The 144,179-nt window shown below is 42.1% G+C and overlaps 3 protein-coding genes and 1 long non-coding RNA gene across 14 annotated transcripts in view; 2 read left to right on the top strand and 2 right to left on the bottom strand.

Moving 5' to 3' along the window:
• The window catches only part of PREPL (prolyl endopeptidase like), a 19,414-nt gene extending 5,189 nt beyond the window's left edge, over nucleotides 1–14,225 (top strand). For all 7 annotated transcript variants that reach the window (XM_068158867.1, XM_068158866.1, XM_068158868.1 and 4 more), the window contains 10 exons: nucleotides 654–777; nucleotides 3,011–3,227; nucleotides 3,779–3,964; nucleotides 5,478–5,681; nucleotides 6,434–6,609; nucleotides 7,996–8,212; nucleotides 8,409–8,558; nucleotides 10,386–10,512; nucleotides 11,530–11,612; nucleotides 12,527–14,225. In XM_068158867.1, the coding sequence (XP_068014968.1) occupies nucleotides 654–777; nucleotides 3,011–3,227; nucleotides 3,779–3,964; nucleotides 5,478–5,681; nucleotides 6,434–6,609; nucleotides 7,996–8,212; nucleotides 8,409–8,558; nucleotides 10,386–10,512; nucleotides 11,530–11,612; nucleotides 12,527–12,607 (1,565 nt within the window). In that variant the 3' untranslated portion in view covers nucleotides 12,608–14,225. The remainder of the gene's footprint in view (nucleotides 1–653; nucleotides 778–3,010; nucleotides 3,228–3,778; nucleotides 3,965–5,477; nucleotides 5,682–6,433; nucleotides 6,610–7,995; nucleotides 8,213–8,408; nucleotides 8,559–10,385; nucleotides 10,513–11,529; nucleotides 11,613–12,526) is intronic.
• Nucleotides 14,226–14,294: 69 nt separating this feature from the next.
• SLC3A1 (solute carrier family 3 member 1) lies at nucleotides 14,295–30,520 on the bottom strand. The gene is made up of 11 exons (XM_068158872.1): nucleotides 30,397–30,520; nucleotides 29,376–29,863; nucleotides 28,105–28,284; nucleotides 26,916–27,070; nucleotides 24,857–24,982; nucleotides 22,918–23,037; nucleotides 21,780–21,904; nucleotides 20,894–21,092; nucleotides 19,998–20,144; nucleotides 16,827–16,943; nucleotides 14,295–14,735 (listed from the first exon to the last, which is right to left on the bottom strand). The coding sequence occupies exons 2-11, from the start codon at nucleotides 29,800–29,802 to the stop codon at nucleotides 14,295–14,297; spliced, it is 2,037 nt and encodes a 678-aa protein (XP_068014973.1). The 5' UTR covers nucleotides 29,803–29,863; nucleotides 30,397–30,520.
• A 21,361-nt stretch (nucleotides 30,521–51,881) lies between these two features.
• On the bottom strand, nucleotides 51,882–127,577 carry PPM1B (protein phosphatase, Mg2+/Mn2+ dependent 1B). Of its 5 annotated transcripts, XM_068158861.1 has the most exons (10): nucleotides 127,357–127,577; nucleotides 116,358–116,490; nucleotides 109,089–109,194; nucleotides 106,892–107,235; nucleotides 96,676–96,820; nucleotides 83,969–84,832; nucleotides 82,021–82,138; nucleotides 67,674–67,785; nucleotides 61,564–61,621; nucleotides 53,848–55,665 (listed from the first exon to the last, which is right to left on the bottom strand). In XM_068158861.1, exons 6-10 carry the CDS (start codon nucleotides 84,812–84,814, stop codon nucleotides 55,360–55,362), a joined length of 1,440 nt encoding a protein of 479 aa, XP_068014962.1. In that variant the 5' UTR covers nucleotides 84,815–84,832; nucleotides 96,676–96,820; nucleotides 106,892–107,235; nucleotides 109,089–109,194; nucleotides 116,358–116,490; nucleotides 127,357–127,577; the 3' UTR covers nucleotides 53,848–55,359. The 5 variants fall into 5 exon arrangements, with proteins under 5 accessions (XP_068014965.1, XP_068014962.1, XP_068014961.1 ...); XM_068158864.1 differs by lacking the exons at nucleotides 53,848–55,665; nucleotides 116,358–116,490 and adding an exon at nucleotides 51,882–53,826 and having other exon boundaries at nucleotides 127,357–127,576; XM_068158860.1 differs by lacking the exon at nucleotides 116,358–116,490.
• Nucleotides 127,578–133,624: 6,047 nt separating this feature from the next.
• Nucleotides 133,625–143,165, top strand: LOC137451380 (uncharacterized). Its single transcript, XR_010989803.1, has 3 exons — nucleotides 133,625–133,666; nucleotides 142,504–142,629; nucleotides 143,061–143,165. It is a non-coding gene; the product is annotated as an uncharacterized lncRNA (long non-coding RNA).
• Nucleotides 143,166–144,179: the final 1,014 nt, after the last annotated feature.

The raw sequence follows: 144,179 nt of genomic DNA, 5'->3' as shown, positions 1-144,179 counted from the left end.
ACATACAATAACTTTTTTAGGCATGATAAATGCCTAAAAAATGAGTAAGATAAACACCATTCTGGTGGCTAGAGGAGTAACAGAGATAGTAGTAATTTGACTCAATTAGATTACTAAACTTCAGAATAGCAAGGTTTCTGTATTCATATGTTTCCAATATTGGTGAACACATTTCCAAGAATAGAAAACTGGAGAATTTTTATCTCAGCAGTCCCTGTGGGGCAAATGCATTATCTCTTTGTCTCTGAATGGTTTGCATGCAGTCACATGCAGTGGTGGAGAGCTCTTCCTGTCTTTATCATCTAGCTGATTCCACGTAAACCTCTGTTTTAAAAAGCAGCATATCTGTTTTCCTGTTCCCTCTAGAACCAGTACAGCATCAGGAGTGTCCTTTTCCTGGGCGCTGGTACATTGTCCTCTGTTGTTTGGTTGGGATTTAAAAAATCTATTACAACATTCTTGTTCAGTGGGATTCAGAGAAAACATGGAAAAATGGTTTGGTGGCTTACCCAGCGCCTGGGACGTAGAAGTGCTGCCCTCAGTTCAGTTGCAGCTGCAGCCCACCTTTTTCAGCGTTATGTTGACATTGCTCCGTCCTCTCTCAGTACTAGTATATGCTGCTCCAATTTGATAGGCATTTGTCTTTTTTCCAGAATGGGCTACAAATGATGTACTGTATTATACAAGTCAGAAGAACCTTAAATGCCAGAATGTGTTTATGACCACTTTCACACACCAGAAGCATACTAAATTAGTTTATACAGAACAAGATGCAAGGTAATGCTTACCTAAAATATAACAAGTCTTTTACATATTCTTAAGTATTTTATATGTAAAATATAACTGTTTTGGAAACCAAATTATTTGTATTATATTCCAAATGGTAAAAGGCATTTTAAAGTTGTGTTCTGCTGTCAGTAGTGCCTTATACAGTCTGAGAACATGCTCTGTTCTCCTCTTGATACGTGATCAACAGAGATTTAACTTTATTCTCTTACCTCACGAGTTCAGCTGAGTTTATAAATGTCAAGGTCAGTCTCAGGGCAGGGTGTCCTTTAATGAATGGGTGACAGTTTCTTACTGGGTAAATCAGACTGGGTTTCATTTTTTTTCTCTGCTATTGATGTCTGGTACATCTTTTTTAAAACAGGGAAGTTCAGGTGAATCTTTGCTCTGGGTAATGGATGAGCAAAATCATTACAGCATTCCCAGAGATAGAACTATTGTTGACTGAATACCCTCTCAATAACCTTTCTTTAAGCAGTGGTTTAGGGAGACAAGAAGGCTCTTGCTGAATTGAGTGCAGAGCTAGTTTTTCAGCCATACAGCACATGGTAGATTTATGCAGTATTCCATAAACTTAATTCAGGTTGTGTATTCAGTAAAGAATACTGTACTTTCATCTGAAAAAAAAAAAAAACCTAAACAAAGAAAATCTTCTTTGATATGGAGCAAATAAGATCCTTTTCTTCAGGCAACATTTGATGCATACTTTTGGAAAATTAAGTTGCACTGACCTGACACTTCCCCCACAGGGAAACTGTTGGCGTAATTCTGAAGGTCATAGTCATTACAGTAAATCTATTAGAAACTCACTCTAAAGGTTCATGTGCTATTGCAGCTCATAACTGAACTCACTTGTTCATCAGAAATGACAAGACATTCTTTTGTATTGTCATTGAGCAGTTCTGCATCTCATCAGCTCTTTTGGGTGTAGTCAATTTTTTTTCAATTTTTTTTTTTAAACAGAATAATTTTTTTACTTTCTTAGGGGAAAAAAAAGCTACAAAGCAAAAAATATTGTAATACCAAGGTCAAAGTCCTCAGGGAAAAGCATAGCCTGCATCTCATCTTGACTTTCTCAGAGTTAAGGTCAGCAGAGCCAGAATGTTGGAACCTGCTGAATGCAGTGCCACGTTCCCACCAATTCTGTGTGTCTTAGAGAGGCAGGAAGCTGGTTCCTTGCAGTCTTTAGATCCCGCACTGTGCCTGTTCTCTAACGATACAATGTCAAGATAGTGCAATTAGAAAAAACAACAGTAGCAAAAAAGAAATAAAGGCACTGAAAAGGCAGTCCGAAGCATTCTGACCTTCACCAGTCAAATTCTTTGAAGCCTAGTGGGACCATTCCTGCAGTCACTTAACTGATCTGCATAATGCAGACTACGGTGCTCAACTTTGGAATTCCTGGATCTTCGTGTGGACAGTTTTGGTTTTAGAAGCATCCAGTCTTAAAAGATTCAAAATGACAAACTGCAATGTCCAGTTAAGCAGGATGACTCATAGAAATCTGAATTTTCAGCCTGAACTTGTCCAATTTAGTATCCAGCCACTGGTTTTCATTGTTTCCCGTTTCTAGCTTGTAGAAGCATTTAGAACCAGTAGATAGTTCCTAGTTTCTTATATAGTTCCAAAACCAGTTCCTAGTTTCCAGGTATATCCCTGCAAATCTGCCTGTCTGGTCTCCTGTAAGCCTCTACTTTTTCCCCCCCTCTTTTTTTTCTTACTTGCTTCAGACAATTAGGTCAGTAACAGGTATTTTATCAATTTATCTTTATAATGGCTCTTACTTTTGTTACTGCTGTTCCCACATAATGTCTCCTATGAATTTTAATTATCCAGTATTACTTTTTAAATAGTGGTACAAGGTCAATAAAATGTTCTACATTTTGCCTGAATTTTAAAGTCTCTGTATATCAATGAGCTTCCAGTGTATCTTTGTGATGCAGAACCCTGGATTCAGTTCAGCAACAACTGAACTGCTTTCCTTGCAGATTTCAATTTCCACACACAATATTGTGGGGTTTTGAATCCCAGTACAGATTTAGCAGGAGTGGGTTTAGGAGCCCACTGTTCTGGAATTTCTCCAGCCCACTTACAGGCATGCTGTTTCTTGCCCTTCAGGGGTAAGGTAGTCCTTGATTCTGCAACAACCAATGCATTTGTAAATCAAGATGAAGCTTTTTTTCTGCCTTAAAAAAAAAATGCAAATAAAAATTATTCCTTACAGATTCTTTGTGGACATACATCGCACAAAGGATAGGCGCTTTCTCACTATCAACAGCAACAGCAAGACAACCTCAGAAGTTTGGCTGGTTGACTGTAGAGATCCTTTTAAGTTGCCTGCTCTTGTACAAGCACGAACAAAAGGGGTCCTTTACCACATAGAGCACAGAAATGATGAGTTGTATATTCTTACTACATATGGAGAACCCGCAGAGTATAAGGTAATTTAGGATTCATTCAGATACTTATTGCAGGTAATACAGAAATAGTAAGGCTTGCTTTTAGTTCTTGGCTTCACAGCTTACGAAATGATTTAAGAGAATTACACAGCTGCATGGATTGAAAGACTGATAGTAGTACAGGGAGTCTCACCTGCAGCATGCCAGTTGGCTTCTAACTCAACAGCAAGGAATTGAGTATACTTTAACGGTCATTTCCCTCATATTAAAATTTAAATTGGAGATCTCAGTCTATATAACCAAACCACCTACGATTCTGTAGGCCACACTGAGAACACTTACTGCATGAAAATGTTCTATAGCTTAATCTGTGAGAACTGATCTTTTCCAAGTGTTACTGAACTGTTCTGTCATTTTGCCTAAATAAAAGTAATCAAACACCCTCCAGTTGCAGTCAGACAAGCCCCTCCCTCCCCCCCAAAACAAGCTAATGATTTTTTTCAGTGAAAAGTGTTGCATGAGAGCACCTACATGTCTCTACATCTCATTTCAAACTCTTTAACCTTCTAAGAGGTTGCTTTTTGTTTTTATAGTTAATGAAGGCACCAGTATCTTCCAGCGGCATGGAGAGCTGGCATTTAGTTTATGCACTGGAAAAGAAAACCAAACTAGTAGACTTGGAGATGTTCAGTGATCACTGTGTTATGTTCCTGAAGAAGGCTGGTCATCTTCACTTAAATGTGATTTCTTTCATTTCACATGCAGTTCAGTCAATAGAGGTATGTGTTAACTTGGCTTAAGCAGCACAATATTTTTCCAGCACCGTTTCCTTTCTGTTTTCTTTTTCTTAACATAATACTGTAATGAAAGAAAAGATAAATTCCAAGAGCTTAAATGGTGCAGAAACTATAATACTATCAAGTTTGTCATTACGCCTAATTGTATTTACCTGTGGCTGTTCTTCAGGATATCATGTGGTGTCTAATTGCAACACTTAGAAGGTTAAAGAGCAGCCATCCTATGAGTCAGTTCTTTCTTCAACTTACTACAGTCAAAGTCTTTACAATACAGCTGATTCCTAATGTAAAATGGGACTTGATTCCCTAAGCACACTATTTAGTTTTATTTGGCCTGGTTTTGGTTATACTCATTACTGTAAGCCAGGAAGTAAGCCTGGTCCTCCAACAGAAGACTGATTAGGACATTCAGAGGACAAGTATGGGCACTGTCCCGTAACGAATGGGAACCGATACTGCAGTACAATTTGTGCTGAGTATTCTTCCCTTCTCTAGTTGTTGCTAAATATTTGTAGATGAAAAACGTAGTGACTCAGTTCAAACCCATGTTTTTCTGGAGACCGTTCAGACAGAATGTTTAATTGATTTGTTTGCCTGAAAAGTACAGTCTGAACTACTTGAAAGTTTATTGCAATAATCTGCATTCTATAAAACTGCTACAGAAAAAGGTTTTCAGCAGAGTGCAATGTATGCTCTCTGAAAGTGGTCCTAGTTTATTTATTGAGAAAAGGTCTGCAGTTACTCTGGAGAACTTGGACTTCTATTGCCATTTCGTAAGTCTCTAGCAACCTCACTCAAGTAAGTAGTGGCCTGGCAGAGGGTTTGACTATCTCCCTGCTGCTCTCAAAGAATGAATCTTGATTTCTTTTTATTCTTAGCAGAGTTAAAAATCTTAAATATAATAGCACTAAATGTCTGTGGGTGAATGTGCCAGGAAAAGGTTTTGTTCTTTACAATGGCTGGCAGTAGGAACAAAGTTAAGAGGCAGGGGTTTTTAGTGGCTTAGCATTACTGAGCTAACTGACAGCAACAGTGTAACAACTGACATGGACTTGGCTGTATAACATGTTGAAGTAGGACTGGAAACCAGAGGGGAAATTGGGTCTAAAAATGAAAAAAGGGCAGAATAATTTCAAATAAACTGTTTGGTTGGGGGATTTTTGTGTGGGTTTTGTGTGTGGTATTTTTTTCCTTGTTTGTTTGGGGTTTTTTGTGGTTGTTTTTTATATCTGCACTAATGCCAATTTTTAAAGAAAAAGAAATCTGAATTCAGTTTATTTCGTTGTTGAACTTGATCCAGTGGCCATAGAGGAAAAATTTGCTGGCATCTCTTTTTGACTGTTTCATTACTGAATTTAAAAGAAACACAGATTGTGCTACATACAAACTGAAGATAATGAGCTTGATAGCCAAACTCTTATCCTCCGAAGGACATATTAGGCAAAATTTACAGGAGCAGTGCAAAGGTCTTCCTTGTAATGCTGTGTTTTCTCAGCTACCTACGTGGGCCTGTGAATTCGAACTGGAATCTCATCCTGAACATACCACCAGCACTTGCTATTTTCAGCTCACCTCCCCAGTACACCCCCCTAAGCGTTTTGCATATTCATTTAAAGAAAATAATCTCATTGAACAAGCTGTGCAAGAGGTACCAATTATCATGAATTGTCACACTACACGTTTACTAGCTAAAAGCAAGGTAAGATTTTTTCAGTCCTTTCCCCATTTCCTTTATTCTTTCCCTTCCTCCCCTCCCATTTAAAGAAAATGCATTTGGCAGGGAGTAGAGATTAAAAAAAATATGTAAAGAGCAGTTGGTGCTATAGTTACTAAACAGTGGGAGTTTCTTCCAGTGCTATAGAACAGAACAAGAAAGAATCGTGATAATTTTTTGTTCCATGAACCTGGCTATGCTCGAGGAGACACCATTGCACGATGAGTCAACAGTCTTAGTATAGTATGACTTAAAATCGCCACTTGATGTATGGTATCATTCTCCATGATAAATGAAAAAAAGATGCCAGGTACTGGAAAGAACACCCCACAATCAGCAGCACAATACAGATGAAGAAAGGAAAGTTTTAACAGCTCGAGTTTACAAAAATGGAGATGTTAATAAGGAGTTTGTGCTGCAGTAAGTGGTAAACTATTTTGTTAATAATAGATATTCTTGGTGTTACAGGGGGGAGGAAGACTTTGGTGCTTTGGTAGTTTAAAAACTCCTCAGGTGTTGCACTTAAATTAATTTTATACTCTGCATCTGTAAGCCCACACAGCAGAGGCTCAGTCTCTCGCTTTATTTTTCAAGAGTGCTTTGTACATTTTAAGTGGAAAAAATTACTGTAATAAAAAAAACCCCACTTTTTGAAATAAATAATTGAAGTTTTCATTGCCATGTATCATTGAGATTTCTGAAATGTCCTTTATTGTAAAATACTCCTTCATTTCCAGGATGAAACTTTGGTGCCAATTACAGTTTTTCATAACACGAGTTCTAAAGAGCTGCGCGGGAAACCACTTCTGGTTCATGTCTATGGAGCTTACGGCATGGATTTGAACATGAGCTTTAAAGAAGAGAAGCTGATGTTAATTGAAGAGGGTTGGATATTAGCCTATTGCCATGTTAGGTAAGCCAGGTAAAATGGAATTAAGATTTTAATCTGTGGGGTACAGATAATTCTTGATAAGCAAATGAAGAGGTACAAAAATAGACTTTTCATGTAGCTACAGTGAATTCTTCATGCTCTTCACTTCCATTTCTTTATGTTTGGGGTTTTTTTTAAGTAGTTTTTAAACAAACAAAATGCCTCAAAAAATTTACACTTTTAAGACCATGAACTGCATTCAGGTTTCTTAAATCAGCAGGATGGTTGCATCTAACTTTTAATCTTGTTAAGTCTCGTTATTTCTTCTCTTATCTTTGCTCAAGAACTGTTTTGCTAATGTGCGAATTGTAGTAACGTGCTACCTCCCTTTTCAAGGGCATTGTTTACTAATGTTCAGTCTCTGTCTTCTGAAAGCCATTTACCTTCTACAGCAACAACTAAGCATATAAGTTGTTCTTGTATTGGCTGAATCTTTTGTCCAGCTGCAAAGCTACTAGTTCCATAAAACCACTATTGCACAGCCACCTTCATGTTTTCATTCAGATAATAATTCAATAGGTGAAGAAGGTAACAAAATAATCCCTTTAGAGAGGAGAGGGAATGGGGAGAATGATAATTGTTTGAAACACCAGTTCCAAAACAAATTCAGCATACATTCATTCTGCTATATTCAGTGGCAAGCACTGTGCTGTTCTTCCTCCCACCCTTCTAACTATCTCAGGATGCAAATCAGTCAGGTTATTCACCCAAAGATGAGGAATTTGGCAGACTAATCAAATCATTAATTTTAAACTTCAAACCTTTGGGGGTTTAGAACCACAGTTGTGGTTGTGTAGAAAGAAATATGAATAAATTTTACAATTCTGTATTACAAATTGTAACATTTCCAATAGTATTTGAAATTCACAGATTAGGAAAAAAAAAAAAAAAACACTTTCTCAACAGTCTCAAAATGTGAGCTTTGCAGAAGACAAACCCTGAGTCTCAGTATGGAGCCGTGAAATACTATTTTACTGTTTTCAACAAATGCTAGCAATAAAGTACTGAAATTGGTTTACGCTTCCTGTATAATTAGATAATACCAGTGTCTGATTTTTGTATTGCCTGCAGTGATGGTGTTATTTCTTAAAGTGGTGTGTTTCAGGACACAAGCTCATCTGCACAGTGCCCTTTCACAGTTAGGATGTTCACCGATCACCACGCACAAATTATCTTTGTTTGCATGTCGTGTGTTTTATCTGAAAAGGGGAGCTAAAGAACAAGCGTAGAGAAGAGTTTATTGGGAAAAGCCAACTATGGTTTTGCGACTCTATGATTACTGCTGTCCTTTCACTATATGAAGCTTTGCATGCTTTGCCATGCAAAGTTTTCCAAAGAGACTCCAACTTGAATTGTTTTGAATTTCAGAGGCGGAGGAGAACTAGGCCTTAGCTGGCACAAGGACGGATGTCAGCATAATAAACTCAAAGGTCTCCATGACCTTAAGGCTTGCATCATGCTGCTGCACAAAGTAGGATTTTCTCAGCCAAACTACACAGCACTAGCAGCTGCCAGTGCAGGAGGAGTTCTTGCAGGAGCCCTGTGCAACACTGATCCAGAACTTATCAGAGCTGTGGTTTTGCAGGTGAGGTGCTACAGACCTTTCATGGTGTTCATACAGTGTTAAACTGTATATTTTGTTCCACCAGTTTCAGAATTGGAAACATGTCAGTTCAGAATTCACCTTCCTCCTTTGTTGGAGGAAACTTTGACCTAAGCATCTGAGGTCCTCTGTCCTAAATTTGCCAACCTTTTTTTTTTTTTTTTCAATCACTTCTAAGGCTCCTTTTGTAGATGTTCTGAATACCATGATGAAAACTCACCTCCCCCTGACAGTTGAAGAACAGGAAGAGTGGGGAAATCCATTAGCAGATGAAAAATGTATGAAGTATATCAAAAGCTATTGTCCATACCAGAATATTAAGCCACAGGTAAAACTATGCTTTCTGCCTCTACTAGTACAGTAGCAAAGCCTAACACTTCATAAGGAAATGGAAGCGAGTAACTGGAATATTAAAATGTCTGTATTTTACCTTTTCAGTTCCTTAAAATCCACAAAGCTGTTGCTTTGCGTTAAAATGAATGATTAATACACATACATTTCAGTAATAATCTTAGCAATATTTGGAGTCATAAGTGACTCTTAGAACAATCCTCAACATGTAAAATTCCTTCTTTTGCAGGGCATTTTGAAGTCCCTCTCTGGGGGAATTGATGGGAGTTTTTTCCCTTCTTTTAGGGGTCATTTTTGACCTTTACCATCTTAATATGTGCATTCATTTCAGGGATGGTTCATTATAAAGGAGACAGAAGCAGTGCACCTGCTTTGGCTGCTTTGGTTGCTGGGAGGAAAGGGTCCTGTTCTGTGTATGGATTGCCTGTTCTATGTGTAGATGCCTGTTCTATGTATAGATTATAGATTTGCCAGATGAACATGAGCCAGCAGTGTGCCCAGGTGGCCAAGAAGGCCAGTGGCATCCTGGCCTGTAACAGGAATAGCGTGGCCAGCAGGAGCAGGGAGGTCATTCTGCCCCTGTGCTCAGCACTGGTTGGGCCACGCCTTGAGTGCTGTGTCCAGTTCTGGGGCCCTCCGTTTAGGAGGGATGTTGAGTTGTTGGAATGTGTCCAGAGAGGGGCAGCAAGGCTGGGGAGGGGTTTGAAGCACAGCCCTGTGGGGAGAGGCTGGGGAAGCTGGGGTTGCTTGGCCTGGAGGGGAGACCTTTTTGCTCTCTACAACTATCGGAAGGGAGGTTGTAGCCAGGTGGGGTTTGGTCTCTTCTCCCGGGCAACCAGCACTAGAACAAGAAGACACAGTCTCAAGCTGTGCCAGGGGAGGTTTAGGCTGAATGTTAGGAAGAAATTTTTCACAGAGTGATTGGCCATTGGAATGTGCTGCCCAGGGAGGTGGTGGAGTCACCATCACTGGAGGTGTTTAGGAAGAGACTGGATGGGGCACTTGGTGCCATGGTTTAGTTGATTAGATGGTGTTGGGTGACAGGTTGGACTCGATGATCTCAAAGGTCTTTTCCAACCTGGTTAATTTCAGTATCACTAAGGTTGGAAGAGACCTCAAAGATCATCAAGTCCAACCTGTCACCACAGACCTCATGACTAGAATAGGGAGGACACTACTGCCCACTGCAGGCTTGAACTCACAACCTTCCCATGAAGGGTCTTATTCTGTTCTATTCTATTCTATTTCTGTTTTGCTGGGGTTTGCTGATTTTGTCATGGGAGGAAGGAGGTTTTTTCTTGCTGAGAGGCACGAATGAATGGGAAAAGGAGCTATTCCTTTGATACCATCCTCTCAGAGGAAATCTTTCTTCATTTGAAGTAATGTTAGTTGTGTTGCATAGCCTCATTACGTAAAATCTTAGTATAACACCACCTACTTTTTGTATGTAGAAGGATTGCAAAAGTAAAGTTCAACTACTGTTCTAAGGTGAACCATTCCATGATTACTACTTTTTGCAACCATCAGCAAGCAGACATGTATCAGACTTCTACCATGTGGGAGAGGATGTTTTTGATTAGCTTTAACAAGTAGATGATCCCCTGCTATGAAGTAATTTTCAAGGCCAAAATACCTTTTGCAGTTAGTAGTTAAAAGTGCCTTTTTAAGAGCAGGCAAAGATGTAATGGATGTAGCTTTAGATAAACAAAGTAGTACAGTAAAAAAAATAGAGAAAAATTTGTTAGTCACTTCATAAGAAAAACAAGTTGTCATGTATTTAACTGATTTGTTTTTTTAACCTCAGTGTTACCCTTCAGTTTTTATCACTGCATACAAAAATGATCAGCGGATACCTCTGGCGGGAGTGTTACGATACGTTCAGAAACTTAGGAGGGCTGCACTGGAGTATGCCAGCAGCACAAGTAAGGAAGGTGAGAATATTACAGATCCATGGAGTTAACCAGAGTATTTGTAGCCACATCATTAAACACCATAGATGTTGACTCCTTAAATGCATTCATTTGTACAATATAATCCAGTATCTAAACCACTGAAGTAATTTCTGTTACCTGCAGAGATGAGGGGTACAGTCACACTGACAAACCTCAGCTTCTAAGATGCACACTCCAGAGCCTTAAAAGGGACCAGCATTGTGGACTTGCCTGAAAATAGTTAAATCCATGCATTAAATAATGGCAAACTACAGCAGGCTCAGGAAAGCCTCTGAGAATAAAATGAATAAATAAATAGGAAGAGAGAGACTGGGAGAATGAGTGGGGCTCACTCTTTCCTAGGCCTCAACACATGGTCATTGTTGGACAGGGCTAGATGAACCCATACTGTCTAGCAGTCCAGCTACTAAAATGGTCAGACTGCAGTTCTCAACAGCACATGGATAAAAATCTCATTTTTCTGCTCTACAAAAACCTACTTTCCCCAGTTTGCTAAAACCAGAGGTGTTAACCCAGGTTAGAATGACAACAGTACCAAGGGACTGATGCTTTCATGCCTGAGACTTACACTAGCTTTGGGACTGGTCCGAGTAAAAGGCACATTCAAACCTTATTATTTTCTAGTACCATCTAATCTTGGGAAAAGTGTTTACCATCAGCACCATAATAAATCTTGAAATAGCTTTTCTAAATCTCATTATGCCCCTTCTCTGCCAGCAGCACAACTGCTGTTGCAGTCTTTACTCAGGAATTAAAAAGCACATCTTTCCAAAAAGACAAGAGAGACAGACAAACATGCTAAACATGTAGCTGATGACAATACAAATAGCTCATCCAGCAAGCCTCTGTGATTTATTTATTTTCCCTTAAGGAAAAACAGAAATTTTGTTAGGACAGAGGGCACAATTATCTGGCCCTTAACAACTCGCATCCCCATCCCCACTTACCTTTATCCATTCAGTCAATGTCAAGTGATCACCAGCTTAATTGTTGCAGGAAATCGGATCCCCCGTATCATCTTGGATGTCCAGGCAAATGGCAGTCACTGTGATTCATCTTGGGAGGATTCACTGAATGAGGTATGATCCCCATATTGCACCCCTCCCTAACATGGTGGAAAGAGGTGTCCCCTGGATTGGTACTTCAGCCTATTGTTCATGCAGTCATTTAGTGTATGGTTGAAGTATTGAAAGGAAAAAAACACCACCACAAACCTGCCACAATTAAGGTTGCTCTTGTAGCCTTTTATAAGTATTACTAGTTTTTATAGCTATGTAAGATTATATATAATCACTACATACTTGTATTGCTATAATTTGAGAAAGCCAGTGTCAGGTTTAGGAGGTCTCTGTACACCTTCATATTTTAGATTTACTTCTCCACAGACTTTAAGGGGTAGTTTACATTTATTGAACCTCATCATGCCTTAAGCCACAAAATAGTATTAAACTCCCACTGTAATGTGCTGAGAGCTTTGAATGAAAGGTTCCAACTTGTGCAAAACATTGTTACAGCAGTACATGTATTGGAGAGTATTAAATACTCAAAACTGTCATATAGGCTATCGAGCTCCATCTTCCTCATGAATAAAACATAAATGATGGGTTTGGTCTTTACAGTTTAAAATGTGTGACCTGTACTATCAAAGGACACTCCTACAAGTAGGTTTCAACATTTTGCACTCTGTATATATGTGCATGGTAAAAGAAACAGGACCCAACATACTGTTTCTGATGGGTGAGACTATCGTAATTTGATACAAACTGTGTTACTTTTGACTTTAACAAACCCTTGCAAACGTTAATTGGTTGTTGTGGCAGTCGTCCCAGAACAAATTCTTTCAGGAAAAGATTCATTCTGCCTTAGGGCAAGATATTGCTTAGCCTTAGGTATGGAAAAGGAAGAGGAGTAGAATAGCTGTGTAAGGCCCTGAAGGATTATAGTGGGGAAAAAAACCAAACATATTTTGAAATAAATATTTTCATTACTTTAGGTTGCAAGACATCTGGCATTTCTGAACAAAGAACTTGGGGAAGCATGCCATCTCCAACATCATATAGAATCCTGCAAATAGCTAATGAGCACCTTGACCACCTGAAGCATTTGGGACAGGTTTTTATTAACATGAGAAGTGCACACCTTCTCCAGAAGATCCCTCCTCTGGGATCTATTGCTTACAAGCATCAGCAGACAAGAAATTCAAGGTTGTGTGTGGCACTGGTTTATAAACCAAGCACTGAATTTCTCCCCTGCCAATCAGCACAGCAGTAGCTGCCTGCATTAGTTGATTTGTTCAGTAGAGTTCTGTTCACAGTGGCCAGCGGCAAAGCACTGCCTAGGTGGAGCTGAAGCCCAAAGGTTGGTTCTTAAAGTCTAACACCTGAGCACATGCACTTTGTACAGGCAGCCTCTCCAGTCTAAGACCTCTCTTCCAAGACCACATTTTACCCAAGGCAGTAAAATTCCCAAGAAGCATTTGATTTAAAAGTCTCACTAGCATCTTCTAAAACTAATGTGCATATGCAGGTGAATGGTGACTATTGGTTTTCCTAGCTACACAGCAGGCATAACATACTGGGGTAGAACACCTTGCAAAGAAGCAGCAGACTGTCAAAGAACAGGAATTTTAGCCTAACTCTTTTATCTGAGTAAAGGGAAGAATTTTAGTTTCCCTGACTAGCATGGTAATCTTAAAAAGAGGGTGCCAAAGTCCTCTGGAAAGCAAGAAAAATTCCCCAGGAGGAGATGCCAGAGTCTCTCCAGAGGGTAAACCAAGAGGAATACCTCCACTAAAGCAGTGTGATTCATAGCTCTACTGACCTCTGAGCCAAGGTGCAAAATTGGTTCACCTTGCTTGTTAAGATAGATGCATGCTGCACACCTGGGGCAAGCAACCACTACAAGGATTTGGTGGAAATTATGTGGCCATAATGTCCAAAAACCAAAACAGAGTTCTGCAGATCATCCCTTCTGCAAAACAGACCACACCAAGTCAAATGCTTATCGTTCCTTTGTGTTGCATAAGCTACTGTAGGTGCACTGAGTGCAAATCAAAGCATGTGAACAAATGTGATATTCAGCTGAGTTGTTTCAGTTGCTTGCTTTGAAATTAGGTGTGTGGATCTCACCTCAACCTTCAGGTTGAAAGAGAAGAGAAGGCAAATGTGTTCTAACTCAGCAAGGGGGAGGGAGAGAGGAGCGGGGTGAGAAAAGGCAGAGGGTCCATTGGAAATGCAGTCCTGAGTGTAGAATTAGACATGCTAAGTATGTCTAAGTATGACGTACTAACTTTGAGCGTAACCACAGCTACTAAGAGTTGAGAGAAGACATAAGCCATCACACCTTCATGCAGCTAATCCAGGGCCACCCCTTCAGAGCAAATGTGACAAATCTACAGACAAAAAGGTTTTTGTGAACTGTCAGTCCTCAGATTCCCAAGGTGCTCTTAAGGACCAGGCACTAAGGGCAGCTCCCAGAAAGCAACTGTTCTTTCCTCACAAAAATGCACACACTTGAACAGGGCAGCTTTTTAGGAGAGGTTTATTTTATTTCTCCACAGAGCTTAAGGGTGTGTTTATACCATACTCTTCCCATTTAATCACCAATATGGATGCACAACAATTAGATACCTCTTATTTTTCAAGATGTTTATTTTGTACACAAAGTATTAAAAGCCAAAAGAAACCTGAAAATTCTTTGTGTGTTCCTGAAACAAACATTTTCTCAATTAATCTGAAAGTTTGGCTATTCTAATCCTGCACTTAACAGTACCTGTAGAGTAAATTGAAGGCACTGGAATAACAAGATTTCTCTGCCACAAAACAATTTCCTTGAAAAGCTTCCATGGTATGAACAGGCTTTGCTGTTTTATATTCAAGGACCAGGCCTTCTCCCATTTCAGTTTTAATTAGTTTGGTATTGACAGCTTTCCCAGTGTTGCTGAAATTAGTACTTAGTCTTACAGTAGCTTCAGACGGAAGGTTAGGAACTAAAGCTTTCAGATCTATCATTGATTCCTGTCCAAAATTGAGAACCATCATAAAGACTTTCTCTAGCCCATCCAGTTCCCTCACGTACACAAAAACGTTGCTGTCGTTCCAGATGTAGCACATCCACCCGCGATGTATGGGAAGCTCCTCGCTGCGAAGCAGGGTTAGCTGTCTGTACAAATTCAGGGTTGAGTTGGACAAGGTCCTCTGAATCTGCAACAGTCAGCATCAACAGGTTCATTGCTCTGCTTTGGATGTAGAAAACAGTGTTTCCTACCCCCACAGTCTGCTGAGAACACACCTCTCACAACTCCATTTTGACAATTCTCTCTTCATATTTGCCTGTAAATGCTGCTGGGGAGGGGCAGATCTCTTTTTCTCCTGCACTTCTTTGACATTTGTGGAGGGGCAGAGACAGTGGGTACCAGGCATTAAAAGAATTTCCACAACCCTGGCATATTTTTCTTCTCCCATAGAGTTGTTACAATGCTACTTAATCAGGAGAAAGCCACAGCCATGCAAAGCTTGGTGGTATTGAACTTTTCTCACTGAGTCTAAGTTACTAAAGTCACAAGGTTTATTCTATTCTATTCTACTCTTTTTCCTGTCTTAGATTTATTGTTTCTGTCTTCAATTCTGGTCAGCACCATAGATTAGCAGAATCTGTTTGATTCACTGCTCTACTTATGGTAGCGATGGTCTGTGTTAAATTCTTACTACATAGCCAGTGCTTTCTAGAGTAGTGTAAATAGGTTAGAAAAAAAGTCTAGATTTCAATTTAAAATTATTAAAAAGATGTTAAAAAGCCAAATTGCCACATCTACATCACAACTGCAGTTGCTCTGTTTAAATGAATTCAGGTTATGTAGGCCCCTTGCTGACAAGCATCTGTTCCTACTGCAATTTTCTTTTTCTTTTTTTTTTTTTTTAAATTTAGAATAAACCTTTATTTAGAATAAACCAAACCAGGTTGGAAGAGACCTTCAAGATCATCATGTCCAACCCATCAACCAATCCAACCCACCTAATCAACTATCCCATGGCACCAAGCACCCCATCAAGTCTCCTCCTGAACACCTCCAATGACGGCGACTCCACCACCTCCCTGGGCAGCCCATTCCAGTGGGCAATCACTCTCTCTGTATAGAACTTCTTCCTAACAGCCAGTCTAAACCTCCCCTGGCACAGCCTGAGACTGTGTCCTCTTGTTCTGGTACTAGCTGCCTGAGAGAAGAGACCCACATCCGCCTGTCTACAACCTCCCTTCAGATAGTTGTAGAGAGTGATAAGGTCACCCCTGAGTCTCCTCCTCTCCAGGCTAAGCAACCCCAGCTCCCTCAGCCTCTCCTCATATGGCTTGTGTTCCAAACCCCTCACCAACTTTGTTGCCCTTCTCTGGGCTTGTTCCAGCAAGTCAACATCCTTCCTAAACTGAGAGGCCCAGAACTGGACACAGGACTCGAGGTGTGGCCTAACCAGTGCAGTGTGCAGGGGCAGAATGACCTCCCTGCTCCTGCTGGCCACACTGTTCCTGATGCAGGCCAGGATGCCATTGGCCCTCTTGGCAGCCTGGGCACACTGCAGGCTCATGTTCAGCCTACCATCAACCAGCACCCCCCGGTTCCTCTCTGCCTGGCCGCTCTCCAGCCACTCTGACCCCAGCCTGTAGCACTGCGTGGGGTTGTTGTGGCCAATGTGCAGAACCTGGCACTTGGATGTGTTAAATCTCATGCTGTTGGATTCTGCCCATCTGTCCAGCCTGTCGAGGTCCCTCTGCAGAGCCTCTCTACCCTCCAGCAGATCAACTCCTGCCCCCAGCTTGGTGTCATCTGCAAATTTACTGATGGTCGACTCAATGCCCTCATCCAGATCATCAATACAGATGTTAAAGAGAACAGGACCCAGCACTGATGCTGGGGGCACACCACTAGTGACTGGTTGCCAGCTGGATGTGGCACAATTCACCACCACTCTCTGGGCTCGGCCATCCAGCCAGTTCCTAACCCAGTGCAGTGGGCTCCCGTCCAATCCACGGGCTGACAGCTTGGCCAGGAGTTTGCTGTGGGGGATGGTGTCAAAGGCCTTGCTGAAGTCCAGGTAGACCACATCCACAGGCCTCCCCACACCCACCAGACGGGTCACCTGATCATAGAAGGAGATCAGGTTGGTGAGGCAGGACCTGCCCTTCCTAAATCCATGATGCCTGGGCCTGATGCCTTGGCCACTAAGTAAAAGAAGCCAGGGCAAAATACATACAATAAAATATTTTTAGACAATTAGTTTGTCACACACATAGATACCTACTTCAACATTTACACTTTGGTAGTCAGAGTTAACAGGTAACCAGCTACTGTTGCCGTCAGTAAAACCAGCATTAGCTTTGCCATCCCACTGCATGGGGGATTTCTCTGGAAAGGTTGCCTGAAAAATGAAGGTGGTGATTATTATATTGAGAAGTTATCCCCTGACTCGTACATGATACTGTGATACTGTGAGCTTCACTTCCAAACAATCAGCAATCAGTATTGCTTTCTTTAAGTTAAAACTTAGTAAAAGGGTGTAACCCCTCTCTAAATCTAAGGCAAAAATAGGAATCAAGACAGTTCCTGAAATTAAGAATAGATGGTCTTACCTGTGGGGGTCGTCTTCTTATCCCAGGTAAGAAGGGATAGACAAGACGAAATTACAGGACATTAGGGGTTGGAAGGGACCTTGAAAGACTGTCTAGTCCAATGCCCCTACTAAAGCAGGACCACCTAGGATAGGTCACACATGATGGCATCCAGGTGGGTTTTGAATGTCTCCAGAGGAGACTTCACAACCAGTATGGCAGCCTGTTCCAGTATTATGTCACCCTTACAGTGAAGAAGTTTTTCCTCTTGTGCTCCAGCTTGCACCTGTTGCCTCTGAGCAGAGCCTGGTTCCATCCTCCTGACACTTGGCCTTGACATATTTATAAACATTAATGAGGTCATCCCTCCAACTCCTACAAGCTAAAACAGACCCAGCTCCCTCAAGCCTTTCCTCATAAGGGAGGTAGCCTCAGGTTTCACTGGGGGGGGGGCGGGGGGTGTCAATTGAACATTGGGAAAAAATTCTTCACTGAAAGGGTTGTCAAGCATTGGAAGAAGCTGTGCAGGGAAGTGGGCAAGTCACCATCCCTGTGGAGGTGTTTTAAAGACATGGACATGGCACTTAGGGACATGGGCACTTAGGGACTTGGGTAGTATTAGCTTAGCAGTTGGACTTGATTTTAAAGACCTTTTCCAGCCCTAACCAGTCTGTGACTCTCTGTATACAGAGCACTGGGTAAAATGTGTCATGGCTTCTACTAGAGTTGTCTTCTCTTTGCAACATATGGTTGGATGAAAGTTTACTAATGACAACTAGAATATTTTGATAAACAACTAGACATGCAGTGAGCAAAGAGGAGAGCCCTAAAAAGAGACACAGTTAAAATAATTATAAACAACTAATAAAAGCATTTATTCAGTGTCTGTTCTTTTGTAACCATCCCACTTTTCACCTTAGAACTCTTCAAGCTTACATTTGCAAAAGGTACAATTTGGACAAGACTATTTGTGTTAGAAAAATGAAATTATTTCCAAGTGTGAAAACTTTATTGAAAACCAGCATTTAGCTGATTAAAAACTGTCAATGTAAGAAGTCTGAAATTCTCATTTTGAAGAATTCAGGAAAATTCTGAAAAAGCTTCCCTATTGTTACTGAAGAGCTGCCAAAAGATCTGACACTTAAATTTAATTATATAAGAGGGCATCAAATATTTTGCACATACTTGGAGTGTTTGCTTTCCATGAAAACTGTTTTTTTTAATAAAGGGCACTTTTCAAAACAACCTGTCAGAACAGCAGCTCATCAAAAGAAATTGTCACTCTGCTGTGTGACATTAGAAATAATGGGTTTTTCCTTTTAGCATCTTCTGAAAAGCAGGGGGGGTGGGGGGAAAAGAGTAGTTCTGAATTTTCAACTGGTAACACTCTTTCATCTTTACCACTTTTAGCTTTCCTTGAAGTGTTTCAAATGCTTGGGGCTACAACCCAAAACCTCAGCAAATACTCTCTGTCTTTCTAAGACACCTGTTAATCAGGGAATCCTCCTCTTCAGATTGTGTGAAAAGTGTTTCTGTACTGTTACAAAGCCATATGCCACAGGGTAGCCACTAGAAGACAGTAAACCCTGAGGAGTCAAGGGCAAGCCATTTTTCTGAAGAATAAGAATAGGGGTCTATCAGCTGTAATCACCAGCAGGAAGAAAATGCAGGAGATACTTTGACCCAGGCTTTCTTTTTAAATCTGAGAATTGCTTCCTCATGTCTGAATCAGACAAACCCAGTGATAATCCTGTGCCTCAAGTACCTCTTTTGATACAAAGCTAGCCAGTACTGTTAGTAACATCATCAGAGTCTATCTCGTTTCCTAAGAGGCTTTCCACAGTGAAACTAACCTGCCATAGGACCATGTTCTCATGATGCTCAAATATCGTCATGAGAGACAGAGCTAAACTGTTCCCCTCTTGGGCATGACCTTTTCCAGTCATGCTTATACATCTTGGACAATGAGACATCACAGACGCCAAGGTCAGGGAAGAGACAAGAAATTACATGGGCTAAATGTGACAGCTTTTAAGTTAGGCAGGTTAGTAGGCTGTGAAAGGCACAGACTGTTGTTGTAAGCCCTTGACCCCTCACTTAGGAACATTTCGGTAGTCTGAGAAACATACTGTCATGAAGTGAGGTAAGCATCTGGCTCCTAGGCTCAGGTATCTAAACCCTTTATAGAAAGGGGTCTAAAAGACAAAGCATAAAACCCTGCATGACAGAAGCCACTTCTGCTTGCCACCAGGCAGTACCACTAAGCTGGTGCTGGTGCATGCATCCACCCTTTCTGGAAATCCCTTCATGAAAGCTTGGGCACCTTGTAGAGGACTGTGGCCTAGGTGCCTTTGCATCGTCAGAGCAAAACAGTCTGCAGGAGGTGGTGACTGTAGCTACAGCTCTCATGAGCTCTGATTTCCTTTAATGAAATGTGAGGAAATAATGGATTTTGATATAGTTGTTAGGGTACTTCTATAGAAAGGAGACAGTAACTTGGTTCCTCTTGCCTTGGATGACACCTCTTCTAACCACTAGGCCAGGCCTGGTGTTGGCACTTTCCACCCTTTCTGCTGAAGTGAAGCAAAACCACTGCACACCATGCAAGAACTGATCTGGCAGAAAACAGAAACTGGGGACCATGACTGCAGTCAAGCAGTTCAGGCATGCACAAAGCCCGTAGTTGTGCTCTCTGGCCTAGCTGTTTCCATGTGCTGTCCAATGTTTTTGACATGGGAAACACAGAAAACCATGTGAGCAGTGAGAAAGGCTGGGTTTAGTTAACAAAACAAAACTTGCAATTTTGAAAGTTCCCTTACTCAGAGCAAGAGAATGGGATCAGAGTTCATATGCTCTTCACTTACGTTTTCTGATGCAATGTTCTCCATACCTATTTCTTCACCATAGTAAGTTACAGGAGTACCAGGGAGGGTTAAAAGCAGCATGTTCATAACATTGACATACTCCTTCCCAATCCGAGATGAAATCCGAGCAGCATTAGGGCTTCCAACCTGAAAACGTCATCCCTTGTCAAACACACTATCAAATTCCCTGCCTTTGTGAAATTGATTAACTCATTTAACAAGGTAGTAGGTTGTTTTTATTTCCCCTTCAGGCCCACAAGAGCAATTGCCTTTATCTTGAATTCTACCCCAAATAATTTAGCGCACACAGATGCCCTGCCAGCAGCACATGAGATAGAACTGAAGGGAGATGACAAAATAACAGGTCTCCATGATTACAGTTCCTTCAGATGTCTGCCATTTTCTCTGCTATGTGAAGGTTGTGCTTGTTTTGAAAAGGACTCTTGCACATCCCAGATGTGCTTCCCAGCAAAGGCCAGCAAAGTTCTAAGTTAACTGCCCTCAGCTGCATGCCCTGTGCTTCTCTGGGCCCTGGAGGTGGCTCTAGAATCCATCACGCTGAGTCAGTTTACAGGCAAAGAGCAATGTACCAATCCCATTCTCACCTGTGGTTCAAGCCAATGTCCCATACTACCCTGGAGACACTGAGGGAGAGGCATAATCATAAATTCCCTTCTGTCACCCTTGCACAGGGAGCATACCTGTTACCAAGGGCAGAACCACCACCCATCTGGCCAATGCCAATGACTGCAACTACAGCAGCTGAGAGCTTCACATGGAGATCTACTCAGCCATGGGGTCGGGTGCCTGGTACTTGAAATCTTCAGCAAGGAAGGACTGTAAGGGGAACTATCACCTATAGGAACAAGCCCTTCCTATAGGAGTTTGTCTCTTACCAGCCAGTTTGCCCATTTTCCTGCAGGCATGTTTTTCATCCACAAGTTCACAGCTTGAAAAATACTGTTGCCTGATAGATTTTTCATGTTAATTAAGTTGAAATTTAAGGGGAAATCTGCTTCTTGGATAAAAGGTGTCCCATAATACATCATTGCTGCTTCAATATCTTCCTTTTCATCAGTATCGGAAGCCATGAATCTACAAAGAAGTACAAAAGTACCTTTTTTGGCTCATTCTTGGTTTGCACTGAGCAGAAGGGAGCTAGAAATGGTGTTGGACACATATAGAAAACAGCACAGCATAATGAATTATGTTCCCTTCCCTCCTCATCATCAAAAAAAAGATTAACATGGAGAAACAGTATTTTGTAAAGTAGACAAGGAGGAATATGTCTTGAAAATGTCTGGAGGAAAACCAAATGAGTAAACAAAAGGCTGTGAGTATCTGACTGGATTCTTATCTTTCTGAGTGCATATCCACACATTTCATTCCAGCCATTTCCATGCTCTTCACAGAAAAGGACATGGGGGGTCCCTCAAGTTGAAGATGAACCAACAGTGTGCCCTTGGAGCAAAGATGACCAATAGTATCCTGGGTTGCATTAAGAGGAGTTTTGCCAGCTGCTCAGTGGAGGTGATCCTTCCTTCCCCTCAGCACTGGTTCCCCTTTCTGCTTGCTTTGGTACAGTCCACGGATACAGCACAGATACCAAGGCCAATTCATTTCCTTCCCTTCACCCACTGGAGAAGAGGCAGTATAGCCTCTGCCCTGCTACCTGCATTTGAGGAAGACTTTTTATGGCATGTTATGTTATTGACAGAATTCATTGCTAGCAAGAGAGTGTCAAATATTAGAGAAGAATTCACTAGTTGTAATAATGATTACCTGTATTGGCCAGGTTCAGTGCTGAACTGATTCATGGTTTGACGGAAGCTACGGATGATATCATGCATTCCAACTTGCCTGGTAGTGTAGTCATGGTAGAGCTGAGAATAGTCTGTGATACTCTCCTTAAATTAGAAGGCAATATTTCCCATTAGTTAATCAATATTTTAGATTTCAGAACTCTCCAAATTATTTTCATCCTTTCCTGCAACATTTGCACCAGTAGAGATAAATTTTAGATGACATTCGTTTAGCATACCAACACTGACCACACAGGTCTGAACTTGGGGAACTTCAAAGACATGCTGGAGGGATGATTATTTTGGATTCTGTCCTTCAAGAGGGAAAGTTCACTAACCACTCAAGCCCACCTGGAGCAGGAAGCACAGCAGGTGCTGTGGCCGCACACACCAGGCTAGAGAGATGGGCACAATTGTTTCAGTAACTTGTAAGACAGTGATGCTTGTGGGGCTCAACAGTTTTATGCAGTGTTCAACTCCGAGCTACCTCTCACCCTGACATACTGCCAATACGTGAGGTTTTTTTGTTTTGCTCTGACTCCTAGCAGGAACGTAGAATACCCGCTAGTGACTGCTCTGGAATCCCAAGCAGGTAAGAACTGAGCTCCCCAAAGTCAACCCATCAACTATAAAAGCACAGAACTGGTATTTCTAGAATACAAATTGAAAATTTAAACTTAAATACAGGGGAAAACTTCTTTACTTTGAGGGTGGCAGAGCCCAGGAAGGTTTTGGAGTCTTCCTTCTCTGGAGACATTCCAAATCCACCTGGACACATTCCTGTGTGGCCTGATCTAGGCAGACCTGCTTTAGCAGGGGTGTTGGACTAGGTGATCTCTGGAGGTCCGTTCCAATCCCCACCATTCTGTGATTCTCTCCTTCTCCTCCCACCTACAGAGCTCCTGTGTGCAGGTATGTCCCAGTGACCTACACCCTCACCCCAGGGTCATCTTGTATGTGCTCTGTCTGCACAGTGTCCAGGAGCCACCTGCTTTCCAAGAGACAGGTTGATCCAGCCTTCCTAAAGCCACAATTAAGACTTGAAAGAGTAAAAAGAGACAGTCTCTTGGCCCAGCAGGAAATATGGGGGGAAAGGGCTGAGAGAACATATACATTACAGGATTCAGGGACTTGTTCACTTGAGGCTCATCACGGAGATGAGTTGCTTCTAACAGAAATTTCACAGCACCGAAGCTAAATCCATCAATTCCTTTGCCGAGCCAAAATTTGATAATATCCTAGACAAAAGTAAAATCTGGTAAGTCCAAGTGAGTCCACCCCGTTCACAACAGCATGTGCTTGAAAAGAAAACTAAATCTGTTAGGAAATACTAGTGGGTAACAACTTGTTAAACTTGTACTTCACATTTTACTGGAGATTAAAGTAAATCATGTCAGTCTCCTGTCACACTAAGATCCAAATACAGCATGTCGTATTGTTTCTCCCTAATTCATGATACCAAAGCCAAGACACACCTCACTGAAAGCCCTTAACCCATCAGAACAATTGGGCTGGTGGTAGGAGCTGTTGTCGGTGAATACCTACCATGGCTACACGCAATTAGAACATATTGGTTCAAATGTTATTCCACGCAGCCCGTGTGCCACTGATTTTCCTTTCATACAATAAAACTTTTAAAGCATTTGTTCTCTCTTGACTGATGTTTATGGTTTTGTGTTTTTCAGGCTTATTTGTTGATTTGCAGGAACACGAAAAATTATCATTCAAGGTAACTGCTACCAATTCGTAATTTCATTATGAAATTCAGGGGTTAGTGAGTTCAATACAATTACATCCTCCTTCAGCAGCTGTCATCTTACTACAGTTTTAATTGCTCTAGTTTCACAAAGAACCCTGAAGCTCAGTCCCTTTTGAGTGGTTTCTGCAAACATTCAGATCAGGTACTTTTCTTCATCTGAGAACAAAGACTTTTTTTTCCAGACAGCTATTGAATTGTGTTTTAAGTACATGAAGTAAGAACACAGATGGAAGACAGATCGAAACTCACTATCTTCCCCTTATCCACAAGTCCAGGCATCTCTTCTAATTCCAATCAGCATTAACTTGCTTTCTTGAAAACCAAACATCTTTTTGCCCAAACAGAATGCCATCTTCACATCTGACTTGCTAATTAACAGCTCCTTGAATCAACGGAGATAAAAACCTCTCCACTTGAGTCATTCAGCTCTGCTTCAGGACAGGCTTTGGTGCAGGAGCTGCTTTACTTTCCACACTAGCACCAATGTCAAGGCAAGAAACAGCAATCCTAAGGCATAGAAGAAGTACCTATGCACTGTACAAGATTCTGGCCAGGCATCTTCTCTGTTCAGTTTGTTGAATTTGAGCAAGATTTCAGGCCAGAAGCACTGTAAGGAGCAGATTAATAGCTAAAGGAAGGGATGGGGAGTCTCTCACTGGGAAAGAGTGGAAAAGACCAGCTCGTAACAAAAGCTGAAGGGGTATGTTGACAGCACTGAAAATCAAATAAGCATAAAGAAGGATGGGAGAAGCTACTTCAGCTGAAGGACAGCTTTGGCTCAGCTAAGTATGAACAGTCTGCAAATAAGGTTAGGCTGAAAAGTAGGGGGTTCACCAAACAAGAAAGCAACTTTAAGAAAGCCTTTAGTAGGAAGAGAAAGAGAAAGAGAGCTCCTTTTAATGTGCAATAGCCTGTTGTGCCAATACCCCATCAAGATCTTGTGACAGTAGGGGACTTAAGGCAGCAAAAAAGCAATAGTCTACCTTCTTAAAATCCAGAGAACTGCACCACCCCCCACAGCCAGTACTTCCACTTTTTTTCATTGGGAGGGTTATTGTGGGTTTGGGTTGTTTGGTTTGGTTTGGTTGGCTGGCTTGGGGGTTTTTTGGTTTGGTTTTGGGCGGGTTTTTTCTGTTGGTTTCTTTGGGACACCTTTTAGTTCCAATTGTTTACATATACTGCAATGCTTGAATTAGTTACAACTACACTGTAGACCATATAGCACAAATTATCAGAGAAATTAAGTGAAGAAAAAGCTGTTCTGCTGGTGGTGCTACAGCAGAGGGTTACATACTTACATGGATTTCTTGCTGAACAGCAAAGCTGCGAAAATTTAAGTCTGGCTGTTCTTTTCCAAACTGATGAAAGTAACATTGCTTCCTCACATCATCAAACTGCCAGCTGGAGTTCCCAAAGAGACTCACCTGCTCATACAAGGGAGGGAGAAAAATCATTTAGTGCAACGAACACTTTAAGATGTGGTGTACTACAAACACACAATAAAGCACAAAATGCCTGATCAGGGAACTAGGTTTACAGTAGATTTTAGTACTTGTTTTACACTTGCTCCTCCTGCTAGTTGCTGCTTTTCTAGTCATGCTTCACCATATGGTTTGGTTTTGTTTGGTTGGTGGTGGTTAGTTTTTTTGTTTACTTGTTTTTTAGTAGACTTTCCCTGGGAATTATTCAGCACAGAGGGGCAAACATGAATGTGAACACCTCTTTTGGATTTGTTTTTCCTAAAACTTATTGAAAATAGCTTTAGTTAACTTACAGCTTTCTGCAATATGGTATAATCCCTTTGAAGCGCCAACAAGTCAGCATGTTCAACTGTTAACTTTATTCTAGGCGTATATCACTAGTGGTGTCCCCCAGGAATCAGTGCTGGGCCCCATCCTCTAATATCTTCATTGATGATCTGGACGAGGGGATTGAGTCAGTCATCAGCAAATTTGCAGATGACACCAAGTTGGGAGCAGATGTTGATCTATTAGAGGGCAGAAGGGTTCTGCAGAGGGACCTTGACCGCCTGGACAGATGAGCAGAGTCCAACAAGATGACATTTAACAAATCCAAGTGCCTGGTGCTGCACTTTGGCCACAACAACCCCATGCAGAGCTATAGGCTGGAGTCAGAGTGGCTGGAGAGCTGCCAAATAGAAAGGGACCTGGGGGTGCTGATCGACAGCCACCTGAATATGAGCCAGCAGTGTGCCCAGGTGGCCAAGGCGGCCAATGGCATCCTGGCCTACATCAAGAACAGTGTGGCCAGCAGGAGCAGGGAAGTCATTGTTCCCCTGTACTCTTCATTGTTTAGGCTGCACCTTGAGTACTGTGTCCAGTTCTGGGCCCCTCAGTTTAAGAAGGCCATTGAGACATTTGAATGCGTCCAGAGAAGGGCAATGAGGCTGGAGAGGCCTTGAGCACAAGCCCTACGAGGAGAGGCTGAGGGACCTGGGATTGTTTAGCCTGGAGAAGAGGAGGCTCAGGGGAGACCTTATTGCTGTCTACAACTCCCTGAAGGGTGGTTGTAGCCAGGAGGGGGTTGGTCTCTTCTCTCAAGCAACCAGCACCAGAACAAGAGGACACAGTCTCAAGCTGTACCAGGGGAAGTTTAGGCTCAAGGTGAGGAGGAAGATCTTCACTGAGCGAGTCATTCGTCATTGGAATGGGCTGCCCAGGGAGGTGGTGGAGTCACCATCCCTGAAGGTGTTCAAGAGAGGATTGGACGTGGCACTTGGTGTCATGGTCTAGTCATGAGGTCTGTGGTGACAGGTTGGCCTTGATGATCTTTGAGGTCTCTTCCCACCTTGGCGATACTGTGATTCTGTGAAAATATTCCAAAAGCTAAGACAGCTCCTGACTGTAAGTTTAAAGAGAAATTACACTAACTGTTCCACCTTGAGTTCTTAGAATACACAAGTTTCTAAGCATGTACTCCTCAGTTCAAAAATTCAAATAAATAAAGCTGGTCTGACCACCTTCCAGAAAAAAGCCAAGAACCTACTGGGTTTTTAACCCTCTCCACCAGGTATGATTTCAAAAGTGCTGAGATGGAGTTTCTAAAGCAGAGTACCCAGACACAGATGAAGGCACATGCGAACTGCTTGGGCACAACTACTAAGGAGTGAAGAGGTAACAGTGATGTAAAGAAACAAAAGCCATTAAAAACAAAGAAATTCTGTTTGAAGCAGGAGCTCTTCCCCCCTGGTTTGTTTAAATCTCAGTCTGCACTAGATCATTCATTAACAGTTATTTATGACCCAATGTACACAGGGGCAATTATGTTATAACTACTTCTGGTATGTGGCAGCCTGCATCCAGTTTGGGATTTGCATGTGTCCCTTCATGTGCTTACCCAGTTGTTTGGAGGAGCAACCAAACCAGTATCCTGCATGCAGTCCTGCCAGATGTAATAGTCTGTGAATTTCCCAGTCCGATTGCGACTCAGCTGAAACCATTGGTGCTTGTCGCTTGTGTGGTTTGGTATTAAATCCGTTATCACCTTTAGCCCTTAAACATCAAACCATAAAAACAACATTATATCTAGCCTTTTAAGACAAAGTTCACATGTTTTTTTATTAATGCATTATCAGGAGTGAATGAGTTTATTCCATCCCAGAGGTCTGGCAAAAGAGAGGCGAAAACCCACCATAGAAAGCCCCAGGTTACCAGTACACCTAGACTACCTGGAGCCTGCAAGTAGCTGAGACACATCTTGCTGGTATTGTTACCCACAACCCATTGCTGAGAAGGGAAACAAGGGAGCAGAAACAAATCAGCAGAGATCTGTGTTGTCATGAACCACTTCCATTAACTCTGACTTCCACAGTTGCCTCCCACCTCCCAGGTGGGAAAGGTACTTCACTGATCTAGAATCGGTGAACACATGTTCTTCCTCAGTCTTCCTAAAGACTAAACAGTCTTTTGAAATTCCAAAGGAAATTCCAAAGGAACTGGCAAACCATTTACCATTCAGCCCAACAGCTGTTTGGGGAGACACCTGAGCAAACATTTGTCTAAAGCATCAGTGCACCAACTGAGGATAAAATTGCAGGAAGGATGCCCATGTTCACTCCCACCCCTGCCACTGTTTGCCTGCTTTCTTCAGCAAGCAGCCCCATTGGTCACAAAATTCAGTCAGAACCGACTCAGCTTTGATCCCACAGACCAGCAATGCCCATACCACATGCACCAAGGAGCACAGGCAGTATGTCAGCCCATCACCCATGATCATCCTCAGAGGGGCCCATGCCTTGCAGAGGACAGAGCAGCCTGATGCTGCTGTAGCTCTAAACATCTTTAGCCCTGTTCCCAGCACCGCCCAGTGCCCAAGGGCAGGAAACAGCAATCAGAGCTTAGCTTGCTGTGGAGCTAATGCCTACCCTTCACTGGCACCTCCATCTGTTCCTACTCAACACCACCACGGGGGAATTTCCAGACACACAAACTGAAATCTCAGATGATAACTTCATGCTAGAAGGTACAGGTCTATAATATGAATGAACATCTTTACCAGAGTCATTTTGTTCAGAGTTGCAGCTTACCTTTGTCATGTATGGCTGCAAGCAGATCCTCAAAATCTCTCATTGACCCAAACATGGGATCAATATCATAGAAATCTTCAGCTCCATATCCAAAGTCTTTCAATGGAGACTTAAAAAAAGAAGTGATCCAGATGATTTTTATGTTCAAATACGTAATATGGTCTAGTTTTTCCTGGATACCTGTTTAAAAGAAAAGGACATCATCTCTTTACAAGAGAAATGTTTTAAAAGAGTTTGCCACGGGCTCTCAGTCAGAGGACACACAGGGCCATTTCATACACAGCCACCCCCTTTGCTCTGACCTCAGGCAGCAAAGCAATCATGACATTTCTTCAGGACAGCATGAAGTCATAAAATAAAAACCATTCGAAGCCACTTTGACAAGCAGGAAATAAGGCAGGAATTAAAATCAAAATCGGATCAAACCGAATCTCTATTCTGTATTGTAAAAATATTTTAAGTTTAACACTTACTTTTGGAAACAAGCTCCTGTATTTGCTGAAAATGCAGTAACAGCATTGCCTTCCCAATTCAAGGACCACCAATGAATCCTCAGGACCACCCACAGGGAAGCACAGTTTCAATGCCAAGACCCCAGGTATTCCCTGCCTTATGAAAAGCCACACGGACTTTTTTCCTGTTTTCTATACAAATACCTCACTCCATTCTCCCCTAGTGTTTTTAAACCCAAATCTTTATCTTCCTGACACATATTATAGCCAGCACTTTTTGTTTAGAAATGTATTGCCCATTATGGTGTTGAGCCTTCCTTTTCTGAAACAGTAGCTATGCTACTGATGAGCAGCGTTGCCTCTTGTATCAAGTAGTCTCAATGCATTCCTAAGAGCTCAAAAACACCTAGGCAATGAATAAAAGTAACAAATTTCTCTTCACTCTGTCAGTGTTCTTTTTCCTCACTTTTCCTCGTGGGAAGGCAGCCAAGACAAAGTGGTCAACAGCGCCCATCCTCTTGGCTGACCTCAGTTCTGGGTAGCTATTTAATGTCAGTTGTGCTACTGCTTTCAGCCACATGTCTAAACAGGCCTAGGCCTGGACTTAGTAGCTTGAACAAGCAACTCCTAGGTTTATTCATGAGAATGTGAGTTGCAACTAATGATTAGTCAGAGAACTTTTCTTCCCTTCTCCATTAGGGTGGCTTTCTCTATTGGAATATATGGTCATATATTATTTGTTAGTATGCACACACATATATTGACAGACAGACGACTGCCACATATCCTTGCACATATCAAGAACGAAAATTCACTCACCTTTCAGATCCCCATTGCCATCCATGTTGCTGTCCTTAAAAGAACGAGGATAGATCTGATAAATAGGACTATCCTGCCACCAGTCTAGGCACTTTGGGGAGAGAACAACAATTGCAACTGTAGCACATACAAGCATGACAGCAGCAGCAATTATGAGCCAGAAGAGAATCTCCCTGGTGACTCTGTACCGGGCTTGGCTGGAGAACTTCAGCAAGACTTCCTTGGGCATCCCTGCATAAGGCTTTAGCAACGGATCCTCTATAGCCATTGGGTCCACACCAACAATGCATGGCTTCGGTATTTCTTCTTGGCTACTGGTATTGGTCTCCTTGTCATCAAATGCTTCATTCTGAACAAATCCGTTATTCTCCACACCTTCTTTCTCACTCAGCTCCATAGGTAAGCTCTTAGCTTCCTCCTCAACCATTTTATTTCACGAGTCTTGTCCTGGAGACTCCAGCCACCACAAGAAAGCTTTGCCAACACACCTTTGTTCAGTGAAATAAGAAGCAGTGCAATTAGAATCTGGGTTTATAATCAATCCTGACCAACAGGTCAAAGTGCAAAAGGAGGCAAAAAGGGCAAAGTGCTCCCTCTCTTCCCCATAACAGGCATCTTCAGCAAGAGAACAAAGCACTTCTTCCAGGGAGGGGATCTATTACTCATGCCAGCCAAGCAGAGTTATGTTTACTATTGCTCTCTCCGGCACACCAAACTTCTCTTCCTTTTGATGGCAAGGCAAAACTTGAGGGGATTTACCAGTAAAAGCTTTTAGTAAATAGGCAGCTTTTCAGACCGGCCATGGCTCCGCCTGCCTCAAGCAGTCTGAGCATTAACGAGCGATTTACAAGAATAAGGTGTTGACGACTGTTTTCCCGAAAGCAGCAATAGAAACTAAGAAGAAAAGATACAAAGGCCTCATGTGCTTGGTTTCTTACAGCTTAGAAAAACAAACCCCCTCTAACTAACCCAACCCAGCCCATTCACGACTGTTAAGTATTAACCCCAAGAAGGTACATACCGATCCCGCGATGCGCAGCGTGGGAAACGTTGCTGCACCCAAAGCTATCTCCATCAGGTCGGGACAGCTCAGCAGAGGCAACTCTCCGGCCTCAGCTCCAGCTGTCCTAAAGCCAGCCAGACACCATCCACCAAGGCATCCCCTCCAGCCAGTGCCCTCTGCCCAGGCATACCAAAGAAAAGATAAAGCAACACACACTTGTCAAGCAGCTGTCTTATCACATGTAAAAGCAAATACCTGCCCACAACCACAGAATCTGGCTCCCACGGAAACTCCCACGGGCAACAGAAGCAGAGAAAAGGTTTGGGTTGGCCTCAAAAGAGGTATTTATTATGTTTGCTGCAAATCATGAAATAATTTTATAAACTAACCACTGGAAAAAAAATTCAGCAGGAAATATTCAAATGATTAAATAAGCATGTTATTGCTTCAGTATTTCTAGGAAGAGATATTTTTCTTTGACAGATTTAATAATTTTCTTCTTTGCAGCAGCACATAGCAGCACCCTCAGCCTGTACAGTCAGGTAGCTGCCAGAGTGTTCCAGATAGTAGCAGTAGTTTCAGTGCTTGTAATTCATTATTGCCAGGAAACTCAGAAAGGCGAAATTATGCGAGACAGTCTCCCATCTAATGCCTCTACAGTCTTAGTATCATGATAGCAGTAAGCTGTAGAAGTTTCCAGGCAGAGACAATACTGGTTGTAAGCTTGTGTTCAGTGCAATGCCAACGCCCCCCCCCCCTCCACATATCAGACATCATTTCAGTGATTTAATTTACCGTTAAAAGAAAAACGTGTGCAAGCACAGGACATTTAGATTGCATCACATACACCTCGAGACCTTAGTGCTCCCCCCACCTTGCTTTTTTTCCCCAAACTCAGAAGTTTAAACACACCCACAGCTTCCTGCACTACCCAAAAGCTCCTTCAAGCATACTAGCACAGCAGAAAGCAAAGCAAGTTATCGGCAAGAGCAAGAATGCAACCAAAACATGACTGCCTGTCACAGACACATGGGTCAGCTGAGCCCATAGGACTCTGGACAGAGAGACAAAGCTCAGTACCAGGGCTGGGAAAGTCTGGGAACAGATTCTCAGTGCTCAGTTGTGAGTTGTTTGGTTTTGTCTGTTTAGGGTTTGGTGTTTTGGGTTGTTTCTTTTTGCTTTTGCCTATACCATGAACATGTTTCTAAATTGTGGAGCTGGTAGAATACAGAATCACAGTTCAGAATACAAATACATATTCTATGCCCTTTCATTGCCCCTCAACCATGCGTCTGATTCTCCAAAACCCCATCACTCACCACAAGAGCAGAGCCAAGTCTCTCAGGTCGTGACCCTGTGCCAAACCAACACCAAGCCAGCTTGGCTCCTGCTGCAATAATTAGGAAAAATAAAGAGAGAGAAGCAAGTTGTGGGTAAAAAAAAGTTGAAGGACAGTCACTGGAAAAAAGGTCAACCAGGAGTAATGCTGACAAACAGATTGCAGTTTAGCTATCCAAGTAGCTATGTTGTTTTGTTTGCTTTTAGATTTTGTGTTTATTTTTCACAGAATCACAGAATCACCAAGGTTGGAAGAGACCTCAAAGATTATGAAGTCCAACCTGTCACCACAGACCCCATGACTAAACCATGGCCCCAGCCATAGCATCACGGTCCCCAAGGCCCGCCACCACCCTGCTCATTCCAAGTCTTTCATGCCGGACAAATAGGAATTGGGAATTACCTCCCTGCATTTGTAGAAAATACAAATATGTATTCATGCTAGAAGACCACTGCATGACACAACAGCCAAGTGTCAACAGTGACACCTTAAGCAGATTTTAGTGCTCCATTTCTCTCTGTAACAGCACACCTGACACATGAGCCCATACAGCCAATGGCAGCTGTGTTGCCAGTTTTCTTGACGCCACATCATGGCTGCACCGTGCAGATCTTGCAAGTCACAGCCAGCATCTTTTCTGAAGAATGCAGCACAAGTTGGGAGGATCTTCACATTTACCATTTTGCAGCATGGGCACAGAATCAGAGAAGGCATGTGTCAGAACATTAACATCCTGAGACATGGGACAGCAGTTCTGCAAGTCCCAGAAAGTATCTCCAGTACATCACTGTCACATAGACACATAATTTATCATAACAAACAGCTGCTCCATAGGCAATGCTACATGACCAGAACTGAAGTTGCAGGTTTGTGCCTAACTCTCCATCACTTAGTACTAACTCCATCAAGTCTTATCCCTGACTGCCTGTACCAGCCTTGAATTATCCCTTGCCTCAGTGCCAGATGAAGTATTTAGGCAGCTGTGCAATGAATCAGACTGGGAAACAGGTCTGGCTGAAATAAACAAACCATAAACATTATATTCCTAATCCACCTAGTCCCCATGAGACCACGCCAATGATTCACCCAGCCCAGCACAGGAAGGAGGAGAACAGGTGGGGAAAGAGGCCAGAACACAAAGCACAATCACTTGACCAAGCAACTCTTCAGTCACAGCCTTTGTCTTTCACATTTGTTTCAGTACTGTGATACATTTCTGTCTGTCCCTTATAGAAAGTCCTAACATTTTACTTCCATAAGTAGAAAACAGTGAATCTGACATCCAGAAATGCTGCTGGTGTTGAAGGTGGGAAGAGGGTTACTCCCAGACGTGAATGAAATCTGTAGAGAATCAGGGACCAAACTCACTCCATCTACATAGTACATCACTACTACTCAAAACACTGTTGAAACTCTGGTCCCAGCCCTTCCCTTTTCTTTGAGGCAGTAAACTTAATGGTGATAATTGTCTGTACTTCATCTAAGGATAACAGGGAGGTTACTCTTTGTATGCATAATTCACACAACTGATAAAATGCCAATTTAGTAATTGAGCAGTCACAAATGGTCACTGCTCTCCATACACCCTTATTTGAATATCCTGCATGAGTGGAATGGCCAATGCCTTCTCTGTGAACTCTGCTGTATGGTAACTCTATCTTCAAAAATGCCCCTCTTGTCTTTATGTAATCTCCAAGTAACATTAAAGACTTATTTATACCTTAAGTAGAACAGATTGTGTCTTAATTGCCAAGTGTCCAGCTAAAAAGAGGAGGATTCTGCTGCTGTGGTAGAGAAATGCAGGAGCTGGAGGCCATGTATAGAGGAATCCATGTGAACTAACCTCAGTCTTCTTCAGATGGCTACAGGACACACAAAGATACAGAGAAACTCTATTTTAAGATTAAAAGATAATATAAACCATCCTGGAAACTACCAAGAAGCTGGTAAACACACATTCTTCAGAGTCAGCCTGACTGTGCTTACACAGGACTTGGTGGTGCTGGTGAATGAGAAACTCAACATGAGCCACCAGTGTGCAATTGCAGCCCCGAAAGCCAATCCCATCCTGGGCTGCCTGGAGAAGCATAGCCAGCAGGGTGAGGGAGGTGATTCTCCCCTTCTACTCTGCTCTGGTGAGACCCCACCTGGAGTACTGTGTCCAGTTCTGGAGCCCTTATTACAGGAAGGATCTGGAGGTGCTGGAAGGTGTCCAAAGCAGGTCCACGAGGATGAGCAGAAGGCTGGAGCTGCTCTGCTATGAGGACAGACCAAGAGCATTGGGACTATTCAGTCTGGAGAAGAGAAGGCTCCAAGAAGACCTTCTTGTGGCCTTCCAGTATCTGAAGGGGGCCTGTGAGAAAGCTGGGGAAGGAGTGGGGGGATGGCAAAAAACCAGAAATGGGTAGATTCAGATTGGATGTTAGGAAAGAATTCTTCCCCATGAGGGTGGTGGGACACTGGAACAGGTTGCCTAGAGAATAGAAGCCTCATCCCTGGAGGTCAGGCTGGATGTGGCTGTGAGCAACTTGATCTAGTGTGAGGTGTCCCTGCCCATGGCAGGGGATTGGAACTGAATGATCCTTGAGGTCCATTCCAACCCTAACAATTCTTTGATTTTACAGCTAGAGTTCAATCACATTTCAGATCAACCCCATGCTGCTACATAAGAACTGAAGCACAAACAGGTACCAGCAGAGCACAGGTATGCTTAGGTTGGACATCTGGACCTTGAAGACTGAAAATTATTCTAGAATATCTGGAGGGCAGATACAGGCAAAGAAAGTAAGTCTGGACAATCAACTACCACAGACGCTGGAGAACAAGTCCAAGAATCTAGTACTTCCTCCTGTACGTTCTTCCTCACAGAGTACAAATAAAACCACACAGGTATTTTATTAGAGACCATTTCCCACTCTGATCTTAGTTCTGAGGAATTGCTTGCCTTAAAATTATTTGATAAAGGGAAACACTAAACTTCATCTGAAGAGAGGCAGATCACCAACAACTCCCACTGAGCTTTACTGTTTTCTTTTTAAAATGTATTTTCTGTAGGCAGGCATTATGCTGTTGGCCATTCTGAAATGCTTCCCTCCCAAGCAATTTCATAGTTGAGCAGGAGTAACTAGCCAGTGCAACTGTGGTGGCAAAATCTGCTGAAAAGCATTAAGTGGTAAAGAAAACACTGTATTCTGTGCCTGTTACTCTGTTTACCTCAGGGTTAGATAGCGAAACAAAACCAATCGGTATGTGGGCAGTAATAGCTGTATCTCCACACAGATTGCCATGGTTATTTCTGCAAGATGGAGGGGTTAATTTCCACAAGCACTTCTTATATATAATTATTTAGATGCACAGGCTGGCTAAGGAGACTGCTGTTTGATTCTATGCAAATGCCAAGTAGCTTGCCAGTTACTCCATACCGTACCTACTAGGCTGAAAACTGTACAGAGGGGTGATTAAGCACCCTAATGTGACAAGTGTAGGAAGATGTTTATTGTTAAAAAGTTCTCTTGCTTAATGCTTTTTTATTAAATGGTTTGTTACCACTGGAACTGGTCTGACATAATGCACTCTAAATATAACCTCATTACTTACAAAATCTGAGCCAGCTTTACACCCATGTAAAGAGGCCAACACTATGGCTGTCAGTTTTTCCTCGGTGGCTCCCACAAGACTGATGGATAATCTGACCTTTAAAGCCATGTTTCTTCAGCACTTAGAAAGTCCTCCCTTGACATGCAGGGCAGCCATCAAGAGATGCTCTCAAGCAGCAAATTTCTGATGTGGCATCTGCACATCCCTAAGTGTGAGTGAGGTTTCTGCCATTAGCCTGCAGCTTGGAGCCCTAGGGGTTGGCAAAATGTAATTGTGTGGGATGCTGTGATATGGTTTGGTGGGGTGAGGATTTTGGTGTTGTGTTGTTTGGATTTTATTGTTGTTTGGGCTGGTGGTTTGGTTTTTGTTGTTGTTTGGGGGTTTTGTTTGCTTGTTTGTTTTGTTGTTTTCTCTGGTTTGTTGTTTTGGTTTTTTTTTTTTAATGCTCTTAGTCCACTAATGGATGATGTGATTAAAGGTTAATGGCATTATAAGTGCTGTAATTAGCTCCTACTTACTTCACCTGACAAGTCAGGGATAGGTCCCTGGCCCTCACAGGTGATCAGCGGAGCTGGCTTCTCCCACTGTTTTTAATGAAAACAGTTTGATAAGTAGAAAATCCTTGGAGCTGATGAGTGGAAAATTCTTTAAAAATACATTACCGAGTTTAACACAAGCAGAGAGTTGATCAAGGGACAGCCAATTCAAGGAAATGACAAAAGCAACAGAGAACTCCCCTTGTTATGGTTGGCTGGAATACAGGAGGGGGTAGATGGACCTTGAAGAAGGGAGGATCGAACAGGAACTGGGACTTTCTGTGAAATATTTCTGCTATTCTTAGACAGATAACCTTTGTATAGATAGCAAGCACCTGGATTTTCTGTGAAATATCAACACACCTCTGTCATTTCAGATAGATTACTTTTTGCATATAAACATGTACTGAACTCTGTAGATGCACAAGCCTTTGGGAAAGATCCCCCTGTGTCCAGTGCTGTAATAAAAGCATAATACGTGAAACTGACTGAATGTGTTGTCCTGCTCTAAATCATTTTGATGAGCCAGCCAGGAGAAATCTCTCTGGCTGTGGGACCTGTTGAGGAATGGGACCTCTCAGGGTGCTCCCAAGATATTCTCAAGGAGAGCTCCTCTACTCATCAGGTCACCGCAGGGACAGACAAGACTGCTGGCGAAGAGAAGGTATTGCTTTTATAAAAGGGGTAACTCCATATGCCGTGAGGGGATGCTCTGCGTGGGAGAGAGGCATTTATTGCATCCCTAGGTAAAAGAGCTCTTGGGTTGGGACCAGGGGGGTCCCACAGAGAACTATAAGCATTGTTTACATTTCAAAGTGGGTTGGAGCCAGAGGGGTCCAGAATGGAACTACAAGCATTGTTTATATTGGTCAGGACCAGGGAGGTCCTGAAGGGAATCATAAGCATTGTTTATATTTTAAGTCTATGTGGGGCCAGGAGGGTTCCTAAAAAACTTAAAGTATTAGAAAAATTGTTCATGTTTTGAATGCGTGGTTGAGTGTGTGTGCGAGTGAGATGTAGAAAACTCTACGAAGCCAGTGGGAGTCCTGACCTGCAGTTCTGTCTCTCAGCGAGGAGCACAGCCAGAAATGGATGAAGTGAAACTTGTGACTGGGAGTGGGGCCAACAATTGTGTATTTGGGGATGGTCATTATTGTTGTAATTGTATTTGTTGTGTTCTGTGTGCTGTAAAAAGGCAGTACCGTGTTGTGTAAAATGGGAGGGAGACACAGTCGTGAGATCCCAAGACATAGCGCACTTGGTTGCATACTGGCCCACTGGGAGGAAACTGGAGGCCCTCCAGGAGGATCAACAAACCAAAAGACTCTAATTAAATTCTGTATCTGGTGGTGGCCATTATATAAATTAGACAGTGGAGAAAAATGGCCTGTAAATGGGAGTCTGGAGGATGACACTTTACTGCAATTGATGCCGTTTTTAAGAAGGGAACAAAAATGGGATGAGTCAATACATGCTGATATGTTTTTCTAGCTCTGAGAACATCCCGAGCTTCATAGGGACTGTGGTGTTAGACCTCCCTCAGATCCAATGGTTTTGGCCCTTGAAAAGGAAAACAAGGCCAAGAACAAGAGACAGACACAGCTGAAAAGGTGTTCTGCATGCAGCATAGGGCAGAGATGTCTTAAACTTGAGGAACCAAAAGACCCGCCTCAATTTTATCATTCTCCAGGAAAATTGCAAGGGGTAGTGACAGCAGGTCCAGGAAATATTGTAGAAAGTTCTGGGAGCAGCAGTGGTTCTGACAGTGGTACTGGAGTCAGTTCCATGACCCGTGCTCTGGGAAGCCCAGTGGCAAGAAGGACCCTGAGGACAGCAAGCAACTACCCTGGCTCCCCAGGTACGCATTTAGGCCCCTCTGCGACAAGTGGTAGGGCTGGAGGGTGACCCAGTCTGGATTAAGGTGCCCTTTACAAGTCAGGATTTGGATAGCTGGAGAGAAAAGGCTAGAAATGATCATGAGCCTACAGGGACAGCTACTCATTTTCGATTCATGATCAGGCAGCACAATCCAGACTGGGATGATATCCAGTTATTATTAGAACAAGTGACTGAAACAGAAAAACAATTAACTGAAAAACATGGATTGGAGGTGGCAACAGAAAGAATTCAAACCCGGGGAGGGGGAGCAAACACAGAGGATGTATTTCCACTCCCAAATCCAGGATGGAATATGAATGATGTCCTGCATAGGACTAGACTGGAAGGATACTGGGAATTGGTAGCCAGGGGAATAGAAAAAGGCATTCCGAAAGCAATTAACTGGTCTGTGTCATACTCAGTCAGACAAGGGCCTGGTGAATCACCCTCAATTCCTGGTTAAGCTGAGGGAAGTCATGAGGAAAAACACCTCTCTTGACCCTGGATCAGAAGTAGGTATACAACAACTGGCATCACTATTCATTGGGCAATCTGCCAGTGATATCAGAAAGAAGTTGCAAAAATTGCCAGCCTCACAGGGAAGGAATTTAGAGGCACTTTTGGATGTAGCATGGAGGATATTCTCTAACAGGGAAGAAGAGAATAGGAGAAAAGAGGATGTTGGTAGCAGCGTTGCAAGAAAGTAGGGAGACTAACGGGCCTACTAGGCCATGGCTGGAAAAGGATCGATGTGTGATCTGTAAAAAGAATGGACACTGGAAAAGGGAATGTCCAGAAAGGAAAAAGAAAAATAAGATACAGGCACAACTAGAAGAGGATGGTTAGGGAGCACCGGAGGAGACTACAAATACCCTAGCAGATCCTCTAGTTATAACAAAGCTAGGGGGAAAAGAAAATAAACTGGAATTCCTAGTTGACACCAGAGCAACCTTTTCAGTCTTAACTCAAGCACTGCTGCCTCTGGATGAGAGCTATGCTTCTGTGGTAGGGGCTGCAGGCAAACTGAGAAGGCATATTTTTTAAAACCTCTTCAATATAAATGTGGTAAAACCTGGGGCTTACATAAGTTTTTATATATGTCAAATGCCCCAAAGTCATTGCTAGGAAGGGACTTGTTAGAGGCATTGGGAGCTGAAATCAAATTTAATAAGGGCAGGGTAGAATTTAGGGTAAGGGAGGAACAGTTAATTGAGGTCTTAAGTCTTGCATTAATGAGCCCTCAACAAGAGAAAAACAAAATAAGAGAAAGCATAAAGGGTCAAGTATATCCTGGGGTTTGGGACACTGAGCAGCCTGGAAGGGCCAAAAATGCCCTACCTGTGATAACAGACCTTAAGCCCGGAGCTCAACCAGCTAGGTTAAAACAGTATCCCTTAAGGAAAGAAGATAGGGAAGGAGTTTTGCCTATTGTAGAAAAATTCCTTAAGTATGGGCTGCTAACAGAGTGTGAATCAGCTTATAACATCCCAGTCTTGCCTGTAAGGAAAACAGCTGGAGAGTATCAGTTAGTGCAGGACCTAAGAATAAATACAATAAATATAATAATTAAATAACAACAACAACAATAATAATAATAGAATAAAAATAAATAGAATAACAAAGGATATTCATCTGGTGGTGGCAAACCCATATACCCTCTTGACCCAATTAAGAACAGAATTAGAATGGTTTGCCCTCTTGGATCTAAAGGATGCCTTTTTCTGCCTACCCCTGGCCCCTGAGCACTAGCCATTGTTTGCCTTTGAATGGGAGAACCCAGAAACTAACCAAAAATGTCAATTAACTTGGACAGTCTTGCCCCAAGGATTTAAGAACAGCCTCACTAAACCAACTTGCAAAAGAATTAGAAAAGTGGGACAAGTTCTGCTACAGTATGTAGATGACATCCTGCTGGCCACCCAGACCAGAGCAGAATGTGAAAACTGGACTGTGAGTATGCTGAATTTTCTGGGACTTAATGGGTACTGAGTTTCCCCACAGAAGGCCCAAATAGTACAGCAGCAAGTAACCTACTTGGGATATGAGTTGACTGCAGGACAGCGATAGCTAGGCCCTGGAAGAAAGGAGGCCATCTGGTCTATCCCACTTCCAAACGCAGTACAGGCACTCCAAACCTTCTTGGGAATGACAGGGTGGTGCTGGCTGTGGATCTATAATTATGGCCTGCTTGTGAAACCCCTCTATGAGTTATTGGAAGAGACTGATAAGGCCTTGCAATGGAGTGGAGAACCTGAACAAGCTTTCCATACCTTAAGGAAGGAATTGATGAGGGCACCAGCACTAGGCCTACCTGATATCACCAAACCCTTTTTATTGTATTCCCATGAAAGCCAAGGGATAGCAATCTGAGTCCTAGCACAAACCTTAGGACCCTACTGAAGAGTGGTGGCACACCTCTCTAAACAACTGGATGAAGCGAGCGAGGCAAGGCCAGGATGCCTGAGGGCTGGGGCAGCAGTTGCAATTTAACATTCAAGAGTCTCACAAATTCACAATGGGACAGAAGACCACAGTCCTGGTATCACACACACAAGCCAAGGAGGGACTCTGGCTGTCTCCCCAAGGATTTCTCCAATCCAAAGCCATCCTAACAGGATGATGTAGAAATCAAAGTTACTAATGTGGTCAATCCAGCCTCTTTCCTCCAGGGAGGTGATGGAGAGCCAGTTATGCACAATTGTTTGGAAACAATTGAGGCTACTTACACCAGCAGACCTGACCTGAAGGAAGAACCCCTGGAAAAGGCAGACCATAACTGGCACACAGATGGAAGCAGTTTTGTGATCCAGGGAGAAAGCAAAGTTGGGTATGCTGTAGCTACAGAGAAGAGGTAATCAAGGCAGAAGCCCTACCAAGTAACACCTCCGCTCAAAAGGCAGAGATAATAGCACTGACCAGAGCCCTTGAGCTTTCCCATGGGAAATGTGCAAACATATGGACTGACTCCAAGTATGCCTTTGGGGTGGTACATGCCCATGGAGCCCTTTGGAAAGAAAGAGGACTGTTGTCATTTCAAGGGAGAGGTAGTAAACATGCAGAAGAAATACTGAGGCTGCTGGCAGCAGTGCAAGAGCCAAGCAAGGTAGCCACAATGCACTCCAAAAAGGGAATACTGGCCAAGAGAGAGGCAATCAACTGGCAGATGAAACAGCTCAAAGGGTAGCCAGGGAGGGGAGGAAGGTGGCAGAGTTTGTTTTGATCCCAGATGGTAAACTGTCAATTGAGCAAAAAGAGCCAGATGCTGTGTATGGCACAGAGGATCAGAAATTAATCAAAGACCTCTTAGGGCTTAGGATAGGAAAGGGCTGGGCCAGGACACCAGATCGGAAGTTAATCACACTCACTAACCTTCTCTGGGCTTCTGTTCACATGGAACATGCAAAGACTCATTGGGGAACAGAAGCCCTGTATGGAAAATTGGTTCAGGAGTGTCTAGCACAGTAGAACAGGCAACCTGACAATGTGAGGTGCGTCTTAAGCTGACCCTGAGGTAAGGAGAGGAGTTAGGTTGGGACAGATTAGCAAAGGAAATGATCCAGGACAACAATGGCAAATTGATTTTACTGAGCTCCCAAGAAAGAGGGGATCCAGGTACCTGTTGGTACTCACTGGCACCTTCTCTGGTGGGACAGAAGCATTTCCCTGTCACACAAACAAAGCACCAGAGGTTACTGAAACAGTGTCACAAGAGAGAATACCTCGTTTTGGGGTACCTGCTGCTATTTCCTCAGACGGGGGACCTCATTTTGTGGCCAAGGTAGTACAAGTAGGTAAAATCTTAGGGATTGATTGGCAACTCCACACCCCCTGCAATCCACATTCAAGTGGGCAAGTGGAGAAAATGAACCATTTAATCAAAAGTCAGATAGTAAAAATTGGGCAGAAAGCAAACCTTCCTTGGCCACAAGCATTACCAATTGCCCTATTGTGGATTCAAACTAAGCAAAAGACAAAGGAAGGGTTGAGCCCATTTGAAATCCTGTTTGGAAGACCTTATGTAGTAGGAACTATGGACCCTTCTGAACCAGGGCAATTCAGAGAGGAAATGTTGAACAAGTGTGTTCAGCAGATTTGTAAGAACCTGAGCATTGTTACCAAACAGGTGATGGGAACCAATGTGAGAGGGTTAGTCCATGATGTGGAACCTGGAGACTATCTCTTTGTCAGACGTCTTCCATAGAGCCCTCTGGAGCCCAAGTGGACCGGCCCATATCAGGTGTTACTGACATCCTTCACACCTATTAAAATCAAGGAACAAGCTGCCTGGATCCACCACACCCAAGGCAAGAAGACTTCAGCAGAAGAATGGGAACTCCCAGGGACCCTTAAAGCTCAAGCTCTATAGATAATTGTGACCACAATTGAGGGATGGGAAGGAAATATGTATTTAAATGTTAGTTAAGAATTGGCTTTGCAAACTAATCTTTCTAACTGTTGGGTATGCACCAAACTTCCCCAAGGCCAAATGAGGACCCCACTATTTGGGGTAGCCTCAATGAATGGGACTTGGGGGCCCCTAGTCTGGGTGACTACATCTGATAGCGGTTTCCAAAATTGTCAACATGGGAAAGATGGTTCAGAGAGCCTTGGTCCAAAGTTTGACTTATGAATTGTAGATTCTTCACAAAGCCTTTTTGCAGAAAGTAATGAAAGTAGTGAAAGTAAGATAGGATGGCAAAATGTAACAGGGTTAGGCTACCGTTGGAATTGCTCTTCTCCTGGAGAAGCCTGTAGTGGTTTAGGCTGGGTGCCCCCCTGCTGTGGCCACACAAGCTACACCTCTGGTGTCCTGAGGGTCCAGCCCAGTGGGTGTCCTGCTTCCTATAAAAAACATCAGCAAGGTTCTACACTTCCTCTTTCTTCCCTCACAGCTCCTATGGAGATGGTCCCTGTCTGGCAATGGAGGAAGAGCCATCTCGAGACCACTTGGCCCTGGCTAGGCCTAAGGCTGGGAGAAGAAGGTGGAAGGGCAGTCTCAGATCTGGCCAGCTGAGATTAGCCTAACAGTGGAGGAGGCAGGGAGAAGAGAGAGCCCTGGAGATTTTGGGTGTAACCTCAGGTTGGGGGAGGGGAGTGTTGGGATGCTTCTGGGTATGCTTTGGGATCTCTCTTTTGTTACTGTGCTTGTGGTTCTCTGTAAAATATTCACTGCATTTTCATTTAAACTTTCCACCGCTTTTGCAATCTCTTTGAGTCTCGTTTTTTTTCTGCCTGTGGCGGGAGAGAAGGGAGGACTGGCCCTTCAACCCACCACAAAACCTCAGGTGACAACATATGGCAAACAGGCTGGAGGTCATAGGGGCTGGGGTAGCCCAATTGAGTCAAACTAGTTGCTTACTCCCTTATGGAGATTGGTGGTTATGTGGGGATGGGTATGCCAGAAAAAGCTTACCCTTAAAGTGGACAGGAGTCTGCACTGCAGGCTACTTAAGCCCACAAATCACTGTCCATAATGAGATCCTGCCTAGCGGATATTGGAGAACGCTTTGGAGAAGACATTGAAGAATGGAAAGTCCCCTTGTTAGACACAATACTGGAGATCACATTTTTGTTGGAGCATTGATCCCTGCATTGGGTGTTGCACAACTTGAAAAAGCAATAGTAAATATATCAGCTACAATGGAAACCACTGAACTCAGCAGCTGATGCGGTGCAGAATCTGCAGGAGGAAGTCAAGTTGGTGAGTGATGTGTCAATGCAAACCAGGCTGGCTTTGGATATTGTTACAGCTGAAATGGGAGGGGGCTGTGCCTTGATCAACACCACTTGTTGCACTTACACAGATATATATAATACGTGGAACTGAGTTTCTCATCCTGCTCTAGATCAAGTCATCCTTCATTTGTTGCAGTTGTATCTGCATGAGCAGCAGCATGCAGTCAACTCTGTCTGGATGTCCTCCCCTAGTTACTTTAATGTAAACTCCAGGTTTGTTGCCTCTCCAGGAAGCTCACAGAACTGCACTCTTCTTAATTTACACTGCTACCACTCTTCCCTTTACAGCATTCATCCATCACATTTCTGTCCCAGAGGATGTCAACTTTCAAAGAACCTTCTTTTTCAGTCTAATCCATAAAACCTTTGCTGGTGAGAAACCCTAATTTTACCTTTGGATGAGCTAGGGATGTTCAGCATAGTATTAAATTCTGAGACTGTTACTGAAGTCTTTATGCCTATACATGTGAGGGTGATTTGATGTTACTGAAAGATCTCTGCAATGGTAAATTCTTGATACAGACAGCACAGCTAGGCAGCCCAACAGGAAGCCACACAGCAGCTCAAAATTAAAATGACATTATAGTGCCATCACCACCCATCTATCCTTTGGCTTAGCAAAAGGCAGCACCCCATAGCAAGCCACACCTATCCTTACTCATCTCTGACAATAATTTAGTCACTGAATAGTAGCTGAGAAGCAAATTTTGGTCTGTTAAACACTTTCTCATGTGGGAGGATGACAGGATTTTCAGGGAGGAGAGATCAGGTATGAAATAATGTGTTCTGCCTCTGACTGTAGGGATGACTGCTGCATGGCCACAGCAGGAGCAGGGAGGTCATTCTGCCCCTGGACTCAGCACTGGTTAGAATAGAATAGAATAGACCAGGTTGGAAGAGACCTTCAAGATCATCGTGTCCAACAGGCCACACCTTGAGTCCTGTGTCCAGTTCTGGGCCCCTCACTTTAGGAAAGATGTTGAGATGCTGGAAGGTGTCCAGGGAAGCGCAACGAGGCTGGGGAGAGACCTCGAGCACCGCCCTGTGAGGAGAGATGGAGGGAGCTGGGGTTGCTTAGGCTAGAGGAGGCTCAAGGGAGACCTTATTGCTGTCTACAACTACCTGAAGGGAGGTTGTAGCCAGGTGGGTGTTGGTCTCTTCTCCCAGGCAACCAGCACCAGAACAAGAGGACACAGTCTCAAGCTGTGCCAGTGGAGGTTTAGGCTGGATGTTAGCAAAAAGTTCTTCACAGAAAGAGAGACTGGACATTGGAATGTGCTGCCCAGGGAGGTGGTGGAGTCACCATCACTGGACGTGTTTAGGAAGACACTTGATGGGGTGCTTGGTTGCATGGTTTAGTTGATTAGATGGTGTTGGATGATAGGTTGGACTTGATCTCAAAGGTCTCTTCCAACCTTGTTAATTCTATCCCGTCCCACCCCATCGCCAGACTATACAAACTGTGCTGCTTTTCAGAGCTTAATATACTGAGTTTACTCCTGTCTCTACCAGTGCACACATACAGACCTTCCTGTAACTAATTTGCTTTGTCACACATACTGAATTTGTGGCAGGTATTTCATGATCAAATCTACTCAGGTTTTGCTCCCCTGAAATAATTTCCTGCTGGAAAAGCTCAGCTCAGACCAGAAAGCTCCATTATTCCCACAGAAAGAATCACTCTGCAATACTGAACTGCATCCCAAGGCTTTTACAATGGCTGATTTGGTTCATTTGGTTAATTTCACAATGAACCAACAGAGTTAATTAATTACACACCAGACCACAATGGTCCAGCAACAGGAATATGAGATAGCTTGTAAAAACTAAACAAACCTCAAAACTACCAGAAAAAAAAAAACAACAACAAAAAACCCACCCCCAAAACGAAAAGACAAAGAACAATCTACACCCCGCCAAGAAAAAACAACCCAAACCCCCAGTTCTCCAGTTTAGGGGGACCACCATGGCATGTTGCAAAGCAACATCTGCACATGCAAGGTTCTATGTTCATAGAAGGAACACTCTGGCCAGCAGAAACTAGACCTCTGCATCAAGGAAACATTTCACAACACTAAGAAGCAATTTTCAAGGATATATGTGCTATTCAGTGTGGACACAGCAGAACTTAACTTTCGTAAGTCACCTGAGTATACAGGGACTGAAATAGAAGACAATTCTCCTTACTTTGTATCAGTTACCTAACCTGCTAAAAATGCAAGTACTAACATCTGCACACTATCTGAAACAAATTTTGTTACCGAAGTGTCTGGCATTCAAGCATCAGGGTGAAAATGTTGCCTGGTGAAAGGTGAAAAAAGCACTGCCTGCAGTGAATGCAAGCCGTTCCATTTTGAACTTAGTGAATCCACTGAGCAGTTTTGGATCTTCTGGTACCATATCTCACATTATGTACCTGCATAAAATAAGTTTCAGATACCTGGTTTGTGCATACTAGTGAACCAGAGGAAAACCTAATCCCATGTTCAGCAATTATTCACACAATGCAGTGAAAGCACACCCTCCTGTCCCCCCACCCCGCCCCTCTCCATCCCATTCTCAAACAGTGGAGTGACAACTATCGCAGGACACATTCATCACCTACCTTCTCCCCACCCGAAGAATAATGAAAGCAAGTGCCTGTCCTTCATTATGAGGCACTCTCTCATAGTTCTCATGCTTTTATCTCTGCTATGCTGTCTAGAGTCTCTAGTACCAAGTTCAGCACATGAAACAAAACCAGCTTGCATTTCAAAGACAGATCTTCCAAATATTTTGGTACTGAAGGCCAAACAGAAAGACAGCTGTACAGAATCTTTAAGTTAGATATAACATAATATCCATTGGACCACTAGATGGATAAGGCACCGGCTTGATGGCCGTACCCAAAGAGTGGCTGTCAATGGGTCCATGTACCAGTGGAGGCCAGTGACAAGCGGAGACCCTCAGGGATCAGTCCTGGGACCTGTCTTATTCAACATCTTTGTGGGTGCCATGGACAGTGGCATTGAGTGCACTCTCAGCAGGTTTGCTGATGACACCAAGCTGTGTGGTGCAGCAGACACACTGGAGGGAAGGAAGGTCATCCAGAGGGAACTTGACAGGCTGGAGAGGTGGGCACAAGCCAACCTCATGAGGTTCAATAAGACCAAGTGCAGGGTTCTGCATCTGGATCGAGGCAATCCCAGACACAAATCCAGGCTGGGCAGTGACTGGCTGGAAAGCAGCCCTGAGGAGAGAGACTTGGGAGTGCTGGTGGACGAGAAGCTCAACATGAGCTCTCAACGTGCACTTGCAGGCTGCAAAGCCAATCAGATCCCGGCCTGCATCAAGAGAAGTGTGACCAGCAGGTCAAGGGAGGTGATTCTCCCCCTCTACTCAGCTCTGGTGAGCCCCTACCTGGAGTACTGCAGCCTGTTCTGGAGCCCCTCTTACAATAGGGATAAGGAGGTGCTGGAACGGGTCCAGAGAAGGGCCATGAGGATGATCAGAGGGCTGGAGCACCTCTCGCATGAGGACAGACTGAAGGAGTTGGGGCTGTTCAGTCTGGAGAAAAGAAGGCTCTGAGGTGACCTAATTGTGACCTTCCAGTATCTGAGGGGGGCCTACAGGAAGGCTGGGGAGGGACTTCTCAAGATCTCAGGTAGTGATAGGACTAGGGGGAATGGAATGAAGCTGGAGGTGGCGAGATTCAGGCTGGAGGTGAGGAGGAGGTTCTTCACCACGAGAGTGGTGAAGCCCTGGAATGGGTTGTCCAGGGAGGTGGTTGAGGCCCCATCCCTGGAGGTGTTTAAGAGCAGGCTGGATGAGGCTCTGTCCAGCCTGATCTAGTGTGGGGTGTCCCTGCCCATGGCAGGGGGGTTGGAACTAGATGATCCTTGTGGTCCCTTCCAACCCTTGCTGATACTATGACACTATGATTTTGGATTTTTTTTTCTTCTTCTCCCTAATTTCACCCAGACATTTTTATTTCATGCAGTTCAAGGCACAGGGGCTACTGAGAACGTATTGGAAGGTACATGAACAAGATAAAACTTCTCTTTCCTTTCAGTTCACAGCAGCAGCATTTGAAATACGGTACCTGCGTGTAAAAAAATTGCTGCAGTTACACTTGTTTCTAGGTTGATTTCTCTCTATTAAGTGGAGTGGGAAGTTAAATACAATAATTGTGATCTCTGAAGCAGTAGTATGAAACTTACTTAAAGTAAGGACAAATGGGAATAAAGAGATTAATGTAAAAGTGTATTTCACCATTTAAAAATTTCTCACCAAGTCAAATGAAAAAATGATGTCCACAACTAAAAGTGAAGATGGAGTTCTTTTTGTAAAGCATCACACTTGGTCACCCCCCACACTGTTTGCATTAGCAGAGTATTTCCTACAACTGTAGCACTCAAAATTAAATGCCAATTTCGGAAATCTGGAAACAGCTATGTTGTTTAATTTCACGCATTCCCTGCTTCCCAAAGTGAGACATTACTTTTAAAACACACTATGAAAAAAAAAATTAATATATCTACTTTACACATCCAGGGCAAAATCCTTTTTGCACCATTAAATTCAGATGTGCTTATGAATTGAAGATGACAAGAAAAAAACACCCCCAAAACACAAAGCAAACAACCCCCAAACCTGAGCACATTCTCCAGTTCCTTCTAAGAACAACAAATATTAAGTATGGTAGATTTGCCCAAGACTAAGCAGACATCCTTACCTTTCTGCACGTGAGTAACCTGCCAAAACCAATAGTCACAGTATGAAGTTGATGGGGGTGATACAATGTTTCCTTACAGTGGCAAATACGCTTTAAAAGACTTCAACCTCTGTATATTTATTTCAAACTTCCTGACTAACCTCTAAATGCTAACTAGAAATTCACATATCCCCCAAAAGTGGCTAAAATAAACATGGACACAGTGGCATGTTTCCACTAGTTTCTCTTACAGCACATTTTCTTTATAAGGACAATTCAATCCTCCCTCCCAGCAAAAACTACTACTCTTGAAAGGAATGTAAGACCTAGACAATTTTGGGCACTTTTTTTTAGTTTTGAATGCTAACTACTGAAAATATTGTTGTATTTCCTAAGGTGAAGAATTTTCATTCTATGAACTTCTGCCAATTTCTTTCACTGAAGCCTTGTAGTTCTTTTTGAGTGATAAAAGTAGAACCCATCTAGCAATTTTTCCAAACACTTGTTTGAAGACAGCCCATAACTACCCAACAGAATCCAGAAGTCCCCTGAAGAAGGCCAGAAAAATCAGCATATCTGTGTTTACAGATGAGATGAACTTCCAAGGTCATTATGAGAGAACTCATGAATTGGAATGTTTCCAGCTTTTTAAAGGTCAAGGATAGGGTCCTTGTAACACCTAACACTGTTGTAACGTAACCTCAACTTCACCACAACTCACCTTAAATTCCAGAAGTCTGAGAAAACAGAAAACCCCTTGAAACAGTAATTTCCAAGCCAGACTTGACACAACAGGAGAGATTTCCAGTGACATTGTTTCAAGTCTTCGGATTTCCAATGACCTTGCTACAAGTCGTTAGAAGGCATCTTCCTACTACACAGTGCTTTTCTTCCATTAGGGAGGTCAACTGCTCTCGCAGATAACCCAACTGACAAAGGAAGACCTTTCTCTCCTACAGAAGTCCATTGTCACGACTTCAAGCCTGATCAGTTTCTGCTAAGCTTTAAAAGCAGGTGTTGCTACATTGAGCTGATGTTAATTCACAGTTAGTAATCATCCTAACAGAAAAGGTTTTTTTCTGTTGGACATTCCTTGTGAAGCTACATATAGACAAATGAAGACAGGCAGGAACAGAAGCAGGAAGCAGTCATCAACAGAGAAAGAAGTTCTCAGGAATCCCAGTCTGTGAGTCCAAGCATCACAGCAAAAGGATGCTTTAAGAATGTTTTTGAAGAAGGAAAAATGAAATTGTTTTGGGGAATATGACCTCTCAGATGTAAAAATAGAAGTATTGAAGCACTGATTAAGGACGTTATCTGGTAAAGGATGGAAGCAAGAAACAACCTCAAGCAGCAAGCTAAACAAAACGGAGGTGAAGTCATGCTAAGTGCAAAAGCTACTTGTCTTGTGATCAGAGAAGCAGCTAGGTAGGAATAACAAAATGCTACAAGGAAAGCATTAAGTCAGATGTGGACAGCAAGAGTTGAAACAAACACGAGCAGAACCAGATCAGATTGGCAAACACAAAGCAGTTACCAACACATATGAGACATAAGGTGGAGTTTAAGCTCCACACGCTGTATACTTACCTGGGTGACACAGCGAAAGTTCAGCAACTTGGGTACTTTTCTGTGGTTTTGCCAAATTGCTTTCCAACCTCTGAGCATACCATACAGTTGCTCACCTGCACCTGTGGAGCTACCTCCCTTGGACTTAAATTTTATTTTAGAGCTAAAAAACATCTATAAAGAGATAAAAGCAACATGTTTTCAGCAGACAATCTTTAAACCTGAAATTGGCTTCTTAGCCCTACAAATCCCCAAATAGCTGGCAGCAAGAACTGCTTGGCACTGTGGGGTTTTTTGCTCAAACAGACCCGATAACTTATGTACCAAAAAGTGGCATTGCTGTTTTTGATTCATTTTCCAGAAGCAAAACCTGCCTACTAAAGCTTAGTTCAATGCTGTAACTAGTCTCAAGTTCCTACTAATTTTGATTTCTAGTATGAAGCTCTTCAGTGCCCCTCCCCATCCCCTCCCCCCCCCCAAAAAAAAAGAGGGGAAAAAAAAAAGAGAGGTTTTCTGGGGCTAATTTTATGGCTGACAGTATATGAAAGCAGACAAATGAAGCAGCTGACTTAATACTACTTTACACATGACACCAAGAAGTAATATAACCACTAATCTCTAGCTTGCGTTAAAAGAATTGGCACCTTACTTATTTTGGATGCACAGGTTGGTTGGCTGCTTTACTTCTACACCAGAATAGTGACATCAGCATCATATTCACATGAGGGCCATGAAAAGTATGGGTATTCTGGCCAAGTCCTGCAAAAATTTGCATGCAGGCTCAAATAAGCATGGGAAGATTCTGTTTATAATGAGGAGTCTTTCACTACAGTTAACTCCTCACTTACAAGCCTTTTGAGATCGGGATGACACCACATACTTGCATTTCTTTATTCCTTATCCTCATTAACCTGCTAAATGGAATAAGTTTAAACAAACCTTTACTTTGCTCAAGATAATCAGAGAGCAGATATAAGAACTGACATGGGCCAATTTGTCTCAGTTACAGGAAAAGTAAAAATGAAGAGGGGGGGGGGAAGTCAATCAAGCTGAATTTGAGGGTCAGGAAGATCTGAAGTGGAAGAGAATCCCCACCCGCAGCATTCTATATTAGTATCTTTGCATCAGTTATCATGAGGCAACATATTTAGGAAAAGTGTTTTAAAAAATGTTAAAAATTGACAAGTTATGGCACATACATGAACTAATTTTATCAACACACAGATCTCCCACACTAAGAATACAAAGTCAACAACCGTAAAGTTGTTTCAGGCTGCTGAATTCTGAACAGTATTTTGATTAATCTAAGAACATGATTAGAATTCAGATACCCAGTAGATGCATGAGTGGAAAGTAGTGCTAGTCTAGAGGCAAGAAGAGGTCCTAATTTAGATTTTGTTGTAGCTCTGCAAGCTATAATCCTTTGGGGGGTGGGGGGAGAATAATCAGAAAAAAAAAAATCTGTGTATAGGCTTCAGTTCTACACAATATGACTGGAGCCTATGGAGTGTAAGAACCATTCCTAGTGGAATGAGGTATTAAAATTCCAGGTTGTAAGAAAAAAACCCACATACGTCATGCTCAAAGAACTTACAGACTCCAAAATCTACAGGTTGTTTTCATAAACACACCCATTCCACAGTAATAGTAAGTATTTAGATTAGAAATCTTCCGTATTACTGATACTGCATGGTAATAATCTTTCTCCTTTCCCACCCAGCTAAACAACTTTATTAATAAGTCAGAACCCCCCCAAACAACTCATTAAAGGTTTTAATGTAGAGAAATGTCTACCTAAAATGCTGTTAAAAGGGAACATTTTATAGGTCTAACATCTGACATTCAATAAATATTTTTTTTAAACAAAAAATTTTAATCAGAATTTTTAGACTTTAAATGAATGCTCTCCCACAGCTGGAATAAAATTTGTTCCAGAGGAACTTGGGAAGGATTTGCTCCAGGAGCAAAAGATGTTCTCTTCTCTCCCACAGGGAAGCCTACTTTGAGACTTCTGGCTCATCAGGACAAAACGCCACATTTGCTATAGAACAAATCTCCAAGGCACCTCACAAATCCTATTTGGTTATGTTTTTATATAGAACAATCACCTCTGCTTGGTAAGATCCTTCTCAAGAAAATATAAAGCATATCACACTGTTTTAGCAATCCTTTATTGAAGATAACAAGTTGGCTATGTTCACTGTATTGTATGAAACATCACAATATCATACTGGGAAAGTACTATCAGTACAGGGTTGGACCAGAGCGGACAGTCTGAACAATAAACCATTTTGCATTCTTCATTCCCTATCTTTTAACACCTGCCCCCTTCCACCCCCCACCTCCCCCCCAAAAAAAAACCCACACAAAAAAACCCCAAACCCAAAACAAGACAAAAAAAAAAACCCCAACCCAACCAACCAAAAAAAAAACCAAAACAAAAACAGTAAAGGGACAAATACCTGTTAACATCATCATTTAGAACACTTTAACTTACAAGGCTAAAATCTAATGAATAAATAAAAATATACTGCAGCAATAATTCTCTCTAGACCAAAAAAAAAATAAAAATTAGATACACAGTGAATCCAAATGATGGGGAAAGCTTGCCTTCGGCACCAGTATGAAGGAGCGTGTGGTTTTTACAGACTCACCATGAGGATAAAGTTACAGAAAAATACCATGAATTTCATTTCACACAAAACCAGTTGATGACTGTCATTAGCTTAAAACTACACACAAGGGCAATTACATCCTCGCTGGAACACAGTTTAAACAAATAGGAAAATGTTTACAAGGCATCCACAGCATGTAAATCATGTACAGATGGATACATTCACGATTTCCCCTCCCTAATAGCTTTTACTTTAGATAAATACTTTACTCTTCCCCATTTTCAGCATTTACTGGACTCATTACATGCACAACTCAAAGAAGTCAGAAAAAAAAAAGTCAAAGTTATTGCAAAAATAGAATTAAACTAAGAATCTTCAAGTACCTTACATGACAGCCACTCTGTACCATGCCCATTGCTTATAAAATGAAAGGTCATTGAACCCATGAAAATATCTCTAATATTTTCTTAATTTAAAATAGATAATTTTAAGTGTATTTATAGTAATCTCAAAGTGATAATTTGAACTTTGAAAATAATGCAAACAATTACAAATTATACCCATATTACACAAAACTTCTGTATCTTAAGCTGGAAAAAAAAAAAAAATCAAAAAACTATAGAAAACCACACAGAATAAAAAAATTTACATTATAATAAAGGCAAATTTTCAGCATTCTAAAAAAAAAACAAACCAAAACCAACAACCCTGCAGCTGTGAGAGATGTCAAAGCAAGTCACTAACTATAAATTCATCAGTTTGGTTTTAGAAGATTTTCTCTAGCAAAAGTTTCAGGGTGTGTGGTACACGTGCACAGAATCCTTGCTGTTTCTAGGTGCCTAGAATCTTCATATATTATTGCCAAACGCAATTCTCTTAAAGCAAGCAGTAGGCAACACATCACAATTTGGACACTGCAGGGGAACCTAAGAGTCTGGCAATACAGGTAAAACTGGAAAATTAAAAATACCAAAACACATCTGATAGCATATTGCCCAATTAAAATCATTTCCAAGCCACAGAGCTGCAAAGCCTTCCAACTCGGTAAAGTGAAATTTAAGCCGTGTCTCACAATTACTTTGCACTCTCTCGCGCTCGAGTGTTGCACATTTCATTTAGCCATAGTGTATCTTCAGAGCACACCCACTACCCCGTGTACCTCAGGTACACATACTGATCTGCTGGGAGAATTGTTCCTTCCTTTTAAAGGCCAAAGTTCATTACAGATGTAAATAGTATGCCTGAGGCTGGTAAAAATACTGTAGTTACAGGCAATGCTAAGAGTGGCAATATCAGAAAACATAAAAATGAACAACTGATGGAAAAATCTAATATATTTCTGCCCATTTCACAAAATGTTGGAAATCCACCAGAATTTTTCCCTTGAAGAAAACAGATTTAAAAGGGTTTTTTCCCCCCTTTCAGAATCAAAAGCATTTTAGTAGATTTGTAAGGCTACCACGGATCTTCTAGTTCTCCAGCACCCTACAGGAAAAGAAGAGGAGAAATATTACTACTCACCAATACAAATGAACACATTTTGTTGCACTGTGGATTTCAGTGCCATAATTAAGTAGAATACTAGTGCACAATACGTGACATTTTCCCATTTTTCCCCCCCGTACCTACCCACCTCTCTACACAAACACTCCCTGCTCCTCAACTTCATGAAGCAATTTACTTTTCCAAAATATGAACCTGGGAAAGCTCTTGTGGTGTACTTAAAACCAAGTATCATCTAAAACTGTACTAAATCGTACCTATTAATAGAGTCTACATTTATGGACTAATAAACAATGTCTATAAAATACTAAGAACTCAGCTCTTCAGGTATTCCTGGTCCACAAGAAATTCCCTCAGGCTCTTTTTCATTAAGGCAGTGAGATTTGCACCTACTCTGAATGATATTTTCGTGCAAGTGCTCTATTATGAGCCAACCACTGTCACAAGAATTAGCAGATTAGTTACCACCACTGTAAATTCCCAGTATTATCACTGATACACCCAAATGCACATACATACATGTGTTGTACACCAAAAGACAGGGAAAAGACTTGGTAGATAGTAAGATTAGGTAAAAGAGCCAGTTTATTCATTAATATGGCTGATGCTTAACGTGAACCTGAGAAATATTGCCCAAGGAGAAGATCACGATGAATGTGCCAAGCCCAAAATTACTCAAATATTTGTAGAGGTTAATGAACATTCATGAGTTAATATCAGAAGCTATGAAAAGTTGCAAGTCACATCAGAAAGATAGCATTTCAAAAGAAGTTTATTACTTGCTTAGAAGAGTCAATATGCATACACATATTATTCACAGCATATTCTTTATTTTCACTTAAACACAAATTCTTAGAACTTGACACTAGGTACTAAATCTAAGTACATTTTCATTTCTGGATATATGTTATCCTACAACTTGGGAAATAATACAGTCATCTAGAAAACTGGTATTTAGGATGAACAGCAGATACAATCTGAATTGGGAAAAAAGTCAAATACATTTCATGAAGAATAAGTAACAACCTAGTAAGTAATAGCTTTTGTAATTGAGTTGTAATATAAACCATACACAGTTCAAACACAAACATGCAGCTTATGATGTAATGGAGGGAAAAAACCGAATCTATTATTCCCTTAATTTGCACAACAGATACAATTAAGATGCAAATTACTTCACAATCAACAAACATATACCATCAAAATTATTATTTAAGAATATACTTTAAAAGTTCAGATTCTTTTTCCATCAGCATGGCAGATACCAATTGTTGGCGTGACAGGATTTAAAAAACACACAATCTCGAAAGAGAATTTAATTGCTTGCTATACAATAGATGCAATTAATATAGTAGTTGAATGTCTAAGGGAAAAAAAGAGCTTCGTATAAACAATCTGTACAAATAACTAAAGCAAAACCAAAGAGACTTCTAAGGTAGAAGTGACAAATGCTGAGATATAAACAAAGGAAAATACATCAAGTGAAGCGAAGCATTAAATCCACTGTGTAAAACATTATGTCTGTTTATCACTCATCTCATTCATCCCTGAATCTTCGTTTGAGCTCTGCATTTCAGCAAGGTGATTCTCAGATTCTGTGTGGGTGTCTGGTACAGGGTAACTGGGTCCAGCACGAGTATCTGAAGCAGATGCTGCAGCTGATTCAGCAGGGCACTCTTCTCCCTGTATCTTAGCTAGCCTGTAACTAGTCAGCATCTCTTCCAGAAGGTGGCGGTAGTTCCCCCTATGATTAATTCTCATTTGCCTGAGCGCTTCCACCAATTTTCCCTGCGTTCCACTTTCCTCGGCTTCGCCAGGGTCCTTTTTTTAAGATTCAAGACCCCAAAAAAATCAGCAGTTAAACTGGAGTATTTTCTAACGGCATTTGAAAAAAACACACATCTGCTTTGCTCTATTTGAATATAAAACACCTTATTAGCAGAATACATCTTAGAACAGTATCATCCATGTTTGTCTAGTCTATACAACACAATAATTTAAGAAGTTATAGCTATAAAATGGCATTTTAGTAATTTCAATTTATTTTGAGCCAGGCAGCATCAATATGGTACCCCCTTCCAATGTAGATACAAATTGTCTTTTGATTAATATAACTGATATTCCCTACAACTTTGGTCAGTTGTTAATGAAAAACTTGACAATTTAAGCTTCTTTAACCATCAGGTTAGTATGTTTAATTGTGAATTTCTGCACAGCCAATAGCAACACAGTTCTGTGAAAAACTTACTACAGAGAAAAGTTAATTCTATCACTAGCAATTTACTTGAAGCATCACATCAGTATAAATGCTAAGTGTTCTGGAAAACAATCCCTGAGATTTTTGCCTGCATGATGCTGCCATAGAATAAACAAAAAGCTGCCTAGCAGCACCAAGAGTAGTGGTGTCTGAACACTTAAGGTACTCTATTTTGCAGATGCTTTCATTGCCTAAAGATATGAACAAGTAGGGCAATTATCTACAGTCAAAATAACTGCAGCACTCAATCTGAAGTAACAAGAGCTGATTGAAGAACACTGGCTTTATAGAAGGTTTTGTTCATTTGGGTTTGTTGGTTTGGGATTTTTTTTGGGGGGAGGGGGTGGGGTGTTTTGTTGTGGGTTTTTTTTTGTGGGGGGTTGTCTTGGGTTTTTTTTGGTTGTTTGGTGGTTGTCCTTTGGTTTCTGTCCACTTTTTCCTTCTAATTTTCACTTGCAAGTACTACAGGAATACTGTTGCTTTAAAGGAACAGTACATTTTAAATTATCAATACCCAGCAAGTTAACAAGCTAGTCTCTGGAAGCTCTCTATGTCTGTCTATCTCTATAACACTGTCTCTGGAAGCTGTGAGACTGGCAAAATGCAGATTGTCTTGTTCCCATGCTGACCTCATTTTTGAAGTTGTTAAGCCCCAAAACTCCATGAACTACAAACACTGCAGTAATTCATTTATAAGCTTAATGGCAGGATTAAGACAATATCTTGGGTTCAGTAAGATTTTGGATGCTGTAATATTGCTAGAATAAAAGCCCTGAGACTGATTAGCAAAGTCTAAGATAAAAGTGGGACAACTGTACCACAAAAATCAATGGTACTGCATATAATGCTATCCCTTTAAGTTTAGTTTTTTGTATAAATGGACAAACTTCTGCTGTGGCTTTCTGGTCTTAGTTTGAACTATTTTGACTCTCCTGTAGTAGCAATTTTGCATTCAGATAGCTGTTTAAGAGCAGAGTGAGAAGCAAATGAAACAGGCAGTTTTCCTCTAAGAAATGGGACTTCAGTATGTCATGAGCACCACACGTAAGGGGCATGTATCCTGTTTTGTAAGTTTTGAAAAAAAAAAATCCTATTTATGTAGCTAATATTAAATAAGGCAGTATAGCTAAGAAGGCTACCTTTGAAAGTTCAGAGCACACCTAAATTCCATACTTCCTTCATCTTTATCAGTTCTGCTCTGCAGCTGGCATCAGCAAATACCCAGCCTGAACCTCCAAATTGCACAAGTGGTTTTGCTCCCATGCAATGCTGAAGAGTAAAAGCAATAAGCAGTATAATAGCATGCCATTCAAATGCTAGCAGGAATCAAAGTAACAGTGCTGTTAGAGTTTGATATTCTAACTCACAAGCTGCTTTGCTTTACACACTGGTGGCAAGCTAGTTTCTGGCTTCCTTCATCTCTCTCAGTGCTAGCAGACAAGAAACCCTACACAAAACAGCAGGACAGAAACGGCTTCTTTTATGTCCTATACACTACCTATACCCTGTAACACTCATTTCTCTCTAATGATGTGTGGCTAGAACAGGTCCCTGAAAATGGATTACTGGTCAAGTTAGCATTTGTCCACCTTCGTGTTTTAATTCAACTTAGTGCAACTGACAAAAAAATAAAACCAAAACAATCACCACCAAAACAAACCAAACAACTTGTGTTACCTACACCTAACATGAGCATTTACAGAAGTTCTTACACAATTTTTACACAAGTTCTGCTCTGTTAAATTAGGCATATAAAAAAAGGTTACTGTGTACTAGGGACAGGATTAACAATATTTAAGGGAGTAAGAATTTTGTCCATTAAGATTGTTAAAATTATCTGTAGTAGTGCTTAATGATATATGATTTGATTTAGCAAAGTGCCAGTACAGGAAAAGTCAGAGAGAAACCTGACTGGTGTCAAGCATTATACTCTTAGGCAGCTTGAAACAAATGCCAATGAAACCATTAACACAGCCACTGTAATAACAACATTGTTGCTTGTGTTCAAAGATACATACACAGCTAAGTAGCCTAATTGAACTGTGGCCTCTCAGCCATAGGAACACAAAAAAAGTCAAAGTAGTAAAGACATTACGGTAAGAGTAGCATTTTAAAATGTTAACTAGAACAAGGACTCAGGGGTACCAATTATCTCACTACGAATTCCTTTTAAAGATCCAAAAGCAGGAAGGGACAACACATTAGATTTCTGTGATTTCACTCTCACTCACAAAGGCACAAGCCACCAAAGTTATAGCAGAAGTTCCTTTACTGAAACACTGGCAAAGTTATTCTTGGTAAGCCCAATACAGAGTTCTCTACTGACTGGATTTATGAAATGACACTGCTGAGATAACTGAAATAAAGAAAACTTGTAGCTGCTATACCCCGAAGCCCTACTAATAGTCTGTGAATCCTGCTGTAGTAAGGATTCCTTCACTCCCGAGTCTTTCATGTTACAGAACTACTCCTTACTGTTGATGATTGCCAGAAAATGCCTGTGAAGATTTTTGAGAAGTTACTCTACCATCACTGGCTTTGATGAAAAGAAATAAATTCTACACACAACATTAACCGAAAACTTTGCAACACTGAGTAAGTGTGATGCTAATTAGCAAGAGATACCACATTTGTATTGATTTATATCCTAAGAACTTATATGCCAAGCTATTATGATCCCCATCACAGTAATTCAGGTAAACGAGTTTAAGCTGTTCAATGCTGAACAGCACAGTCTTGAAAAGGAAGTCATGGGCTCAACTGAAAAAGTTCATCTGGTTGGTTTGGGTGGTTGTGTGCACTTCGGTGTTTTTTCAGTTTTACTTGTGCATTAACATTTTAGTAATTACTTTATCAAGGTAGAAAATAAAAACAAACAAAAAATTACACCCCCCCAAAAAAAAGAAAAAAAAGGTAAAAAACAAACCAGGTAGAACCATCAGATGAAGATGACTGCCACAGGCAGACTTTCCAGTCAGTACCATTAGCATTCTGTATCATGCCCAAGCTCGGACAGACATGTACGCCGTTATGTACACACAGGGAAGGATTTCCAAGTGCAAGTGAGTGCACCTTTGTGGCCTGCAGACTCAGCACGTGTCTGCAGTTCATGATTTTTCATATGAATCTGCTCTTGCTTCATCCTAATTTAAACACAGGCATTATTAACTGTATTTTGATCTCACTTGGAAATGTCATCCTTGGGATATACTGTATGTTTCACAGAACCACTATGGATGGAAAAGATCTTCAGCATCATCAGTTCCAACCATCATCTAACTCTACCAGAGCCACTACTACGCCCTATCCTTGAGCACCTTCCTACCTTTGCTTCCGGTTTAAATGTGAGACCTGTAGTAACAGTACCACAGTGTGTAGACATTCTGGAGAGTCTCCTGTTGAGCAACTGAACAGTTTCCTTCCCCTTTACCCTCCCCATGCACTACAGTATTCAGTTCAAAAGACAGAGATTACCATGTATATACCTGCAACTAAGTAATACTAGCAAGGATGTTCTGTTCTCATCACCTCAGAGACGAGGCCCACTAAACTGATCCAATTCAAGGATAGTAAGCAATTCCTACTTGTGGAGGAAGTGCCAACAGGAATTGCATCCTTCACCCAGTGGCATACTTTCCTCTCAAACTGCTCTGGGTCACATTCAAAACACCTCCCCCATATCATTACTGAGATTTGCACTAAACACCAGCAGAAAGGAAAATCTACGAAGTAAACTGGGATGTACTGCTCACACTTCATATTCACGGAGACAGATTAAAAGGACCCCAAGTAACTACCCAAGGCAATAAAGGTCAAAGCTGTTAAAGGTAATAAGCGTTAAAGCTATATTCTTTTTATGCATAATTTGCACATTTAGTTAACCCATTCAAGTAAGTTATAAATGGAAAATGTACACAAATTTCCTGGACATAGCCAATACATGAAAGATGCTATACTGTGTGTTAGGACTTTTAGCAAGCTTGCACAGATATTGCGAAGTCATCTTGCATGTAGAAAAGATCATCATCATGCATCATAAATACAACTATGGCATATGACATTTCTAGAAAGTCACCACTGGACAAACTGAAGTCTTGTTTTTAGAAAAAGCAGAGCAACTTATCAAACCAATGGTTTAATCTTCACATAAACCCTTTTCACCAGTAACTTCACTGCAAAACAAAACTATGGCTAAATATGAAAAGCAGTAGCAGGCCGATAGAGGTACAGTGTCCTGAACTACTGAAAAGGCTGAAACGAAAACTGTCTGGCTTGTGTTGGGGCACTGCTGCACAGTTTGTTGAAAATCAAATGGAAAATGTACACTCTTAAGGTTTTTTAAAAAGGAACAAATCCGGAAAATGTAAGAGATTTCTGCTCTATTTGTTCTCTTAACAGAATAGTTGCCCCTTCCCCCTATAAGCTTTCTAGCTTAAGAGAATAAACAAGCTACAGGGTAGGCAACAGAAGATGACAGTGGAAGAACATAGCATTTGTGATGAGAGTGCATTTGCAATATCAAGGTGCACAACAGATCATTTCAAAATAGTTAAAAGTTGTTATGTCTCCAACACCATTCCTTATGACGAGTACTTGACTGAGGAACTTGTAGTCATCTCAGAAGACAAAAAAAGTATGACAAAATATTTGCTAAAAGGTGGATGGTGCCTTCACAGACCAGCTTATGCAGACTGTACAGCACATGACAATGCATGTAACAAGCAGTGATGTTATTTGTCAGCTCTTCAGTTTTCCAAAGATTTTTTTAAAACAAATTTAACCACAACTGATATGAACACCAGGTATTATTCTGTATACAAATATTAAGGAATCACCTAGTAATCAGGTTTAAAGTTACAGTAAACCGTATCTCAACACACTATTTAAAATTCAACTTACTAGGAACCAGGCAGAAGAATATAAGCTGCTTTAGAAATTAAAACTGAAGTAAACTTAAATCTCTTCACACTTGATCACTGCACATAGGATAAAGATAGTATTCACTTTTTTAAAAAAGTGGTTAATGTTAGCATCAAAGTTTTTCATTGTACCAAGGTCCTCCACACAAGAGAGTAAGTAGTGTTTGTGTCCTCCTCTAGCAGATTTATGGACTCTAGACTTAAGAGCTAGTTAAGTAATGAATATGATGACCATAATTTCTTCTAACAATAACCCATACTTTAGAAAAACTCTGCAGTGTTGCCTCACAGGTTAAACTGAAAAAGCAGTAATTAATTGTTTAAAAAGTTAAAAAAGTAGTTCAGAATTGGGTGTCAGTTTGCTGTCTTTGAGGATGAAGCTCTAGATTCGATCCACCCAAAACAAGGTCAGAACAAACTGTCTACTACAGTATGTATTTTGTGTTCACAACATGGTATTTGCAATAATGTTCATTTCTGCTTATTGTACAGCACTTTGATATTCTGATAAGCAAAAAACTGTAGCAAAAAATGCAAACTTACCCCCTCATTCTCTCTGTGTGGATTCAGCCTACTATACACAGCTTCAATAATATTACGCCTAAAAAGAGAAGTTTGAAAACATTAAGCATAACAACGGATTTCAAAACATTGAGAACTTAAAAAGTTTGAGCACAGTAATAACTTCAAAGCATTTAAGATGTTTTGCCTTTAACTTGCCTGTTAAAAAGATGAAGTCTGCTTCCAGTGTCGCTACTTCACTTCCAATATGATGTTTGGGGATTTAGCAGTAAGTTGGGGTTTGTAAAGACTTAGAAGCAAAGCAAAAAAGCAATTCTTACCTCACCCTCTCCACTGTCATCTACTTTACATATTTAGAAGTTACAGCTATATAGTCGAGCTTTGGCAAGAGCAACATTTAAAGCTATATTTTGTTTATTATTATTTTACTGGTTTTCTGGATGTGAAACTTGAAGGCAGTTGCATTTTCCTCCATTTTTATTACCTACGCACAGCTTACTACTTATCTACATACCTTGAAGTATATGACCGCTAAAAATGTTAACTACTGTCGATTCAGACAGAGTTGAGTTTCACAAATTGAAACTCAAATGCCACTAGCTAGACTTCTTTTCTGGCAATGCCATAAGGCTACACCTTCACAGGTATGCGAAATGAGCACAAAAGGTATCTCAAAATATGAACCCTCAAGTATAAACAGACTTATGAGAGGAAAATGCTATATCTTGACATCTTCAAATCATAGTACTAATTGGGAAATGTTCAGGCAAGTATAATAAATATCAAAGTTACTGACAGCTTCAACAAGAAAGAACTGCAACATGAACTAAGACTCTCAAGTTTTGAAGTGGTTGCAGTCTATAAAAATTATGTCTTACAGAACATGGACAAGCACTGCTGACTGCTCCAAACAAAGAAAGTAAGGCAGCAGATGAAGACAGCAGCAAATGTCCCAAAAATATAGTGACAGCTCTTGATGCAACAGAACTTTCTGCCCCAGAATACTGAGCATGTCAGAAATTTAATGAGGTTCCTTCTAAACTTTACTTTACTTAATGGAAGAGAAATTAAGTCAAAGTACACAAAATATATCAAATCAGAAAGTACTTCAGCTGTAAAAAGCTGAAAAATAATAATCATAGAGAAAATATTCTACATTTTTTCCTAATTTTATAGTCTTCCCTAGGCATCTACTTTCAGCTATCCTGTGGACAGGACACAGAGTTAGATCAATTCCTAAACTAGCATGTCAAGGTTTTTATGCCCCCACTATGGGAGCAAAAGCTTCAGAACAGTCCAGTTTTTGAACAGAACATTGCACCTATGTCCACTTCCAACAGAATGAGAAAGAACTGCCCACTCTAAGTGAAGATCAGGTTCATGATCACGTGAAGAACCTGAAAGTGTTCAAGTCCATGGGAGCCGACGGGATACACCCACGGGTGCTGAGAGAATTGGCAGATGAGGTTGCTAAACCCCTCTCTATTATATTTCAGAAGTCATGGCAGTCTGGGGCAGTCCCCACAGACTGGAAAAGGGGAAACATTGCCCCCATTTTCAAAACGGGTAAGGAGGAACCACGGAACTCCAGGCCAGTCAGTCTCACCTCTGTGCCTGGAAAGATCATGGAACAGATCCTCCTGGAGGCACTACTGGCTCAGAAGAATAGTGAAGAGGTGATTGGGAACAGTCAGCATGGCTTTGCCAAGGGCAAATCCTGCCTGACCAACCTGGTGGCCTTCTATGAGCAGGTGATGAAATTAATAGATGAGGGGCGAGCAACCGATGTCATTTACCTGGACCTGAGCAAAGCCTTCGACACTGTCCCGCACCACAGCCTGGTCTCCAAACTGGTGACACATGGGTTTGATGGGTGGACCACTAGATGGATAAGGAACTGGCTTGATGGCCATACCCAAAGAGTGGCTGTCAATGGGTCCATGGCCGCACCCAAAGAGTGGCTGTCAATGGCTCCATGTCCCAGTGGAGGCCAGTGACAAGCGGAGTCCCTCAGGGATCAGTCCTGGGACCTGTCTTGTTCAACATCTTTGTGGGTGCCATGGAAAGTGGCATTGAGTGCACTCTCAGCAAGTTTGCTGATGACACCAAGCTGTGTGGTGCAGCAGACACACTGGAGGGAAAGGAGGCCATCCAGAGGGACCTTGACAGGCTGGAGAGGTGGGCACAAGCCACCTCATGAGGTTCAATAAGACCCAAGTGCAGGGTCCTGCATCTGGGTCGAGGCAATCCCAGACACAAATCCAGGCCGGGCAGTGACTGGCTGGAAGGCAGCCCTGAGGAGAGAGACTTGGGGGTGCTGGTGGACAAGAAGCTCAACATGAGCTCTTCACTGTGCACTTGCAGCCTGCAAAGCCAATCAGATCCCGGGATGCATCAGGAGAAGTGTGGCCAGCAGGTCAAGGGAGGTGATTCTCCCCCTCTACTCAGCTCTGGTGAGACCCTACCTGGAGTACTGCAGCCTGTTCTGGAGCCCCTCTTACAATAGGGATAAGGAGGTGCTGGAACGGGTCCAGAGAAGGGCCATGAGGATGATCAGAGGGCTGGAGCACCTCTCGTATGAGGACAGACTGAAGGAGTTGGGGCTGTTCAGTCTGGAGAAAAGAAGGCTCTGAGGTGACCTAATTGTGGCCTACACAATTAGGGGGCCTACAGGAAGGCTGGGGAGGGACTTCTCAAGATCTCAGGTAGTGATAGGACTAGGGGGAATGGAATGAAGCTGGAGGTGGGGAGATTCAGGCTGGATGTGAGGAGGAGGTTCTTCACCATGGGAGTGGTAAAGCCCTGGAATGGGTTGTCCAGAGAGGTGGTTGAGGCCCCGCCCCTGGAGGTGTTTAAGCCCAGGCTGGATGAGGCTCTGTCCAGCCTGATCTAGTGTGGGGTGTCCCTGCCCATGGCAGGGGGGTTGGAACTAGATGATCCTTGTGGTTCCTTCCAACCCTGACTGATACTATGATACTATGGAATTAGGTAAACTCAGCAAGTAGTGGCTGCAGTTTCCTGCCACAATTCAGCATTTAAAACAGCACCTACTAAAGACTCAGAATTGTGGGAGATGGTTCATGGACCAGTGAATGCAAGGGACAGTGTATCAAACCTCAGGATGTCCACTGATCTACAGCACTGAAAAGACATCACATGGTCACATGTTCAGAGGCAATGTATGTCAATGATGAAGTCTGCATTTATCTAGACACACCACATCAAGACAAACAGAAGGCAGGCACAATAGACACCTGACAACTTGAAGCCTCAAAACACTGGTGTATATGCCAGTTGTGGGTGTTCACAAACAAAGGTTTTGGGCTGTGTCTGAATGAGGACCAAGGAAGAAGTTCAAAATTTAAATGACAGTGACTCTTGCAGAAATTTGTCTGATATGAAAAGTCCACTGAAGAACACCTTCTTCAATGGCACTGTTAGTCAATGCTTTAAGAAGAAAGGGTTGCATTGCTGAGCTAGTATGGGACCCATCAGGTGGTGATGGAAGATTCTCCCACCAAAAAAACTTACAGAAAACACCTAATCCAGTCCAAGGAAGGCTGCCATAGAAAGAGTTGACATGGATCCCAGAATTTGGCCATTTTCCATGATTTTCCAAGGAATGGCTGCCACAGAAAGTTGACACGTATCACAGAGAATTGGGGTGTTCTCCGTTATTTTCAATTAACCTTTCTTTCAACAGTGTATTTCTCTGTACTTCATGGGAAAACTCAACAGTAAGATGCTGAGTGGATGCTCAGTGTGCACTTGCAGCCCGCAAAGCCAATCAGATCCTGGGCTGCATCAGGAGAAGTGTGGCTAGCAGGTCAAGGGAGGTGATCCTCCCCCTCTACTCAGCCCTGGTGAGACCCCACCTGGAGTACTGTGTCCAGTTCTGGAGCCCCTATTACAAGAGGGATGTGGAGGTGCTGGAACGTGTCCAGAGAAGGGCCACGAGGATGATCAGAGGGCTGGAGCACCTCTCCTATGAGAACAGACTGAAGGAGTTGGGGCTGTTCAGTCTGCAGAAGAGAAGGCTCCGAGGTGACCTAATTGTCGCCTTCCAGTATCTGAAGGGGGCCTACAGGAAGGCTGGGAAAGGACTTCTCAGGATATCAGGTAGTGATAGGACTAGGGGGAATGGAATGAAGCTGGAGGTGGGGAGATTCAGGCTGGATGTGAGGAGGAGGTTCTTCACCATGAGAGTGGTGAAACCCTGGAATGGGTTGTCCAGGGAGGTGGTCGAGGCCCCGTCCCTGGGGGTGTTTAAGAGCAGGCTGGATGAGGCTCTGTCCAGCCTGATCTAGTGTGGGGTGTCCCTGCCCATGGCAGGGGGGTTGGAACTAGATGATCCTTGTGGTCCCTTCCAACCCTGAATGAAACTATGAAACTATGAAACTATGATGTACTAATGCTCAAGTGACAGGGTAGCTTGGAACGTGTTTTCTTCAGCAACAAATAAACATTCCTTTGGCAACATCTGAAGTTACAGGGGGATTCAAGCCAAGCCTGAAACAAGTCTTTGAAGAGTAAGAGTTTACAAGATAAAACACTACCATCAAGTGACTGCAGTAGCGTTGTCAGTTAGATCTCGTCTCAAAGAATGAGCCAGTCAACACTTCTATACAAGTGAGATGCTTGAAGGAAAGATACCACACCACTTGAAGGGGGGCTACTTCAGAGGTTCTCAAGGTTTGCAGACATACTCTAAGTCAAGGTAACACTGCATTGTATTTCTCCAGCTCAGACATACTAAAATAAGGAGCAGCTAGAATTGGTGCTAAAAAAAATCAAGGATGTCAGCCACAAAAAAAATTCTGCAGTTTGTCAGAGCCCGGTCTTGGAGTTCAAACAGAAGGACAAAGTGCTAATTCTTTGTGTCCTGGTAACATCACAGGATAAGGACCCTGAGACAAAGATATTCCCTTGTAAGGACAAAAGTATTAAGGACATAGTATATGGGTTTGGATTGTGTGGTCATGCTTTTTCAAAACATACATTCAGGAGCTCAATCCTACAAGTTAACTACTTCACCACCTGTCTTTGTCCTAAAGTTTGAAGGCCAAGAAAAAGTTAATGAATACTCTATGATATTTTCTTAAAAAAAAGAAAGCAGCCTGCAGGTACATCTCATGTCAGGTTTCTGTAATAGGATTTTAAAAAGCAAAAAATAAGAGAAAGACAGCAAAAGACAAATTCTGAAGCTAAAACCCTTACAAATGTATCCTGGGTCACAGCAAACTAAAACAGAATTTATATGCAAAGGTTCCAGAATAATGAAGCAGTACATGATGTGGTTATTGATGAGCAAAACAACAAAACCCACTAAGTCTTTCAGCAGTTGGGAGGTGCTAAGAACATACAGGTACTTTCAAAGCAATAAACAAAAAAAAAAGACAATAAATAGTGCTCATTAATGAGTAAGCACAATTAAACAGATATACACTCACAAATGCTCAGAGAACAAGACTTCGTAATTTGAAATATAAAATGATTCCAGCAACAACATGACCTATGCCAGGGAGCAATAATGGGTACCATTGTTTGGAAGATTCTAGATGAACAATTTTTATACTATCCTAAATTACATTCATAAAAATCCTTAAGTTACAGATTGCTAGATTATCAGCTTTAGTCTACCTAGAAAACAAGCAAAGATAAAACCCACAATATCATTTCCATTTCTTGCTTGTATGACATTCAGTTTAATACTAAACAAATAAAACCAATTTTCTTACAGGAATGGTTGCTGAACAAACAGGCATTGACTCAAACTTGGAGGCTAAGTGGTGGCAGAAACACGAAATCAGGAAAACTGAACTGGTATACTGATACTCCATTTAGATTACTGACAGTTCCTGAGAAATGTGAAGCAGCGAAAAAGCCAAGAATAAGCCGAGTTGAGGTTTATCGTGGGGGTGGAGCCTTGGCTTTTTTGTGGGTTTTTTGTCCCTTTCTTGTGTGTGTTTTGGGAACAGTGACACAATGTTTATGTAGCACAAAATGTCAACTACTTACAATGTAAAACTCAACTTTTTTCTTTAACTATTACAATAAAAAAACCTTTAGAACATTTAGATAAAACTACTTCTTTCAGTGAACTAAGCAGTTCAAGAAACTCCAGTACTCACTTGCCAGCTAAACCACCTCCCGGTGGTAAATTAGGGATATTCTCCGCAGTTAAAATACGAATAACATGAGCAAGATCAGGCATTCCTTCTTCACCCGATTTCTCCATTATTTCTAATTAAAAAACAAACAAAAAAGTCCTTGGATTACTGAATAAATACCACTCGTCCCTTAAGATACAACAACACAAAATACTGGCACTTTTTAACAGAGGCGTTGTGAAAAAGTTATATGTAAACAAAGAAACATTCTTCAAGTTTAGATACACATTTTCCATGGTGGAACACAGCTATTCAAATTCACAGCCTGCCTTTCCACCATGCTTCTAGCCAGCCTCTCTCAGAGAAATTCAGAACCAGACTGTGAAGTGGATACAATAGCCTTTCTCTTGGAAGAGAAAACAGATGCAAGCTTGTTTCAGTTACCTCCCTGTTACATGCCATAAAGGCAGTGCTTCCCAGGAATTCAGTACTATTTCCTTTGGAGTAACATCATGCATTCTCAAAGGCCTGAATCTCCATGGCATAAACACCAAGACCATCAAGTGATAAAGCAGCACATGTAACAGCCCATAATCATGCCAGTGGCCAGTACCAAATATACAACTGACAACAAATAATTTATAGTACTTCTGCTTCGAAAATGGAATACCATTTCACACAAGTCCAGGGCTGGTACATGCTTCTACCATGGAAAAGAACTGCCTAAAATGAAGTAAATCTTCACACACTCTTATCCATCAAAGGTGCTTTAAGGCAAATATGTAATATATTCACAAAAACGTAAGGCTACCAGCTTCCAGTCTTCAATCTCTATTCAACTACTACCACAGGAGATAAAAGTTCACTAAGTTATCTGGCAATTGTAGTTGTACAAACTGGTCACACTTTAAAGGAATTTTTGTTTGGTTGGTTGGTTTTTTCCCCCCCTGAATAACAACTGAATTAAGGAGTGTACTACCATTTCCTTTAGTTATTGTTGTGGATATAAATTGTTTGACCCACAAAACAAAAAAAATTAAGAATGAATCTTCTCAAATATCCTAAAGGTACTTATCAGTCTGCATCTTGATGACTATTTAAGATAAACAAATCACTTCAATTTCTTCAAATAAACTATATTCTGGATGTCTGATTTGGAGCCTGCGACTCAAGGCAGAAGCAGGGCAGAGACACCTTCCACTAGACCAGGTGGCTCAAGGCCCTGTCCAACTTGGCCTTGAACATTTCCTGGTAGGGGACATCCACAACTTGGCCAGACAACCTGTTCCAGTGTCTCAGTACCCTCAATGTAAAGAATTTTTTTTCTAATATCTCGTCTAAATCAACCCTCCTCAAGCTTCAATCTATTCCCCCTTGTCCTATCATTACAAGCACTTCTACAAAGTCTCTCCCCAGATTTCTTGTGGAATTCTACTGGAAGTATTACAGTAACACAGTGTCACCAAGGCTGGAAGAGACTTCGAAGATGATCGAGTCCAACCTGTCACCACAGACCCATGACTAGACTATGGCACCAAGTGCCACGTCCAATCTCCTCTTGAACACTTCCAAGGATGCTGACTCCACCACCTCCCTGGGCAGCCCATTCCAATGACTAATGACTCGCTCAGTGAAGAACTTTCTCCTCACCTCAAGCCTAAACTTCCCCTGGTGCAGCTTGAGACTGTGTCCCCTTGTTCTGGCTGGTTGCCTGGGAGAAGAGACCAACCCCTTCCTGGCTACAACCACCTTTCAGGTAGTTGTAGAGGGCAATGAGGTCACCCCTGAGCCTCCTCTTCTCCAGGCTAAACAATCCCAGCTCCCTCAGCCTCTCCTCATAGGGCTGTGCTCAAGGCCTCTCACCAGCCTTGTTGCCCTTTTCTGGACACGCTCAAGTGTCTCAATGACCTTCTTAAACTGAGTGGCCCAGAACTGGACACAGTACTCAAGGTGTGGCCTAACCAGTGCTGAGTACAGAGGAAGAATGACCTCCCTGCTCCTGCTGGCCATACTATTCCTAATGCAGGCCAGGATGCCATTGGCCCTCTTGGCCACCTGGGCACACTGCTGGCTCATGTTCAGGCAGCTGTCGATCAACACCCCCAGGTCCCTCCCTGTTTGGCAGCTCTCCAGCCACTCTGATCCCAGCCTGTAGCTCTGCATGGGGTTGCTGTGGCCAAAGTGCAGCACCCGGCACTTGGACTTCTTAAATGCCATCCCATTGGACTCTGCCCATCTGTCCAGTCAGTCGAGGTCCCTCTGCAGAGCCCTTCAACCCTCTAACTGACTAACGTCTGCTCCTAACTTGGTGTCATCTGCAAACCTGCTGATGACTGACTCAATCCCCTCATCCAGATCATCAATGAAGATGTTAAAGAGGATGGGGCCCAGCACTGATCCCTGGGGGACACCACTGGTGACTGGCTGCCAGCTGGATGTGGCACCATTCACCACCACTCTCTGGGCTCAGCCCTCCAGCCAGTTCCTAACCCAGCACAGAGTGTTGCGGTCCAAGCCTCGAGCTGACAGCTTAGCCAGCAGTTTGCTGTGGAGGATGGTGTCAGAGGCCTTGCTGAAGTCCAGGTAGACCACATCCACAGGCCTCCCCACATCCACAGACGGGTCACCTGATCATAGAAGGAGATCAGGTTGGAGAGGCAGGACCTGCCCCTCCTAAAGCCATGTTGGCTGGACCCAAGCCCTTGGCCATCCTTCAGGTGCGCAGTTATTGCTGCCAGGATAATCTGCTTCATGACTTTCCCTGGCACTGAGGTCAGGCTGACTGGTCTGGAGTTTCCAGGTTCCTCCATCTGACCCTTCTTATGGCTGGGGACCACACTGGCCAGTTTCCAGTCATCTGGGACCTCACCAGTGAGCCCGGACTGGAGGAAAATGATGGAGAGTGGCTTGGCCAGTTCATCTGCCAGCTCTCTCAGCACCCTATGATGGATACCATCTCCTTTTTCTTTTCCTGATATGGAAATTAATAACATGTTCCCTCTCTCTGAGATAGGGGAAAAAACAAAAAAAAAAGGGAGATCGAAGAAAAAAGCAAATGACTAAGCATGACCTTTTCTCTCTACACATCCGTCAGCCAATACACACTGTGGATTTATTTGACAAAGGCAACTAGAGGAAGAAACCAAAAGCTTTTCAGAAATGGATTTATAAGCATTTACAAGGTTTTCACCTTTAGATCTAGAATAAGAATAACCCTGCAATTAATTTTTCCACTCCCTATAGAAACTTCTATGGTTGTGCTAGTAATAGGAGATGTTTAAAGAGTTATTTCCTGATATAATCATATATGCAAATCTATGAAAGTCCACTATGAAGTCTACTACTTGACTTCTAAAACAGTTTTCACTAAATCTTAACATTTAACTCAGGTTGAAAATGCAGATAAAATTTTATTTCCATTATATACAATGTAAGTCTTCATCCAGACATTAAAAGTTTTCTGTTTCAGCTGTAAGATTATGACAAGCCAGTTTTATATACAGTATATATCCCAAATATGTGCAATATCCCATCCAACACTACTGCTGAGGCTGTTTAAGCCTACCAAGAACACACGCCTTATTATTGATTTGGAGAATGAGTGAGTTATGGTGGGGTTTTGATTGGTTGGTTTTGGTTTGGTTTTTTTATGACTGCATGTCTGATACACCCTTTCCAATTAACTGAAGCATATAGAATTTAATTGACTTCTGTGCCTACTTTTCTTTTCCTGTGATCCAACTTTGGATCTCTGAAAATCAGATAAAAACCCCACGTCATGGCTTTGGCAGGGACTGATTACTTTATCTGTTCTTCCTAGCAGCTGGAGAAGTGCTGTGTTTTGGACTTAGATTGAGAATCATGTTGATAATACTGATGTTCTGGCTGCTGCTGAGCAGACCTTAAATTAAACCACAGAATCAAGGAACTGTTAGGGCTGGAAGGGACCTCAAGGATCATCTAGTTCCAACCCCACTGCCATGGGCAGGGACACCTAACAACAGATCAGGTTGCCCAGAGCCACATCCTGCCTGGCCTTAAAAAAACTCCAGGGATGAGGCTTCTACCACTTCCCTGGGCAGCCTCACCACCCTCATGGGTGAAGAACTTCTTCCTAACATCCAAGCTGAATCTACACGTCTACTTTTTTCCATCCCCCCTAGTCCTGTCACTACCTGACACCCTAAAAAGTCCCTCCCCAGCTTTCTTGAAGGCTCCCTTCAGATACTAGAAGGCCACAATAAAGTTGTCTCTGAGCCTTCTCTTCTGCAGACTAAATAGCCCCAACTCCCTCAGTCTGTCCTCATACGAGAGGTGCTCCAGCCCTCTCATCATCCTTGTGGCCCTTCTCTGAAAACCTTCTAGCACATCCAGATCCTTCCTGTAATAGGAGCTCCAGAACTGGACACAGTATTCCAGGTGGGGTCTCACCAGGGGGGAGTAGAGGGGGAGAATCATCTCCCTCAACCTGCTGGCTATGCTTCTCTTGATGTAGCCCAGGATGGGACTGGTTTTTTGGGCTGCAAGTGCATACTGGTGTCTCATGTTGACCTTCTCATCCACCAGCACCTCCAGGTCCTTTTCTTCACGGCTGCTCTCAAGCCAGTCCCTGCCCAGCCTGCACCGGTGCTTGGGATTGCCCTGACTCAGACGCACAACTTTGCATTTGGTCTTGTTGAACCTTATGAGGTTGGCATGGGCTCACCTCTCCAGCCTGTCAAGGTCCCTCTGGATGGCCTCCCTTCCCTCCAGTGTGTCTGCTGCACCACACAGCTTGGTGTCATCAGCAAACTTGCTGAGGGTTCACTCAATGCCACCGTCCACGTCACCAACAAAGATGTTAAACAAGCCTGGTCCCAGTACTGATCCCTGAGGGACTCCTCATCACTGGCCTCCTAGCAGCTGAGTCTCATGCTGTCCTGCCAGTGAGGAGGCTGGAGTGTATACAAAGCTGGGAGAGAATACAGCCAGGACATCTGACCCAAACTGGTCAAAGGGATATTCCCTACTATATGATAGCACAGTCAACAATAAAACTGGGTGGAGTTGGGTCATGGGGGTGTAGGAGCCTGCTGCTTGAGGACTGGTTTGGCATCATTGTGCCCTGTGGTAAGCAACTGCACTGTGAATCACTTGCTCTGTGTATTCTTCTTTTTCTCTTTTTATTTTCTCCTCCTTTTCCGTCCTGTTAAATGTTGAATTTAGTGGAAGATTTTTACCTTTTTTTCCCACATTCTTTATTTGACCTCTGTCCTACCGTGGGGACAGGGAGGAGCCAATGGCTACATAGCGTTTAGCTGCCTGCTGTGTTAAAGCACAACAGAGAACAGAAAGTAGCATTTGAAAGCAGCAGGAAAAGACTGACATAGCCTGAACTCCTATCCAATAGCTACATAACTTTGAAAATTAACCCGTTAAAAGAGTCAAAACAGAAGCCCATCTGTGCTCACTATCATAAATGACTCAATCTCAAGCTACTGGCTACAACTTCATAAGCATCTCAGAATACTCTTGAAATGACAGCTATGGAATGCAGTCATTATACATGTTGTCAACCTTCAGACCCAAACTAGGAAGAGAGCTTTGACACACAGTTCTTCCATTTAAAATATCTGTAAACTATCAACTTTGTATTTTATTAACTCTGTTAAAACAAGAACTCCATTTCAGTGTTAAAACAACAATTCTATTCTAATAACTCTGGAAATACCTTAAAAAATAACTAGAAACTCATTGTACAAATACACAGGATTTCAGCACTACTTGTGAGCAGTTAATTCATTAACAAATAATGTTCATGTTAAACTACTGTGCACAATGTCCATTTTTGATAGGAACAGTCATCATCTAGTTTGGTATTTTCAAGATTAGTAAATATACTACAGAGTCCCAATATATAGAACAGAACAGACCAGACCAGGTTGGAAAAGACCTTTGAGATCATCAACTCCAACCTATCACCCAACACCATCTAATCAACTAAACCATAGCACCAAGTGCCTCATCCAGTCTCCTCTTAAACACCTCCAGTGATGGTGACTCCACCACCTCCCTGGGCAGCACATTCCAATGGGCAATCTCTCTTTCTGGGAAGCACTTCTTCCTAACATCCAGCCTAAACCTCCCCTGGCACAGCTTGAGACTGTGTCCTCTTGTTCTGACACAGGTTGCCTGGGAGAAGAGACCAACCCCCACCTGGCTACAACCTCCCTTCAGGGAGCTGTAGAAAGCAAGAAGGTCTCCCCTGAGTCTCCTCTTCTCCAGGCTAAGCAACCCCAGCTCCCTCAGCCTTTCCTCACATGGCTGTGTTCCAAACCCCTCCCCAGCTTTGTTGCCCTTCCAGCATCTCAACATCTTTCCTGAAGTGAGGGGCCCAGAACTGGACACAGGACTCAAGGTGTGGCCTAACCAGTGCTGAGTACAGGGCACAATGACCTCCCTGATCCTGCTGGCCACACTCTTCCTGATGCTGGCCAGGATACCACTGGCCCTCTTGGCCACCTGGGCACACTGCTGGCTCATGTTCAACCTACTATCAACCACAATCACTAGGTCCCTCTCTGCCTGGCCAATCTCCAGCCACTCCGACCCCAGCCTGTAGCACTGCATGGGGTTGTTGTGGCCAAAGTGCAGCACCTGGCACTTATATGTGCTAAATTTCATGCCACTGGACTCTGCCCATCTGTCCAGCAAGGTCCCTCTGCAGAGCTCTCCTACCCTCTAACAGACCAACTCCTGCCCCCAGCTTGGTGTCATCTGCAAACTTACTGATGATGGACTGAATGCCCTCATCCAGATCATCAATAAAGATATTGAAGAAGATGGGGCCCAGCACTGATCCCTGGGGGACACCACGAGTGCCCAGCTGCCAGCTGGATGTGGCACCATTCACCACCACTCTCTGGGCTCAGTCTCCAGGCAGTTCCTGACCCAGCTCAGAGTGCTGCTGTCCAAGCCAGGGGCTGACAGCTTGGCCAGGAGTTAGCCGTGGGGGATGGTGTCAAAGGCCTTGCTGAAGTCCAGGCAGACTACATCTACAGCCTCCTCCACATCCACCAGGCAGTCACCTGGGCATAGAAGGAGATCAGGTTGGTCAGTCAGGACCTGCCCTCCTAAATCCATGCTAGCTGGGCCTGATCCCTTGGCCATCCTGTAAGCGTTGTGTGATTGCACTCAAGATGACCTGTTCCATGATCTTGCCTGGCACTGCAATTCCCTGGCTTCTCCTTCCAGCCCTTCTTGTGAATGGGTATCATGTTGACAGCTTCCAGTCATTTGGGACCTCTCCAGTGAGCCAGGACTGGTGAAAAATGATGGAGAGTGGCTTGGGCAGCTCATCTGCCAGCTCTCTCAGCACCCTAGGATGGATCCCATCCGGTCCCATGGACTTGTGGGGATCCAAGTGGCTAAGAAGATCTCTAACCGCTTCCTCCTGGAACACAGGGATACTATATTGCTCCCTGCCTCCATCTGCCAGCTCTGCAGGCCAGCTGTCTGGAAGATAACCTATCCTGCTATTAAAAATTGAGGCAAAGAAGATGTTAAGCACCTCTGACTTTTCCTCATCTTCTGTTACTACGTTCCCCTCCATGTCCACCAAGGAGTGGAGGTTGTCCTTGCCTCTCCTCTGCTTTTAGTGTATTTGTAGAAGGATTTTTTTGTTGTCCTTCACAGCAGAGGCCAGGCTAAGCTCTAAATGGGCTTTTGCCTCTTTGGTTTTTTTCCTGCATGACCTAGCAACATCCTTAAACAATCACATGCTGTAACTGAACACAGATTCTTCTGCTTAGATTATCAAATTCAGAGCTCTGAAACATCAGAACTACAAATACATTGTGACAAATAGAAATCCCTGAAGAAAATTATCCTAAATGCCTACTATATTCAGAAGAAAGAAATACAGCTTCTGTCTTTTGAACATAACTAGCAGGGATGATCAAACCCATATTATCAACATCACAATATACCTACCAGGATTTAAGTTTTCAGAACTAAAAGCAGCTTAAACCTTTCAGGAACAGCTCTTTTATGCACTGCTCTCCAGACTACACTTAGTCTAAAGATGAATGTAAAACTGACTACGGCAGTTGCCCTTTCCTGATCTAAACTGACGTTCTCACCTTCCAAAACATTTCCTTACTACTCCAACATCTGAAATACATACAGATGACATATCCCCCCTTTAAGTTAAAGCTATTTCTGATCACTGCTCAAAACTTAAATGAATCTACTTTTTTAATAGAACCCACTGTCTTTCCAAATTATTCTCCCCACGCTGCTTACTGGTTTGAAACATTAAGACTTCTCTGCATCAATTCCAAACTCAATACTAAGTATTACAGACTAATGTAAGGCAAAAATTGCAGCCTCACTTTTTTAAATTAAGTACACTGTGTCAAAAAAAAACATGTGTCCAGAGAAGGGCAACAAAGCTGGGGAGGGGTCTGGAGCACAGCCCTGTGAGGAAAGGCTGAGGGAGCTGGGGTTGCTTAGCCTGGAGAAGAGAAGGCTCAGGGGAGACCTTCTTGCTGTCTCCAACTCCCTGAAGGGAGGTTGTAGCCAGGTGGGGGTTGGTCTCTTCTCCCAGGCAACCAGCACCAGAACAAGAGGACACAGTCTCAAGCTGTGCCAGGGGAGGTTTAGGCTGGATGTTAGGAGGAAGTGCTTCCCAGAAAGAGAGACTGGCCATTGGAATGTGCTGCCCAGGGAGGTGGTGGAGTCACCATCACTGGAGATTTTTAAGAGGGGACTGGATGAGGCACTTGATGCCATGGTTTAGTTAATTAGATGGTGTTGGATGATAGGTTGGAGTCAATGATCTCAGAGGTATTTTCCAACCTGGTTAATTCTATTCTATTAGGCCAATTTCACAATTTATTATGAATGCAAAAATTTATTAGAAAACAAGTAAATATTTCCAGTTTGTATGAAATCCTTTATTTTCTCTACTTTTTGAAACAATTCCCACAAATATGCTCTCATTCCTTGGCAAATAGTTGACATTTAAAGGCCTTACACTTTGTCCAATTATCAGAAGCGAATGACACAGGGAACACAAAAAAAAAAAGGTAAAAAAAAAAAATAATTAAGAGTTATCATAGTCAGGGTTGGAAGGGACCACAAGGATCATCTAGTTCCAACCCCCCTGCCAAGGGCAGGGACACCCCACACTAGATCAGGCTGGACAGAGTCTCATCCAGCCTGGGCTTAAACACCTCCAGGGACAGCACCCAAACCACCTCCCTGGACAATCCATTCCAGGACTTCACCACTCCCATGGTGAAGAACTTCCTCCTCACATCCAGCCTGAATCTCCCCACCTCCAGCTTCATTCCACTCCCCCTAGTCCTATCACTACCTGAGATCCTGAGAAGTCCCTCCCCAGCCTTCCTGTAGGCCCCCTTCAGATACTGGAAGGCGACAATTAGGTCACCTCGGAGCCTTCTCTTCTGCAGACTGAACAGCCCCAACTCCTTCAGTCTGCCCTCATAGGAGAGGTGCTCCAGCCCTCTGATCATCCTCATGGCCCTTCTCTGGACACCTTCCAGCACCTCCATATCCCTGTTGTAAGAGGGGCTCCAGAACTGGATGCAGTACTCCAGGTGGGGTCTCACCAGGGCTGAGTAGAGGGGGAGGATCACCTCCCTTGACCTGCTAGCCACACTTCTCTTGAGGCAGCCCAGGATCTGATTGGCTCTCTGGGCTGCAAGCACACATTGAGAGCTCATGTTGAGCTTCTTGTCCACCAGCACCCCCAAGTCTCTCTCCTCTGGGCTGCTTTCCAGCCTGTCACTGCCCAGGCTCTATTTGTGCCTGTGTATGGTATGTACAGCATGTGTTAAATATGACAACACAGCTAAAATACATTCCTGTGAAAAAGGTATTTTGATAGGTTAAAGTAATACCTCAATCATGTTACAACCCTGCATTGTTACTAGCAATAGTGCTTCCTACGTCATTCTCCGTTAAACCAGACGGTGATCAAAGTTGACAGCTTTTCTACTGATGATCTTAATATTCTCTTCTGAAAGCAATAAAATGCAATGCTGTTCCCTACATTTGCCACCTATTTTCTAATTGAGACAAGAAACACCAAAAAGCTGAGAATAGTAACCAGGCACTGCTGCGTGCACACCTGACTGCTTTCAGTAAAGGTAACTGCTCCTGGCTCTCTCCCAAAGTTTATTAGTCTACTCAGACATAGTAAGATAATAGGCATTTATCTTAACTAGTGTCATCTAGGAAACCTGGGATGTAAGCCAAGCTCTGAGAAACATGCCTAGAGTTATCATTTGAAGTGACCATTAGCTCTCTCTAATCTCAAGAGAAACCAGAAATAGGTAAACCATTTCCATTTAGATCCCGTCTGAAGATGAGGGAAAGACATGACACACAACAATGGCACGTTCAGAGGTAACTGAACTGTGGTCTGAAGATCATCTCACATATATTTAAAAACTACACATTTGTTACATCAACTATCTAGATTACTGGGACATTTATGCAAACAAAACAAAATCAGAGTGTACATCGTTTGGTTAAGAGTGCCACCAAAAAACCCCAAGACTATCTAGACAAAAAAACATGACTAGTTTTCACAGGCTGTTTCACATAAATGAAAGGACAAATTATAAAGTACTCATAGAACTGTCATTTCCAGCATTAGAATTTTTGATAGCGAAGGAGCAAAATTAATGCTTGTCCACAGCTGTCAGGTTACAATTCTATGTCACAGTGGCATTACACACAGAAGTAGTGCTAATAAAAGAGTACTATGAGTGGGATTTTTGCTGTTACACTCAGAAGATTCTTGATCTCCTTAGGCCTACAGTACAGGATTACTTCTCATTTACACCTAATGCTACTTACTTGACTATCAACTACTTTCTGATAAAAGCATGTCCAATCAGTTTTTTTCTGTATCCTTTAGAGCATGTTTAGAATAGAACAGCATAGAAATAACCAGGTTGGAAAAGACCTTTGAGATCATCAACTCCAACCTATCACCCAACACCATCTAATCAACTAAACCATAGCACCAAGTGCCTCATCCAGTCTCCTCTTAAACACCTCCAGTGATGGTGACTCCACCACCTCCCTGGGCAGCACATTCCAATGGGCAATCTCTCTTTCTATGAAGAACTTCTTCCTAACATCCAGCCTAAACTTCCCCTGGCACAGCTTGAGACTGTGTCCTCTTGTTCTGGTGCTGGTTGCCTGGGAGAAGAGACCAAGCCCCACCTGTCTACAACCTCCCTTCAGGGAGTTGGAGACAGCAAGAAGGTCTCCCCTGAGCCTCCTCTTCTCCAGGATAAGCAACCCCAGCTCCCTCAGCCTCTCCCCACAGGGCTGTGCTCCAGACCCCTCCCCAGCTTTGTTGCCCTTCTCTGGACACCTTCCAGCATCTCAACATCTTTCCTGAAGTGAGGGGCCCAGAACTGGACACAGGACTCAAGGGGTGGCCTAACCAGCTTAAAAAATAAATAAATTAGTGACTGTGTCAGGGATTCAAATAAACCAAAACCAACCTATGCAATAATTCCTGTGCAATAGTGAGGGAGTCCTGTATTAGCAATTCTTATTACATAGCACTAAAAAAGGGAAATCAAGCATTTTACTTCTACAGATTATACACACCATGCTTTTGGGTGCCTGGAAGTTTCTGGATCTGCACTGATAAACTTGCAGTCACATCTTCTTTCATCAAACAAACAAACAAAAAGCTCATGCAGTCAGTGGCCAGAGCTGTGGTCATCAAAACCTTGTTACAATCTCAAGACAGTGGCTTCATTGTTACTTTGACCTGCCAAGTCTCAAATGTCTGGGCAATCAAGTTTTGAACCATTTTGTTGCAACTCTGCTGAACAGTCTCCCGTAGAGTGACAGCATCACATTTTTCAATATGAATACAGAGAAGTATGACCAGGGTAGCAATATTGTATTACAAAGCTAAACCACTAGTCTCAGCACCCCGAACAAATAAATCTAAGGTGGCTACATGACTCATTATCCACCCACAAAAGCACCACCTCTTCACAAACCACAGTTAAACTTAGATCTAGCGTTCAGAACATTCCAGCCTAGCCCTGAAACAAGTCAAGAACAGGTAAAAATCATCTCAGACAGTTTTCTCTTAAGGAAATCCTTTTGAAATATCCTTGGACACTGCTGCTGTAACTATTAACTCCAACAAATAGGTTAATAAGCTGCATCACCATAAGGGGGTGAGACAGTACCTCAGCACACTTCAGGTAAGATTATGCAAATTTAAAGCATCAGAACAACAAAGTTTTCAAAACCTCTGACAGCTGCTTCTCTCCAATGACAGTACATCACAGGATTATTCCTGCAACATATGTAACAGCAAGACAAACTGTTGCAAAACCTCAGTAATTTTTTTTTCCTTGCAGAAGCAAATCAGGCATGAAAAAGTATTCTGTGCCAACACAAGAACAAAACTATAAAAACAGGCAAATTTCAGTATCAATCCTGAACTTCAGTAGGGGTTGTAGTAGTTTCTACCGAAACTACAAGTCTACCATGACTGCAATAATTGAGAAGACTGAAGAGACCAGGATACTAGTACATCTGTACTGGACTCAAGACTGGTTTAAGACCAGGTCTAAACTGGCTTAAGACCTCAGAACAACATCAACCAGTGACAGGGGATTCTCAATCAGAAGAAAGAGTTTGAAAGTCTGTTTCAAATGTCAGTTTTTCTGACATTAAGAAAAGTGTGAAAAAGTAATAAACAGACAAGGGCAAGTCTTCACTTTTTGTCAAATCTAACTTGCTTTTAACTGTTTCTGCTTAAAGGATGAAGTTGCATTCAGCCTTTTGGATTGTTTAGAAATATTAGTGACTAAATGAAACTAGACAGGAATTAAATTTAGCCCTCCATGAAAGTTCTAGATGATTTATTGGGTTTTATTCACACATACATGTGTGGTAAGCACTTGGAATCCAAAGGGGAGATTTAAGGCTCTTCTATTCACGTGTTTTGATCATTTACACTCTGTTGGGTTTTTGCAGAAGTGCATTTTAAAAAGCCACCAGTTTTTTAAAAAAAAACCCTCACAACAGTGTCAAACAGACACAGTTAAAATAGCCTGGATAATTAAGATTAATAAGTTGACCTGTTATGAAAACCCAGAACAGCATTTTCTTCATATATGTGCTGGTTTGAGCTTTACCCAGATTGTAACAGATGAGAGATTCCTCCCCTATCCCTTTCCTGGTGAGATAAAACAAAAAAAAAAAAAAAATCATATAGGGGAAAGGAGAGGTAAACTCATGAAAAATAGTCTGGAATCAGTTTGGAAGTAAAAGAGGTAAATTTTAAAACAAAATAACAGGGAGGGTTCACAAAGGCAAAGGATAAACAGGAAAATATACAAAACCAAGCCTGGATGGCCTTGCATTCCCTGGATGTAAGTGGATTCAGTTCCTTAGAAAGCTTGGATGTGGTTTGGAAAGTAGGACCCAAGCATGGGGTCAGTGCAGGGAGCAGCAGCAGCAGCAGATGATCTCTCTTGAGCAGTCGAAGCAGGGAAAGAGAGCAGTAAAAGATGTCTGCCCTTTTGATAGGCTTGCTGGACAGGAAGGGGGAGTGGAATAGACCACCTCTCACCCAGGGGACCCCTCCTCCTGGGAGGGGGAAAACCAAGTCTCTCTCTGCCCACTTGGATCAAGTTTCTTTTGTCCACCTGGGGGCTGGGTTCTTTCAGGCCCCATCAGGATGGGTGTAACCCAGCACAATGTATCAAATACTTTTACAAAACTAAAGGGTACAAGTATCACAAGTATCTCTTTTAATGTTTAAGAACAATATGTAAGCCAGGTGGGGGTTGGTCTCTTCTCCCAGGCAACCAGCACCAGAACAAGAGGACACAGTCTCAAGCTGCACCACGAGAGGTCTAGGCTGGATGTTAGGAAGTTCTTCCCAGAAAGAGAGATTGGCCGTTGGAATGTGCTGCCCAGGGAGGTGGTGGAGTCACCATCACTGGAGATGTTTAAGAAGAGACTGGATGAGGCACTTGGTGCCATGGTTTAGTTGATTAGATGGTGTTGGGTGATAGGTTGGACTTGATGATCTCGAAGGTCTTTTCCAACCTGGTTAGTACTATTCTACTCTGTCACAATTTACTTAGCCGATAGAATATTCTACAGGTCAAAATGCAATCATGGTTGCACTCACATTAAGAAAACACTTTCAGAATACCAGAATAAACTGACCAGATAACTCAAAACTTTTTTCCTGAGACAAAAACACTTGATCCAACATAGCAGCATGATGGCTTTCAAAGTTCTGCTTTCATGCTCAAGAATGTCATGGCAGCATTTTTTGTGAACAAAACAGATTTCTTACCTTCAACCCTTGATTCCAAATACTTATCCAACTCAGCATCTTTTTTCACTGCCTCATCTGAGACCTTAGGAGCATTTGAAAAACAAACTAGTACAATACTCATATTATCACGACTCCCCTATACAACAAAGAAAAAAGAAGAGTTAGAATCTTCAGTCTTACTGTTCATTTCTCTATTCTAGTTACAGATTTACATGCTTCAAGTACAGTGCTATGGATATACCTGGGAAGAAAGAAACCTTGCAATAAAACAGGGTTTTGATTAAGATCCTTATAGTTCCCCATTTAAACTACTTGGTAAAATTAATTTCACTCATTCTATCATACATTCTCAATCTTAAAATTTCAAGTATTTAATGGACTGACTTAAGAGTCAGCTGTATAAAAATTTTATCTAGAAAGCAGGTCAGAAATTAGACAGACATTTAATGTTACCTTAAGCTCAAGTAAAAAACCAAGCCTCATGTTGTAAAAGAAAATGCATCTTACCCAAGACTACTAGAACAGCTAGCTCCAGCTACTAATCTGTTTCAGCTTGATAGCATTCACACAAGACATTACATTACAAGTCTGTTTATCAGAATCTACCTGTGTCACACAGGGCACTTTGAAGAAAGCAGTACAAAAGATTAATTCAATTAGTATGGCCAAGACTACCTTAGATTACCACGTGTGCTCAGCAATGTCAGCCATCAGCTTTCTCAGATACTAGTTTTAAGGCTAGTTCTCTACTACTAAGCTCTGATACAACTTTCCTGCTTATGTTTAATTTTCAAAACAATTCACAGCCAAATTTAAAAATACAGTGTCCAAGTCTCTTACAAGCAGATCCACCAGAATCATAAGCTCCGGGTTTGAAATCAAGATCTCAGCCTTTGCCAGGGGTGAAATTTTTTGTGCCACCAGTCACTGCACACTATTCCTGCATAAACCTAACCTGCTGAATATAGTTCTTGTCACCTATCACAACTCTCCTCCTGAGGAAATTAAGTAAGAAATTGACAATATAATAAATTCCTTCCAAAGTACTCAGGAGTTACTCTACATTCCCTTTCACACCAAGCATATGGGGACACCTGTCTTCTACAGCAGTTCATAACGTGGTACAATTCACATCCTGAAGACAGAGGACAGCATTCTAATATTGTTACAAACTGCAGGAATCCAGGATCTGATTTTTGTTTTATAAAGAGGTTCAATTTTACTGAAAGCATACTCAGGTAACCATCCTTTAACAAGGCTGGCTCAAGTGCTGGTCAGAAAAGCCACAGTATTTAAACCAATCATAGAATATATGGTGTAAGCTGTAACAGAAACCTATTTCTGGAAGAAAAAACCAAACCAAACCAATTACCCTTTAGAATTCTGAATTTTAGTATTTCCCTTAAAACTGCATATTTGGCCTAAAGAATGAACTGTTTGGACTAATAGGAGTTGCTATTCCCAGGGCATGCTGGAAATAGTGTACCTACAAAACATCCGTAGATTGTTCTGTAGTTGTTCTGAACAAAGTCTAAATTTGACAAGTGCTTCTCCATCTAAGCCACAATGAGCTAGCTGTCTGTCAGATGACAGACCTTGAAGAGATGCTTGTGCAAACACTGCTTTTATGCCCAAGTTGAATCAACAGAAAATACTAACCAAAATACCTTACCTTGCACAGAATTTATTGATTCCAAAAATTTGGAAGTTTAGAGCTGGAAGTATATGGAAATGCTATCTAAGAAAATAATAATAAACTTTTATTTTTGCAATTGCTGACACCTTTCCAGGCACAAAGGATGAAGCTTCCATTGCTGAAAAGCACATGTACAGTCAGATGGGGACAGAAGTTTGAGGGAAAGAAGAGGGAGAAGAGAAGGAAGAAGCCAGGAACTGCTATTAACACTGTATCCATCTTAATAGAACATCATTTTAGAATAGCTGCTTGTGGAAAACAGTTACATACCTTATGTAAACAAGTGTCCACTACCCAATTGCATACTTTTTCCAGGTCATCTGAAACTTCAAGTCTAGACTTAACAAATTCACAGAGCTCTTCATTGCTCATTACATCCCAGATTCCATCACAAGCCAAGATAATAAACTCATCTTCTTCTGCCCTTAAAATTTCACAAACCTCAGGCTCTGGAGAAACAAGCTGTTCTGTAGGGCCTTTACCATCAACACATTTGTAGTCATAGTCCCCCAGAGCTCGAGAAACTGCCAATGAACCATTAACACGCTGAATCATTACACTGCCTCCTGCATTCTGGATTCGCTCTTTCTCCCTTGGGTTGCAAGGCTTGTGATCCTGTGTTGAAAAACAGACTTGTCCATTCCTATAGAGAACAGCACGTGAATCACCACAATTGATAAAGTATACATGCTCAGGTGAAATCATAACTCCCACTGCTGTTGAGCCACTTCTGTCCATTCCGTTTCTGAGGTCTGAGAAATTGCGCATATACTCATCAATTTTCAAAAAGCCAGTTCTGATTCCACTCTTGACATTTTCCACTGAAGGTTCAAGAGCAGATCCAGGTTTTTCTGTCGCCCTAAAGTCTTCATTGTTAGTGATGTGTTCTAACAAGTGCGTGGAGCAATAATTTGCAACACGAGATCCTGCGTGGCCATCGTAGACAGCAAAAAAGGACCAGTCCTCTAAGCCGTGGGGAATACCTACAACAGCCGTGTGAGCATCTTCCATTTCCACTCTCCATCCCTGCATACTGCTGAGGCCGTAACGCAAGCCGTTCCCTGAACCATGAGCATTATGCTTTTCAGTTTTTGGTTTATCCAAAAATGCACCCATGTTTATGTGATAGTGAACCTGAAAAACAGAGAAGAAAAGTCTTATTTATGAAATCACTACTCCATAGAGACTGTTATCCCTTTCCTATCTTTCCTCTTTATAAAGCAAATGATAAAGCATGCGTGTGTGAAGAAGTCAACTGTAACAGCATGAAACAATAACTAACATGAATTCGCCGGCTCCCCCCCTTTTCTTTGGTGAGCTGTTATGCCTTTAAAAAGCTACTTCAGCAAAATTCAAGGCTCTCCATATGAGGGCAGAAACTAATTCACACTGGAAAAATAACTACTGCGTCACTTCTCTTTACACTTCAGTTGTGGCATGAAGAAAAACTACTACTTCACAAATACGAACGGTCACACTAGCTTTCCACATGCTGTGCCACTTCTGAATTCTTATAGAGCATGGGAAAAATGACAATAGGGGAATGCAGCTCATCTGCCAAAGGAAGCAAGGAGGCAAACCCCACTTTAGTTCAAGAAAACTTTTCACTCAATAAATTATACTTAGTCCTTTGTACAACAACATCCATTTTTTACCGTTACCAAAGACATTTATAAACTTACACGTGATTTTAAGTTCAAAGCTACAATGACCTTGATTTTAAAACACATCCAGTTACAAGAGGTATCTTCTAAAGGAAGAAAATACTCCCACAGAAAATTAGAAGATTCTTCAATATTTCAAGACCTACTTTCAAAACAAGAAAGAACAACCTCCAATGAGCAAGCTTAAGTAATTAATGTTGGAGATTTAGAGGACTTCAGCTCCTCTTCGTATTCAGTTTGCCTGGCAGGGGGGCTTCTGTGAGAAACTGCCAGAAGCTCTCCTCGTGTCTGATAGAGACAAAGACAGATGCCTGCAAGTCAAACCCACCACTGGCCAAGGCAAAGCCTGTCAGAAACAGTGGTTGCACCTCTGTGATAACATCTCAGACTATTGTGTACAACAGCAATTGCAGCTGGAGAGAGGAGCAAAAACATCTGAGGGTAATTCTGCAGACCCCAAGGTCAGTGAAGAAGGTGCATCAGGCACCAGAGCAGAGCAGTGATTCCCCTGCAGTCTGGGGGGTTGAGACCATGGCGAAGGCAGGCTGACCACCTGCAAATCTTGGATATCAATGGTGGAGCAGATATCCAACTGCAGCCTGTGGAAGGCCTCACACCCAGAGCAGGAGGATGCCCAAAGGAGGCTGTCATTCCAGGAGAAGCCCACACTGGAGCAAGCTCCTGGAAGAACCTGTGGACCAGTGGAGAGAAGCCACATCAGAGCAGGTTTGCAGGCAGGATGTGTAACATCATGGAGGGACCTACACCGGAACAGTCTATTCTTGAAGGGCTGCACCCTATGGAAGTGGGACACACTGCAGCAGATGAGGAAAACCACAGGAAAAAACCCACATGGGAAAGTTCATGGAAGACTGTCTCCCATGAAAGGGACCTCACGCTGAAGCAAGAAAAGAGGGTGAGGAGTCCTCCCCTCTGAGGAAGAAGCAGTGGCAGAAACAACATGGATGAACTGACTGCAGCCTCCATTCCCCGTCTTCCCATGCCAGTTTTGCCTGTGATGGTCATAGCTGAATGGTCACCTCCCTGTCCTTGTCCCAATCCATAAGCCTTTTATTATACATATTATAAGGGGGAAGTCATAGAGCAGCTTGGTTGTCATGTGGTGTCCAAAGAGGGTCAACCCACCATACTCTCTTGTAGCAGACTCAGTGGCTCTACACATACTTGATAAACTGCCTTGCACTTTGAGAAGTCAGCAGTATATACTCTCCTGAGAACTTCAGAAACACATACCACCACCTCTCCCTATGCTAAAAATCACTGCTTTAGGAAACTCTTTAGTGGATATGAAAATTATAGCAGCCTTCATCCAAAAAGAATTTGAGAGAATTCTGCTGTGACTGATCCTGAGCAGTAAATCACCAAGTCTGACAGTAGAATCATAGAAGGTTGGAAAAGACCTTAAAGATCATCAAGTCCAACCTGTAACCCAAGGCCTCGTGACTACTAAACCACGGCTTCAAGTGCCACATCCAATCCCACCAAGCCTACAGAGTCACAACAGTGCAGTTTTGGTTTAAGAATTTGTTATCAGGTCAGAAAGAGAGGCTAATAAACCCTTACTTCTGCCATTTCCTTCAGCTAAAAAACACTTTCAGCACACATGGTTTGCTTTGACATGAGAGGTAAAAACAAAGAATACAATGCAAGGAGGAAGATTACACTTAGATTGTGAATCCCATCTCTCTTTTTAGGATTGAACTTTAGGACTTTCCTCAAGACACACCAAACTTCACAATACCCCTCCCACTGCTACAGTGACCAAACATGAAGCACCAATGATCACTGCAGACCCCTACAGCTTGCTTACCAGTTACTTCACTTTTCAACTGTCTCCCACTCTTAACACAAATTTTAATAAAATTCTCCAAATGCTGCAGCAACTCCATATCTGCTTTACTTTTTAGTCTAGCTTCACTGTCTTAATTCAGGCTCCATGGCCTTGGATTCAGAGGCTACTGACATGAAAAAGAAGCAGAGACTGAAAACCACATAACTTGATGTACTCTTAAAAAAAAAAAAAGGCAGAGAAAAAGCACCTGGCCAAGTCAAATCAACTGATGGATGTCAGAATTTAAATAGCTCCTATGTCTGAGTACTATGCTATATTCTAATTACAGGTCTTCAAATTATCAGTTCTGACATGGAACTCCATGTTTAGAAAGATCTGTTACAGATGATTTCTTAAACAGCCAGGTAGAAATGGAGGTTTTACATGGACAGTATTACACTAAAACTGTGCAATTACCCCCTTCAGTTAGGCTAGGAGATACAACCATAATTTTTGACTGTTTCTCACTTATTAGTGAACTCTACACTTGCATAAACTAGTTGTCTCTATGTACCTATATTGCTTCTGCTATCAACTCTGATGTCATGACACACTCTTAAGTTCAAACATTTTCATCTCTGAAGTTTCCTACCTGACAAATCCTACACGAGATCTTTCTTCCATACACAGGGGAAAATAAGCAATTATTCAGGCTCAGGAAAATCAAAGATATCTACCCACCTGAGGCATAGAATTAAGACACAGATGAAGCCATGTTCACTGACATGCACAAAGAATTTGTGTATAGTATCCTTTTCCCCACAGCACACTGCAAAGACTTTCTTATTAGATCAGCTGTATAACAGAGGCTCTCAAAATTAGGACCATGCAAACGTTTGAATTTCTGTTTAAAAAGTAAACTACCAACCTCATTGCAATTTTATAAGTAGATCTTGGGAGAAAACCAAACAGCTCTCACTCTACAGATATCCATGATGACATCATGAGAGGAAACAGGCACCTACTTTAAAATGAAAGCATACCCCTTTCTATGTAGATTTCCTTTTAACAGGCAGAAATATTTACTTGCTGGTCATCATGAAGGCAGCCAAAATGTAATTGGATTATAAAGGTCTAAAATCCATAATCAAAGTTACTATTAATGCTATAAAATAATTTTTAGCTCACATGTCAGCTTCAGAAGAGAATAGCAGAACTAGACTAATACCTTGATGGCAACCAGTCCCAAAGACAATAATGTATCTTTTCATATAATGAGAACAGTCCAACATTAATATTTTTGGCTTAGACTATAAAAGTATATTATAAAATGTTTCTTCCTCAAAAGGATTTGCTCAACAGGCAAGTAATTTGTATCAAGTCAGTGCAGAGTTTCCTGGTACAAAACATGGGTTGCTACTATGAAAAAAAAAAAAAAAGCAAGCACATTTCAAAAGAGAAAATGCTACACTAGACATTAAAGACTTCTGTAATAATCAAAATATCTGGGACAAACAATTTCAAAGCCTACTTAAAGTGCAGGAAGAAATATACTGATATACTGTTTTGGTTTTTCCTTTTTTTTTTTTTTTTTTTTTTTGTTTTTTTTTTTTTGTTTTTTTTTTTTTGTTTTGTTTTTTTTTTTTTGTTTTAAGAAGTAAAAGAACTAAAATTTTCTTTCCTCTGTCTCCCTCTTGCATTCCATATAGAGTGTGCATACACACACTCCATGTTCACTCACACCATAGTTCTGATGTTCATAACCATTCCCTGAAACCTTCAATTTCCACAAGAGTGACAAAATATTGTATGTAATCTTTTACTTATCTTACAATATTCAACCATTATGCTGTCACCAAACTTGTATTACACTGTTTACACTATATGTATAGTAAATGATGACTGAAGCCAGTTTTAAAGATCTTTATTTTTGATCCCAGATTTTCATTTACCTCTTTTAAAAATGCTGACACTACATAAATTTACAATAGACACACAGTTACTGAATTTTTAAGCAAAAGCTCTGCTTGAAGTTTGGTATTCACAACTACTGTAGCTCCACAGCTAGAAGTACTGGCAAAGTCAAACAGCAATTACTGGAATCTAAGCAGTAGATCTGAATATTTTACTTTCACTTAAACTACATAAAAGGACAGTGATTATCATCCCTGGCTACTCACTACAAGGTTTACTTGTTTTGAGGGTTTTGTTTGTTTTTAAGTAAGATGTGGCCATGGGAGTCACCATTACAAAGGATCTCAGCTGACCAAAAATACTGACACAAAGAAATTAAGTATCAACATAAACCTTCCATAGAGTGCCTACTAATCAAAAACTTCTCCTGCAGTGATGACATGAAAAAACCTCAAAAGGCTTTTAAACCAGAAGTATCAAATTTGCAAATTCTCCCCACTACCAGATAGAACATGCGCCTTGGAGCTACAGCTGTAACTTTGAACCAAACTTTTGCTTCTCTGCTGCTACAACAGTGGGGAGGATCTCTGCCATGCCCTTTTTTTGCTTCAGAACTGCCAGTAGAGATGATTTTGCCTTTACTCTTTGAACTGCCTCAATAACGACGTGCAAAGTTAACTTGTGTATTCTGAAACTTTGTCCTTTGCAGCGGGTTTAGAAGCCAGCATGTTAGACAGCAGGTCCACAGGGGCTGTAATCTTCAACGGGGAAGCCAGTGGGGCAAACACAGAAAGAAGCAACAGAAGTGAGGTTAAGAGCTGTAACATTTTAAACTGTGTTGTTAACATCAGGAAAACATATATGGTTGTGGTTTTTTCAGAGGTTCGTTTTCATAGTCCACATTCTTGCAACTAAGATGCCGCTAAGAAACTGCCAATGTTCAAGCCTACCTTTTACAGCAACTATCTGTCTTTCATGGACAAGTTGTACGCACCTCTGCTGCCACTTCCTATTTTTATCTGGAATGCAGTTTGGTAGGTACAAAGATAGAGACCACATCTCAGATATTCAAGATGAACTTCACAATGGCCTTGAAAGCGGACTGAATCTAGCTTTGTTAATCACAACATATAGTAGAAAGCCATCAGTGCCGCGGTTGATGCACTTTTAGTCACTGAGCCTTTTATTGTGCGGCTTACATCTTACAGAAATTGACTTCACATAGTTTTTGTGGCCAAATGAAAGCTTAAAAAAAGTTATCAAAATGCAGTGCTCTTTCTAGTTCACTATGCACATTCTATGCTTGTCAGTATTTCTGGTAGCCAGCAGCCCCTACTTCACATTGGCACCACAGCTAGGACTTCATCAAAACCAACAAATGCAGTGTCACTCTCGCCAAGAAAAACTGCTGTAGTCAGTGACTTAATGTCACTCATCTTGGTTTGCCAGGTAACAACTTCTCTTCATCAAGATCTCCAAACACTATTAAGTCTAGGAAATGCAATCTCTTTTGTTACCTGCAAACAGTTTATCTGAATTTCAGAGTAACTATACAAAAGGTGATACCCAAGATACATAAATACCCAGGCTGGTTCATTAAGTACAACAACACTGGGCAAAGCAAACAGATTATTGCTCCTAGTGCCTTCATGGAAACAGAACAGCCCAGTTTTTTTGAGATTGTTTTTGAAACTAGTTCCATTGTCTGGTTTAATTCTCTCTGGAGTACTGTGTCTCCACAACAATTTGTCTTTACAGACCAAGAACGGTGTTACGTGCAGTAGCATCAGGTACAGGATATATTTCTAACCATCCAGCGCTTGCGTCTACCATAGTCAGCACATATTGTTTACCAGTTCCAGAAGGAGGTGGAGTGACATAATCAATCTGCCACACTTCACCATACTTACAATTAACCATCGCTCACCATACCACAAGGGATTGATTAGCTTAGCCTACTTAATAGCAGCTCCATCTATGCTTGTTTCCAACCAGACGACAGGAATTATCTGTGAACAAACCAGGTTTCTTTGCATCATCAGAAAGATCACTGTAGAGGAGGAGCTTCCTCAGCACTCTCTTCTCTGGAGGTTTTGTACAGTCAGTGCCTTCTGACCAATTTGTGATCACTTTCCACAAGACCAGGTGTTTCAAGACTTCCCATTTGAGCTCTCAGAGCCATCCACTTAGACCACGTGGCATCTGTTGCATGATGTGGTGAAGAACCTTTACCTTTGAATATCCAATTCAAAACTGGTAATCTGGGAGCTAAAATAAGTTGTGACTCAGTCCCAGTTACTTCAGAAGCAGCTTTTACTCCTTCATAAGCAGCTAGTATCTCTTTCTCTGTTGGAGTACAGTTTGCCTCTGAGCCTTTGTAGCCATGACTCCAGAAACCAAGTGTATGTCCACGTGTCTCACTGGGAGCTCTCTGCCATAAGCACCAGGTTGGACCATTCTCACTTGTAGCCATATGTAGAATGTTCTTCATGTCCAGACTAGTTCAGGCAGGTCCCAAACCCATTGCATGGACTACTACTTGCTTTATCTTGTCAAAGACTGCTTGTTGCTCAGAACCCTACTCAAAATGTTTCTCTTTCAAGTCACATCATAAAGAGGTTTCACAATCTGACTGTATCCAGGACTGTATCCCACTGTACCCATGAAAGATAGAGTTTCCTTCTTATTCACAGGATTTGCCATGGTAGAGATTTTATCACATCCAATGGGATGTGATGGCAACCATCCTGCCACTGCAGTCCCAGAAATAGGATCTCTCTGGCAGGTCCTTTCACCTTGTCTCACTTAATAGGAAAAGAGCTTTCAAGAGAATGTCAATGATTTTGTTACCTTTCCCAAAAATTTCTTCAGCAGTTTTACCCCAGACGATGATATCATTGATGAACTGAATGTGTTCTGGAGCTCCACCTTTCTCCAATGCATTATGAATCACTGCATGACTAATTGTTGAACCTCCGGGGTAAACAACTGAATGTATACAGGACCCCTCTTCAGGTGAAGGCAAACTGAGGCCTGCATTCCTCTGCTATGGGAAGAGAGAAGCAAGCATTAGCAATGTCTATGGTAGCATAACCATTTGGCCTCCTTGGATTCCAGCTCATACTGGAGTTCCAGCATGTTTGGTACAGCCGCACTCATGGGTGGAGTCACCTCATTCAGGGTGCAGAAGTCAACTGTCAGATGCCAGTCTCCATTTGGCTTTCGCACAGGCCAGATTGGACTGTTGGAAGGTGAATGTGTCTTGCTGATGACGTTCTGACCTTCTAATTGATGAATCAAGTTATGAATGGGCACCAAAAAGTCTTGGTTGGTTCTGTATTGCCTGTGATGCACAGTTTGAGAAGCAACTGGCAGTTTCACATCCTCTATCTCATGTTGTTCCACAGCTACAGATTCATCTGAAAGTTCAGGTCTAATACACAACCTTATTTTCTCTCCATCAATTTCTACAGCTGCTATTCCAAAAGCCAAATATAACCCTTAGGGTCTTTGAAATGCCCTTCTCTCAGAAGATCAATTCCCAAAATGCAAGGTGCATCTGGTCATGTTTCTTTCCCAGCTAAACTTATGTCAATCTGCAACTTAGTCAACTCTTGAGACCCAACATTGATTCCTCGAATAGTTGTAGACTCTGTCCCTTGATAATTTGATGGTATTATGGTGCACTGAGCTCCTGTGTCAACCAAGGCCCTCTACTTCTGAAATTTTTAAGTGTCAGACCACTGAATGAATACATCCCTACAGATTCCGTTATCTCCATCATCCCTGTCCTATCCCTGGCAGAAGGCAGGGCACCCCAAATTATGCACATTGCATTTACACAGACAGTTGACACAGTACTTAGTGTTAGTGTCAGAACCACTGCTGGAGCAATTGGAGTTGTTCTTGGAAATTGAGGTAGTGGCAGGTACACTTCTGGTACTTTTATCTCTGGTTCTGCCACTCTGCAGCTCTTGTACTCTCCTGAAGAGAACAGAAGTGGGCATACCATCCCACTTATTCATGTTTTCATCAAATCGGTCACACAGAGTTATCCAAAGACTCCCACATGATTGCTGCTGTCTATTTTGGATTGGCCTAGTATGAACTGGCCTTCTAGGAGGACACCTGCTCCTGACAGCTGTATCTTGTATCCATTTAGAAGAGGAAGGAGTAATCTCATCATAGAGGGGGGTCATCCAAGACTGGTTTGTTCGTTTTTGACTTTGCTTCACATGGAGGTGGGATTGGAGTTGGACAAGAAGGATCAGTTCCCACAGCAGCAACCAACTGCTGTCTGCAACAGCAGACAGTGGTGCTGCTTGGAAATTTGCAGCTGATTCAGCAGAAGCAGAAGCTGCTGTCACAGAAACCTCATGTGGTGGGTTGAATTTTCCCCCCAGCATTAATGTTGCTAGACCAGCCCAGTTGGAAGCAAATGAAAGCTGTATTTACAGGCAAAACTACAATCTACAATGGAATGCAATGAATATGTACAAACAATGTTTACAATATTTACAATATTTACAATTGATAAACAGCACAAGGACCACCCTGGTGAAAGACCACGGGAAGCTACTAACTTCTTTTGTGCTCCCCACCCCCTTGTACAAAAGAAGAGAGAAAGGAGCAGAGAAAGTTGCTGTTAGACTTAATCAAAACAATGCAGCCAAGGTCAAGCAGAAGCAAGTTATTATCTCTCCAGAGTGAAGAAGCAAGAAAAGAAGAGAGAATTGTTTTGGTACAAGCAGTTTAAGTTCCTTATCTCCCCAATGATATTGTTTAGAATTATCTTTATTTTACTTTTTACACCCAATAGTGATTTATTTACATTTTACTACTTTTCTGCTTCAAGATCTGTGAAAAATTTCAAAGACACAGCCTAACACTACTGCGCTACCAGGCACACTTTGGGACCCCACCTACACTGCCGGACTTGCTTCCATTCTGGCCCCATAGACAGAAATCTCTGTGCCTCTTTAGCATCAGTAATGGCCACTGCCAGTGGAGTTGATGGCATCACTGCTGCTGCTGCTTGCACAGGGGCTGCCACCTGTACAGGCACTGCTGGGCTCACTGCCACTACAGGCACAGCTGCCGCCACAACTTCCGCTTGTGCGGGCTGGCAGCTTGAGCTACCAGCTTTGTTGTCTTATATCAGGCACTAAAGCAACCCACATTGACTGCTGATCCCAGATCTCTGGGTCAGAGGGAAAGGGGGTATCTGGACATTGTCTTTCCCTTTCTAAAGGTGCTGTAGCGGTGTGTTTCCTAGCTCAGAACTTCAGCCTTCTTCCTCCTTCCCTGCTGTGATCTGAAACTGCTTCTTTGAAACTGCTTCTGCCACTGCCTGCAGGAAAGGTAAAAACTTGCCTAGCTCCAAAAACTATATTCAACCCTAATACAGCAACAGAAGATGGGAAATTCAGGTACAGATGACAAACCACTGTAGAACTCAAATCACTTAAATAACTCAGTTATGGGGACTGTGAATTCAAGAAACTTGGGTGGAATATGTACAGAAAAGTTACCATATCCCACATAACCTACAAAACCAAAGCAATAATCACCAGCACCTCCAAGCATTGCTTTCACCAAATTCCAGCTTCATTTTGTCTTCCTTAATCTGAGCACAGCCCCATGTTGGAGAAGCACCAATTAAGCATGTGGTGGGTTGAAATTGTCCCCCAACTAATTTGAAAGAATTACCCCTAAAAATAAAATTACCAGACTAGCTCAGTTTGGGATAGAAGCAAATGAAGCAAACTACAATCTAGAAATATGAAATGCAATGAATAATACAAAATATGCAATATATGTACTCTCTCTATATATATGTTTACAATTTATAAACACCACAGAAACTCCTCAGACCCCCTGGACGGATTCAGGGGACCCGTTCACCTCCTCCTTCCCGTTAACTCCCACAACAGTCAAAACAAAGATACCCCGGCAAGGCCACAGGAAGAGAGAGAGAAGTTGCAAGCAGAAGCAACAGAAGAAACAAGAGAGAACCGTTTGTGCCTTTGCTCTATATTCCCATTAACAAGCCAATTAATTATACAGACCTTATTGCTATTATTTTTTTTTTCTTTTACATCCAATGGAAATTTTTTTTCAGTCTTTGCAGGGACCAGGCTAAAGTTCCCCCTTCAAACGGGAACAGTGAGAATACAGCAGCAATGAATCACCAATTTCTACCATCAATAAATTGCTTCTAAACAGGTCTGAAGACCAGAGTAAGTGTTTTGCAGCAGCACACTAAAACACTAAACCATTTATTTACATAATCAAGAGGTCATTTGTTGATTCACACAAACATCTGAGGAAGCAGGACACAAGGAAGGATTGGGTTAAATGAGTGCCAGAGGTCCATTCCGACAAATTTGTCCACAACTTACACCTCGTTTATCATTGCAAATTAAGTGAAAATATTCAAGCAAAGACAGTAACAAAAAAATATTGCAAATGCCACAAAAAAAAACATTTGATCCCTTCCTTCATTGTAGCAACTGAACAAATCAACACCACTCCCTGGTGGAAGCCTGTCAGTGACCTATGTATCATCCAACTTCAGAGTAAGACATATGTGACTACTTGATACTAACAGTCCACATTCTTGCCCTGATACTATTGACAACTACAGCCTAAGGCAACTGACTTCCTGTTAAAGAGGCCAAAATGTGAAATCAAGACTGAAAGGCCTTCACCATAATTCTGCAAATTCAGCATATGCAATAAAGCTATTTCAAGAATAACTCTTCAAAAGACACACTCCCTGTTTAAAAACAGAAATATTAAGCAATACAGAAATGAAAACAGGTAATCTCTATAACAGGTATTTTTTGTGGTGTGTTTGGGATATTTTTAATGCTACAGTTTCATAGCATTGAAATTATCTCTGTTTAAAGAAAAAAAGTCAAAGAACATTAACTTTTAGTTTCCCACAGACAAGTTCAGAAATGGTACAAGAGTTATCTCCACCACTGGCTTGACTGCTGTTTTTCTCTAACCTTTTGTATAGAAAATCAGCAGGTAAAACATTCTTACTAACCTGGAAAACATAGACCTTGAAGAGTTGTAGCTAAGTGGGACTTACACAAATTTAAGAGATTTTCCCTGATCTAACAACAACAAAAAATAAATAAGAGTAACACTGCTGCTATTAATATGTTTAAGGAAATACAGATTTTGTGACGAAAAAAGCCACATACAGGCAGTAAACTCATCTCAGCACAGCGGAAAAATCACTTCATGAATTTTACTGATTAGCACTATAGTCCTCTGTGTGAGAAAATGCCTTCCTCAAAATCTGAATTGGCACATATTTACATGCTGAAAAACGACCTATATTAATAAATTTCCATTTATCAATACTGTTTTGTATTGGAGTAGAGAGAAGCTATATTTCAAGTTCCATTTCCTCTATATTAAAAATAAGATTAAGCAAAATTCAAATACAGTTAAAGAACTAAAACCCATACAAATTTATCCAGTCCATTCTGAAATTTTTCAGATTCCTGATCAATTAAATTGCAAATTAAAACAGTCCTAGGTAAACCAACTGTATCTTCCAATAAATCTCTAAGTGGCAGAATCTGTCTTACCTGTAATTGCAATCCCGTCAAGTTTCTAGTTCAGTGCTGAAAGAATTCGTTTACATTCCTGCTGCCAAGAAGCACATAACAGAATGACTTGCAAAACCGTGAGATAAAAGTACAGGACACAACATCTGCTTTATTTTGGTATGTCCTAAAAAGAAACAAAGAAAGTAGTTAGCTACTCCAGATGGTTTACAACAGATTTATACATTAATTTTTTCATGAACACAACTTTGTTCAAGTGCTTGAACTAAAGCTATGCCTGGCTCTCAAAAGAGATTTCAATACACACTATAAACACCGCATTAGAGATTCATGCTAACAAAGAACCAGATTTTAAAATATTTTTGCATTTCCTTCACCAGCACAGATAAGCACTCAAATAAAAACAAACAAACAAAAAAAATCATCTAACCCATCACTTCGTATTCAAGTCCCTAAATTCAGTAAAACAGAAGGAATAGCTTTTGGATATCTGCTAGCATAGCAGTGCTACTTGCTAAAGTTTACTGCTTGAATGAGAGTTCAGTCCTTCAGTGCTTGACATGACTTAAAAATAATATATACTGCACTTGGTGGGTTTAAGTTCTTTATTCTGCATGCCGAGATGTAAAAATGAACAAGAATTTAAAACAACCGCAGCAAGATTCAGTTGTAAGAGTATTTCAGCTCCTACCATATAAGAAACATTGTTTCTTTAAAAGTAGTTCCTGCAAAGTTAATGTTCACTTTAAAATGTAAAAGCATCATGTAACTAATAATGCAGATACATGTATCTACAAAAGCATTTTCCCATTTTTTTGAATTGGATGCAAATGTACAAACTCCTTTATGGAACAGGGACTACATATTTAATCTCATAAATCACTGCATCTTGCATAAGTTACCTTAATAGTACACCGGTAGAAGGAACTACCACAGGAAAAATTCTGGGTAACAACCAGCTTTGCCCAGGGCATGAGAAAAATACAAGCCTTTAGTCTAATACTTTTAAGTTTAAACTGATTACAGTACTCCAATGAACTGAATAAGTGACAAACGGGACTGAAGACCTTGACTTTAAACTCACTGATTGAAGAATGAAGCTATGACAAAAATTCTTTATGGTTTGCCTCTTTCAAATACTAAAATAGTACTTTTCAACTACAAAAACATGCCATGAGCAAGAAATTGCTTGAGAGAAGCAATACTTTGCTATTGTCTGAAGAAGAATTGTAGGGATTCAGTAAGTTTTATGCCTGTAATGTTACACAACCACAAGGTCTGTATCTTCATCATTCTCTCCTCCTAGGCACCACAACAGGAAAGATAGTTCAAGGCATCAAATTAAGCTAGAAAAAGTTAATAATTTTCTGCCACTTGAGCTCTCTGAACCAGCTTAAGGAACACAAGATTAGACAAGTGCCAATGCCAGAAATGCAGAATCAGCAGCTGTTTCCAATTCAGATCCCCTCAGAGTACTGTTCAACTACACCTTAACAACATCCACTAAATCATTCATGAATTCTGAAAAAGTATTTTGAAAGAACTAGATGGCCAGTGTCCTAAAATCATTGTATTGGACTACAGGGCAAAAGTCCCCCCAAAAGAGTTTCAGTAAAAAAAAGTTGCTTCTATATCCAAGAACTTCAGGAAAACCAGAACATGTTCAGCACAGATAAACAAAGTTGCACAAAGCAGCCTAACTCCCTCTTAAACACATCAGAGAGTAGGATTGTGTGACATGAACATAGAATTCATGACCAGAACACAATTCCACTTAAGCATTGTCTTCCACCCACAGAAGATACCCTTAACTAGGAGGGTACAGAGTCCTTGCAAGATGAAGTGCTGAAGAGCTTCAGCTATTCTGATGCTACTCCAGCAGCCTTTAGAAGTGTCTGACTCAAGCATTTTGCTTCTCAGAAGCAAGAGGCTTGACTCCTCCCAAATTCTACTCTACAGAGAATGTGAAAAAATCCATTAGACTAGTGTGACTTTTAGCCCAGAAATAGGTTGCTTACAGTAGGACAGATTCGAAGATAAGTATTTTAGGCTAAGAGCATCCTACCCCAGAATATGCACCCATTTGTACAAATTCTATTGACACTACTTCTCAGAAGCAAGAAATACAGTATTCAGTGTCCCAAAACACAAAAGCATCTAACGATCTATACTCCACCAGTGAACACTACACAGACAGGACATTACTACTGTTTCTGCACAGCAGTGACTCTACTTGTCCAAATTAGCTGCACAGTTTTTCTATATGAAAAACCTCAAAGGATTCATGACACAGATTTGGAACTACAACCTACCGTATCCATCCCCCAATAATTTGTGTGCAAGAAATGCTCACATACACAAATTAAATGGTCTTATCCAGAATGCTCATAATGATTTACATCACAAGAACAAAGCTGAATGCTTCCTATTAAAGGCTTAACAAAATTACAGGATTAATTAAGCATTTCATTTGGGCTTCTTAGATGTTTGGAGTGTGTAAATGTTGCTAAATTCAGTAACTTCTGTAATTTTTGATGCTAAGGGATCAGTACCCTACAGTGAAAGAGTTTTTAACTGAAAACTGAAATATTCCTTGGCTAATAAATAATTTTAATTGCATCATTTTTCTAGTATTTTCTTCAGAAGGTAAAGCCTATGCAGTCAAAGCCATCCCAAGTAAATCACTACACAAGAACTAACCCAAATATTCAAACATAAGCACATGAAAAAAAGTTATGCTGTCTAAGAAATTTGAAGAACGTTACCATGTTATTGTACAGAAGAATAGGCATCAAACACTAGTCTTCGTGATGATTGAACATACACTTTATCCTCACAGAAAAGCCCTAATGATCCTCAAGCTGAATCCTAATGTTTAAAACAAAGAAAACCCACTACAAGATCCAGTCCTTCACAAGCTTCCAGACTCTGGCCAGAGAAGCAACAGAAAAATACTGGTTTTATTCTAATCCACAAACAGCTCTGACCCTTTAAAATTAGCTAAATTGCTGCTGCTTTAAAACAAGTACATGAACCAACCAACCTACTCCCTGAACATGAGCAGAGCAAGCTATAATCTGTCACAACTGACCCTGACATCACACCACCACCACTGTCAATATCAACCTCCAGAATTGTAAATGAGTTCACATAAATTTTAAAATGCCTTTGAGAAGTAAAAGCAGGGAGAAACAAATGATAAATAGTGCAGCTTTATCATAGCTTAGCTAGTATACTGCAGTCTCCCAACTGCATGTACCCAACATATGGTAAATCTAACATAACATCCCTCTCCTAAAAGAGGCATTCATTAGGTTACTTGATTTTTCCAGGAATGTAACAGCACGTACCAAAGGAGTGCACTAGTTATACTGCAAGTTCATACAGTAGTTCTTTAACCTGCATATATCACAAAGCCCAAACTAAACCAGGAGTTTGTCTCAAGTAGCAACACAGAAATAATGTACAACTTTCACCCTTAAGAGAAAATTCTTCTTGAGGTGAGAGCTGTTCATCCTTTGTAGAGAGAGAGAATCATACAAGACAGGGCAAAGACCTGAAATCTGGTTTTGTGGGGGTAGGGGTTTTATTGGCTTCCCCACCCCCTTCAAACATGGAGGCTGCGCTAAAATATTAATAATTAAGATCTTGAAACTAAAAAGCTCTATGAAGTAATTTCAGTGCTTCATCCTTTTTTAAGTAGTTCATCTAATAATATGGTTTTGTAGAAAGTGCAAGAGTCTCTTTCAACTGCATTTTAGAAGTAACATCCAGTGGTTCTTAAAAAGCTAAATACGCCTTCAAATAAACTTAGTTGGGGTTTGGGTGAAAATTTAGCTCAGTCAGTTTGAAGCTTGAAGTTTTAAATCCAAGCTTTTATCTGTTAGTCATTTGAGCTATTCAAGGCTGAACAATAGGAAGATACTGTGAGACTAGTATTCTACATTAAGCTAAAGTCTTGATAATGTGATGAGTTTAGCATTCTAATTAGGTCCATATTTTTAAACATCATCTCGTAACTGGTGGACATAAGCTACAGCATCAGGAAGCTGCCTTTTTTGTATGTTTTACAAAAGCTACTCTGAACTTTTTTCATGCAGATCTCTTCCATACATATTTATTTGTAAGGCAGTCTAATTCCTAAATGTGACTGTCTTTTAGGTGATCTTCACATCAGCAAATTCATATTATGGATATATGGACGTCCTGGCGGCAATGGTAGCTTAAGGAATATTTACTTTCTCTCAGCAGTTCATTCCTGTTTCCATACTATGTGGCTGAGCAACAGACATAAATAGTTATGCTGGTACAAGCGAATGCCTGAAGCACAGATTGCTCATCTAGCCAGGGAGTAACCCAAAACTGCTGAATTATACAAGCAAAGATGAAGTAATACCAAAAGCCAGCCTTAGAATTCAGAATGCACATATGCAATCTATATTTGGATTGGTTGCAAGCAACAGGTAGAACAGGGGGAACACAAGGAAGCTGCCCGAGCAGCAAGAGTCCTGGTTAGGAAAGCCAAAGCAGAGTTTGAGTTGAATCTAGCCAGGGAGATTAAAGGGAATACTAAGAACTTTTACAGGTATATTAATGGGAAGAAGAAGACTAGGGAAGGTGTGGGCCCCCTCAGAAAGGAAAATGGTGACATGGTCACAAGTGATGAGGAAAAGGCTGAGGTACTTAACTTCTTTACCTCAGTCTTCACTGCAAGGGCCTCTAGCCACACTCCTGATGTTATGGAAGTCAAAGCCAGGGACGGGGAGGAAGAACTGCCCATTGCAAGTGCAGATCAGGTTCGTGATCATCTGAAGAACCTGAAAGTGTTCAAGTCCATGGGACCCGACGGGTTACACCCACGGGTACTGAGAGAACTGGCAGATGAGGTTGCTAAACCCCTCTCTATTATATTTCAAAAGTCCTGGCAGTCTGGTGAAGTCCCCACAGACTGGAAAAGGGGAAACATTGCCCCCATCTTCAAAAAGGGCAAGAAGGAGGAACCAGGGAACTACAGGCCAGTCAGTCTCACCTCTGTGCCTGGAAAGATCATGGAACAGATCCTCCTGGAGTCACTACTCGCTCAAAAGAATAGTGAAGAGGTGATTGGGAACAGTCAGCATGGCTTTGCCAAGGGCAAATCCTGCCTGACCAACCTGGTGGCCTTCTATGAGCAGGTGACAAAATTAACAGATGAGGGGCGAGCAACTGATGTCATTTACCTGGACCTGAGCAAAGCCTTCAACACTGTCCCGCACCACATCCTGGTCTCCAAACTGGTGACACATGGGTTTGATGGGTGGACCACTAGATGGATAAGGAACTGGCTTGATGGCCGCACCCAAAGAGTGGCTGTCAATGGCTCCATGTCCCAGTGGAGGCCAGTGACAAGTGGAGTCCCTCAGGGATCAGTCCTGGGACCTGTCTTATTGAACATCTTCGTGGGGGACATGGACAGTGGCATTGAGTGCACCCTCAGCAAGTTTGCTGATGACACCAAGCTGTGTGGTGCAGCAGACACGCTGGAGGGAAGGGAGGCCATCCAGAGGGACCTTGACAGGCTGGAGAGGTGTGCACAGGCCAACCTCATGAAGTTCAATAAGAGCAAGTGCAGGGTCCTGCATCTGGGTCAAGGCAATCCCAGGCACAAATCCAGGCCGGGCAGTGACTGGCTGGAAAGTAGCCCTGAAGAGAGAGACTTGGGGGTGCTGGTGGACAAAAAGCTCAACATGAGCTCTCAGTGTGCACTTGCAGCCCGCAAAGCCAATCAGATCCTGGGCTGCATCAGGAGAAGTGTGGCTAGCAGGTCGAGGGAGGTGATCCTCCCCCTCTACTCAGCCCTGGTGAGACCCCACCTGGAGTACTGTGTCCAGTTCTGGAGCCCCTATTACAAGAGGGATGTGGAGGTGCTGGAACGTGTCCAGAGAAGGGCCACGAGGATGATCAGAGGGCTGGAGCACCTCTCCTATGAGGACAGACTGAAGGAGTTGGGGCTGTACAGTCTGCAGAAGAGAAGGCTCCGAGGAGACCTAATTGTCGCCTTCCAGTATCTGAAGGGGGCCTACAGGAAGGCTGGGGAAGGACTTCTCAGGATATCAGGTAGTGATAGGACTAGGGGGAATGGAATGAAGCTGGAGGTGGGGAGATTCAGGCTGGAGGTGAGGAGGAAGTTCTTCCCCATGAGAGTGGTGAAACCCTGGAATGGGTTGTCCAGGGAGGTGGTCGAGGCCCCGTCCCTGGGGGTGTTTAAGAGCAGGCTGGATGAGGCTCTGTCCAGCCTGATCTAGTGTGGGGTGTCCCTGCCCATGGCAGGGGGGTTGGAACTAGATGATCCTTGTGGTCCCTTCCAACCCTGAATGAAACTATGAAACTATGAATTCCTTTTCTGTTATCCTCTAACAGCATAACTCAAACACAGAAATACAGAATCATCTCTTGATCAGTTGTACTGGACAGCTTTTCAAATACCCAGTTTGAGGAACCCTGAAGCAAAAGGCCATCTAATAACTGAAGTAAAAAGCTTTCTTATTCAGTTCTCTGATCTTTAGCTGAACTAAGGAGAAGAGAGTATTTTCAAGAGTTAAAATGTATTGCATTTGCATGTTAAGCCTTCTATCACAAAAAAAACCCACAACTCCCTTAAAGCCACGAAGAAGGACTGTAAGCAGAGGACTTCTACTCTGAAGAAACATGTTTACTGGGACTGCTAGGACTTTCCAGAGAAGAGCTTGCTGAAGTCTCTAAGTAGCTTTTATCATATCTTGCATTATAACAGTAGTCTAAGTTCTAGATATGCGTTTTGCCTTCCACAGCAATCCAAGAGTTGCAGATTAAGGAAGACATGCTCATATTCTGCATAGGTTTGTGTTTCTTAACCTAAAGGACAGAGTCTGCAAACATCCAGCTTCCTGATGATGATTAAAGACCCCTACTCAGATACACTAGAGAGATATGCATACGCAACATGAAGTCATGTTTACTAGAATTAGAGTTAACCAGGTTGGAAAAGACCTTCAAGATCACCAAGTCTACCCTATCACCCAACACCATCTAATCAACTAAACCATTGCACCAAGCGCCTCACCCAGTCTCTTCTTAGACACTTCCAGTGATGATGACTCCACCACCTCCCTGGGCAGCACATTCCAATGGCAAATCACTCTTCTTGTGAAGAACTTCTTTCTAACATCTAGCCTAAACTTCCCCTGGCGCAGCTTGAGACTCCGTCCTCTACGTTCTGTTGGTGGTTGCCTGGGAGAAGAGACCAACCCCCATCTGGCTACTATTATTGAAGTGCCTTACTTTTTGAGCACATTCCTGTGGCATTTCCCAGTGAGGTAAATTTAAATTTATTATCATCCTACTAGCTAGAATAGTGATAGCTAATGTGTCCATTTGAAACCATCTGTCCATTTGTTGCCCTTGTGAACATCTTGCCTTCAAATCAATGTTTAACGAAAAAGGCACTGCAGGTAGATTACTTAACTATCCATCTGCTTAAAACAAGTAGAAGTCACAGCCTGAGCACTGGTTAAATGTTCTGAGAAAAAAACCCACTCCACCTATCATCTGATAACACTACAGGGCACACACATCTATTCAGAAGTCCTTTGGGCCAAAAGGGCACATCTCTAAATCACACCTCCCTTCACACAGAAGTAAACTGTCTCACACCTTTTCTACCTACTATGGCTGTATTAAAGAGTGTTCAGAGTTTGTCATTACTTTCCCCAGGAGAAGAACAAGGTTCTGGAAAACTATGGTATTACTGAAATTAAGAAGCAAACTTGCAAATAAAAGCTTTCTCCGATGATTATGCAGTAAAAAAGGCTTAGCCCTTTCTAGCTAAGCCTTTCAGGAAAACGTCTGAAGTGTAAGACCAGAAAGAATTCGTAAAGAAGTTATCAGAAAAATCACAGAAAGCAACAGATTTCAGACTGGCTAATTCTGTAGCAAGTATGTGCATTTGGATAATAAGGAAACTCCTGTTGTTACAGGAGTAACTAAGTGCACTGTAGGATAAAGATGTAAGAAACCTAACATCATTGCCTACTTCCCTTGCTAAGATACAGGGGACTAAGCTCCAAAATTTTAAGATGCTCTAGCTGTAGGATACAGTGAGAAAGTTTGCTAGTTTCAAAAAATTAACATCACTGCCAGTATTTTTTTATGACACAAAGAGAAAGAATAGACTCTCCTCAAAAGGCTATCTCAACTAACTGCTCTCTGAAGACTGTCCTGCAAAGAGCTTGAGTTTCCAAAAGCGATTTTTTATCTGAGTAGAGAATCCCAACCTAGCATCCAGTGTCAAGCAACACATTTAGAACAGAAGTCAGGTTTTGCATCAAGTCTTGCTACTACCACTGAAGGTTTTATCCTCAATAGCATATCTTCTATTTCTGCTACTCTAGACAGTGGGAAAAAAGAAACCAAAACAAACCCAACACCTTAAATCTGGATTCTATAACATATACAGATCCTGTATTTAGAGCAAATATGCCATAAAGAATTCATGAAGGCACAGCTGCATGCCATTTTGTCTAAGACATTATAGTACACACATACCAAATAACTGCATTTTCCCTATCTTACATATGTAATACACACAACCCTTAGTGGGACCATGAGTATATTCAAAATCTAGAATGAATTTGAACTCCACATGTGGTAAAAATTCAGCAAAAATATTAATTCAGTCTTTCAGTTCACATCAGGTACAGAATATATACCAAGAATTCTCTAACACTGATGCATGTGACAATGACAGAAATCAAGCTGCATCAAATTTATAAGGGATAGCAGGGAGGTTTTTTGTTTCTTTACACAAGGATGTGCCCTCGCAACAAAAAGGTTCTTATTCTTCTCTCATACTCTAAAGGTAAGTTTTCTGATAGAAATAAACTAAAACTGAGCCATCACAGCAGATTAGAAACAAAACAAAATCACACATAAACCAAAACACCTTGAACTACTAATATTACTGTACAGACAGTTACAGGAGACAAATTTTCTGCCACACTACTTAGCCCCTTGGATCTATTTGTTGGATTTTTAAAGCTATTTTGTCATTTACTAGGTTTACAGAAAAAAGTAGTTAAATTTCAAAAGAAAAAAGTCATTCTATATCATAGGTTGTAGACAGGCAGAGGTTGGTCTCTTCTCCCAGGCAACCAGCACCAGAACAAGAGGACACAGTCTCAGACTGTGCCAGGGAGGTTTAGGCTGGAGGTTAGGAGGAAGTTTTACACAGAGAGAGTGATTGCCCATTGGAATGGGCTGCCCGAGGAGGTGGTGGAGTCACCACCACTGGAGGTGTTCAGAAGGAGACTTGATAGGGTGCTTGGGTGCATGGTTTAGTTGATTAGGTGGTGTTAGATGATAGGTTGGACACGATGATCTTGAAAGTCTCTTCCAACCTGGTCTGGTCTATTCTATCACCATCACCAGCTCATTCAAATCAGTGATATAAGAACACCAGCTGCCAAATATTAACACTTGCTATGCTATAGGCATTTTAATATTTACTGAAAAGAACAGGAAGAGAGGTAATTCAAGCATCTGTTATGTCAACTAACAGCCTACACACAATCTTTTAAAAGAACTGATTTAAATACAGGAATTGAAGCCTTCAAATATGAATTTTTAAAATATATAGTTATTTTTATACCTCAGTTTTAAACATTTTGTTGAACTTAGCCTCTTCCATGTTAAGATTTTTTTCTACCTACTAGCAGAAGTTACTTCAGTAACAGTACTGCATCAGTATGTAGAGACTCAGCACTTGGAAGTGTAGACATCTTAAAATTTTTAAGAAGGTCTATTTATTTAGCAACTCACTCCCCTACTGCTAGCATACATTCATTTCCTTCCTACATCAGCTTGGCTGAACTGATTCAGTTCATTTCAAAGAAGGCATATCTCAAAGGCTTTTTAAGGCAGTTAAATGCTTAAAGAGAAGCAGCTGATCCTACATGATATATAATTATATACTCCTACACTTTACCAGGATCAATATACCTGTAATCATATGATACATACTATTTGAAGTTTGCTATAAAAACTTTGTTTTCAGATCACAGATGGCTTGTCAGACTACTTCAGAAAACACAGTACTCCCCTCTGCACTCTTATAGCATGTTCTACTTTTCCATTAGGGTAGAGAGACATTTAAAAAGTCTTAAGTGTATAACTTTTTTTAATTACTCTCTAGGAACTGCAGAGTGAAGCAAACTTTGATTACCTTTTTTTCTGGCAGCTGTCTCCAGTACCGTTGCCTGGACACATGGAATCTTTTTCAGGTGTCTGCATTGAGGCTATCTGAACTGTTTCACTTCTCATCTAAACAGAAGAGTACTTGGCAAGAAGCAGCCATTTGGCAACTTGCGAGATTGAATACTCAGTTGTGTCAAATTACTACTGCAACTTCAGTTTCACAATAAATCACTTCAACTGATTTTTAAATCAATACAGTTTAGCCTCTCTTGATTTGCAATGTATATTTCAATGCTGAAGTTTCCAATTTATTTATTGAGTAAAATCTGGTTTAGTTTTGCCACTATGCAAGTATCACATGTTGAACTATACCTGCAAAAATTCAAAGGGCAATTTTATCAATACGAAAGTTAAAACTAACATGCAAGACCACCACACCAGATTTTAAGCAAACTGTATTACAGAGGGTGCTTAAGGGCATTACAGGCAGTCAACACAGTTAGAACAGTCTACGCAGACCTGACAGCAAAAAGGTTCCAAGGAAGCAAGTATGTTAGTAATTCAACATCCACTTTATGCTATTCATCAGGTCAGATATTAGCTGCAGGCAAATCTGGGTAACACAGATCAAGACACCATCTCCAGTTCTGGCAAAGGTTACTGCTGCTGCACACTGTTGGCTGCAAGACATGTTCTTGCTGGACTGAATGGTGATGGGCACACCTTAGCACAAAGACATGTAACTCTACTCTGTCAACCCATTTAGAGAGGCAACATGTCAAACTATTTTAAAACTATTTCTATCTGTCAAAGTTTGCACTCGGTTTTACCACTTTACTGCCTGCGTACATTCTGTACTAGGTTTAACAAACTGTCTGGATTAAACTAGACACTCATTAACTACAAAAAAAGTTAAAATAAATAAATATAAATATACACACACATATATAAAGGCACACTCTCAATTTCAGGCTTTTGTAGAACAACAATTGAAAGAATCTGATGGATTTAGCAGTTCAGAAAGAAGCGCAGACATTCAGCTTGAGGATTACATAGATAATTCAGTAAAACCTACTACATAAAAAACAGAACCACAGAGTTACAACAAACTAGAAACAGGTACACAAATAGAAGACTGCTGATTTAAGCCTTCACATAGATGCTGAATTCAGAAGTATCAATTTCAGTATGTTTCCATCCCCCCAAAATTGAAGAGCTAGCCCTAGCCTACCAGCTGCCTATGTTAAGTGCTACTTGTGCTTTCTAGTCCCCAAAACATCTCCTATGTCTCCAGGTGACTGTCTCCATCTTTCTGTGGCTGAATACCATGGACTTGCATTTCCCTTTTTATACAAACTAATAGATCTACAATAGGTACATGTCCCACTCATTCACTTTTAAGTTTCTCTTTGAATGCCATGAAAATTATGTTAGTCCAGTCAACAAGGCAGTCAACATTCTCTGCAAGACTAGTCCTACTGGAGGGAATTCTGCTTTGTCTGCTACAGGCTCTACCTCCCTAGTCCTTGTTGCATCTTTCACTCTTCCCTGGGACTGGTGTGGGAACGACAAAACAAGTATTAAACATTTTGTTAAGTTGTGCATGGAAGCTGAAGGCAATGGTATCACTCTGCTGAATGTTAATGGTTCCTACCACTTGATTAGTGCTCAAACTTGCAGATAGATGGCAACTGCTTATGTGCTTGAAGTAACAGCTTCATTGAAAGGAATGTGTCTACCATTCTTTCCAAAACACAGCAAACCTGCCCACTGACTCCCAAATATTTCCTGGTATTCTGAAATTGACTGGAAATTCCGATTAAGAGCTCTAATATTGCATTTAGAGATAAAACTGCAACAAACTCACTATAGGACCAAAAAGAGTTACTAAGACTGACAATTTAGAAAGACATTCCATTTTGCATCATGCAACTTTATGTATCACTTTTAGAAGCAGGAACAGCCATGCTACCCAAAACACAGCTTTGCATAGTAAATATTAATTATGGCTAGCAATCTACTTCACTATTTAGTTAAGGAACACAGGCATAGCTAGCTTATATGCCTCTGATCATTATTTCCACAGAAGTATTTAATATTTAATATTCATCATTTCCTGCAGGAATAATATGCCAGAAGCCAAGAACCCTGAAATATTACCATTTAGCAAGCCTCAGTGCTCATGCTTTTTGTCATCCAGTCATGGACAATTTTGAAAGTCTTACCTTGAATGTAGTACAAATTTCTTCCAGATCTCTGTCTTTCTGATAGAGATTCACTTCAAAGACTCTTCCTTGTATATTAGGGATGAATAAAGAAGGGCCTGTGAGCCTGAAAGTAGTAAGATTGATGAATTGACCAATTTCACTCCTAGTTCAACACAATATTCAAGGAAATTTACAGCTCAAGAACTGCTCAATAGCAACATATAGATCAGAACTAAAAATATATGAACCACTGAAAGTGGCCAAGTTAGTCAAGCAGATCCTACTTGTCTAAGGTAATGCAGCAGGAGTTCATGTGAAAGCCTTTCACTTGTTAGAGACTGAAGTACAAAGTGATCTAAGATACATTATCAATGGCCACTACTTGCCAAAGAACTCCCACTGTCAATATGTACTACCTTCACAGACTTCATGCAAGCAAAATCCGTTTCTAAATCAGGAGTATGTACAACCACATGACAGAAAGAACACCTGCATACATTTATGTATATGCATACACATTTAAGTGTGAGGACAAGCTCAACATGAGCTCTCAGTGTGCACTTGCAGCCCGCAAAGCCAATCAGATCCTGGGCTGCATCAGGAGAAGTGTGGCTAGCAGGTCAAGGGAGGTGATCCTCCCCCTCTACTCAGCCCTGGTGAGACCCCACCTGGAGTACTGTGTCCAGTTCTGGAGCCCCTATTACAAGAGGGATGTGGAGGTGCTGGAACGTGTCCAGAGAAGGGCCACGAGGATGATCAGAGGGCTGGAGCACCTCTCCTATGAGGACAGACTGAAGGAGTTGGGGCTGTACAGTCTGCAGAAGAGAAGGCTCTGAGGTGACCTAATTGTCGCCTTCCAGTATCTGAAGGGGGCCTACAGGAAGGCTGGGGAAGGACTTCTCAGGATATCAGGTAGTGATAGGACTAGGGGGAATGGAATGAAGCTGGAGGTGGGGAGATTCAGGCTGGAGGTGAGGAGGAGGTTCTTCACCATGAGAGTGGTGAAACCCTGGAATGGGTTGTCCAGGGAGGTGGTCGAGGCCCCGTCCCTGGGGGTGTTTAAGAGCAGGCTGGATGAGGCTCTGTCCAGCCTGATCTAGTGTGGGGTGTCCCTGCCCATGGCAGGGGGGTTGGAACTAGATGATCCTTGTGGTCCCTTCCAACCCTGAATGAAACTATGAAACTATGAAACTATGACAATAGAGAAGTCTGGCATGCTGTGCTGGTTTTGGCTGGAATAGAGTTATTTTCCTTATAGAAGCTAGCATGGGGCTATGTTTTGGATTTGTGCTGGAAACAGTGTTGATAATACAGGGGTGTTTTCATTACTGTGGAGCAGTGCTTGCAGAGTCAAGGCCTTTTTTCTGCTTCTCACACCATCCCACCATCAAGAAGGCTAGGGATGCACAAGATGTTGAGAGGGAATGCAGCTGGGGCAGCTGACCCCAACTGACCAATGACATATTCCAGACCCCATGATATCATGCTCAGGAATACAAAGCTGGGGGAAGAAGGAGGAAAGGGGGAACATTAAGAGTGATGGTGTTTGTCTTCCCAGGTAACCATTACATGTGATAGATCCCAGCTTTCCTGGAGATGGCTGAACACCTGCCTGTCAATGGGAAGTGGTATATTAATTCCTTGTTTTGCTTAGTTTATGCTCGTAGCTTTTGCTTTACCTATTAAACAGTGTTCATATCAACTTATGTTCTTATCAATTTAACTTCCTCACTTTTCTGTTTGTTTTCACCATCCCACCTAGGGATGAATGAGCAAGCACACATGTGGTGCTTAGATGCTGGCTGGAGTTAAACCACAACACATATCAATGCAGTCATTTACAAGAATATATCCAGATCCTGGACTCAAAAGAAAAGAAAGACTAAAATTTGAGATTCAGACTTACTCCACAGCATGGAAACCATGACAAAGAAGCCTGCTACTAGCCACTACAGAATTCTTCAACAACAAAAGCAGGACACAAGTGACTACTCACCAAAATTATCTTGGTTACAAGAAAAAGCCTACCATAGTTAGACTCATCATATCTAGATAATTTCTGCAGCACGAATCTAATTAAAGCCTTCTCCATTTTGGAGATGTCTACATGTAGCATCTAGAGTGACAGCTTTTCATAAGCTTGGGCAAAAAGGGAAAGCAACCAACCTTAGAGAAATTGAGATTTAGTTTTCTTTTTCAGTATCCTTCTTGCCCCATCAGTTACTTCAACAAACTATTCACAGAGTTTTATAACAAGGCTCAGAATAATGAGTTACTATAAAGTTCTGAACCTTCAACACTATGAAAGAATGTTGTTCTTTTCTTTGTTAGACAGAATGAGCTTATTCAGTTAAAGTACTTTGCTTATTGAGTGCTTACACAATAGGTGGATTTCAAGTAAATAATGCTTAATATCAAAAGTAAGTCAACAAGAGTGACGAAGAACCAAGGATCCAAGTTTCCAAATAAAATATATGGATTGGTTTGGCTACTTAGGTCTCTGTCACAAGCAATTCTTCATAGAATGATTCAGAGTAGAAGGGGCCTAGGAGGTCACCTAGTTCAATTTCCCTCTCGAAGCGCAGTCAACGCTGAACTCAGTCCCACTTGCTTAGGACTTAATACACTTCGTCTTGAACACCTCCACACAGGCATACAGGTTACCTCTTATAATCTCTTATCACCCTTATAATAAATATTTTTCAACATGAATTCACCCATTTCAATTTGGGACCAGTGTTTCTTCCCTCTGCAGCTTGGTGAAGAGACTGGTTCTATCTTTTTGGTATCCATCCTTGTATATGCAAGATGGGTGCTACTGGATCCCTCCTAAGCATTTCTTCTCTGGGGTAAACAAGTCCATCATCCCCTCACAGATCACATACTCAAGCTCCCTAAATTTGTCAACATTGCTCCTGTTGGGGCAGGCAGAACAGGAGCAAAAGTTGACACAGGACTAGAGATACAACCTGGGAACATCTGGAACAAATGCCAACTAAAGAGGAATAAAGCTGTTTTCATCACTACCACGGTGAAATGCTGACTTATTTAGCCTACTATTCACTAGAACCAGGTCATTCTCAGTAAAGCTAGTAGCACTGCAGGGTGGTTACAGATTCTGGAAGCCAGCCTTAGCATGTGCCCTTGATTAACTTATGATTCCAATAGGCCCACTCCTCTAGCCCTTCCAAGTACTTCAGAATGGGCGCTCTGCCTTAAGCCACTGAGTTGTGCATCTACCACAAACCTGCAGAAGGTACGTTCTTGTTGTAACTGCCATCCAAGCAAAGTATGAGCTATCAGTCACCCTTTGAGATGACTTTTCAACCAGCTTTCACTGTCTAGTCATTCTCCCAGTCAGACTGTAAATAGTATAGGGTATATGGCAACAAGACACTAATAGCATATGTTATAAAAGGAAAAACCTTGGTGTTCATAACTCCACCTGGAATTTATTGTAGAAAGTAGTATCTGAAAAATAGAAGAGAAAGGTGTGGAAAAGAACAGCAAAAAGCCAAGAAAACTTAAACATGCTTTATTATGCACATTAGAAACAATTTGTGAAATTCAGGTAGTTTGAATTTCTCACAAACAACAAAACCCACTTTCCTGAGACCTCTGAACCTGAACAAATTCAGGAACTCCTGAACATTAAAACATTTAGTACCTAACAAAAAATTGCAAACTCCAGTCTCTACCCATGATGTGATTACACACATTTCACATCCTTCAGCCCCATAAACTTGTGCTTGAGGAAGGGAGTAGATAAGATACTCATAGCTCCACATTAAACAATGAACAAAGCCAACATCATGGCAGACAAGCAGATCAAACCTCTTATCCCCTAAGGAAATTTGCAAATGTGATAGAAAAAGCACAAAACAAACGGCTTGACTCATTCAGGAACTTGCCATGTAAAGTTTTCGTTTCTGTTGCATTCTCATGTGCCTACAGAATAAAGATATTCTTGTCAGTCAGCGTTGATATTTAATTAAACTGGAATGACTACTGTGAAGGGAGTTGTATCATCATCTGTAGCAGGCTATGCACTTGGGGAAAATCCAGAAGAGGAGATGAGCATTTTTCATTTTGCTACAATATAGGATGACTTCCAATAGCAAGGTAAGCCATGAGGTATCCGAACCATTCGGTCTAAGAACCAATGTTAATAACTACAACTTAAACAAACCTGCTTTGAAACATCTCAGGGCAGAGTCTTGAAGTTAAGGAATGATAATAAAAAGTATTTTAATAAATATATTAATGCTAAATAGAGGGCAAGAAGAACCTCAACTCTTTATTGGACCTGGAGGGTAACATTGTAACTAAAGATGAAAAAAAGGCTGAGATACTAAATACCTTCTTTGCCTCCATTTTCAACAGTAAGGCAGGAGGATTTCAGGATAACTGGTCTCCTGAACTGGTTGATGGGGTCAGGGAGCAGTGTAGTAGTACCCCTGAAATCCATGAGGAATTAGTGCGGGACTTGCTGAGCCACTTGGATCCTCACAAGTCCATGGGACAAGATGGGATCCATCCTAGGGTGCTGAGAGAGCTGGCAGATGAGCTGCCCAAGCCTCTCTCCATCGCTTTCCCCCAGTCCTGGCTCACTGGAGAGGTCCCAGACGACTGGAAACTGGCCAATGTGATACCCATCCACAAGAAGGGCCGGATAGAGGAACCTGGAAACTCCAGGCCTGTCAGCCTGACCTCAGTGCCAGGCAAGATAATGGAACAGGACATCTTGGGGCAATCACTGCACGCCTGAAGGATGGCCAAGGGATCAGGCCCAGCCAGCATGGATTTAGGAGGGGCACGTCCTACCTGACCAACCTGATCTCCTTCTGTGCCCAGGTGACTGCCTGGTGGATGTGGGGCAAGCTGTGGATGTAGTCTGCCTGGACTTCAGCAAGGCCTTTGACACCATCCCCCACAGCAAACTCCTGGCCAAGCTGTCAGCCCCTGACTTGGACAGCAGCACTCTGAGCTGGGTCAGGAACTGGCTAGAGGCTGAGCCCAGAGAGTGGTGGTGAATGGTGCCACATCCAGCTGGCAGCCAGGCACTAGTGGTGTCCTCCAGGGATCAGTGCAGGGCCCCATCCTGTTTAATATCTTCACTGATGAACTGGAGGAGGGGATTGAATCAGTCATCAGTAAATTTGGACATGAAACCAAGCTGGGGGCAGGAGTTGATCTGTTAGAGGGTAGAGGGGCTCTGAAGAGGGACCTTGACAGGCTGGACAGATGGGCACAGTCCAACATGATGTCATTTAACAAGTCCAAGTGCTGAGTGCTGCACTTTGGCCACAACTACCCCATGCAGTGCTACTGCTGCTGGAGAGCAGCCAAACAGAAAGGGACCTGGGGGTGCTGATTTACAGCTGGCTGAACATGAGCCAGCAGTGTGCCCAGGTGGGCAAGAAGGCCAATGGCATCCTGGCCTGCATCAAGAATAGTGTGGCCACCAGGAGCAGGGAAGTCATTGTGCCCCTGTACTCAGCACTGGTTAGGCCACACCTTGAGTACCATGTCCAGTTCTGGGCCCCTCAATTTAAGAAGGACAATGAGACTCTTGAAAGTGTCCAGAGAAGGGCAATGAACCTGGGGAGAGGCCTTGAGCACAAGCCCTATGAGGAGAGGCTGAGGGAGCTGGGACTGCCTATCCTGGAGAAGAGGAGGCTCAAGGGAGACCTTATTGCTCTCTGCAACTCCCTGAAGGAAGGTTGTAGCCAGGTGGGATTTGGTCTCTTCGCCCAGGCAACCAGCACCAGAACAAGAGGACACATTCTCAAGCTGCACCAGGGGAGGTTTAGGCTCGAGGTGAGGAGAAAGTTCTTCCCAGAAAGAGTAACTGGCCATTGGAATGTGCTGCCCAGGGAGGTGGTGGAGTCACGATCCCTGGAGGTATTCAAGAGGAGATTGGACATGGCACTTGAAGCCATGGTTTAGTTACTCATGAGGTGTTTGGTGACAGGTTGGACTTGACCTTTCAGGTCTCTTCCAACCTTATTGATTCTGTGAAAGCTAAACTGATAGCTGCTGTAGGCCTACCTCCTGCCACATGTACTTTGTACTCCCAACTTTTCCTTCAGTTTTTGCTCTCATATCCTCATGATATGGGGACACAAGTCTAGCATGGTGATACAAGAAACTAAACTAAAAGAAAATTCACCCCAGCAATACATACCCAACATGCACACATCATAACACACTCTCACCTAGAGATGTGACATAGCCAAGTGTCATCATGGGAAGAAAAGGAGCACATGGGGTCAGAGACAGGAAAGTGCAGAAATAAAGCACCAGTAAGATACTTAGGTAATTGTCCAAGAACGTCTTTCTTAATGAAACAGTCAGGATTATGAGTGGGTTCCAGATGTAAATGCCTAAGTGCACACAGAAGCCTTTTTTTATACTGTAACAACACTGAAAATTGGTAAAAAACCCAAACAATTCTAAGGACCTTTAACTAAAAAGAGGAATACCAGATGCTCACCAACTAGGCAGCATGTAGTAGAAAACTGTTTAGATAATACAGAATGAACTCCCTATTTTGAAGGGACAAAAGCAAAGCTATATTGTGTACATTAAGTGAGCCAAACTCCAAGATGTTATTGGTTTTCAACAGCTGCAAAGAAATAACAATGCCTGGCTGATAAAGGAAGCAAATGTATCTAGTACCCAGCATCCTCACTGAGGTAGCATAAGATTTAATGCCTGGAAGCCAACACAGAAGAAATTCAGAATTAAAACCTCAGCTTGAACTAAATTACATGCTAGCTATTTCTTCAACTGTGCTAGATTTACCTTTGTTCTGTCTCTACAGTTTTGAAGGCATTACCCTTTGGCAGCTGAAGCAAACAAGTTTTATTGCTTTTCACCTCCTTAACAGAAGTTTTTCTGGGTCACATTTGCTCACTCTAGTTTTTCTTTCCTTCTCTCAGCATGGCAATTTAGTTTAAGTAGATCCATTCAGTCACCGAAAGACCTCCTAGAAATCTTTGCTTCCTCAGCAACAGTAATATGAGTCTACCAGTTCTGTGACATCTTAAACTCATAATAAGAATAGATCATGCCATGTGCTAAGTTTTCCTCTATCTGCAGAGCTTTTTACAAAGCTCAGGGGGCAAGAGGAGGTGTGGTATGACTAAAATCAGCAAACTTTTACACAGCTCATGAAAAAGCACAACAGATGATGTCTCCTTCCAGTCTCTCCTAACTTCCTTCCTCAAGAAAGGATACAACAAGAGTGTTATAATATAGATTTTATATAGATGCTATATTTACCTCAAGCAACTCTTCCAGGACAAGATGTAAGTAGGCGAAGACGTTTATTACATTATACAGCAAAGTTATATAGTCTATCAGAGGTCACATGTGTCACATCCCACACAAGAGAAAATGTGCTCAAAGAAATTATCTGTCAACAAAAATAGAGGGAATGAATACCAATATTAATAAGTTGCTTCCCATCTCACCCAGCAATATATGTCAGTGGTCAATTTACACTTGTTGGTTTTCACCCATGCCTGTATCAAAAGTCATTATAACTCTGAAAAGTAAGTAATTGCAGTATACTATGGGCAGAGAGCAGAAATTGATATGAAAATGTTGAGTATCTGCTACTAAAAAATATTTCACATGAAAAGATAAACAGAAAATAGAAGCCTTTGATAAGAGAATAATGAAGAATACACCTTGATGAAGTGTGCTATGCCTATCCAAGTATTCTCTGAATTCATGAAGGAAGGGGCAATATGAAGAGACACATTTGAAAGTTTTCCACATTAGCTTTGTATTCTTTGTGAAACTGACATCACCAGGTTTTAAGTAGGGACAAACCTTAAGACACCCTTAATAATAGAAACAAACAACCACCATCACCACACCTTATTTTGTACACATACATTCAAATTTGGCAACCCTGAGCAAAACAACACAACAGTGAAAAGAGGTAATTTTAAGTAATATTTTTCCTAGACAGGCGACTATTTTGTCTTTCTATAGATTAAGAAATCAGTATGATCACTAAATATAATTAAGAATTTATTGTATTTTTCAAGTAAACTAACACATAAAGATTAAAAAAAAAAAACCACCACAATTCAGAGTACTTTTCCTAGTGACATTTTCCTGAACATGTTAAATCCTTTCCCTGTCATTGGCGTCACCAGTGCACAAGCTTATTTCAACCATTCTGAACTACACTGGAACTTTATTTCTTCCCTTCCATAAGTCAAGCTCCAGCTCACATCACATTAAAAAACAGCACCACCAAAACACAAAAATACCCAACCAACCAAAACCAAACAACAAAAACCAACAGGAGTAATTGCTTCAACAGTCTGTAAGTCTATCAGCTTCCCTCCAGAAGTCAGGTATTTTAACAGTACTTCTTTTTAACTCAAATAAGACCGCAACGATAGTCAAAACCACTTAGTAAGCTGTTATGATTAACAACAGTTACTATTTTGTGTTCAATAAATATTTTCAGGAAGTCCATCTCAGTATTACAGTTTCTTAGCTGGAATGCATCAAACACAAGCAAGTGAGGAGTCATTCTGTTGGCTTTTATGTTGGAAGCTAGATGAACAGCTCAATCTCCATCACTCTAACACTCAAATACAGTAATAAAACATACAGAAGCATAGATACAGTTCCAAGTAAGGCAAACCAAAGGTGAAATGTAAGTGAAATTGCAAAACACCAGTGTCACAATGGCAAAGTCCTAACAACAGTTTTCTTCCACATCAAGCACAAGCCTAATTATTATTTTAATTTTAAAACACTGGACAATGTTAAACTATAGCTTTTACCATTTATAGAAAACAGATGAGCTTACAAGGCCTGTATGCAGAGGAGGCTGCACAGCGATTTGACCCTAGCAACTCTTTCCAACGCTCATTTGCAAAGGTTGCATGCCTGTCTTCTCCTCAATCCCACTAAGGACTATTAGAAGTCACACTAAACTACCTTCCAGTTTATTAAAACATCTTTTAAATGACTGAATGCATATGAACTTTGTTATTGTTTAAACAGCAGTTCAAACAGCAGTGCAGTGCACTCAGGATTTACAGAACAAACTTCACACATCACATTCCCCCAGCTCTATTGTTTTCACAAGATTGATTTAATTTTGCTTGTATACAAAACCCCTACTATTTGAAGTTCTATGCACAACCTTCTATTAGTTTAGGAAAAAGTGGTCTTCAGAATAACATAATCAGTCACAACCTAGACACTGAATGATCCCAATAAATTCAACCACCAGCCTAAGCAATTGGTTATGAAAAGAGGGGGAAAGACATCACCTCAGAAAAGGAAAAATTAAAAAAAAAAAATCCCTAGCTGTACTATGACTCCTGGAAATGTGATGGAGATACAGACAATGACAAACTAGTAAACAGATAAACATCACGTTCAAGGAGTTAAATACACCTCTAAGTAGTGAACCCACAATTACTGGGCAAGACTCACTACACATGCCTATGAATTCCACCTGTAATTAAGACATTTCTAGTAACTTCCTTAGAGGCATTTCTTCAGTTCTTACTGGTAGCACCCAAAGTGAGACATCCATGAGTCTGAACAAACTTTATTGTGCATTGGGGTTCTATTGAGATAGACGGAACTTCTTTTCCTTCTAACATGTGGGACTGATCACTACCTAGGGGAGTCAGTGGACTAGTTCTATTAGGTCTGGATTCAAGTTTCACAACAGCTGATGCTTCACATCTGTGTTGAACATGCACACTAAAGAGTGGCCTTTTTGTGGAAGACCAGCTATCTGCCATTTTTCTCACATATCCCACAGAGAATCAAACTTAACATTCACAGGCAGAAAACAGTGCCTCTAAGTAGTACCACATCTCAAGTGCAGCCCTGTGCACCAACTAGTATGTAAAGTACCTTTTGACCAGGATAAGACTTTCCTGTTGGAAGCCACATCAAATAAAACAAGAATGTTACTACTCTACTACAGAAATGGAGCAGAAGCAGAAAGGATACGAAAAGAAACTGAGAAACACCTGAGCATTTTCCTACCTTTACAGAACCTCTCTGAAGTCAATGCTTTGACTATAGACCCACTTAGAAGCAAAGGGAACAATTTCTTTAGCTTTATACACTGAGGACAAAACTCAGTCTGCAGTACCACATAGCTTCAGTGCAGTACTTCTGATCTAAAGTTTCAAAGCATGTAAGAGTTTCAGCAGCTTTTCAAGGTCACAAGGGCAATCACAAACATAAGTCCCTGCCTTCTCCAATTCCTAATCCACCACCCTCAAAATCCAGTCTAGTTGTATTCCAGGGGCTTCAATACATCATTTTCGAAAATCATTAACTTCTCTCCTAGAATCACATTCCAAAACTACCATACATAATACTAATATCACAGCATGCATTACAAAAGGCTTCTTTAGACTTGTCTATATTTATTTGGAGGTGGCTTAACGAGCATATTGGATACTTTAACGAATTTTATCTATCCTACAGATAGCGCCCTTTACCATCCTTTAATAGGACCCTTTTAGCATCCTTCAGTAATTTCCTACTTCTAGATACACTGCCTGAAAAGCTTGGGAACTAAATACTTTTAACTCTTCTGGAAGAAATTTAGAAGAGTAGTAAATATAGAAAGTTGATAAAACACGAGACAGCCTTACTAGAAAATAATTAAAATACAATCTTAGGAAGCCAAGCTACTACAGTGTTTGTGGTTGCACACACATCCACCCCCACTGAGTTTTATGGCCACACTTTCAGAAGTTAACAAAAGGTTAAATATTTCAGAGAGAATCAGGTCCTATAATATAACTTTTGTGGACATGGGCAGTCAGATCAAGGAAAGACATCCAAATTAGTGCCCCTTGAGGATGAGCACAGCAGGAGCTCTGGTATGTTACCAAAACCAGCTTCCCACACAGGACAGAAGGTCAAACAGAGCCCTAAATGCATGAAAGTACTTTCAGAGCTCACAATACAGTATACCCAGAAAAATCCAACCACAAGACAAAGCCACAGGAAGTCAGGCTTCATAACCTGTTGCTCACACAGCTAGTTTAGCTGGAGTAAAACCATGAAAGAAATACTTTCCAGAATTTACAGTCATTTTCACAATTAATTTCAAAACAAGGGAAAGTAATTTGGGAACAGAGACTCAGTTACAAGTCAAGATAAACAATCCTTACTCAGAGAGGAGCAGGATAATTTCTGCAGTTTTGATAACAATACTTAAGAGATGGGAGAAGGCAACCTGAAGGGAGGTTGCGGACAGGCGGAGGCTGGTCTCTTCTCCCAGGCAATCAGCACCAGAACAAGAGAACACAGTCTCAAGCTGCACCAGGGGAGGTTTAGACTGGATGTTAGGAAGAAATTCTTCATAAAGAGTGTGACTGGCCATTGGAATGGGCTGCCCGGGGAGGTGGTGGAGTCGCCATCATTGGAGGTCTTTAGGAGGAGACTTGATGGGGTGCCTGGTGCCATGGTTTAGTTGCTTAGGTGGTGTTGGATGATGGGTTGGATGCAATGATCTTGAAAGTCTCTTCCAACCTAGTCTATTCTATTCTAACATCTCAAGCATACTTGGTCCACAGAACCAGACTAGAACTAGCCTAAAATAAAGCCCCAAGCAGTATACATATCATAGATACTGAGTCTTCCTTCCTAACTTTCATCTTCCATCTATAATATTCAATTGCAGCATACTGCTTGTTAATATGAATGTAAGCAGGAGCGGCAGACACTGCCCATTCATTTAAGAGAGCCTCATGCAGTGGTAACTAAACTGACAGATTTAAGCTACCAACAGCCCTAAAAAGGAGGGCTGCATGCAAATTTGAGTGTTCCTTTTCTTGAGATAGCTATAGCAGCAGGGTCTCATAACTCATCCACTTTTGATTCCATCCCTTTACAGTTAGGAACATTGAATCTAGAGGGATACATCTAGCAAAGTTCCCTAAAGAAAGCTTTAAAAGCCTCACAATCTACATTTCATGCATCACCTACATTTACTATTTTGTAAAAATAATTTAGTAACAATGAAAGCAGCACAATATCCACAAAGCCACATCAATGGCTCCACTGTAGTTAGGGACAGGAAAGAAATGCACCATGTGCTCAATAATCCTTCATATTACTTGCACATCAGCCTAACCAAAGCTGCCAAAAAAAGAGGGATTTTGTTTCTGAACAAGCTGACCAATGAAATACTCAGTTTCAGTCTTCCACTTGAATCAAAACCATCAGTTCTTTCCCAGTAGTTCCATCATTTGAGATTCGTTACTCCAGTCATCAGTCTTTCTTTCTATATAAAATTTTACATACAAGATCATGAGTTTTGAACAGTAGCCCAAAGCAGTATTGTATGAATAAATGACAATAAAGTGTTACCTCTTCTACTCAACAGATCATCATTTTACTTCATTACTTCCTTGATAAAGACAATTATTCATTTACTAACACTGCAGAACTGTGTTTGCTCTGCATTCAGTAAACTTCCTACACTATGGTGCAGATACAAAAGTACAACTACTGAAAACAACATTTCCTGCTAACATGCTAATCCTCAGAAAACGGCAAACAAAAAGAGAGACCGATGCTTTCCTTCGTGACTTTACTAGAAGTTTGTAATTACCTTAACACACCAATGAACCATCTCAAACTCTCCAGTAGCTTAGTCTAAAACATCTTTAAGCAATGTTTCTTTGAGTTGAATTCCCATTAACTTCTGTGAAAATAAGTGTTTAGTTGTACTATTTATTTGAAAGAAAACTCCATGAAAAGCTTATTTCCCTCAAAGATGCAGAGAACCTATGCCATGAGATAGTAATGTAGTAATATCACAAAATGATGCATTGAAGCAATGCTAATGAGAAACTAATGATGCATGGGGGAAAAGAGCTGCAGGCAACTTATTTTTCCTAGCAGAATGCCACCTGGGCCTGAATAATTTCCTCTGAAATTGTAAGAAAGACTATTGTACAATGAGATAGAGAGTTTTCCCTTCTATCAGTGTCTACATTAAGACATCTTTGTGCCTTGTCTCTCAATGTACACTTTCCTAAGAGCTGAAAGACTTAATTTAACCTACACTCACTGGCAGCCCTTCTGTTTCATCATGCCAATAATGTCTCAAGAAATTGAGATGAGCTGAACTGTTCATATAAAGAAACTAAGATGAGCTACACCAGCTCAGTTATTTCTTATGACCTCATGCAAAAATTTTCAGACCAGTATATACTCATTAATTATTCAGAATCTTTATTTGCTTTTAGCACAAGATACAGATGTAAATCTATATAAAATTTATTTGCCAAATTTTAAACAGTTTGACCAAAATGTCCATGCCAGATACATTTCAAGACTAGAAGAGGCCAGTCAAATAGCTGAGTAGTTTGTAAGTCTGTCATTTAAGGAAGAACAGCTTTGGTGATCTTTTGGAAACGCGGTATCCTTGTTCTTGCATCAGGGACACACCTTTCATTATCCATGCAATTACTTTTTCCCAGGCTTTTGTAGTTGAATGCTGTTTGAATTTGGGTGGCCTTTTTTTTTGTTGTTGTTGTTAAGAACATGTAATAACTTGTCTAATTTTTTTTAAATTCCATAAAGATTATATACTGTATATATTGATGACCACAGCTAATCCAGACTCCTCTTAAGTTTTCAAAAAAATTAAAATATCCTGTATTCACACTGCTAACACCCCATACCAAACCACTACTAAACCAAATCTTGAAGATGATCAAGCATAAACAACTAAGCACAGCATGAAAAACAGCTAAAATCCGGGAAGGAGCCAAGACAGCAAAATGCTTCTTCACTTTCCCAGAGAAGTGAAGAAGGACACTATTGGAGAACTTAATTTGGGGAGATGAGGAAACTTGTTGAACATGGTGGCAATAATTGAAAAACAAACAAACCACAAAACAATTAAGGCAGTGGGCACTTCCAGTCCTAGACAGCAGATTTAAGCATTCCTACTGGACTGAAGAACCAAGACACCAACCAAATCACCAATTTCAATTTTCAGAGTTTTGAGGGCGGGGAAACACCCAAATGTAAAAACCCAAGCTGCAAAAAAACCCACACCAACAAACAACTCATACAAACACACACCTAGGAACATTATGGTAACATTTAGTTAGGTGTGCTGCAGTTTGCTTCATTCAAGATGGGCAGCTGTAACTGAACAATGTTCTACATACATCATCCTTCACAGCAGTCTAAATAATTCCTACTCCAAAGAGTGATACTATTATTATAATACAAATATTTCAGATATATTTTTATGTCCAAGACCAAGTGGATTTTTTATTTCCCTTTTTTGTAATATGGAGACAACACATCCACATAAACACTCGCCACTCATAACCACCCTATCCGAAAGGCATAGTTCATAACACCCAGGACCTTAAAAGACTATCTTCAACATACAGATTTCACAAGCTTTCATTTCAGTTCGGACAGATTTATTTCTGCAAGATGGGGTCTCAAGTTTACTTGAAGTCAGAAGCACAATTAATGTGAATAACAATAAATCCCCACTGAGACAAGAAGCTAACTGGATTATCCAGACTAACTACTATGAGACTATTCTCTAGTTCCCTATCTCACTGACTGACCACCTCACAGCTACCACAATAAAAGGAAAATAGGTTCTATGCACTCTGTATTTAGCCCTCTCTATACTACATCACCTCAGTTTTCTTCATCTTGATGTTATGTGCTTTATTTAGCTCATTACCCTATGTAATAACCTCCTATAAACATCTGTGAACAAGAGATGACAGGCTATGTAAACAAATAATAGATACTATCATATATCTGCAGAACATGGTATGCACATGTGCAATTTTTCCTCATTTCCACCTGAGCCAAACTGCTTTCCATTCTGAATGGATCACCTTTTCACAGATCTCTGACCCTCAAAGTTTCTGCACTAACCCTCACTTAAAAACAAGCATCTGTCCCGTACGAAAGCCTTCAGTCCTCTAGACAAGTGCACTCAGTTAAAGGGTTATGGTAATGCACATAAATGTATACAACAGCCATATTCAATCCCCTAAACCCACACATACACACAGCTCGTCTACACCACATTCAGTGCTTTTAGTTAGCTGCTGACCTGTCATCACCATTACGAGTGTTGATCTCAGCAAAAGTTTACCCTTAAAGTTAATGGACAACTTACCCACTGGAACAACAACAAAAATGCCTTTAGCAACAAACTTGACTATTCTGTAGCTTCTTTAATCAGGTAATATTCTTAACATTCACAAATTGCCTCATCTTCATTCACTTCTTTAGGCTCAACTGAGTGTCCTAACTACAAAATACATGTCTCCAAACCAAGAGGAGCAAAGAATCCCCACAGCCTCCCACCTGCCCAGGACACACCTGGGACCCCATCTTCAGTTCACCATCCCTCCCACACACTATTTCAACTTTTCATAGCCTCAGCCAAAAATGCCTGCTGCCTCTCTCCATACACAGACAAGAATTCTCACTAAGTCAGCAATATAAAGACTCCAGTTTCCCTTTTGCACAAATACCATTCCCCAATACACACGTATACATAGTGTAACAAAATCTTCAGCATGTATATGCATAACCCTCACAAATTTATGCTACTTTTCTTCAAATGAACACAAACATTTCAAAAATCCTACCATTCATTTCTACTTTTAAAAACCCACCCAGAATCCCTCACTTCCTTATAAACTGTGGTAATCCCTGGAAATCTATCTACAAGAGTGCATTGATGTCCTCAGACAGAAATTTACACTGCCTAACACCTGTCAAAAATATAGATACCTAGAATTCTACAACTCCCCAGGACAGACACCCACTTTTTTTCCAAAGAGCACTATCATGACCCCAACACCTGCCATTTGCTCTATGTTTTCCAATTAGTATCTAGTGGCTGAAACAACAAATACCCCACCTTTCAATTTCATCACAAATGAGATGCCAATGCATAGCTCCTTTCACATTCCCAGAACACAGACCAGGTTGCTTGATGCCCTAGCCCATCTCAACACACAGAAACCCCAAAGCCGAGCTGGTGACAGCCAGGAATCTCTCTCAACTCTCAGTATGAGTGGCAGACAAACCAACTTACATGCTGAAAGACTGTGCATGCCTTTCTGTCCACATACCATCTCATATTACACATGAAGGTCTCGCACATTAAGCCTAACCACACTGGCCACCAAACAAAACAAGTTCGGAACCTTGCAGCAGCCTATTACCACTGTGCCTATAAGTTGTACGTAGGCTTACCTACCACTGAAAACCTGCCTCCTCCACAACACCTAGAAGTCAGACAACTTATCACCTTACTTCTCACAACACACATGATTGTTTATGTATCAAGCCTTCATGAACCACTACTCCTAAATACATGTGGCTTCATAGAACTGTTAGGGTTGCAATGGACCTCAAAGACCATCTAGTTCCAACCCCCCCTGCCATGGGCAGGGACACCTCACAATAAATCAGGTTGCTCAGAGCCACATCCAGCCTGGCCTTAAAAATCTCCAGGGATGGGGCTTCTACACCTCCCTGGATAACCTGTGCCAGTCTCTCACCACCCTCATGGGGAAGAATTCCTTCCTAACATCTAATCTGAACCTACCCATTTCTAGTTTTGCTTCATTCCCCCCAGTCCTATCACTCCCTGACACCCTCAAAAGTCCCCCCCCAGCTTTCCTGTAGCCCTCTCCAGATACTGGAAGGCCACAATAAGGTCTCCTCAGAGCCTTCTCTTCTCCAGACTGAACAGCCCCAACTCCCTCAGTCTGTCTTCAGAGGAGAGGTGCTTCAGGCCTCTGATCATCCTTATGGCCCTGATCTGGACACCTTCCAGCACATCCAGGTCCTTCTTGTAACAGGAGCTCCAGATCTAGTCACAGTACTCCAGGTGGGATCTCACCAGAGTGGAGTAGAGAGGGAGAATCACCTCCCTCGACCTGCTGGCTATGCTTCTCTTGATGCAACCCAGGATGGGATTGGCTTTCTGGACTGCAAGTGCACACTGGTGCCTCATGTCGAGCTTCTCATCCATCAGCACCCCCAAGTCCTTTTCTTCAGGGCTGCTCTCAAGCCAGTCCCTGCCCAGCGTATATCGGTGCTTGAGATTGCCCCGACCCAGAAGCAGGACCTTGCATTTGGTTTTGTTGAACTGCACGAGGTTGGCTTGGGCCCACCTCTCCAGCCCCACGGCACAAACGTATCTCTCAACCCTACCACAGTACACAGCAACACGCATACAGCCCATAAAAATTACTTCCTTTCTTCGACTAGCTACAAATTACAGCAGAAGTATACACGAGTTTATATCCAATGGGTTGGCAGCACCAGCGAGCTCCAAACTACGAGAAAGAACTGCGTTCAACTTCTTTTCCCTTGCATGCTCAGAGCCCAGGCACTGCCCATGTGCCTGTGACTTCATCCCCTTCGCACACAGCTTGTCACAAGCACTCAGGCCTAACGACAGCTTCTCCCTCCAACGCCATGGGCCGTCCCCGCAGCTCGCCACCTCCCACCACTCCACCCCGTCGGTAAACACCGGACCCCGCCAGCCCCCGGCCCGCCACTCCCCCGACCCCAGCCAATGCACGTGCTCAGACACGCTCGACCCGCCGGCCGCCCCCTAACCGCGCTCCGCACGCAACTACCGGCACGCCGGCCACTTTAGGCCCCTTCCCCGCCCCGCACACAGCACTACTCACAGGAAACCCGGCCCGCCGGCTCACTCACCCGTCAACGCCGCGGCCAGCGTGCAGGGCCAGGGCCACCGAGCCCCCTGTCTCCGCCTCGGCCCGCCCCATCGTGGCGCACAGAGGGCGAGCCCGCCGGTCCCTATCTCTAGCTACAAAAGCGGGCTTGCCTTCCCCGCCACTTCCTCGCCGTCCCTCTGCCGTGCAACTACCCCGGGTAGACGCAGCTCCTCTGCCAGGAGACCATGTCAGTGCGGCCCTCTGCCTTCTTTTCCCCAACGGCGGGAAGACGCGGAGGCCGGGCCTGCGCGGAGCTTGACTGCTCTCGGGAAACTGCATACACAGCAGGCCTTGCCTGCCGGCCCTCTGACCCCACGGCGCTGGGCCAGCGCTGCCAGCCTCGACTCTACACGGCACACGCGCAGGCCCTGCCGCTCGGTAACATGCGCGCCCAGGCCAGGCCCGGCTTCTCGGTCCCTTTCCCCTCTCTGCCCGACTCGGCTCAGCCCAGAGCAGACACGACCCGCTCGCCCGTACCCCACGGCCAGTCCTGACCCCTCTACCTGTCGGTAGACGAGCACCGACGTCCTCCGACGTCCAGGCCACAGGCAGCCCTGCAGTGCCTGGACCGGGTGGAGGTGGGCCTAAGCCCTTGCCGCCTCAGGCACGGGCCGCCCCGCGCTGGCCGTCGCCGGTCGTTGTCGCCACCCGCTCGCGCACTCTCAGCGCCGCCAGCAGCGCGGACATGTTGGGAGCCCCTGTCCCAAAGGCCACTGCTAGGCCCGCCCTCCCCACCGCCCACGTCACAGCGCTCCAGGAGGGGCGGGCGGGGCACGGCCCACAGCCCCGCCCTCATCCCATCGCTGCCTCTCCCAGCTTCGTGTTCTTCCCAGGCTACTGGCTGCCGCCGCCGTCCCTCATCCTTGTCCCGTCCCCTCTCGGTGGCCATTGGGTCGTCTGCCCTTCTGACTTTATCCTATCTCAGTGTCATTGGTCGCGCCCTTCTCAGCTCACCCGCCCCAAAACTTTTTCTGACTGGGCCTTTCCCCGTTGCCTTGGGATCTATTGGCCGTGGCTCCTGTCAATCAAAGTACTACAGCACCGGCTCTTGTCTTTCTCCAGAGTTTTTGTTAACCGGCCTCGTAACCTGGACAGTACTGATGGAAGCGGCAGTCAGTGAGCGCAGGAGTTTTTGCCTTTCCCAGCCTCCCTCCCCCACCACATTTTTCTTTCATGGTGCGGTTTGCCTGAAGGCCATTGGTTCTCATCGCCGCCATTCCTGCAGCCTCACTCGTCCCCGCCTCCAACTCGTGAAATGGGCATAAACCGGGAGACGGTTGCCTTCTCGTGATTGGCCGTAGCCTACGCCAATAAAGCGGGGCTGGCCGTCCCTAGTGGAACCGCAGTATGTGCCGGCCCGGCGCCGCTCCGCACGGCGATTGGTTGCGGAGTGGTGCGGGCCTGCCGCGGAGGTCGGTGAGCAATGCCCGTATGTGCGCGCGATTACATCACCACTACCCAATCAGGGAGCGCGGGGCTGGTCTCCTGGTCGCGGAAGGGCAGGGCCTGGTGGTCCCTTTCGAGAGCCTTGCCGCCTCTCGTGGGGCGGGGCTGTGGCTGGCAGCCGGGTCGGTCGGCGTAGCTGCCATTTTTTACCACAGTAAAGTAGGAAGTTGGAGGAGTGTTGGCGTTCTTTTCCGTCGCTGCGGCTCAGGGTAGGGTCGCCACTCCAGGGGTGCCCGAGGAAGGCTTCTCGGAGTTACTCGTGTCTGCCTCAAGGTCCGGGTCCACGGGCTCAAGGGGTGGGAACCGAGCCACCGCGCCGGAGCCGTTGACAACGTGCCGCCTGGAAAGTAACAGCAGTTGCGAGGAAGCCGCCAGTGCTGGAATGGGCAACTTGCAGCCGTCGGCCTCTCTGGCTGCGGCGAGAGCCTCCCGTGGGAGGTTGTAATTCACACCCTGCGTGGGCTTACCTACTCTGCAACCTATTTCGCGCCCCCAAACAAAATGTTTTCAGGAAGGAACATGAAACCTCCCTGATGCTTCATAATCCCTTGCTATTCCTGCTTTTCTCAATCAACAAGCTGGCTGAAGCCAGCTGAGGCTCATCTCTCTGGAGAGGGACTCAACTCCTGCCTTGCTCTGCAGCCCTGTACAGCAGTTCTGCTGGCTGCAGTTAGACATTCTAGTTTAACTTTAGCTTATTAGCTAAAAGGCATTGAAGGCATAGGCATAGAACTGTAGTCCTTGTCTTACACTCCCAAGCACCTGAAGTTCAGTGTACCATCCTAAAAAAGAGCATACAAATTCCTACATCATAGTCTACTGATGCTCTTGTCCCCCTACGTTGCTGTGTTTCTTCCCCACACGCTATATGTGTCGATGTAAATTAACAGGTCTTGAGATCATAGGTCAAAATGCGGGATACATACGTTTTGATTTATCCATCTCTCTTTTTCTGGAGTGTTAGGAAAGGAGATGGCCCTGGAAAAGGCAGGAACTTCCCCTTATGGAGTTGGAATTCTCTCCCAGTCTTCCAGATGTGATTATTTTTACAGGTTCTCTAGAATTATGTCCACAGTACAGAAAATACTATGCAGCTTTTAGCCTTAAGGTCTTCAATACCACCAATCACATTAGAAAATCCCTTCACAGAGCTTTGGAGGCACTTTGAGCTCAGGTAACTTATGCAACTGGAGTTCTAAGAGCAGGAGCTTTGCTTTCTGTGGGAACAAGTGTGTCTACTCTGCATAAGAAGATGAGAAAGGTCACTTCAGCATGATCATGCTGCTTTACCGCACAGCTTTACCGGGTGACAGAGCTGACTGAGAATGAGATCTAGATTGCCTCAGCACAGGCCCTTGAGAGCAAGTCCAGAAACAGACAGAACATTGAGACTGCAGTTAGCCTTCTGTCATAGGAAACTTGCTTGTAGACAAGCTAATTTAAGTGCCCAGACCCAGCTGCCAATCAACCCAGTTAACTTTGCAGTGTCCACATGATCTGGAACTCAAGATACTGTAGCTATATATCTAGCTAGGGATCTTTTTTGGCCTTTCCTCCAGCTTATATCTTACAGTCTTTTATACAAAATTCATGTATTATTAAAACAATGATGAATCTGGCTAAAATTTGCTGTATCTTTGGGTTGATGAGCATAAAATTCATTTTGCCTAGATACTTCTTGGACTGTTGAAATAGTTTTTATTTCAATTGATTTTTGAGGAATATTTCAAGGAATTTTTTTGAGACCCTGTCACTCCTTAAAAGTAATGGTAAATCTTTCACAGATTTCAGCAGGTACAGAGCTGGATTGTAACTTTATCAAGTCTCAGTTTACAGCCTCTACTTTGCTTCTTGACTACCTGCCAGAGAGACACCATAGGCAGCATTAGATAACTTTTCTCAGAGCAACCAAGGTATACTCAGCTGCTGCCTCTGACCCTTACATCTAGTTTACTTTTGCAGCTGTTCTTCCCACAGTGACTACTAAACCAAAAATGCACAGAAATAATGAAGAAAAGATTGAGTTAGTCTTTCATTTGCCATTCAAACCTTTTGACCCTGCCTTTCTCCTTGCTTCTTGATTCAACACTTTTGTTGTTATACCTGTCATTTTGCATATAATGCATTGCATATAATATTTTATAACAAATGTAGAAAAAATAAAATACTTATCGTGTTGCCTTACTACCAGGACAACCTTTACTGGATTGACTTCCAAAAAGAGTAAATATTACCTTACATTATCTCTAATGCAATAAATCACGTGCCTTAATACTTCTGAAACACAACCTGCTTAATGTTAGAGATTAACTAGAAATCTACACCCCGCACACGAGTCATGAACCCAATGTAAACAGCACATTCCTAAACACCAGAAAATGTGCATATCTGCCTGGTTTATGTGGGCTAAAACTAAACACTGGTATTGCTCAAGAGGTGTGTGTGGCAAGAGGCTGTGTGTGTGCAGCGATAGGCAGCAGGGGCAGTGAGTGAAGTAATAAGTAGATGTGGCAATGTGGAGTTAATGTCTAATCTAGGGATTTTGTGCCTTTTTGTGGCTGGCTCCAGTTAAGCTTTGTGTAAGGTTACTAAAGCAGGGTATTTGTGAATACAGGTATGTTGGATCAACACTAATGTGTGCATGCTTGAAAGTGTGTGCATTTTTAATACATGCAAAGTCCCTCTGGTTCCTAGTGGTGATGAAAATAACTGTGAACTATAGAAATGTTAACTAGTAAACAGGCTAACGGCAGTTTGCAAACAGCTTCATTTGATACGGTTACGGCACTGAAGAGGAATCAAAGTGAGTTCTCACCATACAGAGTTTTTAAAATTCCCCTGTTTGTATGTTCTATTGCTATTAGTGAAGAGATTTTTTTTCTTTCAGAAGCAGCTGTTAATGAATCTCAATAATTAAATTTGTTTCACGTTCACATGAATGAGCTGTAAAACAGGTCTTGACAAGATCTCAGTAACTTTGGGAAACTGCTTGATCTGACAGCATTTTCACATCGTTGTTTCAGCTTATTACCTCAGGTTTTGAAAAAGTTAGTTTTTCATCTGAAGAATGTAGTGTTTTAAATGGTCTGAGCACAAATGGCAACTGCTCTAGTTTCACAAGAAAGCATTTTCGGGTACTGAAAATATTCATGGTGCATGAATGTTTTTTATTTGTAAAGCAAACAACCTCTTTCATTCTCAGCTGAGTAACTTCCCATGGAAATGAATTTACTAAACAACAGTAGTTAAGTTCTTCACCACTTCCCTGTGTATGTCTTCTAGATTACACCATCTGTGAAGAAAGGAAGGAAATCACCAGAGATAATAAAGTCATCTTTGCATTAAGAAATAAGTAGAGAAAATTTGGAAAGTTTCATGTAATATTTTGCCTTGATTGTGCTCAATAAGGGGAAGATAAATGTTAATACAGCAGTGGGAAGAATGTGGGATGGGTAGCAAAGAAAAAAGCACAGATACAAAATCAAAACCCAAGTAACATTACTGTTAAAATGAAATAACTGAAAAGTGGATGAATTATTTCCAGCGTTTGTGAAAAAATAAAAATTAAAAAAAAAAAGTAGGAATTTCACAGAACAGTTCAGGACATAGAATAGAATAGAATAGAATAGAATAGAATAGAATAGAATAGAATAGAATAGAATAGAATAGAATAGAATAGAATAGAATAGAATAGAATAGAACAGAACAAACCAGGTTGGAAGAGACCTTCAAGATCATCGCGTCCAACCTATTATCCAACACCATCTAATCAACTAAACCATGGCACCAAGCACCCTATCAAGTCTCCTCCAATGATGGTGATTCCACCACCTCCCCAGGCAGCCCATTCCAATGGGCAATCACTCTCTGTGTAGAATTTCTTCCTAACATCCAGCCTAAACCTCCCCTGGCACAGCTTGAGACTGTGTCCTCCTGTTCTGGTGCTGGTTGCCTGGGAGAAGAGACCAACCTCTGCCTGTCCACAACCTCCCTTCAGGTAGTTGTAGAGAGCAATAAGGTCTCCTCTGAGCCTCCTCTTCTCCAGGCCCTTGTGATAAAAGGAAACTGGTGGAGTTCCTAACTTGAACACATAGATTAGAAGGGACTTGCAGCTGGGGAAATGCAACAATGTTAAGGAAACAATGTTCTGCAAATAAAAGATAGGGACTAAACTATCTCAGAATTTAGTTCCTACTTATTTTTTTAAAAAATGGTTACAGAGTGTATTGAAAGGAGAGGGCTGTAAGATTGTTACAGACCCCTGGGTAGAAATTTAGAAGGTGGCTAGAAAACTCCATATTATTGAACAGATGGTACCACTTTGATACAAAGAACTAGTCAGTGAGATTTCAAATTTGCAGTTACTGGTTTAGGAAACACATGCCACTCATAGTTGGGGCCACGCATGCTGAACTGTGGTAGTCCATTATTGCCTTCTCTAAACTGTCACTGAGCATGCAAGAAGCTTTTTGGATGGTTCAAGGTGTCCTTAAAGGGCTGACCACCCTTGAGCAGGTAGTCATGAGTTGTGTGATGAAAGAAAGTAGAACATTCTCAATCTCAGAAAGATTAATGTGATTAGTGAACAGACCCATCAAAAAACTCAGCTTGTACAATGAAAACAGAAATTTAATTTGGAAGAATTTTTAGGTATCTTAAAACCAAAATAATTAATTCCATTGGGATTCTATGTCTCTCAAAAAAGTTTACAGGTAGAGGCTTCAAGGCATAGGTGGGAGAGAAATGACATCAAGAGAGAGGTAAGAATTATAAGCAGAGAGCCTATAATAAAACAGAAACAAAGGTATGGTTCAGCAAAGATCTCAAACATGAGTAAAGGTGAGAGTGAATGGAGAATTTAACTGGAAAATCAAGTTAATTTAAATCTTATGTTTGATATGTGGAAAAATATCAAGATGTTATCCACCTGTGACATTATATTGTAAGAAAGAAGTGATGTTGGTTTCTAGTGAAGAAGTGAGTTTTAGAGATAGTCCATATCTGATTCTATAACTAAATGCATGCTTTGTATCAATTATGAGTAAAGAAGGTTATTTTGAACACAAAATTAGAGGGCAGGTTGGCTAACAAGAGGGAAAAGGAACTTCTAGTATCATATATAAGCTGAAAATAAAACACAGTCAGCAGGCTCTGGGCAGAAAGAACAGGTAATGCCCATTCTAGAAGTCAGAAAAGAATGTCAAATGATGTGTCTCGTGGAAAGCTTTTTGAAGTAAGTATAGCAGGTAATGAGAAAATGCTTGTGTGTGAAAGGTGGACCTTACCATATCAACCTAATATCTATCTTTCATTTAAGGGGAAAAAGGAGGCTGTATCACCTTTGGAAGGAGGGGAAGGCTTCTCGAGGTATGTTTAAGGAAGCTGTTACATTATGTAGGAAAAAAATTAGAGAGGCAAAGGCTCAGTTGGAACTGAAGCTGGCCACCTCTGTGAAAGACAATAAAAAGCATTTTTACAAATACATTAACACTAAAAAGAAGGGCAAGAAGAACCTGCACTCCTTATTGGACCTGGAGGGGAACACTGTGACTGAAGATGAGGAAAAGGCTGAGGTCCTGAACACCTTCTTTGCCTCAATGTTTAACAGCAAGGCAGGAGGAGTTCAGGACGAGTGGCCTCCTGAGCTGGGTGACGGGGTCAGGGAGCAGGAGATCCATGAGGAATTAGTTTGGGACCTGCTGAGCCACTTGGACACTCACAAGTCCATGGGACTGGATGGGATCCACCCTAGGGTGCTGAGAGAGCTGGCAGATGAGCTGGCCAAGCCACTCGCCATCATTTTCCTCCAGTCCTGGCTCACCGGTGAGGTCCCAGGTGACTGGAAACTGGCCAGTGTGGTCCCCATCCACAAGAAGGGCTGGATGGAGGAACCTGGAAACTACAGGTCAGTCAGCCTGACCTCAGTGCCAGGGAAAGTGATGGAGCAGATTATCCTGGCGGCAATAACTGCGCACCTGAAGGATGGCCAAGGGCTCGGGTTCAGCCAACATGGCTTTAGGAGGGGCAGGTCCTGCCTCTCCAACCTGATCTCCTTCTATGATCAGGTGACCCGTCTGGTGGACATGGGGAGGCCTGTGGATGTGGTCTACCTGGACTTCAGCAAGGCCTTTGACACCGTCCCCCACAGCAAACTCCTGGCTAAGCTGTCAGCTCAAGGCTTGGACCGCAACACTCTGTACTGGGTTAGGAACTGGCTGGAGGGCTGAGCCCAGAGAGTGGTGGTGAATGGTGCCACATCCAGCTGGCAGCCAGTCACCAGTGGTGTCCCCCAGGGATCAGTGCTGGGCCCCATCCTCTTTAACATCTTCACTGATGATCTGGATGAGGGGATTGAGTCAGTCATCAGCCCATTTGCAGATGACATCAAGTTGGGAGCAGATGTTAGTCATTTAGAGGGTAGAAGGGCTCTGCAGAGGGACCTTGACCAACTGGACAGATGGGCAGAATGCAGTGGGACGGCATTCAACAAGTCCAAGTGCCGAGTGCTGCACTTTGGCCACAACAACCCCATGCAGAGCTACAGGCTGGGGTCAGAGTGGCTGGAGAGCTGCCAAACAGAGAGGGACCTGGGTGTGCTGATTGACAGCCACCTAAACATGAGCCAGCAGTGTGCCCAGGTGGCCAAGAAGGCCAATGGCATCCTGGCCTGCATTAGGAATAGTGTGGCCAGCAGGAGCAGGGAGGTCATTGTGCCCCTGGACTCTGCATTGGTTAGGCTGCACCTTGAGTCCTGTGTCCAGTTCTGGGCCCCTCAGTTTAAGAAGGACATTGAGACACTTGAACGTGTCCAGAGAAGGGCAATAAGGCTGATGAGAGGCCTTGAGCACAAGCCCTATGAGGAGAGGCTGAGGGAGCTGGGATTGTTTAGCCTGGAGAAGAGGAGGCTCATTGCCCTCTACAACTACCTGAAAGGTGGTTGTAGCCAGGTGGGGGTTGGTCTCTTCTCCCAGGCAACCAGCACCAGAACAAGGGGACACACTCTCAAGCTGCACCAGGGGAAGTTTAGGCTCGAGGTGAGGAGAATGTTCTTCACCAAGAGAGTCATTAGTCATTGGAATGTGCTGCCCGGGGAGGTGGTGGAGTCACGATCCCTGGAGGTGTTCAAGAGGGGATTGGACGTGGCACTTGGTGCCATGGTCTAGTCATGACGTCTGTGGTGCCAGGTTGGACTCGATGATCCTCGAGGTCTCTTCCAACCTTAGTGATATTGTGATACTGTGATAATATCATTCAGCTTCTATATGAAGGAGGAGATGGTAGGAATTAGCAGAGGAATACCAGACACTAATGGAGGTGATGAGCTATCCAAAATCTAAAGATCGGAGGTGAAATATACAAGTAAAGGCTGTTCTCTTTGCACTCCTGGCCCACAGCCAAGGTGAGTTTTGAGCTTAAGCCTATTAGGTATTTCCTTAAGGATATTGAGACAAGAAGATGGTGGAAAGTAAACTTGTAAATGACCCAGTGCTTAGAGATACTAACAGTTAGAAGAACTAGGAAACCATACACAAACTCGTGGAGAAATAAAAATGTAGTTAAGTTTAAGAATATAAAAGCAAGACCTTTGGGGCTTAATACCAGAAATTTCTTCTAGCACCTGGGATCTCATTGCTTCAAAAATTGATGAAGATAGAATATTCTAGTATATCACAGCATGATACAATATGCCACTCATTTGCAGCATTAGAATGACAAATGCAATCTTAAGCATGGCTAGTCAACAGGTTAAGTGCCTTTTACACAGGCACTTTAATTGGCAGTGTGGAAGTATTCATTTGATGCTCCACACAGGCAGCCATGAGCTGACTTTGAGAGGTAACAAACTGAGGCAGTTGATGTGCCAAGATTATTTCTATTGCCTTCATTTGAACTTTGTTCGTGTTGTTAAATTGGGTAGTAACAGAGAGCCACAAGCTGTCAAGCCAGTTTGTAATTAAGCCTTGACTTAGCATGGCTTAGTAAGTTACTACTCTACAGACAAGCTATAATAACTGCCTGTGTGCATGCACCCAGCTTGTCTGGCTGCTGAAGTAAAATGTGTTGGTTTAAGCTACTATGTGCTGCTATAGCATCCTAGCTAGTAAGCAATAATTTTCCTTGGTAGCCCAATCGCTTGTGAGCATACATTCAAACATTTTTTCCATGCTACTGAGAAGCACTGAACTCAATGCAGTATTGTAGGTAGCATGGGAGATAGACTAGCAGTGTTGGTTTTAATAATAATAATAATAAACCAGGTTGGAAGAGACCTTCAAGATCATCGCGTCCAACCCATCAACCAATCCAGCCCGCCTAATCAACTAACCAATGGCACCAAGCACCCCATCAAGTCTCCTCCTGAACACCTCCAATGATGGTGACTCCACCACCTCCCCGGGCAGACCATTCCAATCACTCTCTCTGTATAGAACTTCTTCCTAACATCCAACCTAAACCTCCCCTGGTGCTTGAGATGTCTACTTTTGCAGTCTAGAGTTTTGGTACCCATTTTATTTTTGTGTTAGAATATCAGTTTCTGCTTAGACTACTCTCACCCAGCCTCGTGATACGCCTTCATCGTTATTACTGCCCTGCGTTGTTCTTCACTGACTCTCTGGACTGTAGATTACTTTTCCTACCTTTTGAAGTATTTTAAGGGAATTTAAACTTTCAAAGATCATTCAAATGCTGCATTGATACAATGTTACACAGTACAGATCATTCTAATGAAAATCCAAGAATAAAGACTCAAAAAGGAAAAAAAATCTGAAAAATTTGTAATCTAAATATGTAGCTATTAGATACACTGCTATTGGTAATCACCATTGCTACCTTTTCATGCCCACTTACCCTTTTGTCCTAAGCACACCTCTAATAGTAATCTAAAGACAACAAGTTAACAGCTTCATACTTAATCTTTGTGATATTTTTTTACTTTATATGGAATTATGATTACTGTTAATTCACCATGCTACCCTTTCTTACCTTAACTATGAGACGTGATTGCCTGGGAGAGTGGCAAAGGTTGCTTCATAATATCAGTGATGCTGTAAAAATACTCTCCCTCCCACATTTCCATTCACCATCATTTCTTTTTCTCTTCATTGTTGAGGGAAAATAACAGCTTGTGAGCCCCTCTGAGAGAGGGGGCTTGTAACACATTAAATATGTCTATAATGGGGCAACACATCAGGCAGAAGAAATCTAATCTATATGAGTGCTTTGTATTATTCAAGGATATTTCTGGTGAGGGTGTTCTGCTAAGATCAGCTGAACTGTTAAACTGTAATGGATGTGACTCATCATCCTTCTGAAGAGGAAATACCAGCAACCAAACTCTGCATGTGTATAGGGTTGTGCTACGGTTTTTTATGTTGCTGGTGGTTGGGTTGGATTTTGGGGTTTGGGTTTTTTTTAAGACTAAGGGGGGGAAATGGTGGTCTTCTGACAAACTTCATGTGCGTCCAGTACATCACTGAACCTTTTCCTAAAGAAATGAATGACAGCAGGGGTTGCTGAGTAGTTTATAGATGTATGCAAATGTTGAATAGCAGCTTAAACAGAAAGGAAAGGTGGCAATAAACCAAACCAAACCAGAAAAAAAGGTAAGCCTAAGCCCACAGCAAGGGAAGTGCCTCTTATAGCATCTAAGCAGTGCTCTCTGGCATCCATTCCAGTGGTGCACAACTCCAGCAGGCCATTGCTGCAGATGTGATTAGTTGTAAGCTTCTCATGGAAACACTTGGTGGTGACTCAGTTAAAGAGAGTCACCAATAGCAAATCCATCCAATAGGATCAACAGGCTGCACACCAGCTTGCTGTGAGGTCAAGCTAATAAGCATGATTGGCAATAGCACAATCACTGACTCCAGATAGAGATCCTCAAAAAACCCCAAATTCTTCCTTCTCTGCACTTCTGTAGGGTGGTTTGATAGGTGTCACCCCTGACCATCAAAGTAGCCCATGTTAGACGCTTTGTCGCTCTGCAGCCATTTCAATTTTGAGCTCTGAGAAAAGAGTTTAGGCTTCTACATGCTATATCCAGCTATGACTCCTGCATTGTCTTGCAGTATCCACAGTTCAAAAGAAACTGTTTAAATGTCAAAACATACAAGCATGTAATGAAGCTTCACAAAGAAAAGCAAAGAAGAATGTAGACTAGGTTTAATGTTGACTTGCTGGAAGGTGTCCAGAGAAGGGCAACAAAGCTAGTGAGGGGTTTGGAGCACAAGCCCTATGAGGAGAGACTGAGAGAGCTGGGGTTGCTTAGCCTGGAGAAGAGGAGGCTCAGGGGAGACCTTATTGCTCTCTACAACTACCTGAAGGGAGGCTGTAGACAGGCGGAGGTTGGTCTCTTCTCCCAGGCAACCAGCACCAGAACAAGAGGACACAGTCTCAGGCTGCACCAGGGGAGGTTTAGGCTGGATGTTAGGAAGAAATTCTACACAGAGAGAGTGATTGCCCATTGGAATGGGCTGCCTGGGGAGGTGGCAGAGTCGCCATCATTGGAGGTGTTTAGGAGGAGACTTGATAGGGTGCTTGGTGCCATGGTTTAGTTGATTAGGTGGTGTTGGATAATAGATTGGACTCTATGATCTTGAAAGTATCTTCCAACCTGGTTTATTCTATTCTATTTATTTATTGTTTGTTTTTCCAGCTAATGGTAGGGTTTTCTTACCCCAATTATATACTAGCAGACAGGACAGTTGTTTTAAGGTAAACACATTACATTTAGTTTTGAAAGTATTGTTAAATCTTTCTTTGCATGGTTATGAACTCTTTCATAGAAAAGGTGTATGTTTCTTACTGGCATATCCATGTGGAGTTTATTAATTACAAGGGTATTAATTTATATAAGCTATTCTGGCTTCTGGAAGTTATATTATCATCTGGGCAGAAAGAAAAACAAACCCACAAACCCGCTCAGATAGATTTTCACCATGGTGACCTATGAGAGAACTGTCACAACAGAAGCTGCTGTTGCCACTACAATTTTCAGAGCTCCTGCTGTTCACATTGCTGCTGAAGAGAAAACCCACTGCCCTCCACTGCACTTAAAGCTCAGTAAAATCAGATTGCAGCTTAAAGATAATCTTCACACTTTACTGTACATCAGTATCAAAGAGAAAATAAGATGATCAAAATATGCCAACCATAATAATAATAGTGTCAACACTGAGTATGCTGTGTACTTCCTTTGAGGCACCGAGTGCTCTGACTCTCCTGTTTAACAAAGGGAAAGTAGCATCATGGTCACAGCTTGGGTTCAGCTTTGCTTAAGCCAGAGTGCCACTAATCTTTGCAAGAATACAAGCCAGGTAAGAAACAGAGGACTAACCCCCCTAAAAGGAAAAATAAAATCTAGTGATGTTTTTGAAATACAATCATACATTAGTACTTGCAGTTACCAAAGTATAAGAATAGCCATGTTGTCTCTCTGCACAACAGATATTATGAACTCTGTTCCCACACTCCACCAAAGGAGTGCTAGTTAAAATAAGCGTGTTGCAAGCATGCTTTTTGCCAACAGAAAAACTACTAAGTCTGTAAAATGTATAAAGCATACCCTTTTAACAAGCTACTTGTTATGCAACTCTAAAAAAGTGTATTTCAAATAATTAGAAAATATTTTCTAATTTCAAGGATAATCTAAAGCTAGTGGTAAGAGGACACTGGCTTTTAAATGTAAGTGTTCAGCTTTGGAGAAATGAGCAGGTTCATGAATTTTACACTCTGCAGTACAAAAATGAAACAAACCTAAAGTCTTGGTGATAGAACTTGACAGTTTAAAAGCAGTATTTCTCAAAGTGATAGGGCAGACCCAGAAGACCTCTGATTAGCCCACTCACCCTCAAGAAATTCTGGAATAAATAACACTGAAAGAAATTGCTGGGATATCTATATTGCTGGGATGTCTGTAACTGGCTAAGGGAATTATCATACGTAAAGCCTCTGATATGCTAAAGTAAGAAAGTAAGAGGAATGAAAATTATTTGAGAAAATGCTCACAACCCTAACTGATCATCACTATTAGTGACATATCTTGTATGAATCCTACAAATAAAGTAATCCATTTTTCACAAACTGCACAGTTAGGGTATGATGTACAGCTGACAGTTCTGTCATCTGTAATTTATAAGATGCTTAAAAGCCGTGAAGAATGGTTCATAGAAGATGTTATATGGTCTGGGAAATGAAGACCCAAACCAGATTATAATTCAGAGATCATAGATTTGTTTAGGTTAGAAAAGACCTTTAAAATCATTGAGTCCAACCATTACCCTAGCATACCCAAGTCAACCACTAAGCCGTGTCCCTAAGTGCCACATCTACATGCCACATCCACATGTCTTTTAAACACCTTCCTGGCATGCTGATTCAATCACTTCCCTTGCAGTCTGTTACAATGCTTGACAAATCTTTTAGTGAAGAAATTTTGCCTAATAAACAACCCAAACCTCCCCTGGCACAACTTGACACCATCTCTTCTTGTCCCATCACTTATTACTTGGGAGAAGAGACCATCATCCACCTTGCTACCACCTCCTTTCAGGTAGAGAGCAATAAAGTCTTCTCTGAGCCTCCTGTCTGAACTGAACAGCCAGTCCTCATAAGAATTCACCTGACTTTCTGAGCAGGAGGTAAATCTATGTTTGGAAATCAGTGTGTCAGAAGAGCACTACATATGAAAAATGATTCCATTTGAAACAAGTGTAACCAGATTTCACTCACATGAATATAAACAGGTCAGGTTGATCAAAACTACTATACAATACCTTAGAATTTTCCCTAAATTGAAGGAAGCAAGGGAAGGGAAGTGGTCCAAAGAAATGCTCTTAGGTTTACCCTCTGTTGCGATATCAAAGTCCCTCATACTTTGGGCAGAGGCAAGCAACCCCCCAACGAACAAGTACATCCTAATGTGTGGTTATACTGGTAACTTGGCTCCCAAAGGCAAGTTCTGAGTGACTGTCAGAACAAGATACCTATTGAAATTAGCTTTTCTTGCTTCTGTGCTTTTTCTTTGTGTGTTTAAGTTTGTTTACATTTTGTAATCATCAACCTAAGCCTTGGTTTGCTAGTATAATCTTCTTTTCCTTACTTAATTTTGCCTAGTAATAACAGTGATTTCAAGTAATCATGCACATTATGTCTGAAGAAGCTTCGAGGCCAAATAAATCACTTGGCACACATACCTATAGGATACCCACAACCCAGGAGAAATGTGGGAAACTAGGATATGTCTTAACAAATAGCAAGAGCCAGTGTTACACTATGGGGTGTACTTTTTCCAGTGCTGTACTTGTTTAACGCATGAGATTGCACAATTACAGGTGCCCAACTGAGATTAAATCTTTTGGAGGTTACACAGTGCTCCAGCACTACTAAGTACAGAATGCATCACAGGGAAGGAGTGAGGCAGAGTAGGAGGAACTCCAAGACAGTCAAGTGTGAGTGCCATAGGCAATCACAGAGTGTATGTCTGCCAGGATAAGCCCCATGTGAGTATCTTACATCTAGAAAAATATTCAAGAAATGTAAATACTACATTCCTTTGCAAAAGGGTGTAAGAACATCAAAATTCTGTGAGATGGAAAAGAAAGAATGACAACAGACTCTGTGGAGCAGTACTGTACAAAGCTCTTCAATATCAGCTTTCTCATAAAGTGTTTGAAATACAGATAATTAATAGAGGCTCCACAGCTGAAGTATAAGTGCAAAGGTAAGTACAGAGTGGACACTGCCAAAACATGTGGCAGGCACTGTCATATCACAGTAAGATACTTCAAACCGGATGCTGGCAGTGTATAAGATTGCTGGATGGGGCTTGGGAGTTTTTACTCCTTGCAAAGAATGTTACTTTTTTCAGTCACTAGCACATCACCATTGCACCATAACTATACTTTCTGCAACTCAGGAGTATAAGAAAGGAAAATACAGTGTTTGCCGACACCAAAAAGGGCAGAGGCATTCAGTCTCCAGTGGCTATGAGTTCCAGGTTTATTTATTCCATCTGTGGCCCTCTAGAATAGGCTGTAGGCAAGATGACTTGCCCTGGTTGTGGCAGTAGCCTACTTCCAGAGGCCCTTTCCCTGTTCAGCAATAAAACATGGGAAGGACCAGAGTCCCTTGAGAAAGACAGCTTTTAGAAAGGAGCTACTGTCAGAACAATTAATCCAGTAATCACTCTTTTCTCTGTGCAGGTCTGTGGCACCACACTTGGAAAGATGACGACCAACAGTGAGCTGTCTGAATTACTTGGCAATACTAGTCTACTCTCAGCTACTGTATTTCTTGGGCATTCATTTCTTCAGCATGGGAAACTTGCTGTAAGCAACCTGTTGTATATATTCAGTAATTATGACACATTCAGGAAATTGATGTGTTCAGCAGCAAAGGATGGACTGCAGTATATAGCTCTCTTCTGTCACTAAAGAAAGATGTAGCAGCTCAAAAAAGGTCATCTCTCCTACACAGCATGTGACAGGAGTTCAGCAGGACAGAGTCATTTGTGCATGCCTCTTTGACAGAAATCGTGCATGGCCTCAGATGAAATGTAGATTGTGACTGTGTTAAGGAATATATTGTTCTTAATTTATAAACTATATGGCAAATATGAATAAAAATATTAATAACTTTAATATGCAAAATTGCCAAAACATATTAAATAGGTTTGATGTATGGTTACAATATATATTTTCAATGGGAGTGTACAGTATTCAGGCAACTGTAACCATTTTAACTGTTTTATGCAAACCAGGAGGAATATCAGAAAGAGAATACCCCCGGGAGCGAAATGGCGTCGACCACACAAGGGGACACTCGACAAGAACTGTTAAGCCAAAGAGGCAATGCATTAATTACTCACAGCTGGTTCCACCCAACTGGGGAGTGCTGCTGCTACTAGCATCAGGAACAGCAGATTGCCGTCAGGAAGTCCACTCAGTCTCGATGGCTGGTCTGGCTTCAGTGATTGTGAGCTGGTTACGACACTTCTTGTGAAGGGCACTTGCTTTGTCCTGGGGAAACTAGTTGCAAGGGGAAGCAGGCTTGTCTCTGGCTCCAAGGTTTGTGGCTTCTCTCTTAGCTTGCAGTGTGTAGGCTCATGGCTTTATCCCAGGCTCTGGACCGGGCACTCGAGGCAATGCAACTGAGGCAACATCAAGCCATACAGGTTTAAGCAAGGCAAGACTTAGGCAAGGCTTAGGCAAAGCTTAAGCAAGGCAAGGCAACTAGAAATCAGTCTGTATGTATATATATATATATATATATATATATATATATATATATATATATATTGCCTGAGATCCAATTGGGCTAATAGGGCAACTGAAGCCAGCACACAGTTACCCAGTGAGAAGTGGTTCTGCCAGGCTGTGGCCATAAAAGGCAGAATCATAGGCCTGGTCAGGCAGGAGCAGTGGCCAGTACATGTACCCTTACCCTAGAAGGAGAGTTGTTTACCAGATACACATGGTTCTGTCCCCTTTGTTCCTTTTCCTGCGTTATTCCAACTTTCTGCAGGAAGGAGGGGAGAGATGGGGACCATGTCTAGACACATGAGGGTCTGTCTGGGTTAGCACTGGGGCTGTTTAGCCCTACCATGACAGACTGACAGTGCAACAGCAAGAGAAGGAGCCTTAATAGGCAGAAGATGCGTGTACTGAGGTAGAAACACCTATTTCAGCTTTTATTTAAACCTTGCCATGCAGCTGTGTGGTTCTCCTTGTATCAATCCCAATTACATACAGTTTCTTAATGACTGCTGAGGCTTGAAGTAACAAAGCAAAATTATACTGTTTTCAAGCATGTTTAACTCAAACAACTTCTGAATTCTAGTGACAGAATTGCAATAAAGCTTTATGTGAACAATGATGCA

This window comes from Melanerpes formicivorus, unplaced genomic scaffold (genome assembly GCF_026170545.1).
Source record: "Melanerpes formicivorus ecotype bairdi unplaced genomic scaffold, bMelFor1.0.p_v2 SCAF_43, whole genome shotgun sequence".
Taxonomy (NCBI): Eukaryota; Metazoa; Chordata; class Aves; order Piciformes; family Picidae; genus Melanerpes; species Melanerpes formicivorus.
The sequence above is the reverse complement of the archived record's forward strand: the minus strand, read 5'-3'. Positions and strand labels throughout refer to the sequence as shown.

Coding starts and splice junctions, on each gene's coding strand:
- SLC3A1 (XM_068158872.1), bottom strand. CDS start 29,802: ATGGTTGAGGAGGAAGCTAAGAGCTTACCTATGGAGCTGAGTGAGAAA. Junction 24,983..26,915: donor TTGCTCCTCCAAACAACTGG/GTAAGCACATGA, acceptor TTGTATGAGCAG/GTGAGTCTCTTTGGGAACTC. Junction 16,944..19,997: donor AGAACATTGCATCAGAAAAC/GTAAGTGAAGAG, acceptor TTCATTTTTCAG/GCAACCTTTCCAGAGAAATC.
- PPM1B (XM_068158861.1), bottom strand. CDS start 84,814: ATGGGTGCATTTTTGGATAAACCAAAAACTGAAAAGCATAATGCTCAT. Junction 82,139..83,968: donor TGGACACTTGTTTACATAAG/GTATGTAACTGT, acceptor TTTGTTGTATAG/GGGAGTCGTGATAATATGAG. Junction 55,666..61,563: donor CACACAGAGAGAATGAGGGG/GTAAGTTTGCAT, acceptor TCTTAAAAAAAG/GACCCTGGCGAAGCCGAGGA.